Below are 120,170 nucleotides of genomic sequence, written 5' to 3'. Positions count from 1 at the left end.
CCAAGGTGCAAATTTACTCCATTTTTATGCTTTGCTGTCCTTAATGACTCAGGCTCTCAGACTGCAAGAACCTTCTAGACGTGGAACCTTATATTAAGGCCTCTATGCTGGATATGTGCTCTTGTGGTGGAAACCAAGACACCATTTTGTCTGTGCAGCAGTGTAACAAAATATTACAGGCAGTGCTTTCGTGTGGAAGGATATTCAGGAAACTGGAGGAGTTATATCTGCTGTAAGTATACTTTCTTTATAACCTTCAATATCATCTGTAAATGCACCGCCACGATTGTGTAAAATGATGCGCAATTATGCATATTACCAATGTATGTAGAACTTCTGTGCATGACAATGTTTGTATCATTTCACCATTATATATCAATACTGTTTGAATATTAATTAACTGCTAGCATAAAACATTTTTAATGTACAGATGAGTCTGCATAAAATTGCTATCTATTAATTTAATAAAATTAATACAAAGCTACACACTTGTGGTCTTATGTGATTAGCATTACAATATTTAGTAACAAAATTGGAACAAAACACTTCAAATTCGTATGGGGAATTCAATACCAGGAAATGCCACTGGATGTCGCTATGAGCTAGTTTCTCGCATTTTGACATGACACAAAAGTTTCTCTGGTCTTTGTGAGTATTTAATGCTTAGTCAATGTTCCACAAAAAGGAAATTACTAAATTAATCGGCTTCTGTAAGCGTATCTGTCTACGAGCTGTTATATTTCTTAACATGAAGGGTTGTCAAGCTTGTGACTTTGAGTGGTGCTAAACAGTTAGGATTTTGAGGAGTGTCTCGCCATGTGCATTGTCAGTAAGCAAAAGCATCTTTTTTATGTACCTATTTATGGTTGCACATAACAGCACAAATTAGTAACTCCAACCAATCTTCTCTCCACAAGGAACCATCTGAAACTGGACCTATCATTTGAACAAAGGAGTGGAAGATATTGTTGTATATTGATTAAATATTTAGTGCCTTAGTGATCTTGCTGGCTCCTAGTGGACTGATATATTGTATATTAGTTCACTAGGCTCCTTTTTTTTTTTTTTTTTTATACCTGACCACTTATATTGCTACCAGTCACATCTAGCCAAGCTTGAACACTGAACCAGACTTCCTTATGAAAGTTATAGTATTTTATCCAGTTATCTTGACTCATGTGATCCAAATTTTATCTGTTATTTAAGTACCAGTGAAGCACTGAATAAGACATTGAAGCAATTGTTGCAATTTTTTGCATTTAAAGGGGTTGCATTGTACCCTAATTCCTGTATTAAAAGGGCTCAGGTTTTTTCTCTAAAGTTTATGTCAGCATGATTCTTACTACAGCCATGAAGCACTGTCTGCCACCTGAGGCAACACCTGTACCAGGTAGGAAAGTTTCTCACTTACAGACGTTTCTTCGGAACAAAATTCATATGCTATTGTGCTTATTTATTTGTCAAACTTTATATGAACTACCAAACATCTTATACAATCTTGAAACTGTTTTGCCCATTTATCTCTACTGCTCTCTGTACCTTAACGCTTTTGCGGTTACTTCTTTATTCTTTTTATTTCCTTTGCTATCATCTTCCCCATTTACAAGGTTCTAATTTTTTTTCTGTTATCAGTATGATGACACAGTGGTTAGGATTGCTGCCTCACATCACTGGGGTCATCTGTTCAATTCCTGCCAGGCCCTCTCTGTGTGGAGTTTGTATGTTCTCCCTGTGTTTGCATGGATCTGGGTTCTCCAGTTTCCGCCTACACAGTCTAAAAACATGATTAGTTAATTGCATTCTGATAAAATTGACCCTAGTGTATGATTGTAAATTTAGACTGTGAGCTCCAATGAAAATATGCTGGCTTAGAGGTTAGCACTTCTGCCTAACAGCACTGGGGTCATGATTCCACTCCCGACCATGGTCTTATCTGTGTGGAGTTTGTATGTTCTTCGTGTGGGTTTCCTCCCACACTCCAAAAACAGACTAGTAGGGGGGTTGTCTGCTATCATATTGACCCTAGTCTGTGTATCTGACTGTGTGTTTCGGAATTTAGACTGTAAGCTCCAATGGAGCAGGGACTGATATGAGTGAGTTCTCTGTACAGCGCTGTGGAATTAGTGAAATCTGTTAAAAATACATGCAAAGCATATGTTACTTTTACCTGCATTTTTACCCATATTCTCAACACATAAAGACCTTGAGCATCACTAATCTTAAAATCATGTTACCCTAATATAAAATATCTACTCATAACATTCACTAATATATGTTTAACAAGTGTAGGAGTTTAAACATGTTTGAGCTAGAAATGATTGTAGGACTCTTTGCAAATCATGTGTTTGTGTTTGGGGGGGAGGAGTAGATATAATCATGGACTCTGGCAATACAGAGTAGGGGGTCTCAGGGAAGGGACCCAATCACTTAGATAAGAGGAATCTAGGGGGTAAAGTTAAATTTCCAAAATAAAGTGTGAATTATCCTTTAAGTTTACCAATTAACTTTTCAACCAAGTATATCTCTGACATCTTCGAACAGCCAATGTTTTAATCAGTGGTATGAAATATGATGGTATATATAAGTAATTTTACAGTTTAATATAACCTTCCAAACAAATAAAGGACATTAATGTAATAGACCGAAATTTGAAATAAGTGCTTTAATTATAAGAAGAAAGAAAAATATAAAATTTTACACAAAAACAATATTTTCTTGATGTTACAATAAATTTAGTTTGCATTGTAGGGTCTTCACTGTAAATTACAGCTGCCTCACTTGTTTCTTCTTCTTGAGCGACGAACTCGGACAGGTGTCTTTTCCTCGACCGATGTCTCGTGTCCACAATCAGTGTTAACACATTTACATTGCTCCACATCAATGTACTCATGGTCAACCTGACTTCCGTCAGTACATTGCAGTTGTACATGTTTCTGGCTGGTCTGTACCTCCTGGCAGCAGGTACATTTATGTGACATTGTTCTGGCAGCTGCTGAGTAGCTGAAAGAATGAATAGAAAATGAATAAAAAATTATTACTGTGTCACTTTTTATCCTTGCGCTATCAATTATTTTTTAATTAGTTTTGCAGTACTATTGTGCAATGTAAGAGAAATATTACAAATAAATGACATCTTAAGTGGGCTGTTCGCCATTGGGCATTGCATGATCCATGTATAAGTGGTCCGAGAAAATTAAAAGTGAAGGTGGGTACACGACTGCTTTCAAATACAATGGTTGGGCACTTGTGCCACAATTAAAATATTATATAGTTTTCATGGTCCTTGACTTAATTATTGAAAGGGCTTTATACACATGGTCAAAATGGATCTATTGTGAGAAATATACAGAGTTATGTTTTATTGAGAATAATATTGATGTGCAATCCATTGTTTTACACTAGTGAGTGCTGTCATATAAGTCGTTGGAGCGTGTTTACACTTGTATTGAAAGATATAACAAATACTTCCCTAGTTATGTTTGCCAAATACCTTTTCCTAATAATTCAAATATTAAGGTGGTATTTTTTATTTCTTGTCTATTTTTCCTTAACACTTAAAATGAATTGCAATGTCCATTGGGGAATTTGGGTTCTATAGCCACCACTACTGTTCTTACAAGTTATATAATGTTTCAAAACACGGAACCCTTTCAAAGACTAAGATAACACAAGTAACGGCCTCATAGGTGGTCATTATAGGTAGACAGAACACAAATGGTATGCAAATATCTAAAATATTCTATTACAAAGTGCTGCTAATAATATACAGTCAAAATTTTCCCTTTACAAGGGCTTTAGAAATTGTTAGAAAATGTATCAAATATATATTTTGTGAAACAGAAAAGTCTTAATTTCTTCTGTAAGAAACCCATAAAATATGTTTGTTTAACTGCATTTTGTCCTTACATGGAAAAGGTTCCACAGGATCCTTCACACCGAGACATCTTCACCATATCTGTGGTTCGGCAGTTATTATGGGACAGATAATCGTAGTATTGCTGCAACTCACAGGTAGTTTTCTTTTCAATGCCTGGAGGGTTAATAATATCACATTAGGTTTCTAAACACTTTTAACTTTCCCATTTTATTACTAGCATCTGTGAATACAATAATTGGAGGTAAACTGTGTAAAGTATTGTTGCTTCAAATTAAAGTAGTGTATATATCCACTGATTATTGTGTAATATATTTAATCAAATTTATTATAATATTGATTTTTCCATAACAAAATAAATAACATACATCAGTCAATCTATGAAAGTAAAGACAACTGTTGTAGTACCTATACATACATAAAAATTATAGTCAATATATTATCTTAAATATGTAAATAATATACATATTTGGACATTGTGAGGAACAAAAAAAAGTACTTACATATTTTACAGCAGCCATTAGGTAAAAGTTGAATGGTTTCCTGAAAATAAAAATATATTTTTTTTTTACCTTTTACTCAAAGAGACGCAAAACGGAAATATTAGAGGCCCCCGAAGCCTAAGGGTTATATTTACTAAACTGTGGGTTTGAAAAGCTGGAGATGCTGCTAGCAACCAATCAGATTCTAGTAATCCCTTCAGGTCCAGAGGTAATTTGAACTTTAATGAGCAGCACAATTTTTTCTTTATTATGCTGTGTTGCTGTTGCATTTCTGGGAAAAATCTTTTTAATTCTATGTCTAAGCAAATAATTAATTAGGGGTTTTTTTCAGAAGATATTGGGCTTTTATTTGCTAGCATATTGTAGTAATTTGTTTTCAGAGGTATTGGAATCACAAAAGCAATATACTTTTCCTGATTTCTTCCCATATTATCCTTTACACAATTAGAGCAATCCAGAAAATTACTCCCAAATGTTATTGGCAACTCCCCCTGAGTATGGAAATTCCAGATAAATGTACTTTTCTCACGATTTGAGTTAGTTATAGGGTGGAGCAATGATATAACTTTTATTCACATTTACTTTGCCATTTTTCTTAACAGGGGAGACCTTGAGGAGTCACCGGACACCCTAATAGGTTTCCCATATTCCCATATTTTCATCACTAATGCTCAAATATATATTGGAACTTCAATAGTAATAGAACTTAATATAATAATAGAACTTAATAGGAGTAGTCATTTCTATTAGATCCATTTTCCATAGGTCTTTTAGTATCTATTTGCAATGGAAAGCCTGATTCAGCTCTGCCATGCATTTAATTGGGCCTTTCTACCATACATAGAAGTCCCTGTGACATTACATGATGATGTCATTTCCTTTTACGTCCCAGACATTTAGGGCCTGATTCATTAAGGAAAGCAAGGTAAAAAAAGAAGTTAATTTTTTTCCTGGACAAACCATGTTACAATACAAGGGGTACAAATTAGTTTATTATTAAATACTGGCTGTATTTCATCTAGCACACAAATACTTGATAGCTTTATTTTTACACTGGAATTTAAAGTTGAACTAGGGCATGCCCTATCTCAACTATAAATCTGTCCACACATTGTAAATTTACCTCCCCTCTAATGCAACATGGTTTTGCCAAGGTGCAAAGTTACTCTCTTTTTTTTCGTTTTACTTTCCTTAATGAACTAGGCCCATAATGTCCAGCACTTTTGCATATAACAAATGGCATTCACTTTCAATGCTGTGTTTTGAGATCATGGGAACACAGTTCTACCGTAGGACCCCTCAATTATCATTGGGCACCGAAGTTTTCAGGCACCTTGCTTACTCCACGATAAATTCTGGAGTCATGCTGCTGATTTCCCTATGCAGCACTATAAAATATATATTAGCACTTTATGTGGCAGGTGTTTCTAGTAGCCAACCACAGCTGTTCTATCTTACTTTGCAGCCCTGGTTAGAGGTTAGATCATAAACACTCATGGGTAAGGTGGCTGTTTTTCTCTAGATAGTTATTATGGCTGGGTGTGTACATGGCGGGTGTTATATTGTGCAGCGTCCAGATAATTATGAAAAATGTCCCTTAGAGCTTAATTAAGTGAATTATCAAAACAGTTGACATTTGACATATTATCCCTCAGGGTAAATTAAAAAAAATGTCCTTGTCAAGGAGATTTGCAGAGTGAATCTAAAACTGTTCTGTGTGCTAAAGATGGAATCATATACTTATGCTGGCCATATATGGAGCAAACATGTTACCCAATTGGGTTGTTTTTGACACCACTCAGTGTGAGGAGCCACCAAGGAGACTGATGAAAGTTTAATTTACTAATGACCGAATTCTGTTTGTGAGCTTCACTTTTTGGATTTTTTTCAATTTGATCCACACTGTGGACAGATTTGGAGAAACAAGTGATATTTCCATTCTGAGAAGAAATTTCCATTCGTGCTACTCACGGGCTCACAGTCATTCTCGTTAAAATAAGGACAGGAGATTTGTGAGATAGATGTGATGAACTGATTCCTGATCATAGTGCAGCTGTACACGGTACAGTTATCATTTTCAGCGCGAATCATTTCTCCAGGCTGTAAAACAGGAGATCAGACAAAGATTAAATTATGGAGGTTGGATTTTATTTTCTCATACAACAGGTTCTGACACTGATTTCAAATGTTGTTATGGTGTACACCTAAATTGTTTTTACAGGAAATTGAGAACAGCTGATGTATCTTCTGCATCATCTTCTGCTCACATCATGTTTATTAAAAAGAATGTCTTACACTTCTGGGCAAAGCTTTGTTTCTTCTATACATCTGAAACTGTACAACTATATAGATAATAGGGCATCTTTATGTGTGCCCACTTGTCAGCCTAACGCATTTCAAGGTATATACCAGGGGCGGAACTATCATTGGGGCAGCAGGTGCTATGCACTTGGGTCCATAGGGAGAATGGAGCCCGCTGCACCAGGAATTAGCAAGCTGTAGTCCCCGGTTCCCTCATCCCCGCTTCCCTGCACCGGAGCTCACAGCTCCCTAGTTCCACCTCTGGTATACACCAACTTCCGAGTCTTTGGAAACACCCCCCAGTAAAATAGATTTGTGCCTACCTGTGTGGGTTGGCAGATACTCTCAGAAATGCATGATAAAAACAGTAAAAATGCCCAACCTACTTCCACTTTAGTACCACTCCCTTTATTAATTTAAACTTTTTAGTTTGTCTCCTAAAATACTGCATGATTTAGTCTGATTTATATCCTAAATCAATCATAACAGTGAGGGAACACTGAGGCTGTGATTCATCCTTCATTCTACTGAATTACAATTATTATACATGAGCCGTGCGAATACTTGTGTATACACAACTATAAAATAAATCCTCCTTTTTGATCGCTAGTGATATCAGTACTTTATATCTTTTTTGTGCTGTAAAAAAATAACAAGCTAATATAAGTCACAGGTGTTTATACAGTGTGGTACTACTACTTCTCTGCTACATGTCTCACTTTTGCATCTTTGGGTCGTGAAGCCAGAGCTTACGCTGTCAACAATACACCCAGCATTAATCCTACAAGGTATAATCACCACCACAGAACCACACTCTATAGCAACCCCAACCTCTCCTTAAACAGTCACTGATAATTGCACAACTTTTAAAATGCTAAACTGTTTATTTTCTTGGTCAAAAATGAACACTCATGTATAATAATGTATAATAATGAATAAAGTAATCACCTAAGCTGAAATATCAGGATATTTTGGGTGTCCTATGAGTTCTGTGCCAAAACTCTCATGTGACGTTTAATATCCCTATATGTCTCAGAAGGTGAGTGCTTTATCTTACTTCCCCTGTTAACATGCGCTATGTATTTGTTCCCAAGCAAGCACTGAAGCTGGGGCATACCTTCATGAGTTGCTGTAAACCATTCTGATTTAGAACACAGTGAGTCTGTTGACAGATTCCACAGCAGTCCCGTTGGCTCTCCTTCAGCTCGAAGCCCTGTGATAAATAAGTTTATTCAAGCTTAATTACATTCAACTTACTCCTTAACAAATCAGTCTTTTCACCCACCAGAAACATCACCACTAATCCTAAGGAGGACAGAGCGGGTATGTGATAGTTTGAAGAGATTGTACCAGACTCTACTTACCAATGGGCAATTGACATTGCATGGCACATGTACACATTTTATCTCCAAACCAGACGTGCTATTTTCTGAGCATACACAGCTCTGGCATTTGTCAGAGTACACTGGAGATCCAGGCTGTGAAAAGATAATATCATCACCTTCAAATAGCCAATGGAGAAATATTATACAGAAAAAAACTAGAATAGTAAAAGAAGTTTTTCTTTTTAGCTTATGGATCATTTCTAAATTATTTGATTATTTGGCTGCTCCAACCAGTTGGAGCGGAATATGGAAGACTCATAACTGAAATCATTTAGCACTGAATTTATGCTAGTGATAGCATTTATAGTGTTGTGGATCCATTTTTTTTATCTGTTTCTTAATCTTTTACGATGTGCATCGATGTCAGATCAAAAAAAATATTGTTGATGAGGAGGTTGCATTAATTTTTTTTTAGGACACTGTTAACATTGCTTAATCAAGGATGGGTGGGTATATGTGTTTATTGTTCAAATAAAGTGACATTTTACATAACTGAGCCTTTATTGAGTTAACTTTATTTTTTTTATATATAAATGTAGTTAGTTGCAGAGTGGTAATGTGTCAAGTGCCCTACGATGTACGGCAGCAGAGTAACAGTGTACCCTGCTTATTAATAAGAGAACACCTACATTGGAACATCCATGATATCACAAGGGAAATATTCTAGAAACACTGAGGGTCATTTTAAGTTGAATGGAAATTGTATGTTTGGCATATAATACATTTTTTTTTACTTCTGCGCATGTACACAAAGCACTAGTTCCAAAACTAGTTGTAAAAGAGCTTATGTACCCCAAATGCGCAATTTGGGTTCAACTTACCATGAGGTTCTGAGGTGGCAAGGAAGGTCAGTTAGCAGTTTTGATTAACAAACCACATTGCTATATGTTTAATTTACTATATTTAAAAGCTTACCATGTATTCTGCATTTCCATGCACACAGACTCTCTTTGAAACTGCAAGAGAACACAATATACATAAAATATTTATATGTGCATTGCCTGCTACTAATTAGGATTTCTATTTCTAGCCTGATTTTGCCTTTTTTAAAAAAGGCAATTACTGAAATCAGTAACGTGATTCCAGTTACTTATTAAAATAATATTATGCATGGCTATTTATTGGCTGGTTCATATCACAATGTATTCAGTACACTACTCCTGATCATCAATTGAAATTAGAATGACTAATACAGAACATCAACTACATATATAACTAGTCCTTTGGTCCCCACTCAGAAAATAGCATTGAAATTACAGCTAGTTAACTATGTTGTTTTATAGTAATATTAACTATACACAACTGAGATTTACAGATATACTAACGAATAGGACATATTGTCCAAAGGCAAATAACCTTGAGTACAAATACATTGGATATACTGTAGTATCAGTTAAAAACAAATGTACCTTAATAATGCACATGTTTAAAAAGCAGGGAATCACAACAGGTTGAGAAGATCGAACCCTGTTTTTTTAAATAGTGAGGGGTCGGCAACCCCGTTTTCACTGGCATGCCGGCCTTTCAGGCCACATCAAGGAGAGCTCCGTGCTTCCACCACTGGTCTCCCCAGGGGAACAAGTACTCTGTTAGGGCTGGATCACGCGTGTGTTCATTTACATAGGAATCGCAGCATCTAGCTTACAACTGCTGCTCCTACCTTCAGCTTCCTCTATTGGTCAGACCTGACAGAAGCAATGTGAGTGCCTTCCGGGTGGTGCACAGTGAAAGAGGCAGCCTTCTCCAAATAAGTTAGTTCTGCCACCTGCATTTCATCCCAGCCTTTTCATGTCTTAATTTTTCCCTGTCCTCGTGTGACTCTGCCCAAACTGTTTGAGTGCCTCTACCCCCCTGTGCCCAAACTGTTTGTGTGTCTCTGTCCCCCTGTGCCCAAACTGTTTGTGTGTCTCTGCCCCCCTGTGCCCAAACTGTTTGTGTTCCTCTGCCGCCCTGTGTCCAAACTGTTTGTGTGCCTCTGCCCCCTGTGTCCAAACTGTTTGTGTGCCTCTGCCCCCTGTGTCCAAACTATTTGTGAGCCTCTGCCCCCTGTGCTCAAACTGTTTGTGTGCCTCTGTCCCCCTGTGCCCAAACTGTTTGTGTGTCTCTGCCCCCTGTGCACAAACTGTTTGTGTGCCTCTGTCCCCCTGTGCCCAAACTGTTTGTGTGTCTCTGCCCCCTGTGCACAAACTGTTTGTGTGCCTCTGCCGCCCTGTGTCCAAACTGTGTATTTGTGTTCCTCTGCCCCCTGTGTCCAAACTGTTTGTGTGCCTCTGCCCCCTGTGTCCAAACTATTTGTGAGCCTCTGCCCCCTGTGCTCAAACTGTTTGTGTGCCTCTGCCCCCCTGTGCCCAAACTGTTTGTGTGCATCTGCCCCCCTGTGCCCAAACTGTTTTTTTGCCTCTGTCCCCCTGTGCCCAAACTGTTTGTGTGCCTCTGTCCCCCTGTGCCCAAACTGTTTGTGTGTTTTTGTGCCTCTGCCCCCTGTGCCCAAACTGTATGTTTTTATCTCCACATTATGGGTGCCTGTCCCTTTCTCTATCCCCCCCTTGTGTACATGTCTCCCTCTGTCCTCCCATCTTAGGTTGCCGACCCTTGTTCTAGACTATAGAATATATCAGTATATAAAGCTCTATGGGTAAGTAATTGCAACAGAATAGTGTTCCTTGAATCTATAGAGTTTAGTGGACTATTAATAGACAGATTATATGTACAAGTTCATGGATCAATACAATCAGTTGCTAATAGAAAAAAAGAACTTGCACCTATGGATAATAACACATACCACATTTATACACAGGACAGCAGTGCCCGTCTGGAATGCTACCAACAGCTTCATAGCCAAGTCCACATTTGGGAGAATTGTTTGAGCATAGGCTGGTGTTACACTCTGCATAGAGAAACAATCAAAATGTTACGTAACACGATATATGGTCCACAATATTCACATTTCAAGAAAATAATAACATTTTTATACATGTTTACAATTCTGCATTACCCAGTTAAACAAAATGTAGATCAGAGCAACAATATTAGTAATAGAGCTAAGGCGCTACCTGTTTTGTATATTTTGTGCACAAGCAGAGACACAATGACAGCACAAGGTTCAGTGGCTGCTGTAATCTATACAGAGGTCTGAAGCCAGGCCTAATAACTGTACTCTTCCCTTAATGATTCCACTGGTTAGCAAGACAAATAATTTGAAATATTTTTGCTGCTTGGTTTTGCCGGTTAAATTTCACTTTTTTTAGAGTTATCTCATATCTGATTATTTCAAAAATTATTGTTTGGTAAAGCCAAGCAAATATCCAAATCTTGTTTATTTATTTTTTTTGAAAACCACTAGTGCCGATGGGAGAAATTTTACTTCTCCTTGGCTGAACAAGATGAATACCTAATAAATATAGATTGATTAATATCTGTGTATTGACAATATGTAGTTTTGACCCTAAAAAGTAAGAATAATCCCTAGTTACAAATGGCATAAAGCTATCATTAAAATATAGCATTTGTAAGGTTATATTTAAAATAACTATTTTGTATATTAAAAGGGGAAATACAACAACACATCTGCCAAAAAATAGAATATCAGCAGCACTTACTGCACACAGTCTCGTTGCAACAGCTATCGGAGGGGCTGCTCTGGATCTCAGGATAGGAACCTTCGTGTGGACAGTGTACTTTTTTCAATGCACTGCAAGGATGTTTTGCACAAATTATTCCACTGCCACCCTCTCTGCAAATGCAGTCCTGGCAGTCAAACTGGAACTCTTCTCCAAACTGTAAGGACAAAAATGATATCCACAATTATTGCTGGTTTAAAAAAAAAAAAAAAAAAATCACACTGAAATATTTGCTAAATTGTGTGTATCGGAATTTACAACTCAGAAAGGCCTATTAACAGCATGGGGGGGGGGAGGGAATAACAGTACTTTGACCTGTGAGAGCCAATCAGGGGGTAAATGTATGAATCTCTGGATTCTTCATCTCCGGCGTGTTCATCCTCTTCAGCGCTTAAATTTAAAGCGGCGCTGCATTGTAAAGGGAAACTTCCCTTAACAATGCAGCGCCGCTTTTAATTTAAGCGCTGAAGAGGCTGAACACGCCGGAGATGAAGAATCCGGAGATTCATACATTTACCCCCAGATATAAGTTTTGCTCACTCACAAAGACATAAGTTTGTGTGTTACTGGACCAGTGGTGCCTTGGTCGTCTAAGTGGTGTTAGATGTGAAATGAGAAACATGTGAAAGGGCTTATGCTCCTTGGCTTTTGTACATTCATCTGTGTTCTGCTGCACGTTCGTTGTGCTCACACAATGTTCAGCAAAGGGCTTGTAGAACTAAGGATTATTGATGTTATGTGAATACACAAACTTGCTCCAAGTATTATGAAATAAGTATGCATGCATCAATGATTCTCCATTACTGCCCCATTTACCAGTGACAATAGGACAGCTCAAAGGAGTCATAGTTTTAACCTATTATAATATATTGAACTCTAAAACTAGAGAACATGGCCATAGCAGACAAAGCTTGATAGAGCTACAAGATCACAGGGGTGACATGCTTCCCCTTATTTCATCATCTTATTTCTTATTTTTATATTTTTGCAATTATTTTAAATCGATTGGCATTTCTGTGGGGATGGGGAAGTGGGCTAATTTGTGCAGAAAACCTGCCAACATAAAAATTCATGATCTTTATTAACTACTGGAAGACTACATTTCTTTCTTGTATAAACTGATTGGGTGTGATGGGGGTTGGTGCCATGGAGCCCTCCAACATGATGGTGCTGCAGGTGGGCCACAGAAGGGAAGGAGAGACAGACATTTAAATCGGGGCCTGTGCGTCTTCGCCATTACAGCTGAACATAGTTACATATGTCAATCAAGTTTACTCTTGACAAAAACAATGTTGATCCAGAAGAACAAAAAAAAATCCCGTAAAGTATAATTCAATCTACTTTAAAGGGGTATATTTATAATTGATAAAAATGTGTCATCATGATGTAACATTCATTTACTGCCATGACATAGCTGACATAGTTAGCTTCAATGGAGAAAAATATCCAGAGTGAAAAGGCTTCTGCTCTACAGAGCACATATGTGGGGGCCGGTATATGCTCTGTTAAATAAATACATATATATATATATATATATATATATATATATATATATATATATATATATTTTATTTATTGATATATAAGATAAGATATATAGCTAGATATAATAGTTACATTATAACTATTATTTTTCACCCCTCCAATAATATTTATTTTCTTGGGTCCGGACAATAGCCCCATTCATTTTAAAAATTGACAGGGAGAAAAAGGCCGCATGTGCAACCCTCCAGCTATTCAAAGGGTCCGCACAGAGAAAGGATGGAGAGCACAATGCAAGCTCCCATCCCCCAGGCATGTCCTTCATCAGTATACCGAGATCCTTCACTATCGTCCTTCCAACAATCCACCCAATCTCCTAGTTTACCTAGTTCCTCTTATAGGGACAAAACATTGCGACTTTTTTACACTTCATAACTTGTGTCAACTGCACAGTACTTTTGACACCAGAATGTTTGTACTTTATAAACAATTTAACCAGCAGTGATCTTTAAATTAATTATATAAATATAATCCACAAATTATTAGTTTGGAAAGATCAACAAGTGTGTGATAGCGAAGATTACAGGTATGGAATAGGAAAAGGTTCAGAAAAAGCACCTACCTCTCGAGGTATATTATCAGGTCCAACACATCCTGAAAGAGACAGAATATTGAAGCATATTAGAAGGCTCAGGCTCAGTGCTTTTATACAAGTCACATCAATTTGAGGTGACTAATAATAGCTAATATATTATTTAGCAAACTGGTGTATTGTTTATTATAGCACATAATATATCATAATGAACACTAAAGCAATGACATCAGAACTCACTGTTTATACAAATATTATTTACAGGAGTTTATACATATATTAATTTCACCTATGTATTTTACAGATATTATTCATAAGAAAATTGTCAACTGTGTATGAAAAATCACCTGCTTAAATGTCTGTAACAATATCAAGTTAAACTAGTTAAATGTAATAACCAGCATACTGTTAGAATACATGTTAGCTTACAGAAATTATTTTGTCTAGCAGTTGCGTTCATCTCTGTGTTTCTCTATACCTCTCACTTGTGTCTATTTATCCATTTTACAAAGATTTGAAGAGACAGACAGAGTCTAAAAATAAGTACTTTTCATTTCACTGTAATTGGGAAATATGTTTGTTTTCATAGCATAGCAATTTGTCCTTACCACAAGTCTGCACACAAACATCCGTGCCTGAGCTGAAGGGCATAGTACCATGGGGGCAGAAGCAGCCTTCAACCAAACGTGTATCACTTTTAATCAATTCATCTTCTTCCGGACTGAAAGACAGGTAACAATCAAAATTAACATCCCTCGTGCATTTATGGGAAGGTGACTAAAATATTCAACCTTAACCACACTAGTTCTTTGCATACATATGTAAGTACATGGCTACTGATATAATATAAAGACATTTCAGCTGTCAGTTTATTTTAAATGACCGGTGCTATGCAGCACTTGTTCATTGTAATCAACTTATGAAATTTTACATTATTGACTGAATAACTCGAATGGCTGTTAGTCATGTTAGTGCAAGAATGCAAAAATTTTAAGGGATTGGTAAAAGTTTAGTGAAAATAAACACATTTACAAATATAGTTGATTTTCTCTCTGGATGGAGCTTTGTCATTTCGTTTTGTGTGACGTGCACCATGTTAGTCTAACATGAACAGTAATACTTAACAGTGTTGCAGCGTTTGTCTGGAGAGGTTTCCTGGTACCTGTAATGGTCACACACGGCCTTACTTTATAGACGCTTCTGGGGCCTGATTCATTAAGGAACTTAACTTGACAAACTTCTTATTTCAGTCTCCTGGACAAAACCATGTTACAATGCAAGGGTTGCAAATTAGTATTCTGTTTTGCACATAAGTTAAATGCTGACTGCTTTTTCATGTAGAACACAAATATCAACTTTAAATTTCAGTGTACAAATAAGCTATCAAGTATTTGTGTGCTACATGAAAAAACAGTCAGTATTTAACTTATATGCAAAACAGAATGCTAATTTGCACCCCTTGCATTGTAACATGGTTTTGTCCAGGAGACTGAAATAAGAAGTTCCTCAAGTTAAGATCCTTAATGAATCAGGCCCCTGGTGTCTATGTCCTTCATGGGAATATGATGGTCGAAGGGCATTGAGTGTTTTAAAAAACCAAGCCCTTGGCATCATAGAGCAACACCAGATCATTAAAGGCTTCTGGGGACTTGCCTGATTAGAGGAACGTCATGTCATAGATAAGTAAATACACTGAGCCTGATTCATTAAGGAACGTAAATGCAGATATGTGCTGTCTTTTGCATAAAATAATTCTGCACATGCCGAGAACTGGACTACATGCCAGTGAACACAGCGACATCCAATTCATTATCGAATACAAACAGGGGAGGGCTGGCCAATTTTAGCCTGGGGGGCAAGACCCGACTCAGCAGCCTATTAGGAACATTTTAAAGGTAAAAAATACAAGTGGCCCAGTGATCCAGCCCAAGGTAGAACACTATGGGACCAGCTTGGGGGGCAGATGCCCCCCTGCCCCAGCTCAGCCTGCCCATTAATACAAAGGACCCGTACTACAGCCTATGATTTAATGGGCAAAACGAGGAAAGTAACTGGGTGTATGTAGTCAATGTACAGTAAGGGCGTGTCAAGCTTGAGCGCACGCAGCAGTGTCCTATTCAAGCTTTGGGCATCTTAAAACTACGCGTTTTTCTGTCGTATCACTGGCTCCAGCTACAGGTCAGGTGTAAGTGGCGATTACTAGTGATGATGATCATGTATCCATGCTAGAACATGTGTTTGCAATTAAGAGCAACTGTAAAAAGGCATTTTTTGTACAGTAGACATTCAGAACACCCTAATAAATGTATGTGATAGGGGAAAAAACGACAATCAAAACATTTTATTTTAGATTATTAACAGGTGACATTAATAGTTTTGGTTTTTCTCTGTGCATTCTTTTGGACTTTATATTCCACATATATATTGGACATATCCTGCAGTGTATTGTCTGTTAGAATAGATCGCACCTAGACCAGTATTCAACATCAAACGTATTTTTACATCCGCTCCTTGCTGAATACGGACGTATTTATGCCAGATTTACATGCATTTTTAAAGAAGAAACAAACAATACGATCATTTGGCGTGCCTTCATGAATCAGGCCATCTGTATTTTACCTTAATACACTGAACTTCATTAGCTTAGCTTAGCATTAGCCTCCCAGCACTGGGGTCATGAGTTCAATTCCCGACCATGGCCTTATCTGTGTGGAGTTAGTACATTCTCCCCGTGTTTGAGTGGGTTTCCTCTGGGTGCTCCGGTTTCCTCCCACACTCCAAAAACATACTGGTAGGTTACTTGGCTGCTATCAAAATTGACCCTAGTCTCTTTCTCTCTCTCTGTGTGTATATTAGGGAATTTAGACTGTAAGCCCCAATGGGGCAGGGACTGATGTGAATGAGTTCTCTGTACAGCGCTGCGGAATCATTGGCACTATATAAATAAATGGTGATGATGATGATGATGATGATGATTAGTTTAGGGTATTCAAGTTAATTGCATAGACAATTGCATAGACATATTCAAGTTAATTTGCTATGGTGCCATGTTAACTACTGTAAACTCTGCTATGTCTGGAACCCATTTCAACACTTACGTGGTTAGACATGTTTTTGACAAGGCTGGACCACAGGCATTGTATACTTTATGTGACGGGCAGGAAAGAGCTGGAAGAGAAGAACATCCATGTCTTGAAGAACAATTGTATCAGATTATCGTGTTTGCTCAACATTTTGGTAAACTGGTATAAAAATTCACAAAAACTGATAACTAAAACTGAAACATATAAGGCAACTTACGACATTCTGGGGCTTGTTTTCTCCATTCAATGCATACTCCCTGATCTGCGCAGAGAAGGGCATAGTGCTGTAAACTGGTGCATTCAATGTTGGAGTTGGAAACATGGCAGCTGTCATAAATGCAAGCCTCATAGAAATCTTTTGGGGCCAAAGTCTTATGGCACTCCTGGAAAGTTCTTTAAATTGAAATACAAATAATAAGAAAAATAAATTATTCTGGTCTACCAGCAAAATATGCACAAATAAATATTTCCTTTGCTATCAGTCCTAAAATAATCGGGATTATAAATGCTTACGGTCCCATGATGAGGCTGCACAATGGTGATGGTTGGCAGGGAACGGAAGGCACAGTGGGGGGTACAGTGGGTCTATGCTGGCCACATTGAGGTTTTCTTGGATCTGGTACTATCCAGGTATCGGCCATAATTTCACAGTTTGAAATAATATTACCACTTCGTGTCAGGCAGTCATCTGTTTTGTTGTTGGTGCAAGTACCTATGTAAGATAGATGAATTTATATTTAGAAAAGTAGCATTTATCCAAAGAATTGTACATGTATCTACTGCTGTTTTATATCAAAGATACCAGGGAATTTTTAAGGGAAGGCCCTAAGTTGTTAAGGGGTCTATGCTTCAATTTAGTGCGGTACAACTAAATATGCATTGTTGCACATCGCAGTGATACATATTTAGGTATCGTTGAGATGCACCATGTCAGGGCTACTCTGGGAGCCCCAGCAAAGTGACCCCTCTGTAGCAAAGTATTTTCCTGCTTACCGGCAGCTTAGCGCTTCCAGTAACAGGAGGCAGTGATGTGCGCATGCGCACAGCACTTCCACAGTACTGGGTTCTGCGAAGCCAAAGGAGGCTTCAGCAGAATCCCATAGGAAATGACAGATAACCCCATCCTGAGATGGCGTTATCTGTCAGTGCAATGAGAAGCTTATCAAAGCTCCATGCATTGCAGAACATCGCAGACCCCATAGTATTCTATGGGGACTGCGATGTAGAACGGTATTTGACTAAGCGGAGGAGATTTCTGTGAAATCTCCTCCGTTAGGCAGTTAATGCATGGCAACTACACGCATCTTTTAAGTGTCAAAAATGCTTGATGCATAGACCCCTAAGTCTTTAACAGGTGTGGAGCCGTAATGTGGCCACAAGCACCAATATCGGCAAATTTGCTACTTTCTGATATGTGGTCACACAATGATTGGTTTGCCTGGGAATGGCGTTATCTGTCAGTGCAATGCGAAGCTTATCAAAGCTTCATGCAATGCGGCATTGCAGAACATTGCAGTCCCCATAGTATTCTATGGGGACTGCAATGTAGAAAGGTATTTGCCTAAATGGAGGAGATTTCGTTAGGCAGTTAATGCATAGCAACTACACTTAAAAGATGCAGAAACTACTGTATTAAGTGTCAAAAATGCTTGATGCATAGACCACTAAGTCTTTAACAGGTGTGGAGCCGTAATATGGCAACAAGAACCAATATCGACACATTTGCTACTTTCTGATATGCGAGCACACAATGATTGGTTTGCCTGGAAATGATCCAATTGAGATATATAGAATTGTTTTGGAGAACCTCTACTAGCCAGTGTGTTCATTCATCTGCCACCATGCTAACAAGTTCCATCACTGGATCTGTGCAATATGGGAACCTATACGTGTAGCAAAATTAGAAATTGTTTCTGCCAGTGCTTGGGCAAAGGGGGATAAGATATGCTTCTATATGGCCAATATTAGTCCTTAGTTGGGGAAGTGGAGCAGCGGTGGATACCTTCACAATGTGGCTAGATTATGGGAAGCTATTTATATATTTTGCAGATAATCTCATAACTGAAATCCAGAAAAAGGTTCATGTCCCAGATAATTACTTCTGTAAGAGATGGACTTCATACAGGCCAAAAGATGACCTAACCTATGAAAATTGGTGCCATTCCACATTCCTTGTACTTTTTCTACCCAAATATTGTTATGTGAGCCCTAATTACCCCTGCACGGTTTGTGTCAATTTATAATACTGAAAACCATTCAATAAAGTTATTTGGGCCAAGTTGTACTCTCTATATGCTCTCTATAGAGAGAACAAGCATAAAGGGGAGTCAAGTTGCAGCGTCTGGAGAACCCCTAAAAGTCAAGCAATGTATTGGGTTTTATTAGTGGTGGGGGATATGTTGTGGGAGTAGCTTATGTTTATATCGCTGTACAACGCACTGTAACGTATGTCCATAAGTTTGTGAAACAGAATTGTATATTTTTTAATAATTTAAAACAGTAAGGTAGTAGTAGTAATCAAGTAGTAACATTATTGTAATATTTAATTAAAGTGGAGAACCTCTAAAAAAAAGGTATTAATCTTTCTCCCAAGAACATAGCAATTCTGTTTTTCATTTATATTTTTCATCCAGATCCCAATAGTTTAGTTTTCAGTTAATAATACACTTCCGTTTCTCATTACGTTACAATTCTTTACTTAAATAAGTGCATTTCATCTTGATATCACTTTAATTTTGATATATGTATACTCTCATGGGACTTTTAGAAACATTTCTTTTTCTTCCTAGCTTACGTCTGTTCTTTCAGTCATGTGTTTTTACCAGCTAGCAATGGGATTTTGTATTTTGTTATTATTATCCTGAAATATGACAGGTGTATCCAATGCAGATCATACCTGCCTATTCTGTCGGAGTGCCTAAAAGAGTCCTGAATATCAGGTGGTTCTGCCAGACCTCCAGGAAAGCAGGCCTCTCTCCTGGATCCTGCCCACATTTTGGCCCCGCCCCTGCAGAGCAATGATAATCTTGGCATTTTGCCTTAGGGGGTGGGGCCAAAATATCCTGATCCACTCCCCATGTACTTGCAGCAGAATTTAAACATTGGCAATTATGATGCAGAGAGAACATGAAAGTGTTACAAATAAAAAAAATCCCTCTGGTTAAGTAAGTAAAATTTTATGTCTAAATCGCAACATCCCAAGCAACAGAATGGGGGTAATTTAAAATGGGGAAAAGCAGTTCAAAAACAAATTTCACATGTTTGTAACATCACTGCACCTCCTTGGGCGCTTTTGTAGATGTTGACAGGAAGATGTTGGTTTTTACGAGTATGCATAAAATTTGGTTGGACTAGGGACATGCCAAAGATGGAATACTTAAGTATCAAAATATGGTGTTGACTGGGTAAACTTGGAGGACTGCTTTACTTTGTGGAGAAGTCTATGAAATAACAGAGGTATTTTCAAAGAAAGTGCATGTGACTCTAGAGGAATACATAATCAATCTGGAAAAACAAAACAATTAAAAACTTGAAACCAACAGTCCATACACATAAGTGACAGTCCATTTGTCCCCTCACTTTCCTTAGTAGATTGATGCCAATATGAAAGTTAAGGGATCAGATTAACACAAACAGTTAAGTAACAGTAATTTGGAAAATATAATTTAATAAAGACTGTTGGCCAAGAAATTGCAAAAATTAACTCATAGCCGAAAACTCACCGCACTGTCCTTGCGTGTTATGTCCAAAAAGCCGATATGGCAACTTAATAGAGAAAGCCAAGCCATTGTATGTAATATTAGCCTTCAGCTCTGGTATCTCCACCACATAATTGATGCCAGATTTGTAAACCTTCACTCCATATTTTTTATATGGGGTTTCTACAATTTCTTCATTTACAATAACCTACAGTATGTGAGACAAAGTAAACAACATAACATACAAAACAAATAGTATATGGGATTACGATAGTTGTCAATAGTAGCTACATAAACCGGTATTTGAACATGCATTAAATCATGCACTTGTTATGTATGTTTAGCAAAGTTTTTTGATCTGGTACAAACTTATATTTAAAGGAATTATATGTTACAAATATAGAAGAGAGGTAAAAGACGTATAGAGTGTAAGCAGCTACAGGTGCTATAATTTAAATGGTAGTGCAATATTAAATGCACAATAGCTATATCTAATGCAACGATTAATGACACAATGAGTATACAGGCACAAATGCAGTATTGGGTTTTGGTGATTGTCACAAACTTGTGTTGTGCTGGTTTAAAGCAGCAGTTTATTTTAAGTCTGCAGTGATATTTGTATCTAAAATTTCCAGCTTATCTTGGTTAAACTTTTTAAACTCTCATAGTCCGGAACACAAAAAATTAATTAGATAACAAAAATAACTTTATTACAAATGCAGAGTGTGCTGGTATAATTTTGAACCTAAAACAGCTACCTATTACTTTTCTGTGTAGTTAGAATCAATCCATTCATTGGTGATTGTTTTGTGCTGTTTACTAGTACATTTGAAAATTATTTAAATGGTATTAGAAAGATTGCTTATTGTAGATACCTTGATTCTATAATGAAAGCCGTCAGTTTTAACTTGATTCTATCAGGAGATCCCAAAGAGTATAACATCTGTAAATTGTATTATCTGCAGCTTCCACTTAATGGGACCTACATAGGGTTGTTGGCTGTCAAACTTTTGCAAATATTAAAGTTCCATCTTACCTGTAAACTGAGGGATGTCAAGCTTTTTGCTTCTATGCGGATTATCTGAGATTCATGTCGGACAATGATGTTACGAGGACAGGAGACCAGGTCTTCCGCTCCACAATCATAGTTATCAATGTATACTCCAAAGTTATCAATCTTCTTTTCAATCTCCTCCACTAGAGTGTAGGTGCAGTTGCCTTGATAGCTATAATAGGTCCCATCAAACGTGACATAGTGAGGATCGCCCCAGCCTGAGCACAAACCTGGATATCAAAATTGACATTTGTAATTGGTTGTCAAAAGTAATATATTTTCCCATGTTACATGGATTATGTGCAGCCCGGTAACGTACAGTAATTAATTATTATTATTATTATTTATTTGTAATGTGCTAGAGGGCTACAAAGTGCCGGGCAAATGGTATATTGCATATATAAAACAGGGACATACAAAATACACAAAATAAGTGCAGTTGTGAAAACACAGGGTACTGAACGCCTTTCTCATGAGAGTTTAAAACCTAGAGGGAAATGGGCAGAGACTGGAGTGAAGAGAAGCAAGTATGACTTAGACTGGAGATTGGAACAGTAGAGAGGGTGTCAGTGGCAGAACTACTGTGGGTGTAGGGGGTGTGGATGCTATGGAGCCTGGAAGTGAGGGGTGTCCAGCAAGGTCAGCCCCCCTCCTCAAAGGCCCCCTGGGAGATCCTCTGTACCATATAATCCCCCGTGATTACTGCTCTGCTCTGGAAATAGGGAATTTACAGTGGCATTGCCGGGCTTCGTCTTAAACTTTGCAATGGGGACCAGTGATTCATTGTTCTGCCCCTGGAGAGTGTATCAGTGTGACTAATATAGGTTGGAGTAGTGTAGACTTTATTAAAGAAGTGGGTTTTCAGAGAGCATTTAAAGATTTGAAGGCTGGGTAAAATATGGTGAAGCCTGGTAGGCAATCCCACTGGTGGGTTGTAGCACATGGGTGTGTGTTTCATGATAAGGTTTGAGCTGAATGTACGGGTGGTCTTTTTGAGAAATAAAGAGGAAATTGCAGAGGATGTTGAGCGGCATTAGACAGTTCATTCTCATTGTACTATTTAGGAGGTTTTTAAATGGGGCAGATGGGTGAAGGGCATTACAACTAGGAAGATGCGCAGTAATATTTGGAGATGATTAAAGAATGGATAAGGGTTTTGGTTGCATCTCGGATGAGAAGATAAGAAATATTTCTATGGTGTAGGTGACAGGACTGTGTAACAAACTGACTTTAAGGAATAAAGCAGAGGGCAGAGTAAAGGATAACATCAAGGCAGAGATGTGGGAATACTAAGGATATTGTGGTGTTGTCGGCAGGTAGGGAGATTTAAGTGGAGGTGGTGAGTTTTAAGTAGCAATGGGACATCCATGTAGCAATAGCAGAGAGACAGATGGTGTCATATGATCCAGAAATACTCACAATCACATTCCCAGTGCCAGCAGCAAAGGTCATCATCCGGTACAACTATTGGTTGCTGCCCATTGGCGCATGTGATCATAGGTGGAGGCTCACACTTCAGTTCAATGATCTCTACTGTGTTGTTTTCCAGACATCTGGCCATGGTACAGTTACAAAGAACCCAGGTTTCATTATGCTGGAGAACCACAGGAGTGATTGGAAACAAAAGGTCCAGATTATACAAGGTATGTGAAACATCAGTCAGACAAGTATTCTCAAGATAATACATTCTGCTATACTAGAATTAGTGTTAATATAATATTGATTAGCTGAAAAATAAAGGTTGTCACAGGCAGGACCTGTGTATGTGTTTTACACCACCAAATAGTGCTTATCTGTCCAATATTAGGGATTAACTTAAAGTCTAAACGATTAATACTAAATAAATATATGCTATTAAAATGTGAACTCTATAGTATACATGCTAAGTGGGGTCTCCAGAAAAGTAAGAAATTATCCCCACTCAACTTTGTATGAACCCCCAACACCTTAAAAGGACCTATTTTTTATTATTATTATTATTATTATTATTATTATTATTATTATATTATATACCTGGCTAGCAACTGCTACAATATGTAAACAATGCACAACTGCTCAGCTTTCGGATCCCATCCTGCATGGAAACTGTATGAAAGTTCTGCAGATCTACATTCTTATGCAACTTTCCTACCTCCCTAATACACTATAATGTGAGGTTTATGACAGCACATTAAAGTGTTAGGTTCCACTATATTCTTCTGTTATATGGACCACATGACAGAGTTTCAGGGAGGCAGGAAAGTCACATGGAGACAGAATTCTGTACCAATATCAAACTGCTTTCATGCAGGCTGGGAGCTATGTATTGGGCCGTGTCTATACTCCTCTAGTGCTGGAATTATCAGCCAAGCAGATGAAAGTATGTGAATGTTTTTTTAAAAACAAATGAAATGTCAGAAAATGTATGAATATTAGTAGTTTATTTTTAAAGATGCAAAGGAAACCATTGTGTAATGCATTATACAAAGTATTATTAGCTGTGATGATAAATTTACAGTATTTCCATTACGTTATATACTGTTTATTGTCTGTCATTTATAATAGTAGTTGACATGTATATATTTTTGTTTAATCTCCATAATAATGCCATGCTTCAGGCCTAAATGCTGTTCATTGAATGAGTGTTTTATATGCCCCAATTAAAAGACATCATGCCAGACATTCTTACAGCTATCACCATTGTAAAATCAGGCTGTTAAGATGGTGTTTTAAGTAAACTGATCAGAAAACTTAATTAAGACTATACTATATAAGGTTCACAAAGTTGTAAATATGCATAACAAATAAAATGATCAGAAACTGAGTAATCAAAATTGTATTTTCTTTATCCATTCACTTTCCTTCTATTAGTATTCAGGATAAATGTAAGGAAAAGTTTACTTACCTCACGATGAGGCTCAAATGGACAACCAGGCTTCTTAACTGTAGTAGGCACTGTGGATGATGTGGTTGTGGGCTTTGAAGTTGTAGTATGTGTTGTGGGTGGAGTGCTTCTTATAGTTGTTGTGGATTCTGGAGTAGGAGTGCTTCCTGGTGTTGTGAATTTTGGAGTTGTAGTGGGCTCTGATATTGTTGTGAATTCTGGTGTTGGAGTGCTTCCTGGAGTAGTAGTGGTCCCTGGTGTTGTTGTTACTTCTGGTGTAAGAGTGCTTCCTGGTGTTGTTGTGACTTCTGACGTTGTAGTGGCCCCTGGTGTTGTTGTGATTTCTGGTGTAGGAGTGCTTCCTGGAGTAGTAGTGGTCCCTGGTGTTGTTGTTACTTCTGGTGTAGGAGTGCTTCCTGGTGTTGTTGTGACTTCTGACGTTGTAGTGGCCCCTGGTGTTGTTGTGATTTCTGGTGTAGGAGTGCTTCCTGGAGTAGTAGTGGTCCCTGGTGTTGTTGTTACTTCTGGTGTAGGAGTGCTTCCTGGTGTTGTTGTGACTTCTGACGTTGTAGTGGCCCCTGGTGTTGTTGTGATTTCTGGTGTAGGAGTGCTTCCTGGTGTTGTTGTGACTTCTGGCGTTGTAGTGGTCCTTGATGTTGTTGTAATCTCTGGTGTTGGAGTGCTTCCTGTAGTTGTTGTGGGTTCTGGAGTTGTACTGGCCCCTGGTGTTGTTGTTAATAATGGTGTTGGAGTGCTTCCTGGGAATGGTGTGGTAGAAGGTGTAAGACAGGGCAATTCCTGCACCTCTATTTGGCATTCCATGCTGCAAATTACTTTGTAGCACCAAGTTTTATTTGCAACACCACTGATTATTTCACCTGAGGACAAAAAAAACATTAATAGAAAAAAATAGTCTTTAAGTCTTTATAAATCATACTTGACTAATACATGACATGTGTGTAACAATTATGTCATGTAATGCAATGCTTAATTGTTCACTGAGCATAAATCTTAAACACCTTCAATTGTATACCCATGTCCTAAAATTCACCCATTCCAAACACTCCCAATGGCATGCAGGAATTAAGTTAGAAATCCTGGTATGAAAGGGTTGGGTATGTGTTAACAGGGACGAGAACCCATACACGCTTCAGATCTACACCAAAATTCCAATTTCAGGAAATTACGAGTCCAATATAAAGAGACTTACCTGAAGACCGAAGATCCAGCTTTCCGAAGACAACGCATGCAGATAGCCAGTCATTCCGATAAGGCAGCTGTCCGGCACTTCACTTTCACGACAGGACGCCGTACATTAATGTTAATTTAAAGCGCAGGGTAAGTGTTTAAACCCTTAGCCTGCACTGACGTGAAAGTGAAGTGCCGGACAGCTGCCTCATCGGAATGACTGGCTGTCTGCATGCGTTATCTTCGGAAAGCTGGATCTTCGGTTTTCAGGTAAGTCTCTTTATATTGGATTCGTAATTTCCTGAAATTGGAATTTTGCCGTAGGTGTGAAGCCTGTCGGGGTTCTCGCCACCGTTAAGATGATTACCACCGGTATGAAAACAGTTTTGGCCTTGCTCAGTCAAATCCATCAAATACAACCTCACACTCTTGCAACATGTTTTTTCTGTGCTGTTGTGTGTTAATTGGCATCATGTTATCGAACAATACATACTTATTGAGTATTGTGTTGATGGGTGAAATACACCACTGTTGTGTTTAATGTTCACTGCATTTCCATCTATATGTGTTCCAATCAGAACGCACAGAAATAAAATTTAAGAATAGACAAGCCTTGAATCACTGAAAATTTCAAGAATAAATAGTGTATTTAGGCAAACACTGCAACTACAGGTTTCTTAGCCATGTTTTTTTTATCAATTATAGACCTGAAAACATGACCCATTTAAGACTTATAATATTAAATGTAAAATGCTCCTGTTACTTCTAAAAAATTTTCACCATCATTGAAGTGTGTCATTTTGACTTGTCTGAATAGGTTCAATCCTGTGACTTAGCAGCTGTTATTGAATTACTGAGCTTTTCAGATCACAAGTGACTTAGTTTGACTATATATAATAAATCAACAGGAATGCTGTTCTGAATATTGACTGTATTACCTGGTGGATATGGTGTGCCATCGAACACACAAACACACATTGTAGAAGATGAGATGGTTGTCTCAGCTGTGGTGGTTGTTAAAGGAGTTGTGGTTACAGAACTAGTAGTTGGCAGTGTCTCGCTTGTTGTTGGAATAGTAGATGATATCTTTGGTGTAGTCTTTATCGTACCAGCAGTAGACACAGATGTTGGAGACCCTATTAGAAGCAATGACAAGATAAAAAGGAAAACTCTGGCAAATACAGTTTTATATTCTAAAATGTCAGCTTAAATAAGGACGGAACAAGCAGTTTTCCAATAGTAAAAACAAATATGTTATGGTATGGTTAGTGCATCTAGACAATCTACTTTTTGAAACAATTACCCATTATTAATGTGTTATAAAAGGATGCTGTCAATTTTAGGAATGCAGTAAATTCCTATTTTAGGATTCACCTAAATGTCAAATGTTTTTTTCCAAAATATTCTGCGGAAAATCAAATCAAATGTGATTCCTGATTAGCAAATTAAAATTAAGAAGGAAGTTCCTAAGAAGAAGGGTCGCAAATCTGGTATTTTAGCTCACGGAAATCATAACTTTGTGACCTGAACACTAAAATAGCAGGGTCATCGGGATTCACATTTGACTGACTGAAAACAAAGCTCTAAATATTCAGTCAAATCACAAACCAAATCCAGAATTTTTGGAATTTCCTAAATAATTGACTGTTTATGTAAGCACCTTGAAAGTAGAGATGAGCGGGCTCGGTTCCCCGAGTTTCGAATCCATCCGAATTCCGCCTATCTGAGTACCGAGCCGAGCAGGCTCGGTACTCTCTCGCCCATTCGGAATCTTAATCGAGGCAAAACGTCATTGTGACGTATTCGTATTTCTGGGCTCGGTTCTCGCGAGATTTGAAAAGCATAAATACCAGCCTCCACAGCAATCCATCGCCATTTGTAGTGCAAACAAATTTTAGAAATTCTGCTGACAAATATCACTTTTGACAGCCATACAAATTATTGTTTCCCACTGGGGAATATGGGAGACCCCAAAGCATTTAATTAGACTATTGGAAAAGCAGCTTGAGAAACTGAAGGAGGAGATGAAAGCAAGCAATTCCGCAAAGTATGTTGGCCTTGTAGATCAAGTATTTAATTCGCTTCACAATGATCCTCGAGTTATTAAGATCTTGAACTCGGATCAGTACGTGTTAGCCACTGTGCTTGATCCAAGGTTTAAGACCTACATTGAGTCTCTGCTTGAAAATGAGCGAGATGTGAACTTTTGCAAGGAGCTATTGCTCAGCAAGTTGGCCGCTAAACTGGGCCTTGGGTTGACGATGTGTCCTTCTTCAGTTTCTTAAGCAGCTGCTGCTCGTAAAAAATTAAATTTTGCAAAAAGAAGCAGGGAAGATGCAGGGGGCAGACCAGAACAGTTTATCATCTGGGCTGGTTTGAAAGATTTTTCAAAAAAATGTGTGACCTTGGCCATAACTCCATCCAATACGAGTATTAACATGCAAAGGATGGTGGAGGATTATTTTCAAGAGGTAATTGATATGGAAATGTCAGACAGTCCCTTTCCTTACTGGGAAGAAAAGCAGGCCATTTGGAAACGCTTGTTCAAACTTGCTTTGCCATACCTAAGCTGCCCACCCTCCAGTGTGTACTCTGAACGAGTGTTTAGCACAGCCGGGAACTTAGTCAGTGATCGCCGTAGAAGGTTACTGTTTTTTGGATAATTTATTAGCTTTACAATTACATTACTTATCCAAGAAACAGGTGGAGCACTAAATTTGGTTACTTTATGCCCAAAAACATTGATTTCTATACAAAATAGCAAATTCTCATTAAGGGTAGGGTGTCATACAAAGACTGACCCCAAACTGGCTTTGTCCATTTCAATAAATATTGTACAGTCTATAACGGCTGAATTTTTTGATATTTTCTACAAGTGGAGGGGGGCCTAGAGAGACAGAAACCAAACTGCCTTTGTCCATTTCAATTAATATTGTACAGTCTATAACGGCTGAATTTTTTGCTATTTTCTACAAGTGGAGGGGGGGTCGAGAGAGATAGAAACTAAACTGCCTTTGTCCATTTCTTTACATATTTAATTATAAATGTAGTGTGTAATATACACCCAAAGACGATGGCTGCATTGCCAATATGCATAGATGGAGAGGAAGACAATCTGGTTTGTGTGTAGAATTAATGACGGCCTACCAGGAATTAAACTTTTTTTTGATAATTTATTAGCTTTACAATTACATTACTTATCCAAGAAACAAGTGGAGCACTAAATTTGGTTATTTTATGCCCAAAAACATTGATTTTTAAACAAAATTGCAAAACTAAACCAAACAAAACCAAAACCAAAACACGCAAGGGCCGTTTGGCAAAACCAAAACCAAAACACGACGGTAATCCAGATCCAAAACCAAAACACGGGAGTCAGTGAGCTTCTCTACTTGAAAGGTATCTATCTATACAGTATGTTTTTTAAATTTAATTTAAAACTACAATAAGTTTTTCAATATATAGAATAAGAGACAAAATAACACATGTTTATGATAATATTCATCACTATCAAACTATCCAATTATTTTCAGCACTATCTGTTTGGAACATGTATGTTCTGTCCATGTTTACATGGGTTTCTTCCAGGTACTCCTGTTTCCTCCCATTCTGCAAAAATATAGTAGCAGATTTAGTTTTGTGAAATCAGATTACTGCTACCAGAATAACACCTGGGGTTAAATGTATCAATCTGCGGGTTCTTCAACACCCGCGTGTTCAGCCTCTTCTGCGATTAAATTTAAAGCGGCGCTGCATTGTAAAGGGAAACTTCCCTTTACAATGCAGCGCCGCTTCAAATTTAAGCGCTGAAGAGGCTAAACAGGCCGGAGATGAAGAATCCGGAGATTCATACATTTACCCCCTGGTGGGAAGAGATATATTCTGTTATTCATTCTTACTAAGAACGAGGTGAGCCTCCATCTGAAAGACTACACTGCTTGGAACAGGGGGACATCTACATGAGGATTGCAGAGTAATCTCCAGGTCCACTTGGGTAATCTATGTTAATTTGATTGTCACTATACCTTTTTCTTCTTTGCATACAGGGGCCAATGTACTATCAAGAGGCTTAGGGCTGGTTTTCTATCTCAGCTTTTCACAGCAATAGAAAACCTCCTATTGCCACAGTTTACTAAGAAAATGTCGTAAGGGCCGCTGTAAAACTGAAAAGTTATATCACCTGTTGAAGTAAGTTTTAATATGATGGAAGGAATTGTGCTTTTTATTCTTGTTTCAGTAAGTATGGTTTCAGAAATTATAGGTGTAATTTCTATTTCTTCATCTGTGGTACAGATAGTGATGGTTGGAGGAACAAATGGAACAGCAGTCACTTTGCTTGCAACTAGGTTGGGTATCTCTGATATAATCTTAGGTGTGGTAGTCATTGTAGTACATTTTGATTTAGTGATTGATGCTGACTCTGGGGGTATATTTTGCTGTACTCAGAGTAGAGCTGATCTTTGTTGTAGCTCCAGTAGTTGTTTGCTCTGAAGTAACAACTTCTGATGTGGTATATCCAGGATGAATATGTTACAAAACTTACAGGGACAACTTGGATTCTTCGCAGTCTGCTTGATTTGACTCCAGCCACTTTGAGTTTAACTGGTGAAAACCTTCAGTTTTTGCCAGGAGGTTTGTATTTCGCTGCTTCACCCACCAGGTCGCAGTTCTCCAGATGGGTAGCAGGTGGGCCTTACAGGACATGATGTGTTGTCAATAAGGAGAGTTCATTATATAAATCAACGCTGGATAACAGGATATCATAATAAGTAGAGAAACTATCAGCACTGGATATGAGGGTCTGCTGAATAGATGGGATTACTTGATACCAGCAGGATTAGCTGAGAAGCAAGTGGTGCTGAATACCAGGATCAATAGAACAAATACGGATGCAGAACATCAGGATACCAATATTAGCTGAGGACCATATGATACTGGAATCCAGGACCTGACGAATAGCTATGTATACGGGATACTAGGATCCCATGATTAGCCGAGAAGCATATGACACTGGATTCCAGGACCTGATGAATGGTCATGGATACAGGTTACCAGGATAGTTGGGAAGCAAATGACACTGGATACCAGGAACTGATGAAAAGTCATGGATGCAGGATACCAGGATGCAAAGGATAACAAGATACAAAGGATACCAATACCAGGACACCAGAATACCAAGCTACCAGGGAGCTAAATAATTCAGCAGCTTTGCAGGTTACAGGACTTGAAGATGTGGCACCATCCAAACAGTCCAGGTGCCTTAAATAGTTTGGGGAATGAGGGGGAGAGTTAATCAATCAGCCAATGGCTGAATACAGAAAACTACAAAAGACAGGTCTGAATATGCACAGACCAAAATCCAAATGGCGCCTCAAAAGGACAAATTGCAGGGCATCAGCACCTGGGAGAGGGTAAGTGGAGGAGGCCTGCTTCACACGCCGAACCCAGGTAAGTAAGCCGGAGCTTCCAGTGCATGATAGTATATAAGTAGTAGTCTGAGCTGCTGTCTCAGTGACATCTTTATTAAGCGGGTAAAAAGAAAACTTTAAAAAAAAAGAAAGATTTAAGAGCCAATTGTCTAAATTTGAATTATACTGTGAAACAGTGTCAGAAGAATTGTAAGGTAACATTCCCTCCTTTCCCTATCTCAATGGGCATTCAACTGTGTGGTGGTAGGCAGCTACAAGTAGCTCCAACTTGTGAAGTAACATTACTCCTCCTAGCAACCATGGATTTCTCTACATGTCAAGAGCATCCCAGTAAGAGTATTAGTGGTAGTAGTACTTTTAGTGTTACGACCTCTATTAGTAAAAAAGGTCATGCCGGAAGAAAGTGTAAGAAAACGTCTTCAAAATCCAAATACTGTTTGTCAAACTCAAATTCAATCTCCAAGAAAACCTCTGCTCTTGATGTAAGGATTTGGTGAGGATTAAGAGGGAAGTTTCTGATGAATGTGCTGATTTGTCCAAAAAATTTAAAATAGCTACCATTCCATACACCACCTGCAGTGGCAAGACAAGGCTCAGACGATGCTCACTTTACACATACTGGAATGCCCATTGCAAAATAGAGTGCACAAGTCGGTCATGCTTCTTAACTTCCCATACACCACCTTCTCGCTCAGAGTGTAGGCCAGTCACCTCCAAGACAACCATATCAATGCATGAAAAGAATACTGAGACTGAAGAACATCTTGGAAACTCACAGAATCCTGAGGAGAGTCTAACAATATGAATGCCAAAATAAGTAGAGGTAGTGTTGTTGATCATCTAAACACCCTGTTCCTGTTACATAATTTGCAGTAAGTTCATTCAAGTAATTTTTCAAAAGGTGGAAAATTGTGTAAAGTAGCAAGGAGCCCAGCATCAGGTAGCAACGGAATGGACAGACATCACATGCAGTCCTCAGCAGTGTCAGCACCAACATCATTAACCTCCTCATTAATAATATGTAGTCCAGCATCAAATTTTCCAATTCCAACTCACACCCCTAATGCAATCCCTGATTCTCAAGATACATTGTTGCACGATACAGCTGCTGCCTGGGGTAATACAAATATACAGAAGGGGACATAGGAAAGTAAGTAACATCATTTCACACAATTGTCTGTAAAGCAATTGTTTTCAATTGGAATCAAGTATGACAGTCATCATCCTGTTGCACAGCAGACAACTAAAGCCTTGATTGCAATGTTAGCATTGGATGTGCATCCAATTTACACCATCAATGCATCAGGTCGTAGTTGATTAGTTGAGATAATGTGTCCATGCTACCAAATTCCATCTTAACTCCATTTCTCTAAAACAGCAATTCCTCAGCTGAACCAGGAGGTTAAACTAAAAGTAGTTCAGTCCCTAGAAAATGCCATTGTACTGACTGCCCACTGAACTATGGATATGTGGACAAGCGGTACTGGTCACACAAAAGATTACATGACCATGACAGCCCACTGGATAGGTGTATCACAATCAGCAGCAGCAGCGCTGGTAGCTTCACCATAGTCCTCCTCATCCTTTCAACATAGTAGTGCTACCACACAATGCCCGATCACTCACAGGCAAGCTACTCTCTGTATCGCTGACTTCACAGAGAAACATATCAATCTGTTGGTAAAAACTCTCATTTTCGGCATTCATCGACTGCATGTCAATTCTTTAGACAGACTACTGTGCCACTAGGGATTGTATATTTTATTAAACCGCCATGTATATATGCAGCTGCTCTGTCAATAATTTTAGCTAGCCAGCTCGCTGCAATAGACTGTATATGAATGTTAATGCTATAAATAGTAAGGTGGAAACAAAAACAGCTCAAAATCACACAATTTTACCTATTTTTCACAATTTTTAATTAAATCCGGATCCAAAACCAAAACACAAAATTGCCACAATAAAAGAAATATAAACAGAATTTTACAGCATATCCGATAAAGAAAAAAACAGCAATGATAGATTTTAACATACAGTTTTACAGCAAATACATTGCTACTATTTGCAATCTAGGTTCTTCACCCATTCATTAGTTCACAGTACATATGCAATCATTGCAACCTGACTCATTTAGTCTGCAATATAAGGGAAGGATATGCAAATAATATTATGTTATCCCATCTTATATAAATAGTAGAATGTCACTTTACTCTTACACTTATCATCTTATATAATTACCTTGAGGTCCAGTTAAAATTGTCGTTGATTTTGGTGTGCTAATGACAACATGGAAGGCTGCATGGGGAAAAAACCAAGAGTATTGTTTAAGTAAATGAATAAAAGTCTGGCAGCTAATTTCACTTTTATCGTACATTGAAACTATAAATGTAGTTCATGTTACCCAGAGGCATCTAGTGAGCACTAACTGTACACTGTAGAAATTACTAATTGCTACATTGGAAGAAGTCATTCTCTCAGTACCAATTGCAATATTCCTTCTACATCTCTTGCTAGGACTTCAAACAATTTTACCTCAACAGACATCTGAAAACATCAAACCCATTTTTAAATAGTTGATCACAGAAAATTACTAGAAAGAGCTGTCTATGATTCACCCCAGCATCATCTCACATTTCCTTGTGAGGTGTAATAGGAACGGAGAACAACCACAACTTGCACTAGCCAAGAACAGGTTGTCCACCCACAAAAATTTCCAAAAGTAGTTATGACAATTGGTAAAAGGCTGCACACAGGTATAAGTGATTTATGCCCATGATGAGTATGTTATTAAAGCAATCACAGAAAAGATCATGGTGTTTAAGGTGCAGTCTCTTCTTCAGTGGTACCGCCTCCATAACGTTATTATATATTCCAACCTAATGAGGTATACATTGGCTAGCATCTAAGTCACAAGCAATCTTCCTCATAGCTCTGGGGCAGAGTAGTTAATGCTTGGGGAAATGAAAATATAACAGTAAGGTTGGAGACAACCACTGCCCAATGTAAGTCCTTATTTGTGCCAAATTTACCTTTACATATTGCACATGCATGCCAAAAATGCATATGTACATTTTGCATGCAGATATTGCTGTATCTTACCATTATGACTTCTTATGCTTAGAGAGATAGAATGGTAGAGGGAAGGGATGGGCAAGCATAGGCCAAGTACAGTAAGGGCATGTAACCGTAATTGTGACTAAATAAGAGGTGTACACATTCACAGATACGCCTGGGCAGGTGCTCAACCCCTAGTGCCAGGATATGTGCCGAAGATAATGATCATCAGCATGGACCTTTGCAGTGTAAAAAAGTATATAACTTGTTAAAAACAGTTAGTCTCTTGCCCCAAAAGTGAACTAAACACTATTGTCCATAGCCTGTGCTGGTTGTGTCGCCCCTCCCATCAACTATAATAAAATACCTTTGGATAGCTTTGGATTTGTGGAAAATTAATATAGGCCCAAGCTTTGGGTAGCAGAACTGCAAGGTCTGCGGTCTGCTATAAATACATATGATTGTTTTTATGTTGTTCTTATTGTGTGTTAATAGAAAATTATTACATAAGGGCTTAGTTTGAGATAAATAATATCACTCCGTTTATTTTATACAATTAAGATTGGGTTGGAACCACAGAGAGGGAAGGAGGTAGGGAATGAGTAGAATGTGACATAGATAAAAGTGATATACAGTGATAAAATATTTAAATCCTGCCTTGTTTGCTTTATGGTTTGTTTAAAATTTATTTATCAGGCATTTGATTGACTTTACTTTTTAAAATTGTTTTTACTTTGAGTGTTCTCTTCCATGAATTTGAAAATGACCAGATCTAAGACTGATTCAATTATTTAACTCTGTAGTATTAGTGAACATTCCGAAATATCAAATAACACATAAAATACAACACTTTGTATTTTTGTTTAAAACACATGATAATGTATCTTTAACTCAATTTTCTTTTCTTCAATACGGATTTCCCAGAATTCTATGCATATTACGGTGTTTAAACCTTGCACAAGAAAATATTTTTTAATAAGCTTATTCAATCTTACTTGTAGTTGAAAGTGTGGTAGTAGTTGGAATAGTTGTAGTTTCAGCAGTGATGGTTGTTGGGGATGTAGTCAAGGATGTTGTACTCTCAGTTGTGGTGGTTGTACTCTCAGTTGTGGTGGGAGTTGAAGTCTCTGGAGTAGTTGATGTCTCAATAACAGTGGTTGTTGGTGATGTTGTTGTACTCTGAGTTGTTGTGGCTGTGAAGGGGATGAGGAGTTTTAGAAAAGCAATAGTCAGGTAATGGATTACAGCAATACACACTAACCCATACCTGCCTACTCTCCCGGGAGGCTCCCGAATTTCGGGGAGTCCTCACAAACTCCCAAAAGAGTAGGCAAAACTCCCGAAATTTAGCGAAATTCACATTCAAATTCACGGCAGTGAATGGCGGGGGCAGGGCTTCATTGAGTCATTAAGCTCCACCCCCTCCATTCAATGCCGTGAATTTCGGCTTTTCTATAGTGGAGGCGTGGCTATGGTGATGCGCGAAATGTTACCACGCCCTCCTCCTAGCCCATTTCACATGACTTCTCCCCGGTGGGCATGTATGCACTAACCTCATAGTTGTAACAGTATAACAGACAGTCATGAATCCATATTGCTCTTTGTTATTACAGATGAGTTCATAGGAGACAATACATGTCACTATCTGCCTGTGCTGTACTGCCACCAGCCCTGGCTGACATAGCCTAATGGAAGCAGAACGAGGGCTGGTAAGGTATTTTGATGGGGGCCCATTAGTTTTTATTAAAAATATATATATTTAACAGCCATGTGGGTCATTGGATATGATATACTTAAACACTTTTCAAGGCCTTTAAGTTAGGATGCAATTTCAGCATATCTAATGATAATGTAGGCATTTTGGATGATATTGCAAGTCGCACGTATGTTAAAATCATTGTCGCTCAGAATATATAGTATATAGGAGTTTGTATGTTCTACCTGTGTTTGTGTGGGTTTCCTCCAGGTGCTCCGGTTTCCTCCCACACTCCAAACACATACTAGTAGGTTATTTGGCTGCTATTAAAATTGACCTTAGTCTCTCTCGGTCTGTGAGTGTATATCGTAGGGCATTAGTCTGTCAGCTCCAATGGGGCAGGGGCTGATGTGAGTGAGCACACTTTATAGCGCTGAGGAATTAATATTGCTAATGATGATGATGAGGAATAAATAGTAAACTAAGGGATGCAATTTATGCATATGCTGTAAGTGTAAATTGCATCCTACTCTACATAAAGCCCTGATATGCAAAATAAAAAAGGACCACCGATATGGTCGTTCACTTGTATTCCCAAACAACTATATTAAAAGGAAGCTCAATGTAGTGAGCTGGGCAAGTGTTATGTAATTGATGAAACATAACATTATGTTTTTTTGTTTAATTTATAAAACATGATGCTTTCCCTCAAAATCAGTTTGTTCTATTCAGTGCATATCAGTCTGAATCATAAACACATAACTATGTTATTAAATATTCAACACAAAAATTAATTTAAGATTCCCTCTTACTTATGGATGGCGGTGGGGTGACAGATGTACTCTCAGTTGTGATAGTTGTTGTCTTTGTGGTGGTGGGAGTTGTAGACTCTGGAGTAGTTGTTATTTCAGGGGAAGTTGTAATCTCTGGAGTGGTTGTTTCAGTAATGATAGTTGTTGGTGATGAAGGCACAGGTGTTGTTGTTATTGGAGATGTGACGGTTGTGGTCTTTGTAGTGGTGGGAGTTGTTGGCTCTGAAGAAGTTGTAGTATATGGAATAGTTGTAGTTTCAATAGTGATGGTTGTTGGGGATGTAGTCAAAGATGTTGTACTCTCAGTTGTGCTGGTTGTTGTCTTTGTAGTGGTGGGAGTTGGAGCCTCTGAAGTAGTTGAGGTCTCAGTAACAGTGGTTGTTGGTGATGTAGACACTGATGTTGTTGTACTCTGAGTTGTTGTGGTTGAGGTGGATTGAGGGGTTGTAGAAAAGCAATGTGCAGGTAATGGCTTACAGCAATACACACTAATCTCATAGTTGTAGCAGACAGGCATGAATCCAGTTTGGTCTTTGTTATTACAGATGAGTCCATAGGATACATCACATGTCACTATCTGCCCCAGCTCATCTAGTGGTCTATCTGGGAATTTCTGTGCTCTGCAGGAAATGTTCTCTGGCTTCTCACACAGAACATGTCCAGCATTCACAATGTTCTCATAGGTCTCATTATCTCCTCCATTGGGTTCATATTCAGGATAACTCACATCAAACCACTGTGACCATGAGCAGTCAGGGACGCAGGAAGTTACTGAAAAAGCAATTGAGAAATGTTATATGTTTACAGCTGTGTCTTAGCATAGGAACATTAAACAGAAGAAACGCCATGATTAGTATTTATAACATTGAAAGAGCTGTCCATGATTCACCCCAGCATCATCTCACATTTTCTTGTGAGGTGTAATAGGAACGGAGCACAACCACAAGTTACACTAGCCAAGAACAGGTTGTTTACCCACAACCTTTTTTTCGGCATTCATCATAATTTAGACAGACTAGTGTGCCACTAAGGATTGTATATTTTATTAAGCCGCCATGTATTTATGCAGCTGCTCTGTCAATAATTTTAGCTAGCCAGCTCGCTGCAATCTTTGGCCAAAATTGGAATTAGAAAATAGACTGTATATGAATGTTAATGCTATAAATAGTAACAAAAACAGCTCAAAATCAGTTCAAACAGTTCAAAAACAGCTCAAACAGTTTTGGGAACAAAAACAGCTCAAAATCACACAATTTTACCTATTTTTCACCCTTTTTAATTAAATCCGGATCCAAAATCAAAACACGAAAGGATTTTGGGGCAAAACCAGAACCAAAACCAAAATACAAACATGGTTTTAGAACCAAAACCAAAACTCAGGGGTCTGCGCACATCTCTAATGCCTAATACAAGTAGATGTTCCTGTGCTACTAATTGCCACAATAAAATAAATAGAAACAGAATTATCTATACAGAATATTCAGTAAAGAAAAAACAGCAATTATAGATTTTAACATACAGTTTTACAGCAAATACATTGCCCCTAATTGTATTGTAGGCTATTCACCCATTCATTAGTTCACAATACATATGCAATCATTGCAACCTGACTCATACAGTCTGCAATATAAGAGAAGGATATGCAAATAATGTTATGTTATCCATCCTTATATAAATAGTAGAATGTCACTTTACTCTTACACTTATCATTTTATATAATTACCTTGAGCTTCAGTTATAATTGTCGTTGGTTTTGGTGTGCTAATGACAACATGGAAGGCTGCATGGGGAAAAAACAAGAGTATTGTTTAAGCAAATTAATTCAAGTCTGGCAGCTAATTTCACTTTTACCGTACATTGAAACTATAAATATGGTTCATGTGGCCCAGAGGCATCTAGTGAACATTAACTGTACTCTTTAGAAATTACTAATTGCTACATTGGAAGAATTAATTCTCTCAGTACCAATTGCAATATTCCTTCTACATCTCTTGCTAGGACTTCTTTTCTCCCATTTCATGTAAAATCCATACACAAACGTCAATCCCTCCGAACAATTTTACCTCAACAGACATCTGAAAACATCACACCCATTTCTAAATAGTTGATCACAGAAGATTACTAGAAAGAGCTGTCTATGATTCACCCCAGCATCATCTCACATTTCCTTGTGAGGTGTAATAGGAACGGAGAACAACCACAAGTTGCACTAGCCAAGAACAGGTTGTCCACCCACAAAAATCACCAAAAGTGGCTATGACAATTGGCTGCACACAGGTATAAGTGATTTATGCCCATGATGAGTATGTTATTAAAGCAATCACAGAAAAAAACATGGTGTTTAAGGTGCAGTCTCTTCTTTACATACTGCACATGCATGCCAAAAATGCTTATGTACATGTTTGCATGCAGATATTGCTGTATCTTACCATTATGACGTCTTACGCTTAGAGAGATAGAATGGTAGAGGGAAGGGATGGGCAAGCATAGGCCAAGTACAGTAAGGGCATGTTACCGTAATTGTGACTAAATAAGAGGTGTACACATCCACAGATACGCCTGGGCAGGTGCTCAACCCCTAGTGCCAGGATATGTGCTGATGATAATGATCATCAGCCTGGACCTTTGCAGTGTAAAAAAGTATATAACTTGTTAAAAACAGTTAGTCTCTTGCCCCAAAAGTGTCGCCCCTCCCCTCAACTATAATAAAATACCTTTGGATAGCTTTGGATTTGTGGAAAATGAATATAGGCCCAAGCTTTGGGTAGCAGAACTGCAAGGTCTGTGGTCTGCTATAAATACATATGATTGTCTTTATGTTGTTCTTATTATGTATTAATAGAAAATTATTACATAAGGGCTTAGTTTGGGATAAATAATATCACTCTGTCTATTTTATATAATTAAAATTGGGGTGGAACCATAGAGAGGTAAGGAGGTAGGGGATGGGTAGAATGTGACATAGATAAAAGTGATAGACAGTGATGAAAGATTTAAATCCTGCCTTGTTTGCTTTATGGTTTGTTTAATATTTATTTATCAGGCATTTGATTGACTTTACTTTTTAAAATTGTTCTTACTTTGAGTGTTCTCTTCCATGAATTTGAAAATTACCAGATATAAGACTGATTCAATTATTTACCTCTGTAGTATTAGTGAACATTCTCAAATATCAAATAACACATAAAATACAACACTTTGTATTTTTCTTTTATAAGACATGATAATGTATCTTTAACTCAATTTTCTTTTCTTCAATACGGATTTCCCAGAATTCTATGCATATTACTGTGTTTAAACCTTGCACAAGGAAATATTTTTTAATAAGCTTATTCAATCTTACATGTAGTTGGAGGTGTGGTAGTAGTTGGAATAGTTGTAGTTTCGGCAGTGATGGTTGTTGGGGATGTAGTCAAGGATGTTGTACTCTCAGTTGTGGTGGTTGTACTCTCAGTTGTGGTGGGAGTTGAAGTCTCTGGAGTAGTTGATGTCTTAATAACAGTGGTTGTTGGTGATGTTGCTGTACTCTGAGTTGTTGTGGCTGTAAAGGGGTTAAGGGGTTTTAGAAAAGCAATAGTAAGGGATTACAGCAACACACACTAACCTCATAGTTGTAACAGACAGGCATGAATCCATATTGGCCTTTGTTATTACAGATGAGTTCATAGGAGACAATAGATGTCACTATCTGCCTGTGCTGTACTGCTACCAGCCCTGGCTGACATAGCCTAGTGGAAACAGAACGAGGGCTGGTAAGGTATTTTGAGGGGGGCCAATTAGTTTTTATTGAAAAAATATATATTTAACAGCCATGTGGGTCATTGGATATGACATACTTAAACATTTTCCAAGGCCTTCAAGTTAGGATGCAATTTCAGCATATCTAATGAAAATGTAGGCATTTTGGATGATATTGCAAGTCGCATGTATGTTAAAATCATTGTCGCTCAGAATATATAGTATATAGGAGTTTGTATGTTCTACCTGTGTTTGCGTGGGTTTCTTCCAGGTGCTCCAGGTTCCTCCCACACTCAAAAAACATACTACTAGGTTATTTGGCTGCTATTAAAATTGACCTTAGTCTTTCTCGGTCCGTGAGTGCATATCTTAGGGCATTAGTCTGTCAGCTCCAATGGGGCAGGGACTGATGTGAGTGAGCACACTTTATAGCGCTAAGGAATTAGTAATGCTGATAATGACGATGAATAAATAGCAAACTAAGGGATGCAATTTATGCCTATGCTGTACGTGTAAATTGCATCCTACTCTACATGAAGCCCCGACATGCAAAATAAATGAGGACCACTGATATGGTCTTTCACTTACAACCCATGGTATTCCCAAACAACCATATTAAAAGAAAGCTCAATGTAGTGAGCTGGGTAAGTGCTATGAAATCGATAAAACATAACATTATGTTTCTTTGTTTAATTTATAAAACATTATGCTTTCCCTAAAAATCAGTTTGTTCTATTCAGTGCATATCATTCTGAATCATAAACACATAACTATGTTATTAAATATTCAACACAAAAATTAATTTAAGATTCCCTCTTACTTGTGGTTGGTGGTGGGGTGACAGATGTTGTACTCTCAGTTGTGATGGTTGTTGTCTTTGTGGTGGTGGAAGTTGTAGACTCTGGAGTAGTTGTTATTTTAGGGGAAGTTGTAATCTCTGGACTGGTTGTTTCCGTAATGATGGTTGTTGGTGGTGATGGCACAGATGTTGGTGTACTTGGAGATGTGATGGTTGACGTCTTTGTAGTACTGGGAGTTGGAGCCTCTGAAGTAGTTGAGGTCTCAGTAACAGTGGTTGTTGGTGGTGTAGACACTGATGTTGTTGTACTCTGAGATGTTGTGGTGGGTTGAGGGGTTGTAGAAAAGCAATGTGCAGGTAATGGCTTACAGCAATACACACTGATCTCATAGTTGTAACAGACAGGCATGAATCCAGTTTGGTCTTTGTTATTACAGATGAGTCCATAGGATACATCACATGTCACTTTCTGCCCCAGCTCATCTAGTGGTCTATCTGGGAATTTCTGTGCTCTGCAGGAAATGTTCTCTGGCTTCTCACACAGAGGATGTCCAGCATTCACAATGTTCTTATAGGTCTCATAATCTCCTCCATTGGGTTCATATTTAGGATAACTGACATCAAACCACTTTGTCCATGAGCACTCAGGGATACAGTTAGGTGCTGAAAAAGCAATAGAAAAGCCATCCTTATTATTTATAACATTGCCTAGTAGAACGTGTAAATGCTGCAAAACATAGTAGAAAATAGAAGCTTCTAACTAATTCATATATCTAAGACTCCTTGTGATAACAGATAATTGCAAGTATCTATTTATTTTTGCATTACTTGGTCTAAGGTAGCCCTGATGGACATAGGAAGTTGCTGCAGACAAAAAGGAGCTATGTTCCATGCACTACAAACTTATCAATATAAGTAAGTACAATGAGTATGTGGAAAATAAATGTCATTTTTCCTGGTAGAATAAAACGTAAAGAGAGAGGGTAAATGAGGGCAGTGTGGGGCTGTTGTTATTTCAAATAAATGTTGCTGTTTTTTTAAACAGTGTCTGTGTATTATTTACATTTTCTTTGGTGCACTAGAGGTCCGAGGGAGGCCTGGGTGTTGTGCGTGCTGGTACCTGTGGATCTGAAGTGCCAGCTTAACCTGGCAGCCAAGGGTATGCTGGTGCCTGAAGAACTACAAGTTTTATCAAGTACAAACAGCTAATTGTTTTCTGGGCATGCTGGAATTTGTAGTACACTGTTGATAAATGGTTAACTAATTATATTATTTAATAAATAAACCCACACCCAAACCAGGGTTGTGGGAATAGCCCTAATACTAATCAGTACGGGACTGATAAATACGGGGAGATGGAGTTCGTTTTTTTTTCTTTTTTTGAAGATTCGATTGCCCTAGGTAATTCAGTCACATACTGACTGACATATGGTCAGTCTGGCACTATGGCAGACAGAACCTTTGTTACTGATTTCCCTGTTATATTGCCACCAGCTCTGGCTGGCATAGCCTAGTACCAGCAGAATGAGGACTGGTAAGGAATTTTGTTGAGGGGGGGGGGGATTTGTTTTAAAATCTATATATTTAACGGCTGTATGTGCCACTGCGTATGATATACTCAGGGGCAGGCTGGGCTGGGAGGGCAGAGAGCGTCTGCCCCTGGGCCTGTCCAATAGTGGACTATCTTGGGCTGGGTCATTGGGCAATCAGCATTTTTTCCATTTCAAATGTTCCCAATAGGCTGCTATAGTCGAGTCTTTTCCCCCGGGCCAAAAATTTGCCAACCCTCCCATGGAGATACCTAAACACTATCCTTCACTTTTAACTTAGGATGCCCTTTCAGCGTGTCTAATGAAAATGTATGTGTTTTGGATGATATTGCAAGTTGTATGTATTTTAAAATCATTGTATCTCGGAATATATAGTAAACTAATTGATCCAACTTATGCTTACTCTGTGAGCATAAATTGCATCCTACACTGCTTAAAGCCCCGAAATGCAACATAGATGAGGATATGGTCATTCAGTTGTATTTTCAAACAATCATATTAAAATTAAGCTCAATTTAGTGAGCTAGGCAACTGGTATGTAATCCAGGAAATACTATATGTTGTTTCTTTGTTTACTTTATAAAACATGATGCTTTCTGTAAAAGTTAGTTTGTTCTATTCAGTGCATATCATTCTGAATCATAAACACATAACTATGTTATTAAATATTCAACACAAAAATTAATTTAAGATTCCCTCTTACTTGTGGTTGGTGGTGGGGTGACAGATGTTGTACTCTCAGTTGTGATGGTTGTTGTCTTTGTGATGGTGGGAGTTGTAGACTCTGGAGTAGTTGTTATTTCAGGGGAAGTTGTAATCTCTGGAGTGGTTGTTTCAGTAATAATAGTTGTTGGTGATGAAGGCACAGGTGTTGTTGTACTTGGAGATGTGATAGTTGTGGTCTTTGTAGTGGTGGGAGTTGTTGGCTCAGAAGAAGTTGTAGTATCTGGAATAGTTGTAGTTTCAATAGTGAAGGTTGTTGGGGATGTAGTCAAAGATGTTGTACTCTCAGTTGTGCTGGTTGTTGTCTTTGTAGTGGTGGGACTTATAGATTCTGGAGTAGTTGTTATTTTAGGGGAAGTTGTAATCTCTGGACTGGTTGTTTCCGTAATGATGGTTGTTGGTGATGATGGCACAGATGTTGGTGTACTTGGAGATGTGATGGTTGACATCTTTGTAGTACTGGGAGTTGGAGCCTCTGAAGTAGTTGAGCTCTCAGTAACAGTGGTTGTTGGTGGTGTAGACACTGATGTTGTTGTACTCTGAGATGTTGTGGTGGGTTGAGGGGTTGTAGAAAAGCAATGTGCAGGTAATGGCTTACAGCAATACACACTGATCTCATAGTTGTAACAGACAGGCATGAATCCAGTTTGGTCTTTGTTATTACAGATGAGTCCATAGGATACATCACATGTCACTTTCTGCCCCAGCTCATCTAGTGGTCTATCTGGGAATTTCTGTGCTCTGCAGGAAATGTTCTCTGGCTTCTCACACAGAACATGTCCAGCATTCACAATGTTCTCATAGGTCTCATAATCTCCTCCATTGGGTTCATATTTAGGATAACTGACATCAAACCACTTTGTCCATGAGCACTCAGGGATACAGTTAGGTGCTGAAAAAGCAATAGAAAAGCCATCCTTATTATTTATAACATTGCCTAGTAGAACGTGTAAATGCTGCAAAACATAGTAGAAAATAGAAGCTTCTAACTAATTCAGATATCTCAGACTCCTTGTGATAACAGATAATTGCAAGTATCTATTTATTTTTGCATTACTTGGTCTAAGGTAGCCCTGATGGACATAGGAAGTTGCTGCAGACAAAAAGGAGCTATGTTCCATGCACTAGAAACTTATCAATATAAGTAAGTACAATGAGTATGTGGAAAATAAATGTCATTTTTTCTGGTAGAATAAAACGTAAAGAGAGAGGGTAAACGAGGGCAGTGTGGGGCTGTTGTTATTTCAAATAAATGTTGCTGTTTTTTTAAACAGTGTCTGTGTATAATTTACATTTTCTTTGGTGCACTAGAGGTCCGAGGGAGGCCTGAGTGTTGTGCGTGCTGGTACCTGTGGATCTGAAGTGCCAGCTTAACCTGGCAGCCAAGGGTATGCTGGTGCCTGAAGAACTACAAGTTTTATCAAGTCCAAACACCTAATTGTTTTCTGGGCATGCTGGAATTTGTAGTACACTGTTGATAAATGGTTAACTAATTATATTATTTAATAAATAAACCCACACCCAAACCAGGGTTGTGGGAATAGCCCTAGTACTAATCAGTACGGGACTGATAAATACGGGGAGATGGAGTTCGGTTTTTTTTCTTTTTTTGAAGATTCGATCGTCCTAGTTAATTCAGTCACATACTGACTGAAATATGGTCAGTCTGGCACTATGGCAGACAGAACCTTTGTTACTGATTTCCCTGTTATATTGCCACCAGCTCTGGCTGGCATAGCCTAGTGCTAGCAGAATGAGGACTGGTAAGGAATTTTGTTGAGGGGGGGGGGGGGATTTGTTTTAAAATCTATATATTTAACGGCTGTATGTGCCACTGCGTATGATATACTCAGGGGCAGGCTGGGCTGGGAGGGCAGAGAGCGTCTGCCCCTGGGCCTGTCCAATAGTGGACTATCTTGGGCTGGGTCATTGGGCAATCTGCATTTTTTCCATTTAAAATGTTCCCAATAGGCTGCTATAGTCGAGTCTTGTCCCCCGGGCCAAAAATTTGCCAACCCTCCCATGGAGATACCTAAACACTATCCTTCACTTTTAACTTAGGATGCCCTTTCAGCGTGTCTAATGAAAATGTATGTGTTTTGGATGATATTGCAAGTTGTATGTATTTTAAAATCATTGTATCTCGGAATATATAGTAAACTAATGGATCCAACTTATGCTTACTCTGTGAGCATAAATTGCATCCTACTGTGCTTAAAGCCCCGAAATGCAACATAGATGAGGATATGGTCATTCAGTTGTATTTTCAAACAATCATATTAAAATTAAGCTCAATTTAGTGAGCTAGGCAACTGGTATGTAATCCAGGAAATACTATATGTTGTTTCTTTGTTTACTTTATAAAACATGATGCTTTCTGTAAAAGTTAGTTTGTTCTATTCAGTGCATATCATTCTGAATCATAAACACATAACTATGTTATTAAATATTCAACACAAAAATTAATTTAAGATTCCCTCTTACTTGTGGTTGGTGGTGGGGTGACAGATGTTGTACGCTCAGTTGTGATGGTTGTTGTCTTTGTGGTGGTGGGAGTTGTAGACTCTGGAGTAGTTGTTATTTCAGGGGAAGTTGTAATCTCTGGAGTGGTTGTTTCAGTAATAATAGTTGTTGGTGATGAAGGCACAGGTGTTGTTGTTCTTGGAGATGTGATGGTTGTCGTCTTTGTAGTGGTGGGAGTTGTTGGCTCAGAAGAAGTTGTAGTATCTGGAATAGTTGTAGTTTCAATAGTGATGGTTGTTGGGGATGTAGTCAAAGATGTTGTACTCTCAGTTGTGCTGGTTGTTGTCTTTGTAGTGGTGGGACTTATAGATTCTGGAGTAGTTGTTATTTTAGGGGAAGTTGTAATCTCTGGACTGGTTGTTTCCGTAATGATGGTTGTTGGTGGTGATGGCACAGATGTTGGTGTACTTGGAGATGTGATGGTTGACGTCTTTGTAGTACTGGGAGTTGGAGCCTCTGAAGTAGTTGAGGTCTCAGTAACAGTGGTTGTTGGTGGTGTAGACACTGATGTTGTTGTACTCTGAGATGTTGTGGTGGGTTGAGGGGTTGTAGAAAAGCAATGTGCAGGTAATGGCTTACAGCAATACACACTGATCTCATAGTTGTAACAGACAGGCATGAATCCAGTTTGGTCTTTGTTATTACAGATGAGTCCATAGGATACATCACATGTCACTATCTGCCCCAGCTCATCTAGTGGTATATCTGGGAATTTCTGTGCTCTGCAGGAAATGTTCTCTGGCTTCTCACACAGAACATATCCAGCATTCACAATGTTCTCATAGGTCTCATAATCTCCTCCATTGGGTTCATATTTAGGATAACTGACATCAAACCACTTTGTCCATGAGCACTCAGGGATACAGTTAGGTGCTGAAAAAGCAATAGAAAAGCCAACCTTATTATTTATAACATTGCCTAGTAGAACGTGTAAATGCTGCAAAACATAGTAGAAAATAGAAGCTTCTAACTAATTCAGATATCTAAGACTCCTTGTGATAACAGATAATTGCAAGTATCTATTTATTTTTGCATTACTTGGTCTAAGGTAGCCCTGGTGGACATAGGAAGTTGCTGCAGACAAAAAGGAGCTATGTTCCATGCACTAGAAACTTATCAATATAAGTAAGTACAATGAGTATGTGGAAAATAAATGTCATTTTTCCTGGTAGAATAAAACGTAAAGAGAGGGTAAATGAGGGCAGTGTGGAGCTGTTGTTATTTCAAATAAATGTTGCTGTTTTTTTAAACAGTGTCTGTGTATTATTTACATTTTCTTTGGTGCACTAGAGGTCCGAGGGAGGCCTGGGTGTTGTGCGTGCTGGTACCTGTGGATCTGAAGTGCCAGCTTAACCTGGCAGCCAAGGGTATGCTGGTGCCTGAAGAACTACAAGTTTTATCAAGTCCAAACACCTAATTATTTTCTGGGCATGCTGGAATTTGTAGTACACTGTTGATAAATGGTTAACTAATTATATTATTTAATAAATAAACCCACACCCAAACCAGGGTTGTGGGAATAGCCCTAGTACTAATCAGTACGGGACTGATAAATACGGGGAGATGGAGTTCGGTTTTTTTTCTTTTTTTGAAGATTCGATCGTCCTAGGTAATTCAGTCACATACTGACTGACATATGGTCAGTCTGGCACTATGGCAGACAGAACCTTTGTTACTGATTTCCCTGTTATATTGCCACCAGCTCTGGCTGGCATAGCCTAGTGCTAGCAGAATGAGGACTGGTAAGGAATTTTGTTGAGGGGGGGGGGAATTTGTTTTAAAATCTATATATTTAACGGCTGTATGTGCCACTCTGTATGATATACTCAGGGGCAGGCTGGGCTGGGAGGGCAGAGAGCGTCTGCCCCTGGGCCTGTCCAATAGTGGACTATCTTGGGCTGGGTCATTGGGCAATCTGCATTTTTTCCATTTAAAATGTTCCCAATAGGCTGCTATAGTCGAGTCTTGTCCCCCGGGCCAAAAATTTGCCAACCCTCCCATGGAGATACCTAAACACTATCCTTCACTTTTAACTTAGGATGCCCTTTCAGCGTGTCTAATGAAAATGTATGTGTTTTGGATGATATTGCAAGTTGTATGTATTTTAAAATCATTGTATCTCGGAATATATAGTAAACTAATGGATCCAACTTATGCTTACTCTGTGAGCATAAATTGCATCCTACTCTGCTTAAAGCCCCGAAATGCAACATAGATGAGGATATGGTCATTCAGTTGTATTTTCAAACAATCATATTAAAATTAAGCTCAATTTAGTGAGCTAGGCAACTGGTATGTAATCCAGGAAATACTATATGTTGTTTCTTTGTTTACTTTATAAAACATGATGCTTTCTGTAAAAGTTAGTTTGTTCTATTCAGTGCATATCATTCTGAATCATAAACACATAACTATGTTATTAAATATTCAACACAAAAATTAATTTAAGATTCCCTCTTACTTGTGGTTGGTGGTGGGGTGACAGATGTTGTACTCTCAGATGTGATGGTTGTTGTCTTTGCGGTGGTGGGAGTTGTAGACTCTGGAGTAGTTGTTATTTCAGGGGAAGTTGTAATCTCTGGAGTAGTTGTTTCAGTAATGATAGTTGTTGGTGATGAAGGCACAGGTGTTGTTGTACTTGGAGATGTGATAGTTGTGGTCTTTGTAGTGATGGGAGTTGTAGGCTCTGAAGAAGTTGTAGTATCTGGAATAGTTGTACTCTCAGTAGCGGTGGCTGTTGTCTTTGTGGTGGTGAGAGTTGTAGACTCTGTAGTAGTAGTTTGCGTGATAGTAGTTAAGCAATCTTCTGGTAGTGGCTTACAACAATACACACTAATCTCATAGTTGTAACAGACAGGCATGAATCCAGTTTGGTCTTTGTTGTTACAGATGAGTCCATAGGATACATCACATGTCACTATCTGCCCCAGCTCATCTAGTGGTCTATCTGGGAATTTCTGTGCTCTGCAGGAAACGTTCTCTGGCTTCTCACACAGAACATGTCCAGCATTCACAATGTTCTCATAGGTCTCATAATCTCCTCCATTGGGTTCATATTTAGGATAACTCACATCAAACCACTGTGACCATGAGCAGTCAGGGACACAGGAAGTTGCTGAAAAAGCAATACATTTTTTTATATATTTACAGCTGTGTCTTAGCATATGAACATTTAAGCCTCAAGAAGAAACGCCATGATTAGTATTTATAACATTGTCTAGTACAGTGTTTCCCAAACTCAATCCTCAGGACCCCCTATCAGTGAATGTTTTTCATATCTCCTTGCTGGAGCACAGGTGTATCCATTACTGACTGACACATTATAATTATACCACCTGTGGATCTGTTTCGGTCAGTAATGAATACTCCTGTGCTCCAGCAAGGAGATATGGAAAACATGCACTGATAGGGGTACCTGAGGACTGAGTTTGAGAAACACTGGTCTAGTAGAATGTGTAAATGCTTTAAACCATAGTAAAAACAAAATAGTAGTTTCTAACTAATTCAGATATATAAGACTCCTTGTGATGACTAATAATTGCAAGTATCTATTTATTTTTGTATTTATTAGTCTAAGGTAGCCTGGATGGGAATAGGAAGTTGCTGAAGACAAAAGGGCGCTATGTTCCATGCACTACAAACTCGTCAAGAATAATGTGTATATGGAAAATATATGTCAATTTTCCTGGTAGAATAAAGCGTAAATAAAGAGGGTGAATGAGGGCAGTGTGGGGCTGTTTTTATTTCAAACAAATGTTGTCGTTCTTTTAAAGTGTGTGTGTTATTTACATTTTCTTTGGTACACTAGACATCCCAGGGGGGCCTAGGTGTAGGGCATGCTGGCACTTGTGAATCACAAGTGCCAGCATGCCCTGGCAGCCAAGGGTATGCTGGTGCCTAAAGTACTACAAATTCCATCATGCCCAAACATATAATAGTGTTCTGGGCCTGCTGGGACTTGTAGTACACCATGGACAAAATGGTTAAGTAATTATATTCTTTAACAAATTAGCCTGCACCCAACCTAGTGGTGTAGGAATATCCCTAGTACTAATAACAACGGGGCTGTATAACACAGGGGGGAGGTAGTTCATTTTTTTTTTTGAAGTGTTCTTCCCCCTAGGTAATCTAGTCACATCCTGACTCATCTGTGGTCAGTTTGGAACTATGGCAGAGGGAACTTTGGTTGCTGATCTTCCTGCCATCCTATCACCAACCCAGGCATAGCCTAGTGGAAGCAGAATGAGGGCTAGTAAAGCAATTTGTATGTTTGGGGTGGGGTGGTTGCCTGTTTGCCTTTTTAAAATATTTATTTAACAGCCCTAACTGCCATTGTTTATGATATGCTGAAACACTATCCTACGCTTTTGTGGTTAGCACTTCTGCCTCACAGCATTGGGGTCATGAGTTCAATTCACAACCATGGCCTTATCTGTGTGGAGTTTGTATGTTCTCCCCGTGTTTGCGTGGGTTTCCTCCAGGTGCTCTGGTTTCCTACCACACTCTAAAAACTTACTAGTAGGTTAATTGGCTGCTATCAAATTGACCTTAGTGTGTGTGTGTGTGTGTGTGTGTGTGTGTGTGTGTGTGTGTGTGTGTGTGTGTGTGTGTGTGTGTGTGTATGCGCTCTGCAGGAAATGTTCTGTGCCATCTCACACACTTCAAATCCGGCATTCCTGATATTCTCATAATCTCCTCCATTAGGGTCAGATGTGGGAGAGCTCACATCAAACCACTGAGACCATGAGCACTCAGGGATACAGGAAGGTGCTTAAGAAAACAATAGTAAAATCAAATATATTTACAGCTGCATCTTTGCCTAGGACCATATAAATAACAACAGAGTAATTAAAGTCATCCTTGGTATTTATAACATTGTCTAATTGAATGTGTATATCCTAACAAAACATAGTAGAAAAATGCATTTTATTATTTCAGATATCTAAGACCCTTTGTGATAACTGATAGTTACAAGTATTCTTTATCTTGTTATTTATTAGTCTCAGTTAGCCCTCGGGGATAAATTTGCTACAAAAAAGGAGCTATGTTCAAAACCCTACAAAGTCATCAGTGTAAGTAAGGATGATTATAGCGGAACACAAAATATAATTGTAGGGTTTAATAGTACATCCTCTATGCCTGGGTTGGTGATAGGATGGCAGGAAGATCAGCAACCAAAGTTCCCTCTGCCATAGTTCTAAACATTTGGGGGTAAATGTATCAAGCTGAGAATTTTCCGGCAGGATTGAAAAACCAATCAGATTCTAGCTATCATTTATTTAGTACATTCTACAAAATGACAGCTAGAATCTGATTGGTTGCTATAGGCAACATCTCCACTTTTCAAACCCGCAGGAAAACTCTCAGCTTGATACATTTACCCCTTGCTCTTGAAATGTTTCTTTGTTTTATTCCACATTGTATCAAATAAACCCCAAGACAGAAAACATTATATATATATATTGCCTAGAACCATGTAAATAACAAGAGAGTAATTAAAGCCATCCTGTGTATTTATAACACTGTCTAATAGAATTTGTATATCCTAAAAAAACATAGTAGAAAATAGTATTTTATTATTTCAGATATCTAAAACTTTGTGATGACCGCTAGTTACAGGTATTTTTTAGCTCGTTATTTATTAGTCTCAGTTAGCCCTCAGGGATATAAGAAATTGCTAAAAAAAAAAAAAAAAAAAAGGAGCTATGTTCAATTGCCTACAAAGTCATTAGTGTAGGTAAGGACGATTATAGCAGAACACAATATATAATTGTAGGGTTTAATAGTACATCCTTTATGTATCATGCTAAACATTTGCTCTTGAAATGTTTTTTTTGTTTTACTCCACATTGTATCAGAGAAACCACAAGACAGAAAACATTATATATATTTATATAGGTAATAACTAACATCCTATTTTGTGTATATAGCTTGCGTGGTATTTTAAATATCAGCTTCAAATGTAGCCAAAGCAGCACTTCAGTTAAATTTCATTGAATAATGGGCAAGAAGTAAACACAAGGATGCAGAGTGAACACTAGACTAACTTGGACACATGGTAATAGGACATACTGCATCCATGATCCATGTAGAATTCGCTATTTCTGGAGAATTTAAAAAGAGTCTTGGAAAGAATTAACATGTACATTTCCATGAAGTTCTATGAACCCTATGTGAAGCTCTGTATATGGTATATTCCTTGGAGTTAGGATACACAGTATATGTATCAGACAAGAAATACTCCTTTTTGTGCTGAATGAGAGCTTAGAATGCCACAATTTTCTTACCAGAAAACTGATGTCCTAAAGTGTTGATTCGCTCAGTTAGATTAATATAACATTGAATATTAAATATTGTTCCCATTTCACACCAAATTGAATACACTGTAAAAGCACTGCCTGCATCATTTAGACAGTGAAATCATTGTAGTGTGACTGCAGAACAGTCCTTCCCATACACTATTACAGCGAAGGTGAAATGTCAGTCTGAATGCAAAATGCACTGATCTTATGTGATGTAAAAAGGATGGAGGATAAATTGTGCAGGGGCTCGGGTGGGATCATTCCCTTTTTTAAAGTCTGTGATACATTTACAATTATAATCTTAAGGTTATGTGTATGTTTGAGATCACATGAGAATCAATACATTTAAGAATAACATATTAACCTTTCTTTTTTAATCATGAAATGCAGAATTACTTACTTGCTGAAGAATAGGTTGTTGAAGGAACGGTGGTGACTAAAAATAGAAGTATTGGTTTTATTATTTAATAATATTTTATTTACTATAGTAAATTGCAAGTCAACAAGAAACTACATACACAATATATCAGATATGCGTCAGAGCCAATGTGTACTGTTCCCCTAAACTACATATAATGGCTAATAAACAATGAGAGGAACACTGAAAATCACTCATCTTGATATGGATATAATATTACAACTTGATAAGCAAAAAATAAAAAAAGAGGATTTTCGTACTTACGTTAAATCTCTTTCTACGAGTCCATCTGGGGGACACTGCTACAATGGGATTGTCTGAGGGTGGTTGGAGTTGGCACTTAAATAGTTAACAACTAAACTTGCTACTGACTCCTCCCCTCAGCAAGTGCGGCACTCTCTGCCAATGGCAGTGCCGGACCCGCCGAGACTAAATAGTGAGACGCGCTCAGCTATAAACTAATAAAGGAAACTTTTCTTTCTTCTTTATTTTATTTTTTTGTAAAAACAGAATACTTGTAAAATCAAATCTATGAGGAGAATAATGTTGTAAACATCTGTCCCCATCTACACTAAGAGCATAGCCACTAAGAAAATTAAAATTTCTATACTAATACAGCAAATACTGCTAAGCAGTACTTAACACAGCCCAACTCCTTGGGCACTTAAACATAACTGAAGTTTGTGGGCTTGCAGAGGGGAGGAGTCAGCAGCAAGTTTAGTTGTTAACTAGTTAAGTGCCAACTCCAACCGCCCTCAGAGAACCCCATTGTAGCAGTGTCCCCCAGAGTGGATGATGGAGAAGTAATTGTTAACTGCAATTTAGTTCATATTAAGGTAAACTCCACATGCAGCATTGCTGCAAGATTCAATTCAATCATCAATTAAAGAGTTGGTAGACGTTGATATCAAATAGAGATGCTTGAACTGGTCGCATATCGTTTCTCAAACCGGTTTTTCTCGAATTTTATATCAATTTAATAAATTGAGCTATATTCCCAAAAGTTGTGTAGGTCCAACCAGGTTCATACTGATCCAACAATGTTTATGTCAGTTAATGTCAGTTAAATCGTGTATAGTTCAGTCTGCATGTGTTTGAGCAACTTTGCACATGTAAGAAGACGTTTAACACGTTCAAGCTTCAATTTATACATTTTAACAGTTCTTAAGAAGCCCTGTGGATGTGTGACTTATAATGTGACTAATTATATGCTTTATTTCAGCCTGGTCGAGGAAAAAAAATGTGTCATGGAGTTGTGGTTTGCCCAGACATTGAGGAACTAAGTTACACATTTTGTTTGTTTGTATTGGAATATTGCGTCAGTTTTAATGTATAGGACTTTCTGTAATCTGTCTCTAAGGCTGCCGCTGCTACTTGTTCATAGATTCTAACTCAATTTCCTAGAATCTTTCTATGTTTGATCTGTCTCCTCACCAGGGGCGAATCTAGACAATAACTTTACCCGGGGCGATTTTAGGGGGGGGGGATTAAGGCCCCGCCCCCTTTCTGATGTCTAATGCTGCCGGCGGCTGCACAGTATGTGCAGGTCCGCTCGGCAGTGACAGTGTGCTGCCCCGCTGCTCTGATTGTGTTTAAAACACAATCAGAGCAGCCGGGCAGCACACTGTCACTGCTGAACAGACCTGCACAGTGTGCAGTAGTCGGCAGCAAGCCCCTGGTAGGGGGGGCGATCGCCCCGATGGCCCCCCCTGGATCCGCCACTGCTCCTCACTTTCATTTATGTATATTGTCACTTAAATATCAGTGATATTTTATGCAAACCATCGGGAGGTTAAAGAATCAGCAGGACATTCACACAGTAGTTTTAAACAAAGCCTCATCACTATTTTAAGCATATCTCACAACTGTCCCGATATTGGTTGGACACTCCCGATTAGTGGACCACAAAAGGGGCAGTGGGTGGACCTTCCCAAAAGTGGGAATTTTGGGGGAAAATGTTCCAGGATGTGGGTGAATGGGAGTGGAGCCTAATTTTATCTCAATTGTGGATTTATAAAATGTTGCTAATTATGTTTTGACAGAGATATTTAAAGGGAATAACACAAATTATTTTCTTCTTTAAAGGAACCCATTAGTGGACTTTAAAAAAAATTAAGCAACCAATTCCACTGACTTATAATGACATTTGACACATCCTAATACCAGAAAATAAGCAAGAGAAACAGAAAATGTATTTTTTAAAGAACACTTACATGGCGTTGTTTCCTCAGTCTCTGTGGTACACTCTGTGGTAGTGATGATTGGTGGTGAAGTTGTTGTTATTGTGCTAGTAGTGAGACTGGTAGTCGTGGGTTGTGTTGTAGTTGATGTTGTTGTTGGAGTTGTTGGTTCTGAAGTGTTTAGAAGCAAGTGACACATTAATTTAGTGGACATCATTGATATCAACAGTAAAATAAATTCACAATACCTTAACGACAATAAAGATTTGCAAGCAAACTAAATTTAAATAAATGTGTTAATAAGGTGAGTTTATTTTGAATCACATATTTAATGTCAGACAACAGTGGAATATGCTCACTGTCACTCTTTGGTTGCTAGAATTTCAGTTTGAAAGAAAATATATTTTGACGAAGGACAGGTTAGATTATAAGTATGTTACAGAAGCTGTACAATGTCATTATTAAGCTACTTTAAAATGTGTTTTACTAACCATTTTAAAATTATGTGTTTCAACCTGTTTGTTGGAATATTGTAAACAGCAGTATTTTTTTTACTCTTACCAGAAGTTGGAGATGTAGTAGATGTGATCTTTTCGGGTGTTGGAGTTCTAATCTCTGGAGTAGTTGTTTCAGTAATGATAGTTGTTGGTGATGAAGGCACAGGTGTTGTTGTACTTGGAGATGTGATGGCTGTGGTCTTTGTAGTGGTGGGAGTTGTTGGCTCTGAAGAAGTTGTAGTATCTGGAATAGTTGTAGATTCAATAGTGATGGTTGTTGGGGATGTAGTCAAAGATGTTGTACTCTCAGTTCTGGTGGTTGTCTTTGTGGTGGTGGAAGTTGTAATCTCTGGAGTAGTTGTTTCAGTAATGATAGTTGTTGGTGATGATGGCACAGGTGTTGTTGTACTTGGAGATGTGATGGTTGTGGTCTTTGTAGTGGTAGAAGTTGTTGGCTCTAAAGTAGTTGTAGTTAAGCAATCTTCTGGTAGTGGCTTACAACAATACACACTAATCTCATAGTTGTAACAGACAGGCATGAATCCAGTTTGGTCTTTGTTGTTACAGATGAGTCCATAGGATACATCACATGTCACTATCTGCCCCAGCTCATCTAGTGGTCTATCTGGGAATTTCTGTGCTCTGCAGGAAACGTTCTCTGGCTTCTCACACAGAACATGTCCAGCATTCACAATGTTCTCATAGGTCTCATAATCTCCTCCATTGGGTTCATATTTAGGATAACTCACATCAAACCACTGTGACCATGAGCACTCAGGGACGCAGGAAGTTGCTAAGAAAAGCAATAGAAAAATGTTATATGTTTACAGCTGTGTCTTTGCATATGAACATTTAAACATTAAGAAGAAACGCCATGATTAGTATTTATAATATTGTCTAGTACAGTGTTTCCCAAACTCAATCCTCAGGTACCCCTATCAGTGCATGTGTTTTTATATCTCCTTGCTGGAGCACAGGTGTATTCATTACTAACTGACACATTATAATTATACCACCTGTGGATCTGTTCCACTCTGTAATGAATACTCCTGTGCTCCAGCAAGGAGATATGAAAAAAATGCACTGATAGGGGTACCTGAGGACTGAGTTTGAGAAACACTGGTCTAGTAGAATGTGTAAATGCTGCAAACCATAGTAAAAACAAAATAGTAGTTTCTAACTAATTCAGATATATAAGACTCCTTGTGATAACTGATAATTGCAAGTATCTATTTATTTTTGTATTTATTAGTCTGGATGGATATAGGAAGTTGCTGAAAACAGAAAGGAGCTATGTACTATGCACTACAAACTCTTCAATGTAAGTAAGGACAATGTGTATACGGAAAATATATGTAATTTTTCCTGGTACAATAAAGCGTAAATTAAGAGAGTGAATAAGGGCAGTGTGGGGCTGTTTTATTTCAAACAAATGTTGTTGTTTTTTTAAACAGTGTCTGTGTATTATTTACAATTTCTTTGGTGCACTAGAGGTCCTAGGTGTAGGGCATGCTGGCACCTGTGAATCACAAGTGCCAGCATGCCCTGGCAGCCATCGGTATGCTGGTGCCTAAAGTACTACAAATTCCATCATGTCCAAACATATAATAGGGGTCTGGACCTGCTAGAACTTGTAGTACACCATGGACATAATGGTTAAGTAATTATATTCTTTAACAAATTAGCCTGCACCCAACCTAGTGGTGTAGGAATATCCCTAGTAATAATAACAACGGGGCTGTTTAACACAGAGAGAGAGAGAGTTCATTTTTTATTTTTTTTGGAGTCTTCCTCCCCCTAGATAATCTAGTCACATACTGACTCATCTCTGATCAGTTTGGAACTATGGCAGAGGGAACATTTGTTGCTGATCTCCTTGCTATCCTATCACCAACCCAGGCATAGCCTATACACTATTACAGCGAAGGTGAAATGTCAGCCTGAATGCAAAATGCACTGATCTTATATGATGTAAAAAGGATCGAGGATAAATTGTGCAGGAGCTCGGGTGGGATAATTCCCTTTTAAAAAGTCTGTGATACGTTTACAATTCCAATCTTAAGGTTATGTGTATGTTTCAGATCACATGAGAACCAATACATTTAAGAATGACATATTAACCTTCACTTTTTAATCATGAAATGCAGAATTACTTACTTGCTGAAGAATAGGTTGTTGAAGGAACGCTGGTGGTGACTAAAAATAGAAGTATTGGTTTTATTATTTAATAATAAATAAATAAATAATAATATGTCAGATATGCGTCAGAGCCAATGTGTACTGTTTCCCTAAACTGCATATAATGGCTAATAAACAATAAGGGGACCACTGAAAATCACTCATCTTGATATTGATATAAATATTACAACTTGATAAGCAAACAATAAAAAAATAGTAATTGTTAACTGCAATTTAGTTTATAATAAGGTAAACGCCATATGCAGCATTGCTGCAGGATTCACTTTAATCATCAATTAAAGAGTTGGTAGACGCTGAGATCAAATAGAGATGGTCGTATACGTTTCTCAAACCGGTTTGTTGAATCGGTACAAAAATTTGAAATTTCACAGGAATGTCTCGAATTTTAAATCAATTTAATAAATCGAGCTATATTCCAAAAAGTTGTATAGGTCCAACCAGGTTCCTGCTGGTCTCACCATGTTTAAGTCAGTTAAATCCTGTATAATTCAGTCTGCATGTGTTCGAACAAGTTTACACATGTTCGAAGACGTTTGAACACGTTCAAGCTTCAATTTATACATTTTAACAGTTTTAAAGAAGCTCTGTGGATGTGTGACTTATAATGTGACTAGTTATATGCTTTATTTCAGCCTGGTTGAGAAAAAACGATGTGTCATGGAGTGGTGGTTTGCCCAGACATTGAGGATCTAAGTGACACATTTTGTTTGTTTGTATTGGAATATTATAAGACTTTCTGGAGTCTGTCTCTATGGCTGCCACAGCTACTTTTCTCTAGTTTCTAACTAAATTTTCTAGTATCTTTCTATGTATGATCTGTCTGCTCACTTTTATTTCTATATATTATCACTTTAAAGTCAGTGATATTTTATGCAAACTATCGGGAGGATAGAGAATCAGCAGGACCTTCACAGTAGTTTTAAACAATGCCTGATCACTATTTTAAGCATATCTCACAACTGTCCTGAGTTTTGGTTGGACACTCCCGATTAGTGGACCACAAAAAGGGAAGCGGGTGGAGCTTTCCAAAAGTGGGAATTTTGGGGGAAAAAGTTCCAGGGTGTGGGTGAATGGAAGTGGAGCTGCAGACAGAAAGGAGCTATGTTCCATGCACTACAAACTTATCAGTGTAAGTAAGGACAATGTGTATATGGAAAATAAATGCAATTATTCCTGGTATAATAAAACGTAAAGAGAGAGGGTAAATGAGGGCAGTGTGGGGCTGTTTTTATTTCAATTAAATGTTGTTTTTATTTTAAACAGTGTCTGTGTATTATTTACATTTTATTTGGTGCACTAGAGGTCCGAGGGAGGCCTGGGTGTTGTGCGTGCTGGTACCTGTGGATCTGAAGTGCCAGCATGTCCTGGCAGCCAAGGTTATGTTGGTGCCTGAAGAACTACAAGTTTTATCAAGTCCAAACACCTAATTGTTTTCTGGGCATGCTGGAATTTGTAGTACACTGTTGATAAATGGTTAACTAATTATATTATTTAATAAATAAACCCACATCCAAACCAGGGTTGTGGGAATAGCCCTAGTACTAATCAGTACGAGACTGTTAAATACGGGGAGAGGGAGTTAGTTTGTTTGCTTTTTTTGAAGATTCGATCGCCCTAGGTAATTCAGTCACATACTGACTGAAATATGGTCAGTCTGGCACTATGGCAGACGGAACCCTTGTTACTGATTTCACTGTTATAATGCCACCAGCTCTGGCTGGCATAGCCTAGTACCAGCAGAATGAGGACTGGTAAGGAATTTTGTTGAGGGGGTGGGGGGGTTTGTTTTAAAATATATATATTTATTTAACGGCTGTATGTGCCACTTCGTATGAAATACTCAGGGGCAGGCTGGGCTGGGGGGGCAGGGGGGCGTCTGCCCCTGGGCCTTTCCAATAGTGGACTATCATGGGCTGGGTCATTCGGCAATCTGCTTTTTTTCCATTTAAAATGTTCCCAATAGGCTGCTATAGTCGAGTCTTGCCCCCCAGGCTAAAATTTGCCAACTCTCCCCTGGAGATACCTAAACACTATCCTTCACTTTTAACTTAGGATGCCCTTTCCACGACTCTAATGAAAATGTATGCGTTTTGGATGATATTGCAAGTCGTACGTATTTTAAAATCATTGTGGCTCAGAATATATAGTAGACTCAATGATCCAATTTATGCTTACTCTGTGAGCGTAAATTGCATCCTACTCTGCATAAAGCCCCCAAATGCAACATAGATGAGGATATGGTCATTCAGTTGTATTTTCAAACAATCAAATTAAAATTAAGCTCAACTTAGTTAGCTAGGCAAGTGGTATGTAATCCAGGAAATACTATGGGGTAAATGTATGATTCTCCGGATTCTTCATCTCCGGCGTGTTCAGCCTCTTCAGCGCTTAAATTTAAAGCGGTGCTGTATTGTAAAGGGAAACTTCCCTTTACAATGCAGCGCCGCTTTAAATTTAAGCGCTGAAGAGGCTGAACACGCCGGAGATGAAGAATCCGGAGAATCATACATTTACCCCTATATGTTCTTTATTTGTTTACTTTATAAAACATGATGTTTTCTGTAAAAATTAGTTTGTTATATTCAGTGCATGTCAGTCTGAATTGTAAACAACTATATTTTTAAACATTAAATAAAAAAAATGATTTTAGTTTCCCTCTTACTCGTGGTTGGCGGTGGAGTGACAGATGTTGTAGTCGGATATGTGAGGGTTGTGATCTTTATAGTGGTGGGAGTTGTAATCTCTGGAGTAGTTGTTTCAGTAATGATAGTTGTTGGTGATGATGGCACAGGTGTAGTTGGACTCAGAGATGTGATGGTTGTGGTCTTTGCGGTAGTGGGAGTTGTAGTCTCTGAAGTAGTTGTTATTTCAGGGGAAGTTGTAATCTCTGGAGTAGTTGTTTCAGTAATGATAGTTGTTGGTGATGAAGGCACAGGTGGTGTTGTACTTGGAGATGTGATGGTTGTGGTCTTTGTAGTGGTGGGAGTTGTTGGCTCTGAAGAAGTTGTAGTATCTGGTATAGTTGTAGTTTCAATAGTGATGGTTGTTGGGGATGTAGTCGAAGATGTTGTACTCTCAGTTCTGGTGGTTGTCTTTGAGGTGGTGGAAGTTGTAATCTCTGGAGTAGTTGTTTCAGTAATGATAGTTGTTGGTGATGAAGGCACAGGTGGTGTTGTACTTGGAGATGTGATGGTTGTGGTCTTTGTAGTGGTGGGAGTTGTTGGCTCTGGAGAAGTTGTAGTTAAGCAATATACTGGTAATGGCTTACAACAATACACACTGATCTCATAGTTGTAGCAGACAGGCATGAATCCAGTTTGGTCTTTGTTATTACAGATGAGTCCATAGGATACATCACATGTCACTATCTGCCCCAGCTCATCTAGTGGTCTATCTGGGAATTTCTGTGCTCTGCAGGAAATGTTCTCTGGCTTCTCACACAGAACATATCCAGCATTCACAATGTTCTCATAGGTCTCATAATCTCCTCCATTGGGTTCATATTTAGGATAACTGACATCAAACCACTTTGTCCATGAGCACTCAGGGATACAGTTAGGTGCTGAAAAAGCAATAGAAAAGCCATCCTTATTATTTATAACATTGCCTAGTAGAACGTGTAAATGCTGCAAAACATAGTAGAAAATAGTAGTTTCTTACTAATTCAGATATATAAGACTCCTTGTGATAACTGATAATTTCAAGTATCTATTTATCTTTGTATTACGTAGCCTAAGATAGCCCTGATGGATATAGGAAGTTGCTGCAGACAAAAAGGAGCTATGTTCCATGCACTACAAACTTATCAGTGTAAGAAAGGACAATGTGTATATGGAAAATAAATGTAATTTTTCCTGGTAGAATAAAACGTAAAGAGAGAGGGTAAATGAGGGCAGTGTGGGGCTGTTTTTATTTCAATTAAATGTTTCTGTTATTTTAAACAGTGTCTGTGTATTATTTACATTTTCTTTGGTGCACTAGAGGTCCGAGGGAGGCCTGAGTGTTGTGCGTGCTGGTACCTGTGGATCTGAAGTGCCAGCTTAACCTGGCAGCCAAGGGTATGCTGGTGCCTGAAGAACTACAAGTTTCATCAAGTCCAAACACCTAATTGTTTTCTGGTCATGCTGGAATTTGTAGTACACTGTTGATAAATGGTTAACTAATTATATTATTTAATAAATAAACCCACACCCAAACCAGGGTTGTGGGAATAGCCCTAGTACTAATCAGTACGGGACTGATAAATACGGGGAGAGGGAGTTCGTTTTTTTGCTTTTTTGAAGATTCGATCGTCCTAGGTAATTCAGTCACATATTGACTGACATATGGTCAGTCTGGCACTATGGCAGACAGAACCTTTGTTACTGATTTCCCTGTTATAATGCCACCAGCTCTGGCTGGCATAGCCTAGTGCTAGCAGAATGAGGACTGGTAAGGAATTTTGTTGGGGGGGGGGGAGTTTGTTTTAAAATATATATATATTTATTTAACGGCTGTATGTGCCACTGCGTATGATATACTCAGGCGCAGGCTGGGCTGGGAGGGCAGAGAGCGTCTGCCCCTGGGCCTGTCCAATAGTGGACTATCTTGGGCTGGGTCATTCGGCAATCTGCATTTTTTTCCATTTAAAATGTTCCCAATAGGCTGCTATAGTCGAGTCTTGCCCCCCAGGCTAAAATTTGCCAACTCTCCCCTGGAGATGCCTAAACACTATCCTTCACTTTTAACTTAGGATGCCCTTTCCTCGTGTCTAATGAAAATGTATGTGTTTTGGATGATATTGCAAGTTGTACGTATTTTAAAATCATTGTGGCTCAGAATATATAGTAGATTTAATGATCCAATTTATGCTTACTCTGTGAGCTTAAATTGCATCCTACACTGCATAAAGCCCCCAAATGCAACATAGATGGGGATATGGTCATTCAGTTGTATTTTCAAACATTCAAATTAAAATTAAGCTCAACTTAGTGAGCTAGGCAAGTGTTATGTAATCCATCAAATACTATATGTTGTTTCTTTGTTTACTTTATAAAACATTATGTTTTTTGTAAAAGTTAGTTTGTTATATTCAGTGCATATCAGTCTGAATCGTAAACAATTAACGATGTTTTTAAACATTCAACAAAAAAAAAGATTTTAGTTTCCCTCTTACTCGTGCTTTGCGGTGGGGTGACAGATGTTGTGCTCTCAGGTGTGGTGGTTGTTGTCTTTGTGGTGGTGGGAGTTGTAATCTCTGGAGTAGTTGTTTCAGTAATGATAGTTGTTGGTGATGATGGCACAGGTGTAGTTGGACTCGGAGATGTGATGGTTGTGGTCTTTGCGGTGGTGGGAGTTGTAGTCTCTGGAGTACTTGTTATTTCAGGGGAAGTTGTAATCTCTGGAGTAGTTGTTTCAGTAATGATAGTTGTTGGTGATGATGGCACAGGTGTTGTTGTACTTGGAGATGTGATGGTTGTGGTCTTTGTAGTGGTGGGAAATGTTGGCTCTGAAAAAGGTGTAGTATCTAGAATAGTTGTAGATTCAGAAGTGATGGTTGTTGGGGATGTAGTCAAAGATGTTGTACTCTCAGTTGTGCTGGTTGTTGTCTTTGGGGTGGTGGAAGTTGTAGACTCTGTAGTAGTAGTTTGCGTGATTGTAGTTAAGCAATCTTCTGGTAGTGGCTTACAACAATATACACTTATCTCATAGTTGTAGCAGACAGGCATGAATCCAGTTTGGTCTTTGTTATTACAGATGAGTCCATAGGATACATCACATGTCACTATCTGCCCCAGCTCATCTAGTGGTCTATCTGGGAATTTCTGTGCTCTGCAGGAAATGTTCTCTGGCTTCTCACACAGAACATGTCCAGCATTCACAATGTTCTCATAGGTCTCAAAATCTCCTCCATTGGGTTCATATTTAGGATAACTGACATCAAACCACTGTGACCATGAGCACTCAGGGACGCAAGAAGTTGCTGAAAAAGCAATAGAAAAATTTTATATGTTTACAGCTGTGTCTTTGCATATGAACATTTAAACATTAAGAAGAAACGCCATGATTAGTATTTATAACATTGTCTAGTACAGTGTTTCCCAAACTCAATCCTCAGGTACCCCTATCAGTGCATGTTTTTCATATCTCCTTGCTGGAGCACAGGTGTATCCATTACTGACTGACACATTATAATTATACCACCTGTGGATCTGTTTCACTCAGTAATGAATACACCTGTGCTCCAGCAAGGAGATATGGAAAACATGCACTGTTATGGGTACCTGAGGACTGAGTTTGAGAAAGCCTGGTCTAGTAGAATGTGTAAATGCTGCAAACCATAGTAATAAAAATAGTAGTTTCTAACTAATTCAGATATATGACTGATGATTGCAAGTATCTGTTTATTTTTGTATTTATTAGTGTAAGGTAGCCTGGATGGAAACAGGAAGTTGCTGCAGACAAAAAGGAGCTATGTTCTATGCACTACAAACTCGTCAATGTAAGTAAGGACAATGTGGATATGGAAAATATATGTAATTTTTCCTGGTATAATAAAGTGTAAATTAAGAGAGTGAATGAGAGCAGTGTGTGGCTGTTTTTATTTCAAACAAATGTTGTTGTTTTTTTAAACAGTGTCTGTGAGTTATTTACAATTTCTTTGGTGCACTAGAGGTCCCAGGTGCAGGGCATGCTGGCACCTGTGAATCACAAGTGCCAGCATGCCCTGCAGCCAAGGATATGTTGGTGCCTAAAGTACTACAAATTCCATCATGCCCAAACATATAATAGTGGTCTGGACCTGCTAGGACTTGTAGTACACCACGGACATAATGGTTAAGTAATTATATTCTTTAACAAATTAGCCTGCACCCAACCTAGTGGTGTAGGAATATCCCTAGTACTAATAATAATGGGGCTGTTTAACACAGGGGGAGGGAGTTCATTGTTTTTTTTGCAGTCTTCCTCCCCCTAGATAATCTAGTCACATCCTGACTCATCTCTGGTCAGTTTGGAACTATGGCAGAGGGAACCTTTGTTGCTGATCTCCCTGCTATCCTATCACCAACCCAGGCATAGCCTAGTGCAGGGTTTTCCAAACCCAGTCCTCAGGGCTCCCCAACAGTGCAGGTTTTCCGGATCACATGTGACATAATTAGGACCACCTGTGGATCTGTGGAGGGACAGAAGATGTCAGAGCCGGTGCCCGTGAAGAGGGCGAAGATATCCGGCAGCGCTGTGCCCCTGGAGGGGCTGAAGAGGTCCCCGATGGTGCCCAGCTACAAGAAAGAAGAGGAGAAGTACTCACCCGTCCATCGATCCAGCGGCGGTGAGTATAACTTCTTTTTTGCAGGTCCTGTGCGCGGGGGAAGGATGAGCCAATCAGGGCTCATCTTTCCCCGCTGGCCAATCAGCGGCCGGATGCGCGAGCCAATCGCGGCTCGCGCCCGGCCATTCAAAAGATTGGCGCCGACGCGAGCCAATCAGCGCTCGCGCCGGCGGATGACGTCACGCCGGCGACTATATAAGTCGCCGGGTGGCGCCATTTTGGCAGAAGTCCGTCGGCGGGGAGGAGAGAGGACGTCTCGTCCAGACGTCCATCAACAGAGCCAGCAGCAGCGGCGGCAGGGGGCCCTTGTAAGGGCCGTGAGCTACCCTGCCGCCAGAAGACTTCAATCAAGCCGCCGGAGCGGAGATCGCCGGCGGGGAGCCCTTGTCAGGGCTGAGAGCGCCCCCGCCAAGCAGCCTTCAACAGCGCCGAAGAGGAGAAGAGGCGCCGCCGGCTGGAGGGTCTGGAAGACCCGGAGAAGAAAGGAAGAAGACGGCGTGTCAAGTTGAGTATCCTGCGCAGAGCAGGTAAGTATACTCAACGTTAAGTTCGGGCACTAGGCCCGTGGGCACATTCGGGCACAAGGCCCGTGGCACTGTAAAGTAGGGGCACAAGGCCCAGGGACCTGGGCACTAGGCCCCAACGTGTTAGTGGGCCAGTAGGCCATTAGTATATGTATATAAAGGGGACAAGCCCCTGTTAGATAGAGAGGGGGACTCTGAGCCCCAGAGGTACAAGGGCACAAGGCCCTTAGGTAGTTAGGGGCCTAGAGGCCATAGGAAGGCCAGAGGGCCTGGTTAGGGGCTGGTAGCCCATCTGCTATTAAGGGCACAAGGCCCTCGGCTAGTTAGGAAGGCCACAGGCCTCAGGCAGGGGCTAGGACCCCTAGGTAGTAGGGCACAAGGCCCTAGTGAGTGGGCTCAGAGCCCTGAGTTAGAGAGGGGGCTGAGGCCCATTAGTCAGAGCAGAAGGCTCTGTGTGTAGCTGGGCAGAGACCCATGGTGTATAGGGCATAAGGCCCTGGTGGTGTGTGGTAGAGGCGTGGGAGCCTCGTGAGAGTAGGCGCGGTCCTGTGTGAGGTGAGCACACGTGGTTAGGAGGTACGGTCGAGCGTAGGCTCCCGTGGTGCTGTAGCAACCTGCTGGTTGGCTAGCAGCGGTGTGTTCGGGTAAGTAGCGGCAAAGTACTGTAGACTGTATTTATTCTGTCTGTGTGGCGAGTGTAGTTTACATTACAGTATTTTGGTGTGCTTTCTAACTGTGTCCAGGGGCAAGACGTCAGGCCCCCATTAAAGGTAGGCTCTTGTTTCCTGTGGTTTTCCTGTGTTAACCCGTGCTGTGGGGGACAAGTGTAAGTACCAGCATACACATAGTCAGGGGAGAACACATGTAGTTTCCCTGTCCCTTAGGTCCCCGGGGTCACACTGGTACCCAGAGGGGGTGGCTGAGTGAGTTGGTGGCAGTACAGCACCCCTTGAGGCAGTTCCAGGGGCGGCCGTGGTTCTGATCAAGGGTCCTCAAGGCCGGTTCCGTGCAGGTGGACCTGTGGTTCCGGACGTAGGGACACGTGTGAGATACCCGAGTACAGGCAGTCGGGCGGTTCAGTTCGATCGGCTGTTCCGTGCGGCAGTCGGCCCGCGGGTTAGTGTGCTGTTTTACTGAGCCTCAGCCGGGCTTAAAGAACCCGTACTTAGGGCCTGTGTGTGACTCCATAGCAAGAAGGCAGCTTCTTGGTAAGACCTGGGTGAGGGGGTTAGGAACCACCCTCCGGTTTAGGCTGTGAACACCGGCTGGTGTTCCCCGTAGCGTGTAACTAGTAGTTCCGTTAGTGCACCACATTTAGTTAGTCCTAGTGTTTGACGTAGTTGCGTTGCCGACCATTAGAACGTTGTTAGGGTCGGGTCGCCGTTGTAGTTAGTCCAGTTCGTGGGTGCCATCTTAGTTCACGGAGAGCGTAGAGGGAGGCTGTGTGTCTTGTCATCCGCAGGAGTCGGGAAGGTGCAGGAGAACCGGATCGGAAGTGGGAGTGTCCCGGTGAGTATCACGCTCGATTCCTCCTTTCGGTTAGGCCCTCACCGGCAGGTGTGTGAGGCACTTGAGGCGGGATTAGTCCTCGGATTAGTCTTGGCCTTCAGTGCCTGTAGTCCCCCGCGTCTTGGCAAGAACAAAGTGAGGAGGCGGCAAGGAGCTTGGACTGACCGTGTCCTTGTCCTTTGCCGTAGTCTCGGACAGCCCTTACCTGGTAGGCACGGCCGTAATCTCTGCCTCTATCTTAGAGGGACGTGATTGGAGGTGGCTGCGGATCTGCTGGGATCGGATCGCAGCTGGGAAATCAGAAGCGGACTGGAGGTGACCATCGTTTACAAGGTGAGTTATTTTCTGTTGCGTCTGTCCCTGTCTTTCCCCGCAGGGGGCGTTACAGATCCTTTACAGTGTGTCAGTCAGTAATGAATACACCTGTGCTCCAGCAAGGCTACATGGAAAACCTGCACTGTTGGGGAGCCCTGAGGACTAGGTTTGGGAAACCCTGGCCTAGTGGAAACAGAACAAGGGCTATTAAGGCAATTTCTATGTTTGAGGTGGGGTGGGGTGGTTGCCTGTTTGTCTTTATTAAATATTTATTTAACAGTCTTAAGGGCCGTTGTTTATGATATGATGAAACACTATCCTACGCTTTTAAGTTTGGATATTTGGGTAGCACAGTGGCTCAGTGGTTAGGACTTCTGCCTCACAGCACTGGGGTTATGAGTTTGATTCTCGACCATAGCCTTATCTGTATGGATTTTGTATGTTCTCCCCGTGTTTGCGTGGGTTTCCTCCGGGTGCTCTGGTTTCCTAACACGCTCCAAAAACATATTAGTAGGTTAATTAGCTGCTATCAAATTGACCTTAGTGTATGTGTGTGTGTGTGTGTGTGTGTGTGTATGTATGTATGTATGTATGTATGTATGTTAGGGAATTTAGACTGCAAGCTCCAATGGGGCAGGGACTGATGTGAATGAGATTTGTGTACAGCACTGTGGAATTTGTGGTGCTATATAAATAACTGGTAATGATGGTAATGATTATGTGGTTTAAGCGTATCTAATGAAAGTTTATGCATTTTGGATGATATTTTGAGATAATGTAAGTTGCACATATCAAAATCATTTTGGCTCGAAATATAAAACTAATGGACGCGATATATGCTTACTCTGTTCATATAAATTGCGTCCTAATCTACATAAATCCCAGATCTGCAACATAAATGAGGACCATAGATATGGTCATTCAGCTGTATTCTCAAACAACCATATTAAAAGGAAGCTCAATGTACTGAGCTGGGCAAGTGCGATGTAATCCATGAAACATAACATTTTGTTTTTTTTGTAAAATATGATGCATTCCCTTAAAGTCACTTTGCGCTATTCAGTGCATATCAGTCTGAATCGTAAACAAGTAACTATGTTTTTAAACATTAAACACAAAAATTAATTTTAGTTTCCCTCTTACTCGGTGTTGGCGGTGGGGAAGTTGTAATCTCTGGAGTAGTTGTAGTCTCGGTCATAGTGGTTGTTGGTGATGTTGAAACTGTTGTTGTAGTCACAGTAGTAGTTTGCGGGGTTGTAGTTAAGCAATATTCTGGTAGTGGCTTACAACAATACACACTAATCTCATAGTTGTAACAGACAGGTATGGTTCCAGTTTGGTCGTTGTTATTACAGATGAGTCCATAGTAGACACTACATATCACATTCTGCCCCAGCTCGTTCAGAGGTCTCTCTGGGAATTCCTGTGCTCTGCAGGAAATGTTCTGTGCCATCTCACACACTTCAAATCCGGCATTCCTGATATTCTCATATGTCTCATAATCTCCTCCATTGGGGTCAGATGTGGGAGAGCTCACATCAAACCACTGAGACCATGAGCACTCAGGGATACAGGAAGGTGCTTAAGAAAACAATAGTAAAATCAAATATATTTACATCTACATCTTTGCCTAGGACCATGTAAATAACAACAGAGAAATTAAAGCCATCCTCTGTATTTATAACATTGTCTTAAGAATTTGTATATCCTAAAAAGACATAGTAGAAAATAGTATTTTATTATTTCAAATATCTAAGACCCTTTGATGACTGATAGTTACAAGCAGGGGCGGATTGGCCATAGACCTTACAGGGAAGTTTCCCGGTAGGCCGATGCCTAATGAGGCCACCTGGAGGCCACCTCAGATTTTTCCGGGGGGGGCGCGTTTGGATGCGGCGGGGGGAGGCACGTACAGGAAAGCAATCTAAAATATTGGTGTTCAGTGGGCAGCAACAGACAGCCAATTGCTAGGCTCCCACGGTGCTGTTCGGCAGACAGGAAGTCTGACTTCACTTCCTGTCTGCCTGATGTGAGAAGAGACGCTGCTCAGAGCAACTGAAGGTAAGTGAGGGGGGCTTAGTATACTATACTATACTGAGGGGGGCTTAGTATACTATACTATACTAAGGGGGGCTAACTATACTATACTATACTAAGGGGGGCTAACTATACTATACTATACTAAGAGGGGGCTGCCTATAGTATACTATACATTTGCCCTGCATGGCTTTAGAGATGACCCACTGTGTGTAAAGTCATCACATCTAGGTTTTCCTAAATGTTACTACAACCAAATTCCTGTAGTTCTAAATCCCGCCTACTTTTGTGTTGACCCCACCTACAGTTATTTTGGTCCTGCCGACATGAGGCCACTTCAATAATTTTTTCCAGGGCCACTTTAAGTTCCCAATCCGCCCCTGGTTACAAGTATTCTTTAGCTCGTTATTTATTAGTCTCAGTTAGCCTTCATGGATATAAGAAGTTTCTACAAAAAAGGAGCTATGTTCAATTCCCTACAAAGTCACCAGTGTAAGGACAATTACAGCGGAACACAAAATATAATTGTAGGGTTTAATAGTACATCCTTTATGTATCATGCCAAACATTTGCTCTTGAAATGTTTCTTTTTTTATTCCACATTGTATCAGAGAAACCCCAAGACAGAAAACATTTTTATATATATATATATATATATATATATATATATATATATATATATATAATGTAATAACTAATATATATCTACTATATAAATGCCTAGTGGCGTGTGTGAAAAAAAACAACAAGCTGCAGCGCCACCTGCTGGGCAGAGTTATACACTGACCTATATATTTCTTAAAGGAGAAGTGACAGTTGGGAGTGGTTGGTGGTTGCCGGGGGTGACAGTGGGGAGTTTTTAACACCTTGGGCTCGATTTACTAACAGGTGTGTTTGTAAACCCGCCGACTTTCGGTGGGTTTGGCGGCGGTTTAGCCATCGCCGGATTTACTAAGGCTAAACCCGCCGTCCAAACGGCCAGAAATGATGTTTTCAAACCCGCCTCTGTATAAAGCGCCATGACGGTTTCAACAATGTTCAACATACAAACAGCCGGATTTACTATTAGGGTGTTTATAAAGCCGCCGGAAAACCGCCATTCAATAGACCAAAATGAAAGCGCTGCTTGTGAGCAGCGAGATTGTTCAAACAGCTGCTGTTTCAGATATTTAGTCAATCAGAACATAAGAGAAAGCACCTTTGATATTTTAATCATTTGGAAAATCATTATTTATTGCTAAAGGGACAAAATAAATGTATTAATAATTTATGAAATAATTTTTTTTTATATTTTTTTTTTAAAGGGACACTGTTATAGCATTATATTTTGTAGAAAATGTGAATATATAATGTTAATAACTGATTGTTAATGGTGGATATAATTATTTATGTTGCACAATTTGTCATGACATATTGTCCAAATAATGTAATAATTAAATAATTTTATCCCCTTTATATAATGAAAATTTTTTATTCCCTCATAAGATAATATTTTATTCATTTTGCCCCTTAATCAATAAATAATGATTGCCAACATAATTTAAATGTCAATGGTACTTTCTCTAATGTTCTGAATGGCAAAATAGTTCAAACAGCATATTTAAGCTAATAAGCCATTCTGAAGCAGGTATTAAAACTGTCCTGTCCTGTCTTTTGGCTGGTGGTTTTGTGGCGGTTTTGTGGCTGTTTCATCCAAACCGCCGGCGGTTTAGCTTTTTCAATCCGCCACACATCGCCAGTCATTTTAAATTGAAGCCTCAAGTCGCCCTATAGTAAATGCGGCGGTTTGAACCACTAAACCGCCGGCGATGAGTGGCGGTTTCAAACCGCCACCAAACACGATTCTTAGTAAATCTAGCCCCTTAAGTAGCTTGATGAAGATGAAGGATGAGGTGATGGAGAAAAATTATGAGGTGGTGACATGTGGACAAAACCACGTTAAAAAAGGGCGCTTGCGTTGGGAAGTAACACTCTTCCCCTGAGGAGGCCTGGGCTAGGCCCAAATGCATGACAAGAACCTTTTTAACACCTTAAGTAGCTTGATTTGACTAGAATGCATGAGTATCATGCACGGGTAAACTTGTATGTATATATATATAATATATATAAAGTAATAACTAACATCCTGTTTTGTGTATATAGCATGCGTGTTATTTTGAGTATCAGATTCAAACGTGGCCAAAGCAGCACTTCAGTTAGATTTAATTGAATAATATGCCAGAAGTAAGCACAAGGATGCAGAGTGAACACTAGACTAACTTGGACACATGGTAATAGGACATGCTGCATCCATGATCCATCTAGAATTCACTATTTCTGGAGAATTTAAAAAGAGTCTTGGAAAGAATTAACATGTAAATTATCATAAAGTTCTATGAACCCTATGTGAAGATCTGCTTATGGTATATTCATTGGAGTTAGGCTACACAGCATATGTATTAGATAAGAAACAATCCTTTTTGTTCTTAATGAGACCTTAGAATGCCGCAATTTTCTTACAAGAAAAATGATGTCCTAAAGTGTTGATTCGCTCAGTTAGATTATCATGACATTGAATATTAAATATTGTTCCCATTTCACACCAAAGTGAATACACTGTCAAAGCACTGCTTGCATCATTTAGACAGTGAAATCATTGTAGTGTGACTGCAGAACCGTCCTTCCCATACACTATTACAGCGAAGGTGAAATTTCAGTCTGAATGCAAAATGCACTTATCTTATATGATGTAAAAAGGATGGAGGATAAATTGTGCATGGGTTAAGGTGGGATCATTCCTTTTTTTAAAGTCTGTGATACATTTACAATTCTAATCTTAAGGTTATGTGCTTGTTTCAGATCACATGAGAACCAATACATTTAAGAATAACATATTAATCTTTCTTTTTTTAATCATGTAATGCAGAATTACTTACTTGCTGAAGAATAGGTTGTTGAAGGAACGATGGTGACTAAAAATAGAAGTATTGGTTTTATTATTTAATAATAAATAAATAATAATATGTCAGATATACGTCAGAGCCAATGTGTACTGTTTCCCTAAACTGCATATAATGGCTAATAAACAATGAGGGGACCACTGAAAAGCACTCATCTTGATATTGATATAAATATTACAACTTGATAAGCAAAAAATAAAAAAATAGTAATTGTTAACTGCAATTTGGTTCATAATAAGGTTATCGCCATATCAGCGCCGTTGCTAGGGTCCTTGGTGCCCTAGGTACAGTGTGAAAATCGGCGCCCCCCCCCCTTTAAAAATCGGCACCCCCCTGTCAAAATTGGCGCTGCGCTTCCCTCCCCTCAGCTCCCCATGTCTTTCTTTAACTTACCTGCATGAAGCTGCTCCTCTCTGCTCTGTCTTCTCCCCTCCACTCACAGACACTGTCGGGCCCTGATGATGATATCATCACGGCCTGTCGCTGTCAGTGAGCGGAGGGGAGGAGACAGAGCAGAGAGGAGCAGCTTCATGCAGGTAAGATTCATAGCCCCTTCCCTCCTCTCCCCCCCGTGGATTTCCGTTTTAAATGACCATAGTCATTTTTTTTTTTAATTTCGAGGCGCCCTGCAGAGCCCGGCGCCCTAGGCAATTGCCTAACCTTGCCTAATGGGAGCGCCTGGCCTGCACCATATGCAGCATTGCTGCAAGATTCACTTTAATCATCAATTAAAGAGTTGGTAGACCCTGAGATCAAATAGAGATGGTCGTATATCGTTTCTCAAACCGGTTTGTTGAATCGGTACAAAAATTTGAAATTTCACAGGAATTTCTCGAATTTTAAATCAACTTAATAAATCGAGCTATATTCCAAAAAGTTGTGTAGGTCCAACCAGGTTCCTGCTGGTCTAACCATGTTTAAGTCAGGTAAATCGTGTATAGTTCAGTCTGCATGTGTTCGAGCAAGTTTACACATGTTCGAAGACGTTTGAACACGTTCAAGCTTCAATTTATACATTTTAACAGTTTTTAAGAAGCTCTGTGAATGTGTGACTTATAATGTGACTAATTATATGCTTTATTTCAGCCTGGTTGAGGAAAAAAGATGTGTCATGGAGTGGTGGTTTGCCCAGATATTGAGGATCAAAGTGACACATGGTTGTTTGTTTGTATTGTAATGTTTTCATAGTTTTAATGTATAGGACTTTCTGTAATCTGTCTCTATGGCTGCCTCTGCTACTTCTCTATAGTTTCTAACACAATTTCCTAGCATCTTTCTATATTTGATCTGTCTCCTCACTTTCATTTCTGTATATTGTCACTTTAATATCAGTGATATTTTATGCAAACCATCGGGAGGTTAAAGAATCAGCAGGACATTCACACAGTACTTTTAAACAAAGCCTCATCACTATTTTAAGCATACCTCAAAACTGTCCCGATATTGGTTGGACATTCCCGATTAGTCGACCACAAAAGGGGCAGTGGGTGGAGCTTTCCAAAAGTGGAAATTTTGGGGGGATAAGTTGCAGGGTATAGGTGAATGGGAGTGGGGCCTAATTTTGTGACAATTGTGGATTTATAAAATGTTGCTAATTATGTTTTGACAGAGAGATTTAAAGGGAATAACACTAATTATTTTCTTCTTTATATGAACCCCTTAGTGGACTTTAAAAAATTTTTTTTAAGATTTCAGTCTCCTGACAGACCTGGATCTGCTTTATTAAAGAAATATTTGAAGAATTCAAATGATCAGGCATGGGGACGGATCGTACAACTAGTGAGGGAAAGTGAAGATAATTAACAAGAATAATAGACAATAACTTGATATATTTAATGGATTTGTATTACTAAAGGGATCAAAAAGAATTAACACTAACTAGAAAGCACAACTAAATAAGCAACCAATTCCACTGGCTTATAATGACATTTGACACATCCTAATACCAAAAAATAAGCAAGAGAAACAGAAAATGTATTTTTTAAAGAACACTTACATGGCGTTGTTTCCTCAGTCTCTGTGGTACACTCTGTGGTAGTGATGATTGGTGGTGAAGTTGTTGTTATTGTGCTAGTAGTGAGACTGGTAGTCGTGGGTTGTGTTGTAGTTGATGTTGTTGTTGGAGTTGTTGGTTCTGAAGTGTTTAGAAGCAAGTGACACATCAATTTAGTGGATATTATTGATATCAACAGTGAAATAAATTCACAATACCTTAATGACAATAAAGATTTGCAAGCAAACTAAATTTAAATAAATGTGTTAATAAGGTGAGTTTATTTTGAATCACATATTTAATGTCAGACAACAGTGGAATATGCTCACTGTCACTCTTTGGTTGCTAGAATTTCAGTTTGAAAGAAAATATATTTTGACGAAGGACAGGTTAGATTATAAGTATGTTACAGAAGCTACACAATGTCATTATTAAGCTACTTTAAAATGTGTTTTAATGACCATTTTAAAATTATGTGTTTCAAACTGTTTGTTGGAATATTGTAAACAGCAGTATTTTTTTCACTCTTACCAGAAGTTGGAGATGTAGTAGATGTGATCTTTTCGGGTGTTGGAGTTCTAATCTCTGGAGTAGTTGTTTCAGTAATGATAGTTGTTGGTGATGATGGAACAGGTGTTGTTGTACTTGGAGATGTAATGGCTGTGGTCTTTGTAGTGGTGGGAGTTGTTGGCTCTGAAGAAGTTGTAGTATCTGGTATAGTTGTGGTTTCAATAGTGATGGTTGTTGGGGATGTAGTCAAAGATGTTGTACTCTCAGTTCTGGTGGTTGTCTTTGAGGTGGTGGAAGTTGTAATCTCTGGAGTAGTTGTTTCAGTAATGATAGTTGTTGGTGATGAAGGCACAGGTGTTGTTGTACTTGGAGATGTGATGGTTGTGGTCTTTGTAGTGGTGGAAGTTGTTGGCTCTGGAGAAGTTGTAGTTAAGCAATCTTCTGGTAGTGGCTTACAGCAATACACACTAATCTCATAGTTGTAGCAGACAGGCATGAATCCAGTTTGGTCTTTGTTATTACAGATGAGTCCATAGGATACATCACATGTCACTATCTGCCCCAGCTCATCTAGTGGCATATCTGGGAATTTCTGTGCTCTGCAGGAAATGTTCTCTGGCTTCTCACACAGAACATGTCCAGCATTCACAATGTTCTCATAGGTCTCAAAATCTCCTCCATTGGGTTCATATTTAGGATAACTCACATCAAACCACTGTGACCATGAGCACTCAGGGATGCAGGAAGTTGCTGAAAAAGCAATAGAAATATGTTATATGTTTACAGCTGTGTCTTAGCATATGAACATTTAAACATCAAGAAGAAACGCCATGATTAGTATTTATAACATTGTCTAGTACAGTGTTTCCCAAACTTTTTCCTATCTCCTTGCTGAAGCACTGGTGTATCCATTACTGACTGTGGATCTGTTGTGCTCCAGCACAGAGATATGGAAAGCATGCAATGTTTTGGGTACCTGAGGACTGAGTTTGAGAAACACTGGTCTAGTAAAATGTGTAAATGCTGCAAATCATACTAATAAAAGTAGCAGTTTCTAACTAATTCATATATATGACTCCTTTTGAAAACTGATAATTGCAAGTATCTGTTTATTTTTGTATTTATTAGTGTAAGGTAGCCTGGATGGGAATAGGAAGTTGCTGAAGACAAAAAAGGAGCTATGTGAATCACAAGTGCCAGCATGCCCTGGCAGCCATCGGTATGCTGGTGCCTAAAGTACTACAAATTCCATCATGCCCAAACATATAATAGTGGTCTGGACCTGCTTGGACTTGTAGTACACCGTGGACATAATGGTTAAGTAATTATATTCTTTAACAAATTAGACTGCACCCAACCTAGTGGTGTAGGAATATCCCTAGTACTAATAACAATGGGGCTGTTTAACACAGGGGGAGGGAGTTCAATTTTTTTTTTTTGCAATCTTCCTTTCACCAACACAGGCATAGCCTAGTGGAAACAGAACGAGGACTATTAATGCAATATGTATGTTTGGGGTGGGATGGTTGCTTGTATGGTTTTTTTTTTAATATTTATTTAACAGCCTTATGGGCCGTTGTTTATGCTGAAACACTATCCTAAGGTCTTAAATTTGGATGTTTTGGTAGCACGGTGGCTCAGTGGTTAGCACTTATGCCTCACAGCATTGGGGTCATGAGTTTCATTCTCAACCATGGTCTTATCTGTATGAAGTTTGTATGTTCTCCCCGTGTTTGCATGGGTTTCATCCGGGTGCTCTGGTTTCCTCCCACACTCCAAAAACATAATAGTAGGTTAATTGGCTGGTATCAAATTGACCTTCGTCAATTTGTGTGTGTGTGTCTGTGCATGTATGTTAGGGAGTTTAGACTACAAGCTCCAATGGGGCAGGGACTGATGTGAATGAGTTTTCTGTACAGTACTGCGGAATTAGTGGTGTTATATAAATAACTGGTGATGATGGTGATGATTATGTGGTTTAAGCGTATCTAATGAAAATGTATGCATTTTGGATGATATTGGGAGATAATGTAAGTTGCACATATAAAAATCATTTTGGCTTGACATATATATTAAACTAAAGGACGCAATATATGCTTACTCTAATCGTGTAAATTGCTTCCTAATCTACATAAATCCCCGAACTGCAACATAAATGAGGACCATAGATATGGACATTCAGATGTATTCTCAAACAACCATATTACAAGGAAGCTCAATGTACTGAGCTGGGCAAGTGCTATGTAATCCATAAAACATAATATTTTGTTTGAAGCATTCCCTTAAAGTCACTTTGCACTATTCAGTGCATATCAGTCTGAATCGTAAACAAGTAACTATGTTTTTAAAGATTAAACACACAAATTAATTTTAGTTTCCCTCTTATTCGGCGTTGCCGGTGGGAAGTTGTAATCTCTGGAGTAGTTGTAGTCTCAGTAATAGTGGTTGTTGGTGATGGTGAAACTGTTGTTGTAGTCACAGTAGTAGTTTGCGGGGTTGTAGTTAAGCAATATTCTGGTAGTGGCTTACAACAATACACACTAATCTCATAGTTGTATCAGACAGGTATGTTTCCAGTTTGGTCGTTGCTATTACAGATGAGTCCATAGTAGACACTACATATCACATTCTGCCCCAGCTCATCCAGAGGTCTCTCTGGGAATTCCTGTGCTCTGCAGGAAATGTTCTGTGCCATCTCACACACTTCAAATCCGGCATTCCTGATATTCTCATATGTCTCATAATCTCCTCCATTGGGGTCAGATGTGGGAGAGCTCACATCAAACCACTGAGACCATGAGCAATCAGGGATACAGGAAGGTGCTTATGAAAACAATAGGAAAATCAAATATATTTACAGCTGCATCTTTGCCTAGGACCATATAAATAACAACAGAGTAATTAAAGTCATCCTTGGCATTTATAACTTTGTCTAATTGAATGTGTATATCCTAACAAAACATAGTAGAAAAATGCATTTTATTATTTCAGATATCTAAGACCCTTTGTGATAACTGATAGTTACAAGTATTCTTTATCTTGTTATTTATTAGTCTCAGTTAGCCCTCGGGGATAAGTTGCTACAAAAAAGGAGCTATGTTCAAAACCCTACAAAGTCATCAGTGTAAGTAAGGTCGATTATAGCGGAACACAAAATATAATTGTAGGGTTTAATAGTACATCCTTTATGTATCATGCTAAACATGTGGGGGTAAATGTATCAAGCTGAGAGTTTTCCGGCGGATTTGAAAAACCAATCACATGCTAGCAATCATTTATTTAGTACATTCTACAAAATGACAGCTAGAATCTGATTGGTTGCTATAGGCAACATCTCCACTTTTCAAACCCGCAGGAAAACTCTCAGCTTGATACATTTACCCCTTGCTCTTGAAATGTTTCTTTGCTTTATTCCACATTGTATCAAATAAACCCCAAGACAGAAAACATTATATATATATATATATATATATATATATATATATATATATATATGTATGTAATAACTAACATCCTGTTTTGTGTATATAGCATGCGTGGTATTTTCAGTATCAGAATAAAACACAGCCAAAGCAGCACTTCAGTTATATTTTATTAAATAATGTGCTAGAAGTAAACACAAGGATGCAGAGTGAACGCTAGACAAACTTGGACACCTGGCAATAGGATATGTGTCCATATTAACATATAAGTTTTCATAAAGTTTTATGAACCCTATGTGAAGCTCTGCTTATGCTATATTAATTGAAGTTAGGATACACAGCATATGTATCAGACAAGAAAGTCTGAATGAGACCTTAGAATGTCTCAATTTTCTTACTAGAAATCTGATATCTTAAAGTGTTGATTCGCTCAGTTAGATTATCATGATATTGAATATTAAATATTGTTCCCATTTCACACCAAAGTGAATACACTGTCAAAGCACTGCCTGCATCATTTAGACAGTGAAATCATTGTAGTGTGACTGCAGAACAGTCCTTCCCATACACTATTACAGCGAAGGTGAAATGTCAACCTGAATGCAAAACGCACTGATCTTATGTGATGTAAAAAGAATGGAGGATAAATTGTGCAGGGGCTCTGGTGGGGGTCATTCCCTTTTTTTAAGATCTGTGATACATTTACAATTCTAATCTTAAGGTTGTGTATGTTTCAGATCACATGAGAACCAATACATTTAAGAATGACATATTAACCTTTCTTTTTTTAATCATGAAATGCAGAATTACTTACTTGCTGAAGAATAGATTGTTGAAGGAACGGTGGTGACTAAAAATAGAAGTCTTGGTTTTATTATTTAATAATATTTTATTCACTTTTATTCACTTAAGTAAATTTCAAGTCAACAAGAAACTACATACACAATATGTCAGATATGCGTCAGAGCCAATGTGTACTGTTTCCCTAAACTGCATATAATGGCTAATAAACAATAAGGGGACCACTGAAAAGTACTCATCTTGATATTGATATAAATATTACAACTTGATAAGCAAAAAATACAAAAATAGTAATTGTTAACTGCAATTTAGTTCATAATAAGGTAAACTCCACATGCAGCATTGCTGCAAGATTCACTTTAATCATCAATTAAAGAGTTGGTAGACGCTGACATCAAATAAAGATGCTTGAACTGGTCGCATATCGTGTCTCAAACCGGTTTGTTGAATCGGTACAAACATTTGAAATTTCACTGGAATGTCTCGAATTTTAAATTAATTTAATAAATCGAGTTATATTCCAAAAAGTTTTGTAGGTCCAACCAGGTTCCTGCTGGTCCAACCATGTTAAAGTCTGTTAAATCGTGTTTGAGTCAGTTTGTATGTGTTTGAGCAAGTTTGCACATGTACGAAGACGTTTGAACACGTTCAAGCTTCAATTTATACATTTTAACAGTTTTTAAGAAGCTCTGTGGATGTGTGACTTATAATGTGACTAGTTATATGCTTTATTTCAGCCTGGTTGAGGAAAAAAGATGTGTCATGGAGTGGTAGTTTGCCCAGACATTGAGGAACTATTTGTTTGTTTGTATTGGAATATTATAAGACTTTCTAGAGTCTGTCTCTATGGCTGCCACAGCTACATTTCTCTAGTTTCTAACTCAATTTCCTAGTATCTTTCTATGTTTGATCTGTCTTTTCACTTTCATTTGTGTATATTGTCACATTAACGTCAGGGATATTTTATGTAAACCATCAGGAGGTTAAAGAATCAGCAGGACATTCTCACAGTAGTTGTAAACAAAGCCTCATCACTATTTTAAGCATACCTCACAACTGTCCCGATTTTGGTTGGACACTCCCGATTAGTGGACCACAAAAGGGGCAGCGGGTGGAGCTTTCCAAAAGTGGGAATTTTGGGGGAATCAGTTCCGGGGTGTAACTGAATGGGAGTGGGGCCTAATTTTGCCTGAATTGTGAATTTATTAAATGTTGCTAATTATGTTTTGACAGAGATATTTAAAGGGAATAACACAAAATATTTTCTTCTTTAAAGGAACCCATTAGTGGACTTTAAACATTTTTTTTTTAGGATTTCAGTCTCCTGACAGACGTGGATCTGCTTAATTAAAGAAATATCTGAACAATTCAAATGATCAGGCATGGGGACGGTTCGTACAACTAGAAACATAAAATGTATTTTTTAAAGAACACTTACATGGCGTTGTTTCCTCAGTCTCTGTGATACATTCTGTGGTAGTGATGATTGGTGGTGTAGTTGTAGGTTCTGAAGTGTTTAGAAGCAATTAACACATTAATTTAGTGGACATTATTATTATCAACAGTAAAATAAATTCACAATACCTTAATGACAATAAAGATTTGCAAGCACACAATGTGAATTTAGAATCCTTACATCTAAACATTTAACCAGATTTGTTTTATTTTGTTGTACATCAGTAAACACAGTATCATCTCACCTGAAGTTGTTGTTGTTGTTGTTGTTTCTGTTATGGTAGTAGTTGGAGCAGTAGTTGGTGTTGTGGTAGTAGGACCGGTGGTAGTAGGACCGGTGGTAGTTGGTGTTGTGGTAGTAGGACCGGTGGTAGTTGGTGTTGTGGTAGTAGGACCGGTGGTAGTTGGTGTTGTGGTAGTAGGACCGGTGGTAGTTGGTGTTGTGGTAGTAGGACCGGTGGTAGTTGGTGTTGTGGTAGTAGGACCGGTGGTAGTTGGTGTTGTGGTAGTAGGACCGGTGGTAGTTGGTGTTGTGGTAGTAGGACCGGTGGTAGTTGGTGTTGTGGTAGTAGGACCGGTGGTAGTTGGTGTTGTGGTAGTAGGACCGGTGGTAGTTGGTGTTGTGGTACTGGGAGTTGTGGTAATTGAAGTGGAATGAACACATTCATCCTCACAGCAGTCTACTCTGATCTCATAGTTGAAGCATTTCTGCCAAAGGTTGTCATCTAGTTCCTGCTCACTGTTCTTACAGATGAATCCATAAGATACATTGCAGTGAACTTTCTGATTCAGATCATCCAAACTGACATCAGGCGCATTTGCTGCTCTGCATTGAATCTGATCCGGCACATTACAGAATTTATGATGTTTCCTTATCTCTTCATATGTTTCATAATCACCACTATCCAGACCTTCCCCTGGCTTGCTGACATCAAACCACTGGGTCCACCGGCACACCTTTTCATAAACACAGGCTGTACAAGAAAATACACAAGACATAGCAGATAGCCAAAGAATATACATTAACTTACAGTATGTAAAATTGTATGAGACTTTCTGGTGACATAAATTTCAACTCTATTTCATCTTTTCAGTCCACATGTCATAAAATCTTATCCTAAAATTAATAATTGTCCCCCTTCCGTTATGTTACCAGACATCAGCTGAATCTTGATTAATATGCAAGATCCACGGCTGCAGCGCCATCAACAATGAAGATAGCTCATAAAAATTGACATATAATGGTATAACATTCACTTTTATTACTTTTGCTATATATTTATATAGATATATATATATATATATATATATATATATATATATATCATGCTCCTTAGTGACATCAGTGCATGAATAGCTAAAGTTGCCACTAAAACCTCCTCTGACCGCACAGTTTTCTTCTGTACTTTCTCCTCCCGATATGACGTTTGCTTTATGATGAGTGTGTTTAACATCATGGTGAGCTAGAGATATTCCTTTTTTTATTGTAATGTATTTTCATTTGAACATACAGGTTTTGATGTCCTCTTAGGTTTCAGGATATCTGTTCAAGTTTCACAATATTGAAAGTGGAACAAAAAATGTTAAGCGAAGGTGAAATGTCAGCCTGAATGCAAAATGCACTGATCTGATATGATGTAGAAAGAAAGGAGGATAAATTGAGCAGGGACTCAGGTGGGATCATTCCATGTTTTAAAGTATGTGATACGTTTACATTTCCAATCTTAAGGTTATGTGCTTGTTTCAGATCACATGAGAACCAATACATTTAACAATAACATATTAACCTTTCTTTTTTAATCATGAAATGCAGAGTTACTTACTTGTTGAAGATTGAGGGGTTGTTGAAGGAACGGTGGTGGTGACTAAGAATAGAAGTGATGGTTTTATTATTTCATAATATTTTATTGACTAAAGCAAATTTCAAGTCCACAAGAACCTACAGTTGACATTGATTTACGCAGTTCCTAAAATTACAGTATATCAAATAATGGGTTCTTCTGATAAATCCTACATCTATGTTTGTAGATGCTTAGATTTTATTTATGCAACTACTGTGGGGGTCACACAGGCTGTATCTACCATATAGACAAACAAGGCATGTGCCCAGGATAGCACATGCACTCCAGGAATTGAGAACAGGACTCGCATTGGTCCAGTCCCTGAGAATTCCCTTACAGATAATGGGGATATTGTCTCAACTTTCATAGGAAAAAGCAAGTTTATAGAAATCTGAATTACTGCAGAATCGATGACTATAGTTGTCCTTGTGAGGAATGTGTGAGGAAAGTGTAATCTATGGACCACTTTGTGACATGCAAATAGTCAAGGAAATATTCCTTCCCTTTGGCAGTCCCTGACTCTCTGTTTTACATGAATGGAGCATTGAGACAATTTTGTCATTTTGATTTTAGCATTTTCTTCCTATTTTGTGCAATAAAGATCATATGTGTACAGCATGATGTCATTCTCTAAGTATAAACTCCCCTCCTGCCAGGTAATGGTTCACAACATTCTAAAGGTAAATTTGGGTTCTTGAGAGTCAGATAATGGAACACCAAGCCCAGCTGACCCTCTGAAGAGGTTTTGTGTTTAATCTTCTTTTTCTGATTATAGATGACACTTTTTCTCACTTTCCCTTTGCCGCCTTTAGATTTTCTGACTTTTCTGGCAGACTTTATGTAATCTTAGGTGGCATTATACATTAAATGTTTGTGTTAAGGTAGTGGTGATGGTGGGTAGATTTTATTTTTAACTTACTATGATAAGATGGTTGCTGTAGTGTCTCAATCTATTGTTATTACCTTTTCCTCAGTGATTATGTGACAATGGACTTTAAAATTCCATTGTAGGTATCTAATAAGCTATTAATCAGCACAGATTTGAGTTAATGTTTGATATTATCAAGATGAGGGAGTGAATAGTGGGGCATAAGTAAACATGTCACTAATGCAACATATATTAAATAAAGGTACTAAATGACATATTTCAATGCTATTACAAAAAATAGAGTCTACAGGATACAGACATCAGCTATAAGAATCTGTGGAAGCTTTATTACCTGTTGTTGTCAGAGTGGTGGCTGTTGAAGTAGTGGTGAAAGTAGTAGTGGATGAAGTGGTGGGTACAGAAGTGGAACAGACATCGATTTCAACCTTTTCTGTTCCATTCACACATTTTATCACGATACAAACTCCAGACTGTTCTTCTTTGGATATGATTTCACCTTCTTCATATATTGTGCCATTGATGATACAGACACAGGCTACAGCAAAGGGTACAAGAGAAAAATCACTTTGTGTTTATAAAACAATATTAGAATTTTTACTTATTTCACCTTCTGGTGAAACAAAATCGTGGTAGCACCATGTGCAGAAATTGCACAGTACAAGAAGAAGTAAATTTACTATTGGCCATGAACAGATATCAAAGCATGTGCATTTGTGTAATAAAAATGGTATAAAAATATATCAAGGCTTAACTAAATCTGTTCATCTTCAAAGCTGTATGCAGACATGTTTAAACACCTACTAGGAGAGAGGTGCTTCTGTGTCTTGCAATATCTCTGAAACAGTGCAGAAGCTTGACTTTGAGTTATTGTCTTGCAGAGTCAAAGATAACTGCAGATCATGTTGGATTAACGCATAGAGACATGGTCACTTGCTCTATAGTCATGTTTTAATAGTAAAGCTAAAAAATTGACTAGGAAACCTCAGGACACATCACAACATTTCTCACAATGCAGCCAAGGAAGAAGGTAGCAGCATAATCTACCTGGCATAAGAGATTGTTCCAGGTGTGGATGTGAGCATCATTTGATTGGCTCACATCCTTCCCTGGGGCAACCTCTTTGGCTAAGTACATCCTGCTGCTCTCCAGTCCCCCAGTTGCATCACAATAAATGTTGAGATGTGGTTGGCGTCTTCTAGTTCTGCTCCTGAAATCCAAATCTGTTCCCTTTAATGGGTATTTAATATACAGGCGCAAAACTATAAATAAAAAATAAAATGTATTCTCTATTTCAAAAAATAAATAAATAACTGAAATCTTAAATTGATTGCTGTTTTTCTTAAATAGAGAAAACATTAATTATTTTTGCAAACAGCTGTTTTATGCAGTATGTTTGAGAGCAGATCAGTGGTATTAATAGGGTTTGGGGATATCAGTGGGGTGCAGAAGACTTGGAAGGGGGGGGGGGGGGGGGGGTGACCCAGCATTTACAGGCCCCCTTCACCTCTGGGCCCTGGGCATAGAATATTCTTTCATTTTACTGATTATCACCTGTCCCCCTTAATCCCTGTTTCTTAGCCGTTCATGATAAACTGTTAATTCAGTTACGTCAAAGCAAGAGTAAATGATGTGGCTTGCTTTATCATTATAGCTTTTTGTCCTACATCAGTATATCACTATGAGTTTTGATATGCAGCATTATAATTTTCTCATAGAATAGGAAATAAATACTTGATTACATTAACAGAGTTGCTTAGTGAAACAGGATGTATTTTACATATGGGTGCAGTTATCCTCAAAGACCTTTGTGTGTTCACTGTTTGACTTTTGCCTATATCAACTCCTTGTTGCTCATTTATGGCAGTATTATATAGTCAGAATAAGCCGCAACAGAAGTATACTGAACTTCTAGATGAAGATGTACAATAATTATACTCATCATAGATGTGACAGCACAATAATAACAACCCATATAAAAATATTGTATCTCTATGGCTAAATGCTAAATGTACCTGATTGATTGTATTTGCAGCTGACTTCTGCTTCTGGGGTACATATACTAAAACAAGAAAAGAAATGGAATCATGTTTAAACATGCATACAGGTATATTCTAACATTTTTATGCCTTGACATACTAAAGCAATTACATTGCTTGAAGAGATGATTGTAATTTTAGACATATAAAAAAAGTAAAAACACAAATTGCTTCAGTGTTCCTTGTTTTCATGTGTAATAAAAACAATCAGATTGCAGTCTCATAAAGTGACATAAAAAGTCAGAAACTTTTTTGGTCACACATCTATTGTTTTTATTATAGGATGTATATTATCTCATAAAAATGAACTTTTAAACTGTCTCACTTTAAATTATGTTCCTACCACTACTTCTTACCATGTGTGGCAGTTCTTACCATGTGTGACATTCTTACCATGTGTGGCATTCTTACCATATGTGACATTCTTACCATGTGTGGCAGTTCTTACCATGTGTGACATTCTTACCATGTGTGACATTCTTACCATGTGTGGCAGTTCTTACCATATGTGACATTCTTACCATGTGTGACATTCTTACCATGTGTGGCATTCTTACCATATGTGACATTCTTACCATGTGTGACATTCTTACCATGTGTGGCAGTTCTTACCATATGTGACATTCTTACCATGTGTGGCAGTTCTTACCATGTGTGGCATTCTTACCATGTGTGGCAGTTCTTACCATGTGTGACATTCTTACCATGTGTGGCAGTTCTTACCATATGTGACATCCTTACCATGTGTGGCAGTTCTTACCATATGTGACATTCTTACCATATGTGACATTCTTACCATGTGTGGCAGTTCTTACATTCTTACCATATGTGACATTCTTACCATGTGTGGCATTCTTACCATGTGTGGCAGTTCTTACCATATGTGACATTCTTACCATGTGTGGCAGTTCTTACCATGTGTGACATTCTTACCATATGTGACATTCTTACCATGTGTGGCAGTTCTTACCATGTGTGACATTCTTACCATGTGTGGCAGTTCTTACCATGTGTGACATTCTTACCATGTGTGGCAGTTCTTACCATGTGTGACATTCTTACCATGTGTGGCATTCTTACCATGTGTGGCAGTTCTTACCATATGTGACATTCTTACCATGTGTGGCAGTTCTTACCATGTGTGACATTCTTACCATGTGTGGCAGTTCTTACCATGTGTGGCAGTTCTTACCATGTGTGACATTCTTACCATGTGTGGCAGTTCTTACCATGTGTGGCAGTTCTTACCATATGTGACATTCTTACCATGTGTGGCAGTTCTTACCATGTGTGGCAGTTCTTACCATGTGTGACATTCTTACCATGTGTGGCAGTTCTTACCATGTGTGACATTCTTACCATGTGTGGCATTCTTACCATGTGTGGCAGTTCTTACCATGTGTGGCAGTTCTTACCATGTGTGGCAGTTCTTACCATGTGTGACATTCTTACCATGTCTGGCAGTTCTTACCATGTGTGACATTCTTACCATGTGTGACATTCTTACCATGTGTGGCAGTTCTTACCATGTGTGACATTCTTACCATGTGTGGCAGTTCTTATCATGGGGCACCTCATCACCAGGCTCGTAGTGAGTATTATTAATATAACAACCGCATTCTTCTTGGGTCACACATATTTTCTTTGTCTCATCAAAAATAGGCTTATCCTTTGGACAAGTTGGGTAGCAGCCTTTAAAAAATCCAAATTTAATTTGTGAGTTGAAATACGATATATATGCTATGGTGTTCAGTTGTAAATATGTCTATTGAATTGAAGTACAATTTCAGCAGTTAAGTCATATATATCTGTATTGTGCGCTTATTGAATAATGTCCTCTATTCTAGTCTAATCTGTTAATTATATTCAGTGAAAGATAACGTCATCAAGTTATATAGATCTATATGTGACTAGTGTTTGATGCAGTGATATAAAATCATAATTGTTATCACATATGTTTATGTTGTACAAGTGGATACACCAAGTTTTATTCTGAGTCTGCCAATGATGGGAGGACGTGTTGTGGAATCTAGAATTTGATTTATGACTGTTCTGGGACACTTACCTTCCAGATAAGTGATGGTGACATTAGTATAGACATTATTGATGGAGCGGCATGTTTGTAGGCTGTGGTTACCACATGGGTGATAATGCCACTCGCATTCATCCTTAGGATTGTAGTAGTCACAAAATATGGCTAAAGTAGGAAAAAAAAATAGTTTTCTGTAAATCATTTAGCAACATATTTTTCAACAATTCAAATGTCCAGAGATGGGTCATTAATATTAGTTCATTTAGGCTTGTTCTCACAATGTACATTAAGGTGATCCAAATCCAGTACAAGAGAAAACAAAAACTCAGATCCCAGTTCCAAAGCTGTGGACACCCGGTCAAAATTAGTAGCTTCTAAAAATTTTACATATTTGGTGTATGGTGACGGAAAGATTAAGTAGCCTCAGTATATTGCTTTAAGAGTTTTGAGGTCATATGAAGACAGTAAATAATCCCAAAAAAATTGTCTAAATGTAGGATTTAATCAGATCAAATATTTCAGTTATATCACCCCTGATAATAACGTAGGCATTGCATGACCCCTAGGTAACAACCTGAGCCTTTGGCCTTGTAGGCACAAATTTAAGGGCTAACATAAGGTAAATATCAAACAGTATTTGTTGGATATATCTCCAATACTGTTCTAATAGATTTTTGATGAGAGATCCAGATAATTTTTATGGACCTCTTCAGTGGCGCACCCAGGGGGGGGGGGGGGGGGGGTTTGGGTTTCCAGAAACCCCTCCCTTCCGCTAAACAAGTGCCCCTGTACTATCCAGCAGCCGCGGCGCTGTCAGCACCGCCGCGGACGCTTCTTTGACAGTGCCGCGGCTGCTGGATAGTACAGAGCTGCCGAAAACGGAGCTGCTTTCGCAGCGGGGTTTTTTTTTGGGGGGGGGGAACCCCCTAAAAAATCCTGCGTGCGCCCCTGCTCTTTACTGCAAGTAAACTGCACTTTTGTTAGTTTGCCTTTATATCCGCCCTTACTTCATTCATGCTATGTATGTATTGCTGATATTTTGATAATAGTTTCCATGCTGAATTGTTTTGCTATATGCCATGCAAATAAAAAAAGTAAAAAAAAATATTGTAAATAATAAAAGGTATCTATATCTATTTTGACAACCAAAGTTTTCTTACACCCATATGTCTGATAATACTAAATACATAAAATATTCTCATCAGAAGCAGACAGGAATATTTATAACTTTCTGTTTTGCATCCTCATGTCATATGTTTGGGGGACAAAGGCTAATTTATGTTATTCAACATTTTTAAACAAAGGATTAGCAATAGTAATTCTAGCAAAGATTTCCCCATATTCAAATGGATCAGCTCTACTTAGCATGTTTTTTTTTTTTATAAACAATGCTGCATATGATGCATATGATATGAATCCTTGACATATTTATTTTATAAAAACCATAATGTATTCCTTTTTTATTTATTTTTTTGTTTGAGTTGTGCCATAAAAAAATTCTATATCAATAAATAATATCCAACTTTCCAATTTCTGCAAAAGTTAGGCTCACACTGTAACCAGTCTAATTAGTACTTTACTCACGGCATATGTCTGGTGTTCTCCAGTAGACACAGGCCCCGGCTTTGGTGCATTCCTGAGCATAGGCAGCAACTGCCGTACAGAAACATTCACAGTCTCCGCCACTGTCACAAGAGCAGGCATCATTTACACAGGCTTCGTAAAATGGCTTTGGATCCACCTAAAAAAAGTTCAGTCTCATTGTAAACATCAGTAACAGTGGATCATGAAAGCATTTATTTTAAAACTTCATTTAAGAGACATTAATTTATATATGTGACAATGGTCAATGAGTATTTTATGGTGACTTCTAAGAGTTTGACATTTTTTCCTAACTTGCAGCTTTGTGCTGCTATGATGGGTACCGCCCTAGTAGAAGGCAATCATTTGCTGGATAATGTCAACGAAGACAATTCTGACATAAAGGAAATGTTTATTTTTTAAAAGTGTGATGCGTAAATGTTATAGAAGGTAAACAATAGTCCCACAGCGCTATATATAATGTTGCTGAAAACTAGTGACTTGACACGTGATCTACTAGTGAATTGCAAGTTGTTGACCAATTACTAACCACTGACAGCTCCTGGTATTGAGGGAACCCCAGCTATGATCGCCCTACCTCAGACTCCCACCGTTACACTACCACAGCCACAAGTACACGATACCTTTCATCTCCAGTGGACTTGACTCCTAGCTGTTTGAGTAATTAGGATTTGGTGGATAAACATGACCTCTAAATGGGTTGGCCATGGCTCCTGTTCAGTCCACATCTTCTATAGTCATACTGAGCAGATTCGTTTTTACTATATTTGTTTCTGTATGTGTGTGGTGCTAGTTGTATATATTGGTGTGTCAACCTTTTTTGCTCAACCTTGGTTGGAACTTTAATTCATATGAACAGTATATGAACAATATAATCCATATCTCTGTACCTTGCTGTGGCAGACTTTGAAAACTTGGCTTTTGATTAAGCCGCACTGCTTCTCAGCCCAGGAGTGACGATGCGGGTTCTGACTGCAGGGATCGACTACATCTGTCGCATCAGGACAGCTTGGATCGACCTTCCAGCTGTTTCCAAACTCCAACACATCATTGACTTGTAACATGTGACTGGTTTTAAAGTCATTTTGTGAATTGTCATCAAAGTTTCCACACAAACCGCACAATTTACCCTGGAAGAATGGAAAAAAGCAAAAAAAAAAAAGCCTTCAGACATCCAGATATGTCCAGTAATGCCCACAACCTAAAGTTAATTTCAGTCGCAAGTGTACATGCATTTTATTATGTAATTAAAGTCAAAAGTAGCAATATTTTGTGTTTGGACTTGTATAATACAATTTTGGACTTGGGCTGACTTTCTATGTCAACAATCAAATATTCTATAGGTAGATATTTTATTGTGTTTTCTCCATCGCACCTAAGGCATGACATATTTGTGATTATGACTGTGTCAAACCAGGGTTTTTTTTTATAGACAGTTCTATATCAGTATTTATGGGTTGTTGGAATTTCTAGTCTGACTTATGCTGTGCTAGAGAATAGTTCAATGCTTTTATACATACTCTAGACAAACAATGATTATGTTCCAAAGCCCAACTTAATGCTGAATGACTCATTCTTACCTTGTATGCAGGCGACACCTTGATAAATATGGTGGTTTTTCTGTCCCAAATCAGAAGAATACCATTGCTTGCTTCAATGACCAGGTAAATTCCCACTTCACGTGTCAGATACTGCACATGTTTTCCGTCCTGCCCTACAGTTTCCTCTAAGTGTTTTTCTACTAACTTCAGGACAGTACTCTGAAATATGTAAAAAATGCATCCATGGGAAGTTATGTGTTAGTTAATGTTTTTATGCAGCCACTGTGCTATTCTAGACAACAGGTTCCACTACAACATACATACATACATACATACATATAACATACAAATACAGTATAAAATCTGGATAAAATCTGAAAGGACCATTAAGTGGGGCCGGAATATAGTATCTGGTATATATATATATATATATATATATATATATATATATATAAATAAAGATATAGATATATTTATATCATCATCATCATTACCATTTATTTATATAGCGCCACTAATTCCGCAGCACTGTACAGAGAACTCATTCACATCAGTCCCTGCCCCATTGCAGCTTACAGTCTAAATTCCCTAATATAGACACACACTCACACACAGACACAGACAGACAGACAGCAAGGGAGAGACTAGGGTCAATTTTGATAGCAGCCAATTAACCTAACAGTATGTTTTTGGAGTGTGGGAGGAAACCGGAGCACCCGGAGGAAACCCACGCAAACACAGGGAGAACATACAAACTCCACACAAATAAGGCCATGGTTGGGAATCGAACTCATGACCCCAGTGCTGTGAGGCAGAAGTGCTAACCACTGAGCCACATGATAAATTATCTGAATATGATCGAAACTACGCTGAAGTTCCGTGCTCTTTTATTAAAACGCAATTTGAATAAGGTCACCAGTGTTGATCTTTTTATTGCACAGGAATGATTCATTGACAGATCATCCCCAAAAATTATAGGCATCATTGTTGACAAATGTATTAGTCACATGTATTATTCTACCAAGAGTCCTTCAAACAACCAACACCTGAAAGTATATTGAAGTTATACAATACATACCCCTAGAAATACTTTGATAGACTTTGAGCATGTAACTCCAGTGGTGCCGCATGGGATGTTCTCTGTGATGATGCTAAAGTTGCCACTAGAATGGTTAGGACCACAGTAATCCTGAAATTAAATGACATGCAAAATTGTTTTTCCTTTATACACTTAATAATATCATAGTAAAGTTATTTTCCTTATAATCTATGTAGCTAATACTAATTAACCAATATTTTTTTTTGTAAAGAATAAAATATAAATAGTTAAGTTTATACTGTGCAGATCTCAACATATTTAAAACACTTTATTATTTTTTTATTGTCAGAACCTGACAATAATTATTTGTTCGCTCTGTTAATGTATAGTTACTTGTAGCACAGCAACCACATGAATGTTTTACATATTTTTGAAAAAAATCACATATTTCACATCTTCAATCTGAATTGTTTCCACTGACATATTGCTCAATATTGACTCTTTCTATCACTGTAAATAATTGATATATCTGTCACATGCACTTATTTTAAGACATATAACATAACATAATGAATTAGGATTTCATTATTATGAAAATATTTACTTACTATAAATATCGAAAGCAAAAATATTTTACCTGCTAAAGCCATATTGTTAAATACAACCCCACCTTGAACTAGCAAAGTTGGACAAGAGTCACAAAAGACTTGTAAGTTACTGATATTTATTTCACACTTGAGAAATTCCAAAGTGTCATGATGGTCAGCCTTAGCTAAATCCAGATAAAAAAGGAATAAAATTCTAGAACTCAGATATTTTAAAGGACAACTAAACGCCAAAATGTAAAATTTTAGGTATAAAACCTGAAGTTAAATTACATTGTGCACTGTTAACCTGTCATTCCATTGATGCTTTGTTAAAACATAAAGCATTGCCTCACCTCTCCATTATAAAGAGATGAAGCTCCTCCCACATATTTAGAGCAATATCCTAATAAACAGGTCAAAAAGCTGAAACAGCAGCCTATTAAGTTGCTGTTATATAACTGGCCTAGCCCCTGTGTGCATCTATCACTCAATACAGTGCTTTTCTGCAGAGCAAGCGTGTAAGCTTATCTGTCTGCTCCCTTAGAGGAGTACCTCCATGGCAATACGGCAGCCTGCTGCAGAGGCATGGAAGCACTAACTACTATGGCTACAGGATATACAGTGCGCTTGGGCCTAGAGTCAAGCTGTCCCCTTGATGTGTGGGCCCCTTGTACTCTCAGTGATCAAATTAACAATGTAAGTGGGAGTAGGTTTCTATAATGGTTTCACATTTTTCACCGAAAGGAAAGTATGGGATCGATATTATGGCCTAAAGCAAATTTTAGGTCACATGGGTGTCTCAGTTTTTAATTTCAAAATCATGTAAGACCTAAAAATTATCATATTGCCAAGAAATAACTCAATGAAAAAAGTCATTTTGTTTGAAAGTGGCAAAACAGACTTTAATTTGGACATCTATTATAAACGTTTTCAAATACATCATTAATGTTATCTTTTGTGGCTAACAGTCAAATCAGCCCAACTAAATCAGTCACAAAATCAAGCGGTCAGGTTGAAATGTTGGTCAGCCATAGTTGCTGATGGGTCAGTGTGGTGCATTTTGCATTGGGTGATTATTGGTGAACTCTGGGATCATTTAAAATATGGGCATTTAATGGGCTCTATAATTTGGCACTAATCTTATCATTCTTCAGAAACTGACAAATGAGTGTGGGTACAGTCAACTTGAAGGTGGAAACCGATGAGGATATCAACTGAGCTTTAAGCTTTAGGGACATTTTTTTCCATCAATAAAGTGGTAAAAAAGGGACTGCAGTGTAACACTGTACACCTAACAAATATCCTATATATACAAGCAGATAATGCCTGCTAAAATACCTATTATTTTCCCACTAGACATGATTTCTTTTGGGCAAAGAGGGCAGAGACTATCAGTTTAGAACCTGGCCAGGGCACATTGGGATTGTGGCTGGAAAGACTGGAGGTATTGTTGTAAATTGGGAGTTTTGACAGTATTGCTTTTAGACAGATCTCGTCATATAATACTTAGTCAATGCATAATGTGAAGAGAGCGCTCTTCAGTAGTAACATTATAACTATAGAGAACTTAATATTCTATAGCTATAGATAAGTTAGTTCAGATCAAGCAAATCTAAATATATGCACATATAGTAACAGATGAACATGACACACAGTATACAGTGGTTTAGCTTTACTTTGGTGTAATTAATAGTAATATTAGCATAATATGTTAAGTGCCTTACCTGGACAGCTACAAATTCACAATTTCCATCAAAGTCATAAAACCTTTCATCAAATGTGATATAATGACCATTTCCATAGATTGTACATGTCCCGTAACATACAGCATGAGTGCAGGTCCATCTTCCTTTCTGACATAGGCTGCAAATTAATTCATGCTATTAAATTGATTTAATAAATAAATAATTCTGCATAGTAACCTGACCATTCACTAGAGGTTAGATAATGACAAAAATCTAAATCAGCGTATCTTCTCAGGGGCAAACACAGGATTTGTAGAGGGGGGTTTCCACACCACGCCACCAGTGGACGTGACCAGCATGCATGGGGTCGTAGCTATAATATTAGACAGTACTTGGCTGCTCTCCAACTCTTCCTATCCCTATAATATACATGGGCAATGCTACTACTGTTAGCAGAGCCATGTGAAGCAGGGACAGGGTCCAGCCGCCTCAATTATACAGTGCCCAGGCAGGATGGGGGTTTCCAGGCACTAGGAAACACCCCCCCCCCCCCTCGGTTTGCCTATGCTTCTAAGGATTACTACCAACTTAATATATAATAGAGCAGACGTACTTGCTATCATTATTGAGTGTCATAAAGAATTCAGTTTGGTCATTAATTCTTACAGTATATTTTAGTTTGATGGTGTTTGATCACCACATGTTGTACTTGTACTTGCTCACAACTCTGCAACAACTGTAAAATAACAGAATGTGGCTGGTGAAAAGGGCAGAGGATTAGTTTTGAGTCTTGGAAAATGTTTGTAAGAATAAACCTTTCATGTCAACAGCTTGCAGAGTACTGACTTGGGATTGCACATAATATTCTTACTCTTTCCATCCTTATACTGCTACTGGCAGAGCACTATCTCACTAGTACTTCAATTACCATCTAGTAATGTAAGAGGGCAGAGTTCTTTCAAGACCCTCGCCCACCCTCCTCTCCTCGTCAGTAGTATACAGGAATAATAAATCATCATGCTAACAGCTGTTTGTGACCCGCAGATAAAGCAGGAAAAAAGTGTGATGTTTCGGTGGGACATGGAAACAAAGGGGATAGTGCACAAAACTCTATGGGAATTCTATTTTACAACTGTCACATTGTTGTTTTTGAGACCATATGGATGGGCCGAACCCATTTAGGGGTCGATTCAATTCTAAAAAAATTTGCACAAGGTGTCTCCGGAACGTCCGTAAGACACCTCGCGCTTATTTTTTTCACAGGAATATCGCTCATTTTTCTCACGCCCCATAAAGGTGCGATGAAAAGTGAGCAATGAAAAAACGCTGCCTCAATGTTCCTTAAAACATCACGGCCAAATGAATTCCCACGTTTGATTAAACTTTGTATTTAAACTTTGACAGATTAGTCATGAACATTTTATATTACCATGTATTGCAGTCCACCTTGACCTGAGTCCCATGGGGGAAAATATCTTCATTATGGACACAAGGGCACCTGTCTTCAGGAACGCAGCCTCCAGCCCCATCATCTAGAAGTCCATTGGGGCAAACACAACCTGAGATGCACTCTGTCTGAAACTATGTTAGCAGAAAAAAAGAAGAATATCATTATTATAGGTAATGATAAACAATATGGAAAACAGTGTTCAAATTATGTATAGCATTAATATGTATTGTATGATGACAATGTCAGGATTTTTGCACACTGCATGAAAGGTTGTGATACAATAGCACATTTCTGTCAATGTCACTATGAAAACATTATAACATAGGGTTTAAAATGACTTCTAATGCAACAACAGAAAAAAGAGAGAATGAACGTACATATTCCACATTGAGTGTCTTGCAGCTCCTGTGCCTCTGGGCTCCCGATACATCTGATTGGACCTTGTTACAGTCAAAGTAGACCTTTCCTTTAGGGCAAGCTGGAAAGAGACCTTGGATGAGTCTTTATGTCTTTAATAAATAGATCAGGAGTGCATAATTCAAAGTGTAGGATATGTCATTTATGGATAGTTCATACTATTTATTATTATTATTATTTTTTATTTATAGGGCGCCACTAGCTATCCGTAGCGCCGTACAGGGACAGGCAGAAACACGATACAGGGTGAGACAGCACGGTACAGTTAACAAAAAGCACAGTAACTCCGAAGCTCAATGTACAGCTAGATGAGAGGTGAGAGCCCCAAGTGGGGTAGAGAGAGGGGTAGAGGGGCAGGAGGACCTCGTGGAAGAGACAAGGAGCTGAAGAGCAGAGTTAAGGTGGTGGAGAACTGAAGGAGAGGAGGCCCTGTTCGAAGGAGCGTACAATCTAAGGGGAGGGTAGGACGGACAGAGACGCAATGGTTGGAAGAGGGAATGGGGAGAACAGAGGCAGAGACGGAGAGGGGGGAAGAGGAGAATGAAAAGGAGGGAGGTAAGAGGGGGACAGGAGGGAGGGCAGGAGTGGAAGGGTGGTAGGGGGAGACTGGGAGGAGGTCAATTAGGTGGGGGACTGGAGGGCTCTAAGGAAGAGGTGGGTTTTTAAGGCCCGTTTGAAGCTAGACAGGTTGGGGGAAGTTCTGATGGAGCCGGGGAGTTGGTTCCAGTGGAGGGGGGCAGCGCAGGAGAAGTCTTGGATGCGAGCATGGGAGGAGGTAACCAGGGGGGAAGAGAGGCGGCGATCATTAGCCGAGCGCAAAGGGTACTAGGATACTAGGCAGTAACACTGTGGCAATAGTAAAACAAAACACTCAAAAATAAAAGAGATAACATGATATGGGCAGCACAGTGGCCTAGTGGTTAGCACTTGTGCTTCACAGCACTGGGGTCATGAGTTCGATTCCTGACCATGGCCTTATCTGTGTGAAGTTTGTATGTTCTCCCTGTGTTTGCGTGGGTTTCCTCCGGGTGCTCCAGTTTACTCCCACACTCCAAAAACATACTGGTAGGTTAATTGGCTGCTATCAAAAATTGACCCTAGTCTCTACCTGTCTGTCTGTATGTATATGTATATGTCTATGTGTGTGTCTATATTAGGGAATTTAGACTGTAAGCTCCAATGGGGCAGGGACTGATGTGTATGAGTTCTCTGTACAGCGCTGCGGAATTAGTGGCGCTATATAAATAAATGATGATGATGATGATGATGATTTGTTTACAGAGAGATATCCCACCTCCATCATCATTTAATTGTAACTCACAGTACACAAATAGCAGATACAACTGAATTAATTATTGTTGACTGTAAACAATATTTTGACTCCTTGGTAAAGACTGGCTATAATATATATATATATATATATATATATATATATAATTTTGTCTGTAATTGACAGCTATTATGTCAGTAGAGGCTTTCATAGGTGATATGTAAATTTATATTTGATGAAAAAACTTACCTTCAATGATGTGAGTGTTGCAGATAAGTTTCCCATTGTGGCAAGAGCTGGTTGAAAAGACAATGGAATACCTCATTACCATTTTTATGTCAATATTAAATGAGCAACTTATTCAGCTATTAAACACAAATGTGGTGGGTGGGTGTATGCCTATAGAAAACATTTTTGTGCTGATTATATTAGTTACTTAAAGAGGAACTGATCATCAAGCATTAGCTTTTGTGTTTTAAATAGTACTTTGCAGATTAAGCAAATAGGATGTTCTCTATCTCTTAACTAAACTCTTAACAGTATGGGCCTGAGTCATTAAGAAAAGAAAGGTAGAAAAAGGAGTAAATTTTCTCTGGGACAAACCATGTTACAATGCAAGGGGTGCAATTTAGTTTATTATTTTGCACAGAAGTTAAATACTGGCTGTTTTTTCATCCAGCACATAAATTCTTGATAGCTTTATATTTACATGGATGATCTAGGACATGCCCTATCCCAACTATAATTCTGTCCCCACATTTTAAATTTACCTCCCCTTCCAATGCAACATAGTTTTGCCCAGGTGCAAAGTTACTCCTTTTTTATGCTTTGCTCTCCTTAATGACTCGGGCCCTATGACTTTCAATGTCATAACTGGACAATCTGTATTTTTTAACACTTACCAACGTTCGTCCTGTTTGTAGATAACCTCCAGCGGGTTCAGGTATGTGCCATGGTAATAGCATGAGCACTTGGCTATAGATACACACTCGTCCTTCTCATTCAGGTACTCTCCATCTGGACACCCGCAGCCATCTACTGCAGTGAATATGCTAGAACAAGCTTTCTCTCCCTCTGCCAAGGAACGACAGGTTGGCTGACAAGTGGTCAGGTTATATAGATAGACTTGGGAAGATGGGCAAGAGGCAACGTCCTTATCTGCCAGGGATAAATTAGAGAAAATATGTTTTTCACAGTACAATACAGCGGGATCACATAATGTACATTTTTCTGTTTGCATATGATACACATTTAGCTAATGTAACTTGACAGATTATATGGAGCTACATGTAAGTAAGAAGACGAATTGCCTTTTTATTCTTGTAAGTATACAACCTTTGTATAAATGTGCTACATACCTATGGATTAAATTTATGCAATGCTATTTATAATGTATGAGTAACAGGAAATTAATATACTACCATAAGTTAAAAAGTAATTTACAGTAGTACACAGAAGAGGTCACTTAAGATTGTGACTGAAATAAGTAAGAATAATAACTTATCTGGAGGTAGAGTAAAAAAAACAACATTTTTTTTGTCATTTCCAAATGTCAGAAAATAATAAAGTTGGTGATAGCCACTATATTATTTATTTGGTGAAGCTGCTCTTACCACAGATGCCTTTTCTCCATCCCCACAGGATGATCCCTTTAGCAGCGCAGGCTCTGACGTAGGATGAGAGAGCTGCACACATGCAAATTTCACTGTTTTTACAGTTACATGAGTCATAACGACATCTCTGTCAGGTGAAAAATAAGAAGGAAACTGTAGCAAATGAAGGTTGATATGAGCGTATGAGTGTACACACAATGGCACCTACCTTTGCATATTCAGTTGGATCTATTGTTGAATGACATTTGGCAAAGTGAGACTCATCTTTTTCCAACATAGAACACCAATAGTCTGCATAATTTTCTAAAAACGACAAGGAGTGGTGCAATGATTTAAAGATAAATATGTGGTCAAGAATTTTTTACAGTCTGTATGTTAATTGCTAGTAACAAGTGCTACCGCTAAAGCTGGGTACACACTACACTGTTTTCGTCCAATAATCGGCTCAATCAGCCGACATACGACCGCTCGTTCAAAAGTCAGGTCAGTGTGTACAGTGACGCGATGGTCGAAAGTCTGCCCAAATGGACGATTGTCGCCCCATTTGGTTGGTCGTACCATTTAATATTTTCGTTCCAATCTCGTTTCTGCTGTGTAGTGTGTATAAACTTCCGACCGATCCACAACAGTGAGTACGAAATTACAGCCATTGCTCACAACAACATGGCTGTAAAAAGTCGCTAAAGGGACGTCTGCTCTTCCCTTTATCATCCTAAATAAGGCTAGTGTGTATGCAGTCCATGGACCAAGCGATCGGAACATCGATCGCATGTAAAATCGCTCGGCATAAAAAGTTGGTCGAAATTTCTGTAGTGTTTACCCAGTTTTATTCCCTGGAGCCAGGAACTAGCACAGCGCCTTTGATCATCATCTGATTGGAGCTAGGAACCAACTCTGTGCCTGTACTCGTGAATATGCACCCCCACCTACAGCTAGAATCTTATTCTGCTACCTTATGTATCAAGTATACCCCAAACCAATTAGAGTTTTGGTCATGGGGCCATCTTTACTATGTGTTACATGTCATTTGTTTGTATCATGATCTCCGCAATGTACAGCACTGCATAATATGTTGTATTTGATTTATACATAATGGGCCTGATTCGTTAAGTGAAGCACACTGAGCGCAATGTGCGTTTGTTTTAAAACGCACATAAATCGGGTATATGTACACTGGAATTCAACAAGGATCGGCTCTGAAGATACGTGTGGTGATGAATACGGGTGTAAGTCTGCTCTACTAGACAAGACACTGTAAGATACTTCCAATACATATGTGGAATATAAACTCACAAAAGAGCACACAGGAAAAGGAAACTATTCAATTAATGTCTCCTGGTAATAATATAGCCATTCATGATAAAAAAATTAAAACATGAAAAAATGTGAGGGGGAGGGGTATTTATTTTTTTCCATGAAAAACATGTATTAGGATGTTATGAATGTCTACTCTACATAAAATAATTTTTTACATTTGCTTCTGATTGCAAACACGTCATAGCATGCTTACACAGCCGTCATCACTAGTAATCAGTACTTAGACTAGACCTGTACACAGGGCCGGATTAATCATAGGGCTAACTGGGCTACAGCCCAGGGGCCTCGGCATCCAGGGGGCCCTTGAAAGTGCTCAGCAGCAGTATTGATCGGTCGGGGCGGGGGATCCCCCAGCCCGATCAGTGCTGGGGTACTGATCGGGCTGGGATACTGCAGTACTTCCCCGGCGCGCTGTAGTCTCCTTACTGAGTGAGACTCACGAGATCTCCTCAGTAAAGAGTGTACAGCGCGCCGGGGAAGGAGGTAAGTGCCGGGGGGGGGGGGGGGCGGCTCGGATCACGGGGGGGGCGGCTCGGATCACGGAGGGGCCCTCACGGGGGAATGGAGGCCCCCTTAGCCCAGGGGCCTCCATTCCCTTAATCCGGCCCTGCCTGTACATGGAGCAAGAGATATGTCTGAAAAACAAGGACGAATGAGTCGCTGCTGCGTGTGCTTGAGTTTGTCACGCCCCCTAACTGTACATTGACTATGAGCATTCGACCCTTCCCTGCCCTAACGGTAGGCTGCAGTAAGTGTCCTTTGCGCTAGAAGATGAATTGAACGTTGCCGTGTTCTGTGGCGTATTGTCTGGTTCTGGGCATGCGCAGAATAATTCTGCAGACTATACGCGCAAAATCGCCTTTTACGTCCCTTAATGAATCAGTCCCAATATGTATAAGTAAAAAGTAATAAGAGCCATCCCTAAAAATATTAAGTGAGCAAATTTCCATGATACTAAAAGTGCTCAACATTTAAATGGAATCAGCCAACGGATGTTTTAACTGATTATGGAATCTTGTAAAATATGTGCATATATTTACAAATAAAAAGGTGTAGGATTGCAAAACCTTCCAAATATTTTTATAATATAAAATATAAAATAAAATATTCAATAAAATATTTTATTGAAAAATATAGACCAAAATGTTTGTTGACATTTTATTTATGTAATAAGGTAAAATGAGAAGAAATTTTAATGGCAAGGGTTAGATTTTTTTAATGGTTTTTAATCAGCTATCAATATGCGGTGTTAGGGATTACAGTGCCTACAGCCTTGGGGTTGAAAAAAATATTTTAGCTATAACAGTCTGGCATAACCTGAGATTCCAGTTTGATATAATATATAACTGGTTACAATTATACAACATGTGGATTGGGCTTAATTAATTCCCAGCAAAATACCCCATCCCCTGTTAAACTCTTAAGTATATATATATATATATATATATATATATATTCAGAACCATTATAATTAGCATATAAATGCTAATATACGCAATTAAATTCACTCTTACTATTTTCAATACTGAGGCTGCATGGATCATCCAACCAGTCCGACATATCATGGCAGCTGGGTTGGGCCTTCCATGTGTTGGCAAAGGCTGATGCTGTGGCTTCTACTAGACCACCAGATGTTTCAAAATCATCTCCTTCCTTGGAATTGAAGTTTCCACAAAGACCTATAGACAAAAAATTCTCATCATGTTCTTATAGTACATCTAAGTTTCCCAAATGTAAGGTATTATTAATACCAGAAAAAAAATATCATGCACTATACAAATATTAAGGGCATTCTAAATCGAACAGCACTGTTTTCATGTAAGTTGTTTGGAAGCCCATAGATGTATTTGTTAGTGAGGTAAAATAAGTGAAATGCGTGTCTCACTTTTCAGTTTCTTGAATACATTATTGAACAGCAGTTCAAGTCTCATGCCTGCTGGTGCAAGATAACAACCCAGGTGGTAAATGTTCAAACCGTCTAAAAAGGAAAAGTGGAGGCGTTGCCATAGCAACCAATCAGAATCTATCTATCATTTTCTCGAATGTGCTAGGTATGTTAGCTAAAATCTGGTTGCTGTGGGCAACACCTCCAGTTTTCCTTTTTAGAAGGTTTGATAAATTTATCCCCAGGTTCCAAATTCATAAAAACCAACAGTCCTTTTTGTTTGAAGGATAGTCATTCCCAGATTTCAATTCAGGAATTTTAGGAATTATTCATATGTGGCCCAGTATGATCAACAGTGCACGTCATCATTTATGTTATAATCACCATTGTCTTTTTTAGTTATCTGTGGCATTTTTGTTACTAATTTCTATAACCAGTAATATTGTGGTGTAGCTAAAACCTCTCTTCCTGTATGATTAGTGAGGTTCCATTATCTGTAGAATGATTGCTCTCCTAGACAGCTGGTTATGTCATACAACCAATGCAGTGGTTTTTTTTCTAGACCCAGAACTTCACTACGTACTAGTGCAATTTTTGTGGAGCCCTGACAAAAGAGCAACACACTGCCCTGCTCTTAGGACCTTTACCAACTAGCACTTAAATGCAGAACCTGACTGTCATTTCTAACACATGTGTAAAGCATGTAACCCCATGTGAAAATAACACCCATTCTATATTATGTGTCCTTACCAATTTGAATTCAGGCCTGTGCTGACCAGTTCGAGTGACAAGCCTGGCATGACATACCCCGATTCTGGATCATATGCAGTCCTGTTTTAACTGTTGCCAACCCAGGCTATGAGCATTGATCCTATTTTATTCATTTTATATTTTTGGGCTGGAGAACTATGGGGCTTTTTTTTTACATTTATTCATAATTTTTACTAATAATTGTACAGGGGGATAATCTTCAGCAGCAGCACAAGTAGCTGCAAAGACTACACCTACAAACAGGTGTATCTGGAGATGAGACATACTCAGAAGAGACCACATTTCCTGGGCGTGTGCCACACTTACATGTGCACGCCCTTTCTGTACATAAGTTGCACTTGCAGGCCCTGATTCTGCCTTTCCAGGTGTAGGGGGCTGCAAGTGCAAGTTACACAAAACTCAAGATTCCACATTGTTTTACTGCACAAAGTAGACTTTTACTGAGAGCTAAATACCAAACTCTAAAACAGGCGCTGGATGTGCACATGCGTAGATTGTGATATCTTTTGGATTTTGATGTCATTTTTATTAGGCTGGAAATGTCAGCACAAAAAATAATAAACTAAAATAATTTCTGAACAAATGGCATGCACGATATATATTTTTGTACAGATTATTCAGTTTTGGTGATGGATACAATTTTACTGACCTTGCAGTCGTTTCCTTGCAGATTTCTCCATAGTGATGTACAGCTGCATTATGGGTAACAGCTGAATCTGCATCTGGAGACCATAGGTAGCTTGTACAATGATATAGGAATCAGAGGGCTGCAGGATGGAGAAAGTGGCTGGAAAATACAGGGATCTGGGATCAGCTGCTTTATCTCATACAGTAGAATTCACTGATAATATTAATATCATATTTTATGCTTGCATCTGAATACATTTGTCACCTTACATTACACATTGCAGTGTTATTGGAGATTTTACCTGTGACGTGAGGCAGGGTTATTTTAAGCTCATTCAATAACACTGTACCATCTGCTTTGAAGGACACAACCTAAAGAAATTAAGTGATATCAGAGTTATCTTGGTGCCAGAAAATTTAGTCACAAGCCCTAATTTTCTCTAAGTCTCTTCTCTTTTATGTTATTTGTTATACAGATAGGATATGGTATAGGGTAAGGCCACTGAGCACATCAGGTACACTGCAACAGTTGTCTAGGGGAGCAAAACACCCCTTTATAGGCATTAACAATAGACAATATAATTGTAAACACTTTATTTAAAAATGCTCAAGTCTCCTGTAAATCTAAGTACACACTACACGGTTTTCGTCCAATAATCGGCTCAATCAGCCGACATACGACCTCTCGTTCAAAAGTCGGGTCAGTGTGTGTATTGACATGATGGTCGAAAGTCTGCCCAAATGGACGATTGTCGCCTCATTTAATTGGTCGTACCGTTCAATATTTTCGTTCTAATCTCGTTACCGCTGTGTAGTGTGTATAAACTTCCGACAGATCCACAAAAGTGAGTACGAAATTACAGTCATTGCTCACGACAACATGGCTGTAAAAAGTCACTAAAGGGACGTCCGCTCTTCCCTTTATCGTCCTAAACAAGGCTAGTGTGTATGCAGTCCATGGACCGAGCGATCGGACCATCGATCGCATGTAAAATCGACATAAAAAGTTGGTGGAAAATTCTGTAGTGTGTACCTAGCTTAAGCTGTGAGTTTTTGACGTTGCTTTTTCTGGTCACAGATATTCATATACTCACATTTTGCTTGTTGTCTGTAAGGAGTATGACAGATTTTAGACAAGTCTCTCTCGCTGAAGAACTGCAAGGTGTCATCTCCCCTAAGAGAACATGCGATTCATTTCTTTTACCCTGCAATAGAAGGCAGCGCTTTCATTAAGAGCACAGTGAGTTTATTCTGCTAAATGCATTCACATCATTAAGCAACACAGTGACAACATGAATTATGGAGTTATTCTATGTACGATTGTCAGGATGAAACGTATAGAATAAAACAAGTAACAGTCAAACATATACTTTAGTAAATCTTCAACCTCACTATGATAAAAACCTAAACACCAATTAAATAACATTAACCTATATTTAGACCTTCTTAATTACTAGGACTTATATTGTGAAGAAATACTTAAAAAATATGTACTTTCATTTACCCTGAGCATTTTTGTGGGGTATGTATTTTAGTATTTTTCTTGATGTGCACGGCACATTTACTGTAACATGCTTGATTGTATCTTGTCTCAGCATAAAAGCAGACATAAATGTTTGGAATTGCACATCTACATGGTCACCTTTGTGTGACGGAAGCTTATAGGGCACAAACTGAGACATGTAGATGTTGCTTATGTTTAATACAAAGGGATCTCCATATTTAGTCCTACTGATACACATTTCGGTTTTTCTCTGTTTTCAGCTACTTATCATGCTTCTATATTGGCTAAATATACATAATGACTAGTAGTCAATAAGCAATATACATCCAGTTATGTAAAGCAGTTGGACTTCATAGTAAGCCATAAAATGATTAGAAAAAGTCTTGCCTTAGACAGCACATAGTAACAGTTCCCATGGAAAGTATAGGCCTTCCCGTCAAAACTGGTGACATGGGCACCTCCTTCAATGGAACAAACTCCAGGGCAGGCATGGTCGGTGCAGCTCCATCTTCCCGATTCACAGAGGCTGAAACGGAAACATTATTGTAATAATAAATCATACAAGACTAATGTGAGCTGAGCTTCTGCACATCAATAAGAGATTGATGACTATCTGAAAAGAGACACTTTAACTACTGCACTTGGGATAATCAGGAATATATGTATATTGCTGTCCCCTGTGACCAAATGCTTTTTCAACCATTTTCATATTACTCCGCAGAAAACGGTTTCCCTTATACATTTTTAACTCACTCTAATCTTTTTTTTTTTTTTTTATAAAGAATAGAAAGATTTGATTCATGTTTATCAAACTAAACATTCCCACTGACTGGAGGTTTGGGATAGATAAGATGAAGATAATGGTTCACAATGCTGATCATTAGGATGCTGCTATGAAACCTGCAATATATGTAATACTATAGAAATGCTATATGGAAAATTAGAGTGTGAGATGCCTTTTGATAATAGTATTAGTTACCAGAGAGGTACGTTGATGACATCTACAATGTTCTTTCCTTACCATTTATCGCAGTCATTTTGCATTGTTTCTCCTGGTGCATACAGTATCCCTCGATGTTTGCAGTGGCACTCGCTAACAGCCACACAACCCTTCTCGGTGTAATCATCCTGCACAGTGCCTGAAAATAGTACGTTTCCAAAATGTGATTTTGTTCATCTGTACAATGTACTATTTCTATCCATACTTGCTTATATTTACATCAGCATAATAAAAATCTTGCAAATTATAGTATACACAAGGCTATCATATTGTAACAATCCCCAGCTTATAAGAACACCTACATGTAGAGTACCCTCCACTATCCTGCTCCTTAGGTGCAGTCCCACATAGTGAGAGATACTCAATACCCATAGTATTGTCTCTGAATTCCTCGCTCCTGTAATGCACAGTGAGGAAAGGAAGGATCTTCATTCTCTCACAACCTTGGGTTGCAATCTGCTACAAGTTGCAACCTACTTAGTATATATATATATATATATATATATATATATATATATATATATATATATATATATATATATATATATATATATATATATATATTATTCACTAGCAATCATTCTTACATCTTTATAATTAGCATTAGGAGATTCAACATCACCTGTTATATACTTTATATGGAGTGGAAAGAGATTTGATTATTCCATCTATTCGGGATACCCTTAGCCTATCTGATTTTTTTGGTTTCATTTTTAATAATTATCTTTAAAATACATCCACAATTTTCTTTTTCTTACCAAGTATTTGCAGTATATTGCAGATTAGTTGCTAAATTCTTTGCTAATGACATGCAGATTTCTATATTCTCTACCAAGCAGAATTATCCTTCTCAGTTACATAAAGCGATAAATAATATATATAATATAACAAGTGACCAGGTCAACATTTATTGAAGAATAAAGTTTTCTTTATTTAATTTTCCAAAATTTAAAGGAAACATTTGTGATATATATGATATATGGATATATGTGATATATAGTAATATTGTCTAGCACAGATGCAAGTGTAAATAAACAGACCAAATAGAGTTACTGACTGCTGTCAACTTCTGTTTTTATAAATGTACTTATTGCCACTTATTTATTATAATAATCCTATATAACTTACCAGCGGGACAGAAGCACCCATCCATATAGTGCTCTTCACACAGACTATGTATTTCCAGGTGAGAACAGGAATTCTTGCAAGGGGAGGCACTCTCTTGATAAATCATGTTTGCAGGACATTGCTTAGCTGGAAAATGCAATTGAAAATTATGTGGATTTCACTTTAAAAAAATAATATTATTATTAATATTTATTGTGTATAAACCTAATTATTACAATTATTATATTATATACATGTACATTTATTCTCAGTATCTGACATACATGTTTAAGAGCAAATAAACTGTATTTACCAAATATTTGAAAATATTTCTACTACTAGCAACGGGTAAGTGTCACTTGCTATGGTGTGTTTGACTAGTGTCAGAGCACCTTATTCCGTTCACTTTTTCGAACAAACAGATCAAGTGTAATGTATGCAGCAACACAGAGTATTTGAGGATATAAGTGTGTTGATCTTGTGGGAGGCAATGACTACTTGTTTGATTATGTTCGTGAGCATAGGGCAAAATGTGACTGGGACAGATGCAAGCGTTACACCTTAGAAGTCGGTGGCTTAGAACAAACAGATTAAGGGGAATGTATGCAGCAACACAGATTATTTAAGGATATAAGTGTGTTGATCTTGTGGGAGGCAATGACTACTTGTTTGATTATGTTAGTGAGGATAGGGTGACTAGGGCAGAGGCAAGCACTACAGTTATATAATGGAAGGAGCAGGGTCCCCCAGCAGCACAGAGTAGTCATGTGTGCAGTGCCTCCCAATAGTACAGCGATGCGAGACTCCTGTGAATCTGATGCAGAACGATTGTGGTGTCAAACGCACTTGCGTATAAAATGAAATTCATATATTCAATTTATTCCAAATCCGTACTCTGCATGGTGTTCCAGAGAATTTTACTTACTGATCTATAGATCTGTTTATTCAATGTGCCACCTTCACTACTTGCTTCCATCACTTTATTTATGTAACCAGCTGCCTATGTCAGCGACTATTATAACTCATAAAATTAAGCCAGAGGAAAATTAAAATCTAAGGCGTATGTTTGTAAGTTTATTTGCTCCTTTCTAAGGGGTTAAAGGGATTCTGGGTTATGCCCATTACTGTGTCACTGCGGAAGGTCACTTATGCCACATTATAAATTATCCTGGCTGATGTCTGCAAGACAAGTTGCTCGACCTCCCTTCCTATTTTTGGAGGTTTATTTGTACCCCAGGTGGGGCAGTTTTGGTTTGGGTTCAACACCCTTTGACTTGGTTGCCGTGTGCTATTTTTGCTCCTGGTGCAGGACTTTTTTGCTGGTAGTATGAGTGCCAACACCAGCTGGTTTAAAGTTTATGTTTTCCTGGAAAACATTGAGCAGTCGGTGTCCTATGCTTGGTGGATACACATTAGCTTTTTTATGTAATGGCTGAATCTGCATTCCTTTGCAGAGCAGGCTTTTGTTTTGTTACAGGCACCGTCCTTGGCGGTGGGGTGTGTTGGTTGCGTTCCATCAGCCCAGAGGGGATGCAGGTTCTCGGATGCTTGGGATAAGGATAAGGCATACCCAAGTTTAAGGATAAGGGTGCGACTGGGTTAAACGGTTCCCCATGTATTGATATCGAGAGGGGAAACGACCATCACTGTGATATCAGTAGCATTGGTCCTAGCCGAACTGCTTACCCTTTTCTCCTCCACCATACAGTATTTTGTATTTTAATAAACTCCTTTATTTGCCAAGCTTTGTAATGTATCATTTATTATTAGTATATTGTAAGAATGGAGGTAAAGAAGGGGACTGACTATTATGTGAGAACATCAACTGATAAGCATTTTATTGTAATGATATCCTGTGCAGTGCTGGTTCACAAAATATTTGGAAGCATTCACAAACTGTGCTGTTTACAGGACTCAGTAGTACCCTGAACTATAGTATGTCTTTCCTCCTCTCCTCATTAGCACAGTACATGGTGCCTGTATGAGCATGTATCACACAGAAGTTTAATGAATCTAAAGTTTTTCTTCATTAGGCTCACAAGCAAAAAACAGAACAAAGAACCAAATGCAATTAATCTTTAAATGAATAATTATTAATATGATTTCAACCCTATATCCAAAATTGATACAAGTGGTTCACTATAATAAGGGTGTTTGGGGCCTTAACAGGATACAAACCTTCCTAATTAAAATTGTCATGTACCTACAATTTATGTTGGCTTATTACTACACTTTGGTCTCATTGTTTGGTGTATGTCTTAATAAAAATATTAACTCAAAAATGGTCCAAAGTATATGTTGTGTCAGCAGAGTTATAATAGGTGATCAATAAAGTTATGTGGCGTATGGGCCTAAGGCTTTAATACTACGCATATAATTGGTATTGACTGTATAGTGAAAGAATGCTTACGACAAAAGTTGTCCCTTCTCCAGTTCCCTGGGCGTCCTCCAACATGAGAACACTGTCTGGAATACTCAGTGATAGTGCTGCAAAGGCAGAAGGAGTCTTGAGACTGATCACAGGAGCACATGTCCAGCATGCAGGCCTGGATATAGTATTCCACATTCAGACGATCTTGACAGTCTGAAAACGTAGAGTGTACCAGGTGTTCTTCACAGATAGTGCGCTGAGGAGGAAATACTGTGTGAGTCAGCATTAATAATAGTTTCTCTGAAAAACATCATCAATATACCTTTGGCCATTGTATCCCAGTTATGGAACAAAATAAAAAAATATATATTATGGTGCATTAACTTTTCTTCTGAAGTAAATCCTTACAGCACCAATGCTGTTCTGTGCAGTATATACTATGTGTGTAAAAACTTACTGACACTAAAAGCAAAGCTCAAAATAAATGTAGATATTTTCCAATTTTCTAGTATCCAAATTGAGATAAAATCATAATCACGTTCAAAACAACACAAATATGGAAGATAAAAGTACTGCAGCAGATAGACATAGATAAACAAGCTATTCATGATAATAAACATAAAGCCTAAAAGATTATTTTGTTCTGCTTTCTATGACTGCCCTTTGGGACATTTGCACGTTTGAGCTTTTGACGAAAAAAAATAAAAATATATATATATATATATATATATATATATATATATATCTGTCTGTGTGTGTGTGTGTGTATGTTAGGGAATTTAGACTGTAAGCTCTAATGGGGCAGGGACTGATGTGAATGAGTTCTCTGTACAGCGCTGCGAAATCAGTGGAGCTTTATAAATAAATGGTGATGACAATGATGATGCATTACAGCAGTAGGCCCTTAGATCTGATCCTGACCCAATTTGTTCTCACTGAGTTCATGTGGTTTTCTTTTGGGAGCTTGAATGTTCTTCAGTAGTCCAAAGACATGTTAATAGGCTTCTGACTAAATTTGCCAGGTGGATGATTTATTGGTAGGAAAATTAAACTGTGCCCAGTTGGGAGAGGGTCTAAGGTGCTTGGATAAAGTTATCTGGCACAGTGTAATGACATAATGGCATATATTGTAACTATATAAATAAAGCATGCTAATAACAATACATTTGCTATTGACACAGGATAGAAAAAGGTGCATTTTTTTGTCTATAGGACAAAGAGAAAAGCAAATGTTGCTATTATTATTAGCAGCTGTTAGTTGGTGATCATACAGTATGGAAATGTATAATTCTTGATAATACTCACATATTGGAAACATTGTGTTTTGTCTGTCTTCAGGGTCTCATCTGTGTCTGTACAGTCATCATTTGGGTCATGAATATTCTGAAGATTTCCAAATTGCACCGGATTGAGAATGATATCTGAGGATTATAGATGCAATGAAACATATAAGTACATACAGTACATAACTGCCCATACACTTTTAGGTCATATTACTTGGTCTGATCACTGAGTGACAAGAACTCTCTCCAATTTAGCCACCCGTATGAGTCATACAAATGGATGGGTCCAATCAGTCAGAGTCCAGGCTTAGTGATAGAATTCCTTGGGGTTCCTTTGGTTGATGATTGCACACAAATCATGGCCATCATCCCACTTTTTCACCAGTCCCAATCAATGTCTCATCAAACCTTATGACTAGAATTAAAAGCCATGCTGAGTCCACAAACACAGTAAATTGTAGCAAATATCATCTAAAATCTATCTAAATAGCTGTGTGTATAGGAATAAATCTGAAAGTGGGATGCGCCACGATATAAAATAATAAAATATAAAAAAATATAAAAAATACCCTTAGATGGCGGAGTGTGTGTAATAGCAATTTATTCTATATTCTCCAAAGATATACAATTTTAATAAAAAAATAGGTAAACAATATGAAAATATTAAAATGAAATATATATAGACCTAACAAACAGATCATGTAAGAATAGTGTCTGGCCAGTACACTTATAGATAGTGTACTCATATGTTGAGTATAGCTGTCCACCAGCGATGGTCCAGAAATAGATATGTATCTATAAATCCTGGTCTACAATACATAAAATAAAAATATGTCTGTATGGATATATAAAAAAGTAAGATAAGAGCTTTAAGAAAAATATATTTATAATAAAAAAAGTATAAAATGGACACATATGTGTCTTTTGCTGCAGTGATCAGATATAATCTTATTCCTGTTTGAATTCAAAATATAATATTTCCGTGTTGGTAGGAGTAATAAGATAAGCTGTGTGTATAGGCACCGTTATAAATAAATGATACCACTAGTCCATAATTTTACAACAGCTATCTTGGTCAGCACAGTGCAGTTGTTGTTGGCTTATTAAAGGCTGTCTTACTTTTTTATACATTACTTGATGTGCAACAACAGAGTCTGCTTTCTTCTTTTTACTGGTCAGCTTGTTAAAGAGTAAATGACCAATTTCATAACATGCCAGTAAATATATTCCCAGCAACGGGCACACAAATAAATGCAATATCATAAGAACTACAATTTCCTGATGATGATTCTGTAATATTATTATTATATACATGATTATGTACTGAAATGCAAATTGTATGAATGTCACTATAACAAGCTGCTTATTGTAAAGCAATGCCCAGAGTATGTTGACATTGCACGCTCCATTGCCAGAGTTAACTGCTGTTTCCTATTTAAACAATAATAGTGACATATATTCAGAAATAACTTGCAGTGAACCAGTTCATCCAGATCACTTACCCCCAGAGAGGAATTCATTATAGCTTGGAACGCCATTATAATCCCCACACAGACCACACGTATAGTTGTTAAACTTTGGGTCCAACTCCAGCTGAGAAGAAGAAAATAAACTGAGTTCATCATATTACTGGCCCAAGATATTAATGGTGCACTCACACGCAAAATTGTCCTACAGCTCTCTATACCAAACTAAACTATTTAAAGTATGGTTGTATAGTATACTATAGTATGAAAGGGAACTGGCAAGTCAAAGGTGATGTCTTCGATATCTGATAACAAGAATGAAAAAAGAGTGTTGGAATGAGTGTGCTAAATCCCATGGATGGGATAGGGCCACCTGGCTGACAAGTTCTACTTAAGTTCTTGCCAAGCAGCTGTGGTTTGGCCCAGAATTCCATGCAAATTCAGCAATCCTCTGCATATTAAAGGAATGAGAATAATATTTGGCTAATGTTTTATCTGATGTGTTACTCACCATGACTGCGTCTTCCTTATTCCACATGAGTGTCAAGCCTGCCTTTGCATACACCTTGAAGTAGGCATCATTTTTGTGAATGAGGATCCCAAAGCTGTAGTAAGGTGTTTTGGCACTGCAAAATAATCATTCAAATTTGAATTAAAGAAGTCCTATAAATATGTAAAGGTATAATTATTTATTGAAAGAGACATGGATAACCAATATAATGTCCCCTAATTGTTTATATAGCTACCAAATCTCTGAAACTGTCAAATTCTATATTACAAAAGTGGCATTTCCAATGCAAAATTCAAGCATTCGGTTTCAAAAAATGTATTATAATTTGTGCCATTCCACATTTTTATCAAATGTCATTTACCATTTGTTTTTACATGCATTTTGGCATTTTTCTAACACTTGTAGCAATTGGAACAGTTTACTTGAATATCTTGTATTTTACTCTTAACTTGGTAGAATTATCCAAGCTGAGGATACTTCAGTTCATCCACAGAGTGTGTAGATAACGCTGTGACTTTATTCATTGCGTAGTTTTGGCTCCTGATACAAAAGGGTTAAACTGCTTGAATCTCTAATAATTCAGACTGTTATAAATCTTTATAGCTTCTTACTAAATTCTGTAATATGTTGGATTCCACCTCAGAGTGCTCACCATATGGTCTAAGACACATATAATATTTGGAAAAACCATTAAGAAACTCCACTTTAATTGCTTTATCAAGTGCACTACACCCAAGGAAACACCTTGTACAAATGTCAGTCATTACACTGGACCTTCCAGGAGACAGCTGTTCTATACAGTATGCAATGCTGTCAAAGAGTGTGGGTGTAGTTGAGGTCAGGTAAACATACTTTTAATGTTAACCCAACACATAATTTCTGGGTGGTAAAACTTAGAAGTCATAAATTTCAGTTTGATATGGGGCTGTAGGATAACAAAAACTAAAAATGTTCAACGGAAGGATATTGCAGAGCAAGCGTCATATCACCATATTAATATACATATTCCATACAAAGAGATCAACACTAATGAGTCTTTATATCAAGGGGCGAAAACTCCTATGGGCAACAAAAATGGGTGTTTATGCCGGCTATAGTGATTCACCCTATCAAGAGTTTACAATCCTTGTCCTGTTATCACAATTTTAGGACAGCGATAACAGAAAAAAATTATCCAATCTATTACTATTTGAATAAAGCATGTTTTCAATCATCAATTTTTTTTAAATATTTATTATGTAATATTTTAATCTGGTAATATTTTAATCTATCTTTGAACTATTTATTGTATTATATTATTTTTTTTTATTATTATCGCTCAGCTGGATGGTAATATTTTATTGATAAATGGCAGCGTGAATAGATAGGCTACTGCTGCAATAAGCCTTTAAGTAACACAAGGTCCAGTGTTTTTTGATCACAGTGGACATTTATTGTCCGTATAATTTAATTGAGGTCATACATTGTTCCACTTTATATATGAAAATAGCACTTACATGTTCAGAATAGCACATACTTCCACACATTTCAAATGGTTACAGAGGGACACTTTTAATTTGTTATAAAAGTGGGTATTTTTTCTTGTGTTTATAGACATGCACCACAGAAAACTTTAGGTCTAAATGTTCTTAAAACGCAGTCTACTAGACAGTAAACTGTTATAATATGCAGAGTGAATGACATAATTAAGACATTCACATTTACAGTGGTTGAAGCTTATCCATACAGATATATTATTCTATCCCAAAACAGGGATAATTGGATAATAAGAGAGACAGGGAATTTGAGTTTAAGAGACTTGAATGTATGCTATCTACTATAGAGTTGACAGGAGATTTAGTATTTCTAATTTATTTGAGTGACTATTATGTTAACAGTACATGGTGAAGTTAATGGATTACTATAATAATAGATATATTAAGCATATTCTATCTCATATCAAAGAACTTGTAATATATAAGGTTGTACCACTTGTAGGCAAACTGATTGGGGCCATATGAGTGCTCTTGGATACTGTACGCCCCATTTACTAACTTTGCCTTTAACTGCAATGTTAGTTTTGCAATGAACCAAAGCAACCAATCAGCAGTATTGTTTTTCTGTCTAGTGCAAGTTAGACAATGAAAGCAAGTACTTGATTGGCTACTATAGTTAAGTGCAGATTTTGGCCCTATTTGCAATTTTAGTAAACTAGCCCTATGAGTAGATTTACTGAAGTTTCTAAAAAGGAGGATGGAGGAGCTGCCCATAGCAACCAAGGAGATTCTAGCTATCTTTTATCTAGTACATTGCGAAAAATGATAGCTTGAATCTGACTGGTTGCTACGGTCAACAACTCCACTTTCCTTTCTAGGTATAGTAAATCTACACCCTAGTGGTTTATTTTTATTTATCAATAAAATACATTAGTGTTTCATTATGGGCAGCAAAGTGTTAATCCTGTTGCAAGGAGTGTAGGGAACAAGTAAGGACTTTCAACCTCTGCTGCTTTACATCTGCAGAGGACACCTGAGGAGAACCTAAACATTGAACTACTGCACTATTGAAAGTACTGTTAGGGGCCTTAGGGGTATATTTACTAAACTGTGGGTTTAAAAAAGTGGAGATGTTGCCTATAGCAACCAATCAGATTCTAGCTGTCATTTTGTAGAATGCACTAAATAAATGAAAGCTAGGATATGATTGGTTGCTATAGGCAACATCTCCACTTTTCCAAACCCGCAGTTTAGTAAATCTAGCCCTTAGTGCTCAGTCTATTCTATCTTGGCTCTCAGTCTCCCCCTTGACATAAATATCAGAGGAAATCTAATGTATGATATATTTCCTGTACAGTAGAATATTATTTCTCTGGTAATGATTACATGAAATGAATGGACGAGCTCTGAGGCTGGTGTGAGCCCGCTAACATAGGTACAAAGCCAACTGCTCTGTGATTGTGGAACCTGTCCTCTCTGTATACCCTTGTTAATAGAACAATCCTCAGAGAGGGGTAGTAAGTGTTACCACACTGCAGTGATATCGGGAAAGAATTCCATAACGTACATGTGAAAAATAGATTTGTGCTGCCGCTTTCTGTAAAGTAAAAGCCAGTGTAACATATCATTACTGAATCGTCATCTGCCTCACAGAACATCCTATGAGACTAATGTAAAGGAGGTTAGATATAGGATAAATTAAATATAACTAGTTCCTCTCTACCTGTCACAGATTGAGTGATTGACAGTGTAATTAGCTATAACACCATTGTGTGATTTGAAGGAGAGGTGCTATAAAGCAGTTGTGCTATTGTAACACCTTACAATGAATAAATCACTTAAAAGAGATAAATAGCTTAAAAGAGATAACACTAATAAAGCTTATCAGTGAGATTTTACAATGATTAAGATGACCCATTCCTTCTTTGTGATAATAGCACGCAGATGGCTAATTTGTAACATGGAGAGTCAGTGAAAGTAGGAAAAGCAGTAACAGCGTCCTTTGGTTCTTACCAATTATATTAGACTGCAACAGTCATTATATAGTAACAAGTGTAGTGTAGTGTTTTGAATGATGTATGACAAGCATAGCGATATATAACTCTATATGTAGAGATTTTTCTCATAAAGAACAATGAAGGTTATAGAGAGTCAGATAACAGCCCTTAGCTGCAAACAGTTACCTAACACATTGTAATGCAAAATAAGACTTTTGTTATATCACATACAGGTAATGACAACTTTAATTATAAGTTGGCTTCTAGAGCACTATGCAACAGCCTGATCATGACTTTCCTGAATATACATTTATAGCATATATTAAATAATGTCTCCTGATCTTACTTTGCCCAACATCTATTCAGGATATTCTCAGAGGTACCCAGGTCCTATTGAGTGACAAATTGCCCTCTGCATTGTATATGAGGAACATAAGCACCGATGGACTATACAATGAGAGCATTATAGCACCTCTTTGGCCTATAATTGCATTGGACAGAATATTTTGCAGAAGTATTGTGACTTTTTATATACTATCGGTAACTGAAGCAGCAGTGGTCACTGGTTGAGTGATAGATAGAGAGGTATGAGGAAGAGATGTAGGGACACAGGACAGATAAGGGATTAGTGGAGGTAAACAGGTTGTAATGATAACCGTTCTTGTTACAAGAAAGCACGTCAGCTACAATAACACTGCATGCAGCTATTTTTACGAACAAGTGCATTTGGGTGACAGGGAACAGCATTTCCCTTAAAATGATTGCATCACTGCAGAAGCATTTAGCAACTTGGGTTTCTATCAGGAAATAAATGTCATCCAAAATCAACTGTGTGCCACCTGATAAACGTAAAGTTTATATCATAAGGTGATCAGTGACATAGATATATATATATGGTTTATGTAATAATGATGACATTGTTATTTAGCAGTAAGACTGAAAAATGTAAGGTGGTTTTGTAATATCAAATATGTGAATATGTTGTTTAAAAAAGAGATTACTGTTTGTATCAACATGAATAAGAACTGAGAAATGCCATTTAGGGGTAAATTTATCAAGCTGCTAGTTTGAAAAGGTGGAGATGTTGTCTACAGCAACCAATCAGATTCTAGTTATTATTTATTAGTACATTCTACAAAATTACAGCTAGAATCTGATTGGTTGTTATAGGCAACATCTCCACATTTTTGAAACCCACAGCTTGATAAAATTATCCCTCACACTGCTACTAACATCCTTCACTATATGCAAATTTTAAACACATCTGCACATGGTCCAGGGAGAAGCAGAGAGCAGGACAGTTTTAGAAGAAGCTCTATGTGATATTTTGCAAGCACATATTATTATAGAATAACTGTGTTAAATATATATAAAAAAGGAATAATAAGCAGGGAACATAAATGAAACAAATCAGGAGCTGATGTTTAATAAATGGAATATAAAAATAGCAAAGACTCACATGACTCCATTCACCACCACTAAGCTGCTTTTCAGTTGAATTATGACATCTTTGATGGTGATGGTAATCTTGTCTATGAGTGGGTGACCGCTGTCCATTGACCGGTGGACATGGACAGAGAATTCCTGATAGGAGTCTCTACAGTCTGAAGCCAAGTTGTAGCTGCATCTGCCAGGAAATTGGTAAAAGTCCCCATCAAAGGTCTTGAAGTGATAGTTTCCCCATGTACTGCAGACGTAGTGACCGTGATTACGGACTCGACCTGTTAAGAGTTGGTATAAACGGGTGGTATTGGTAGCAGGTTAACACAGTCTGTGAATAAGGTCTAACAAATAGGCAACTTTATCACTGCTACAAAACTTAACAACTCAGGTATAATTACCACTTAAATTAACAATTTCACAATGATTTAGGATACAGTACATCCAAAGTATAAATCTATGCATCAATGAAATACACTCTATAATCTGGTCTATGGTTAGAGTGTAAGCTCATGAGATCAACACTACAGTACAGCCACATAAAGAATTAAATTTATTCATGTTAAGTGTTTACACCATAGATTCTACATAGGTTTAATGTAAGGAATAATAATAAGTGTAGTAGATAGGTAGAATAGCCTTCTAACAGGAGTGGTAGAGGCTAATATGGTATGGGAATTTAATCCATCTTTGGGATAGACATAACACTATCATAAATCTGAAAGCAGGATTGAATATGATGTGACGTTTCTAGGAATAAAACTGTGGTTCTTATCTGCAATCAGATTCTATGCCTATGATATGGAGGAGAGGTTAGATAAACGACAAATATGGAGAGTATACAAATATACAACATTTAAAATGTTTTCTAAGTATGAAGTTCTCCCAGTAAAGAAATCTCAAACTTTTTACCTTTTAATAACATCTTCTACATTATTCATATTTCCTTTATTTATAATTAACTATATTTAAATTCAATATATAAATATAAATATATATATATATATATAAATATATATAAATATATATATAAATATATATATATATATATATATATATATATATATATATATATATATATATATATATATATGTATAGATATAGATATAGAAATTCAGCAAGCATCAGCTCTGCGATCATTCCATTTATTTCAGATTGATGTCTTTTGTCAAAGTTCTAATAATATTCTTGTCCCACTGGAGATAATGGAGAAAACTGGAAGGTAGCAGATATCTACTGTACCTGGAATCACATCAATGGCACTTGAGAGAGCCAATGCCAGCAATAGCACCCACAAGCTGGCAGTCTGATACCCCATTGTATGCCCCGGGGGCGATGGACATTCAGTAGTATCAGACACATTGACACCTTGCTCTTTATAGGATTATTTGGAGTGTTACTGACATCACAGCAGGTGGGGCAGGACAATCTTTAATCTTTACAATCAAGGTAAACATTCTTTTTTTTCTGTCCACATGTTAAGCCTTGGGAGGTTTCTACTGAAATATATTAATTTCATTAACCCTGTCACTTCTAGACAAACATTTGACATACACATTGATCCAATGAGACTGTAAATTTAATGAACACAGTAATGACTATTTGGCATCACAAGTAAGAAGTATACAATATTACCCTCTATCTAGTTATCTTACCCAGTGCTATATGCAATGCCAAATCTTAGAAGCCCTGTTATTAACACTATAATTGTCACAATTTCCAAATAGCTCTTCTTAGAGACAACAATGCTTATCCTGTTGTCTCATGTGATTTACATGGTCACATATCTTCTTAGAGATTTATTATCTGTATACAGTAATTTGTCATTATACATTGGCATATAATATATTTTCATTATTAAATGTAAAATCTTAACTACATTTACAAATTCCAAACTGTGCACGCAGTGGGAGACAATAATTTCTGAAAAAAGCAAAGAGATAAAAAAATTTTTTACATTGGGTTAATTTAGGAATGAGCAGTACTATAATAACAAAAAGGCTGTTTCCCCTGTTGTGACATCCTGCTGTTACAATGCTGTGCTCAGATCTGTGGCTTGTGAATATATTTTTGATGGGGATCTGCATTTTCTTTTATTTATTTTAAAATGCCTGTTGGAACAAGGTAAGAATCTCACACTATATTATATTAAAAATTCTCTACGGTGTAAACGTGTAAATTTTGTCTTTACAATTGTTTTTTCTATTTTCTATCTCACTTATTTATACTCATTTAATATGGAGTGCTGGTTTAATAAAATAAAACTATATAAAAAACAGTCTACATTATGTGTATTCAGTTATTTTTTTTGTGGCATTAACTAAACCGCATCCACTTTTATTCATTAATAGAAGAGGCTGGGATACAGTCACAATATATAATCAGTGGCGGAACTACCATTGGTGCACTGGGGCCCATGGAGAACTAGCGAGCTGAGGCCAAGATTCCCATCTCCTCGCTTCCCGGTACCAGGGCCCACAGCTTGCTAGTTCCGCCTCTGTACATAACCACATATAACCTTATATAATAAGGAGTACAAAGAAAAACAATCCTACAGACAACTTAAAGCAACTTTTCAATCCCTCCATATTTACAGAATATTGTGGATATTTAGGTATACATGAACCAAAGTATATGGAATATGAAAATACAAAAAGATGATGCTCGAAGTAAAGGTACTTTCAATGTCCTTTTATTTATCTGAGTCATTTAAAAAATTAATATTAATCCAATAAACAGTAGAGAGAAAAAAAGGTCAAATTCAAAATAAGCAAGGAAAGAAGTTCAAATTTCATGGTAGTCAGTCCTTTAACCAAACTTTACATAGATTTCCATTATGGGATGTGAACCTATTCATGTCTAGTGTGTAAAATTCGATTTCTACAAAGTGAGCAATGAAATGCTAGATTTACTCTATCCTCTAAAGTCATAGCATTTTTAATAGTGCATAATCAGTGACTGAGGTACCACGGATAGCTGTAAGGTACAGTTAAAAAGCCAAGTGAATCTGGGTCCTGGACAAATACCTAGGGACAC

General features: G+C 38.2%; 1 protein-coding gene across 4 annotated transcripts; it reads right to left on the bottom strand.

Annotated features, from left to right (window-relative positions):
• Nucleotides 1-2,647: 2,647 nt before the first annotated feature.
• Nucleotides 2,648-118,456, bottom strand: MUC2 (mucin 2, oligomeric mucus/gel-forming). 4 transcript variants are annotated; one of them, XM_075187859.1, is made up of 70 exons: nucleotides 118,377-118,456; nucleotides 117,153-117,414; nucleotides 112,222-112,336; nucleotides 111,747-111,837; nucleotides 110,267-110,382; nucleotides 109,001-109,217; nucleotides 106,612-106,737; nucleotides 105,505-105,622; nucleotides 104,871-105,009; nucleotides 104,074-104,184; nucleotides 103,282-103,351; nucleotides 103,002-103,139; nucleotides 101,211-101,375; nucleotides 98,588-98,682; nucleotides 98,380-98,506; nucleotides 97,669-97,924; nucleotides 97,016-97,062; nucleotides 95,457-95,557; nucleotides 95,059-95,210; nucleotides 93,669-93,807; nucleotides 91,397-91,507; nucleotides 90,358-90,537; nucleotides 89,668-89,907; nucleotides 88,760-88,916; nucleotides 87,209-87,340; nucleotides 86,688-86,835; nucleotides 85,120-85,166; nucleotides 83,439-83,642; nucleotides 82,201-82,242; nucleotides 80,623-81,351; nucleotides 80,361-80,429; nucleotides 78,936-78,971; nucleotides 74,721-75,449; nucleotides 74,193-74,330; nucleotides 72,173-72,208; nucleotides 68,364-68,801; nucleotides 62,719-63,525; nucleotides 60,226-61,125; nucleotides 57,522-57,560; nucleotides 55,429-56,157; nucleotides 54,901-55,038; nucleotides 52,670-52,705; nucleotides 48,429-49,082; nucleotides 45,929-46,840; nucleotides 43,425-44,336; nucleotides 41,193-41,834; nucleotides 39,978-40,175; nucleotides 38,358-38,414; nucleotides 36,635-37,405; nucleotides 35,122-35,319; nucleotides 33,311-33,367; nucleotides 26,582-26,779; nucleotides 24,477-25,333; nucleotides 23,012-23,186; nucleotides 21,575-21,822; nucleotides 20,563-20,746; nucleotides 17,354-17,552; nucleotides 17,058-17,233; nucleotides 16,856-16,925; nucleotides 14,366-14,478; nucleotides 13,788-13,819; nucleotides 11,663-11,840; nucleotides 10,846-10,950; nucleotides 8,979-9,019; nucleotides 8,043-8,156; nucleotides 7,796-7,891; nucleotides 6,349-6,477; nucleotides 4,378-4,417; nucleotides 3,907-4,030; nucleotides 2,648-3,000 (listed from the first exon to the last, which is right to left on the bottom strand). In XM_075187859.1, exons 1-70 carry the CDS (start codon nucleotides 118,450-118,452, stop codon nucleotides 2,775-2,777), a joined length of 16,452 nt encoding a protein of 5,483 aa, XP_075043960.1. In that variant the 5' UTR covers nucleotides 118,453-118,456; the 3' UTR covers nucleotides 2,648-2,774. The 4 variants fall into 4 exon arrangements, with proteins under 4 accessions (XP_075043960.1, XP_075043957.1, XP_075043958.1 ...); XM_075187856.1 differs by lacking the exons at nucleotides 68,364-68,801; nucleotides 104,871-105,009; nucleotides 105,505-105,622; ... (5 more) ...; nucleotides 117,153-117,414; nucleotides 118,377-118,456 and having other exon boundaries at nucleotides 104,074-104,174; XM_075187857.1 differs by lacking the exons at nucleotides 36,635-37,405; nucleotides 38,358-38,414; nucleotides 104,871-105,009; ... (6 more) ...; nucleotides 117,153-117,414; nucleotides 118,377-118,456 and having other exon boundaries at nucleotides 35,122-35,216; nucleotides 40,052-40,175; nucleotides 104,074-104,174.
• Nucleotides 118,457-120,170: the final 1,714 nt, after the last annotated feature.

Source organism: Mixophyes fleayi, chromosome 10 (genome assembly GCF_038048845.1).
Source record: "Mixophyes fleayi isolate aMixFle1 chromosome 10, aMixFle1.hap1, whole genome shotgun sequence".
Taxonomy (NCBI): domain Eukaryota; kingdom Metazoa; phylum Chordata; class Amphibia; order Anura; family Limnodynastidae; genus Mixophyes; species Mixophyes fleayi.
This window is presented reverse-complemented; position numbering and strand designations above follow the sequence as displayed.

Coding starts and splice junctions, on each gene's coding strand:
- MUC2 (XM_075187859.1), bottom strand. CDS start 118,452: ATGGGGTATCAGACTGCCAGCTTGTGGGTGCTATTGCTGGCATTGGCT. Junction 87,341..88,759: donor GAGAACACCAGACATATGCC/GTGAGTAAAGTA, acceptor TTCCTACTTTAG/CCATATTTTGTGACTACTAC. Junction 85,167..86,687: donor GATAAGAACTGCCACACATG/GTAAGAATGTCA, acceptor TTCTTGTTTTAG/TATATGTACCCCAGAAGCAG.